Below are 126,116 nucleotides of genomic sequence, written 5' to 3'. Positions count from 1 at the left end.
TACCCAAAAGCCATACTTGAGTAAAAGTAAAGATACCTTACTGGAAAATGACTCCAGTAAAAGTGAAAGTCACCTATTAGAATACTACTTGAGTAAAAGTCTTAAAGTATCTGATATTTATTGTACTTAAGTATCAAAAGTAATTTTCTGATATTAAATGTACTTAAGTATTGAAAGTAAATGTACAAGTAAATGCTGTTGATAAAAAAAGCAAAGGGTCAGAATTTAGAGAATTATGAAGTTTATTCTTTTAAGCTGTGGCCACCATGACCAAGGACGTGTTGAAAATATTACATACAAAGTCTATGCACAGACGCGATGAGACTGGCGCGGCGTGATTTTGTGATGGCGCGTTTTTGCGGCGGACGGAAATTTTTCAACTTCTGCGAAATAATCGCGTGACGCTGTGGCGCGATAGCCTATCAGCGTTGAGTTGCTCCCCCTGTCATCACTGACTTCCTGCCGTTGTTGAATCAGGAAATAAATACTGTAGCCGTCTGTGTTCACCAGAGCTCTACGATACCTCATATCAATAGAGACCGGACCAAACAATGTGTATACATGTGTGTGTGTGTAAACCATATGGTACAAACAATGAATAGACGCTGCCGTATTTACGTCTACATAAAGTTATTGAGTGCTGGTGGAGCTGCTACGATGTTAGCATAGCCTAGCACCGATCCATCAGAGCTCCATTGAGAAGACAAGTAGCCTACAAATCGGCATCATTACGTAGTTATTTCGGAGTTCCTTTTTGTCTGTTTATTTTCCGTTAAATCACAGCCAAATCAGTTTATTTTGTGTTCCTACAGCTGTAGTAAACAGCGACTTGTGGCTTGCTCGACACAGTGAATACAGCTCGATACAATCCACGGAGCTCCTCTGAACAATATTATGAACCAGACATGACAGCGTTTGGCATTCCGACATTTGAGGAACTTCCACAACAAGTACAAGCAGCAATTGTCCTTATTCCTTTCATGGTTGATAGCGGAAAGAAATAACGGCCAGGTGAACGGCTTCCAGTCGATAAACCACGCCCCCTCTCCGGCGCTACGCGATGTTGCGCCGTTTGGTGTGAACACGACCGGCGGCGCGTTGGTCGCGATTTTGCGGCGCGTCAAAAAATCAACGCGTTTGGTGTGACATAACAGTGCATTTATAAGTATGCTCATTCCGACTAGAGCAGAGGTCTTCAACGTTTCCCCAAAAGAGATGGAGCAGGGACCCCCGACTATATATATATTGTATAAAATTGTGTTTTATATTAAATGGGCCTAGTACCGTGTATAAACATACCTCTTTATTGTGCATTCAATACTAAGCTATTCAAATCATACACAGGTTCATATATTCATGTTTTTATTTTAAACATGTGCAAGGTACAGTGAGTAGGGTGGCCGTACTACTGCCATTCATAAACACACCTTGTCAACTGATACCAATGCCAATATCAACATTGTCTGTCAATTGTCTGTCAATTGCATGATAATCATGCATACAAGCTATTCAAATTGATGTTTTCATTTTAAAGGTGGAAATGAAAAATGACTGCCATGCATAAAGATACCTGTTATCTTTCATACAATACTGAACTATTAAAATAATGGACACATTCATGTTTAGAGGGGGGAAAAAAAAATATTTTTCTAATCAACCAAAGATTTCGCGGACCCCCTGCAAAGATAACTGATACTTTTACTCCGATACATTTCCCCTGAAACCTTTGTTACTCGCTACAAAATCAAATCTATCTTTAGAAAAAAAAATGAATCATGAGACCAGCGTCGGGGACTGTGGTGGAACACAGACTGCAAACAAGCAGGTTTGGCGAATCAGTGGTCCTAGCTTGCAAGTTAAATCATTGGTTAATCACGTTAATGCGCAATTGCAAACAAGTGCTCTCAAAGTGTTTTGATTCCCAGTGATGCCCAGGATGCTACATGCTATAGCTAGCAAGCGACAACATGAGTAGAATTCCACTCTACGATGACTGATTTCATGATGGAAGCAGAAATGGAAGCACCTGCTACTCCCGCAACAAACGACGGTGGTGACGAAGACCAACACCAGTGGATCGCTAGCGAGTTAGTGAGCTGAGGAAGTGTTGACAGTTGTGCAGCACTAGCTAGCTAACGTTAGCTAACTTAACGTCAGCTAACTTAACGTTAGCTAGCCACCACACCATAGGATTGACGCAACAGCGACATGCGAAATCCTTCGCAGCTGTGCGCAAGCTGTCTGTGACGCTGAACACACCTCTACCTGCCTCAGCGGCCTGTGAAAGGCTATTTAGCATCGCAGGACTAGTCTTCAGCCCAAGAAGAGCGAGACTGAATTCTCGCAATTTTGAAAACCAACTTCTTTTGAAGATGAACAGGACATTTTTCAGTTTCAAGTCATGACTGGGTTGTTCCTTTTGGTGCTGCTTTAGTATTGATCATGTTTTGATATTTGAGTCATTTTGTGGATGATCAGATGGAGTTATGATGGTAGCAGTCGCCCAATTGCAGAATCAGCTTGAGCAAAACCTTTGCCCATTGTGCTCAAATCAGGCCCATAGGAGTTTACAAGGCAGGTGTCCTTTCTCAAAACACTGACCTGATGCATCAAGTGGATATTTTCTGCTGAACATAATATTATGCATTTGCCCTCTACATCCTCTAGTCTAATGAGCATACTTATAAACGCACTGTTACAACTCCTTCATAGTGTCATATTGCTTTTCGGAGAATTATGATGATATGTTCATAGTAGATGCAAAAGTATACTTATGTACAATATGTTATGTTGAACATTGTTGCTCCTGGATGGATCACAGCCAACCCAATTATGTTCAACACAGCTCCATGTCCTTGGTCATGGTGGCCACAGCACTTAGAAGAATAAACTTCATAATTCTCAAAATTCTGATCCTTTGCTTTTTTATGAACAGCATTTACTTGTACTTTTACTTTCAATACTTAAGTACATTTAATATCAGAAAATTAATTTTGATACTTAAGTACTTTTGTACTTAAGTACAATAAATATCAGATACTTTAAGACTCTTACTCAAGTAGTATTCTAATAGGTGACTTTTTACTTTTACTAGAGTAGTTTTCCAGTATGGTATCTTTACTTTTATTCAAGTATGACTTTTGAGTACTTTATACACCACTGGTTGTAAGCGTGCAAAGTTTGTCACTAGAGAGGTATTTCCACGTTCCTCCACTGAAGGGGTAGATATCTGTGCACTTCCTTTAAATCTGGGATTCAAATGTTCCCTGAGTAAGCTAGATCTGCTATGTTGCTGTCTAATATGCAAATGCAAGCTAAGAAACATGTCAAACATGCAGGTTAGGTTGATTGGCAGGTTTAAATTGCATGTGTGAATGTGAGCGCCAGTGTACCCAGCAATGTCACGCCCCCCCCCTCGCTTATAGAATCGGAAACGATTTATTGCCAAGTTGCACATACAAGGAACATAACTTGGTGATTGGTGCAGCATCGTAAACACAGTGCAATAGATAAAAGATAAATAATATGAAAATTGACAACAGAATATGATGAACAAACAAACAATATACGACATTGAAATAGGTCTGTTATTAATGTGTTTCGTGACTATTAAAATTGAGTGCAGGATTGTGTAAATGTATGTAATTGTCCTGGGGGATGAGTCAGTGACGGTCCCGCAGGGGCCGCAGGAAGTACGTCCTCTTTTAAGTCTTCTTTGTGATGGAGCTGATCTTCGGCTCCCACTTGAGGTCTGAGTGATGATTGTGCCCAGAAAGCAGAATGACTCCACAATGGCGACCAGGGAGTCACACAGGGTGATGGGGGCAGGTGCCTCTGCATTCTTCTGGAAAACCACAACCATCTCCACTGTCTTTAGAGCGTTGAGCTTGAACTTGTTTAGTCTGCACCGGTCATGATATAGTCAATCTCCCTACTGTGTGTGAACTCATCCCAACCAAAGATGAGTCTACATTCTTTTTTTTTTCTTGATTTCCAGTTCACGAGGAAAGATTTTTTGGCAATATTTAGGGCTGAGGGGAGTAATCAACTGTTTGATTTGTTCCGGTTATTTCTGGATATGTCTCCTAGTAAGCACAGTGAGAGGAATAATGGGAGGCAAAGACAGTGACTCAGTGATTCCTTTCCAAAATAGTTTAACAGATCTGCAGTGCTAGGTGGTGTGAACTTAGCTATCGGTACTATTTTATTTGCAATGTAAAAGGATTTCTGGCGTGAATCTCGTAACAAAAATGTTTGCCTTGTGTAATGAATTCTTAATTCTTGGTTTCTTATTTTTCCAGTGAAATTTAGTGACGATTGAGTATAGATATGTTAACCAGGAGAGGGTGGGTTGAGATGGGATCATTGTAAATAGGTAATTTATTTAAATATTCTGCCCACAAGTGATAGTGGTATAATCAAGTGCAGGAGGTTGTTATTCATTGTTTTGAGTAGTGGCGTGAAGTTGAGTGTGAACAGATCTGACAGCGTGGGTGAAATATGAATGCCTACATATGTGATGGTACCTGTGCAGGTGTAGCAGAAGGGAGCTTTTATCACTCGCTGAGCCTCGGTGTCATCCCTTTAATTACAAGGCCATCACTTGCCAATCACGGTGGGTGGGCATAATATAAATGCGACGGGGATTCCCTTAGCTACCCCCTGACATCAAATGCGTGTCCCGCTTCCGGTCATCCGCCGCTGTTGCAGTCGATAACTTGGGCTCCCCTCATCTATGGGGTCAGATCAGTCTCAATAATCAGAAATGCACACAGAAAGATTCACAAATGCGCACAGAACAATTCACAAATATATTCGATTTCAAATGCACGCAGAACGATTCACAAATACATTCCAATGCACAAATAAATAAATTACGATTTATATAAATGTAAAAAAAAAATCTATTTCTATTTATATTTATTTATCTATTATTTCTGTGTGGATTTTTTATATTTGTTTGTGGATTTGTATGTATTTATTTGTGGATCACATTGCATTTCTACTAATTACAACTACCAACAGTCATACCTTCAAGGACCTTAATGTATTGTTACATAATGTCAAAGAACGACAAAATAAAGGCTAAACTACGGCGGAATCCGCACCAAAACGGTGGCGCTTGCAACACGAAGTGCCTTTAAGCTTCCTGTGTCGCCGCCGCAAATTGCGTAACTCTAATGCCTGGCAGCCTCGTGGGGAGGGGAGGGGAGGGGGGAGCTGCGCTCATGTGATTGGTTGAAAAAGAGAATGTTGAAAAAACGCATTTGTGAATCGAGCCACATCAGGGGAGTCTCAATAATCCCACAAATAAATGTGTAGCGATCTGCAAAGAAATGCAGTGTGATCCACAAATAAATACATACAAACGAAAGTTACGAACGTAACTACGGTTCTATGAATCCTGGATGACCGCCAGAGGCAGTGCTTAACACTGAATGTATTCCGTCTCGCGCATGCGCAGGTCGAATATTTATATCAACAAAGTCACGTGTGACCTCGGATGACCACCGTCATCTATAAGTTCCGGTGTCATCCTGAGCTCAGTCCTATGGAATCTTCTCGCGAGTTCACGGGATTCCGAGTGACCAAGAACTCTGGCGGTCATCCAGGATTCATAGAACCGTAGTTACGTTCGTAACTTTCGTTCTATTTCATCCTTACTGACCGCCAGAGGCAGTGCTTAACACTGGATGACTTATACCAAAAGAGTCACGAGGAAGCACAGTAACTACCCCTTATAGCTCCGGCAGAGAAAATTGGCCAAGAACCCTCCCCAGTGGGTGAGGGTCGGCAACGTTAACTCTGTAGTGTTTGGTGAATGTGCTCGGTGATGCCCATGAGGCCGCCGCACATGTATCCCCCACAGGCACACCACTCAGGCTTGCCCTCGGTGTGGAGACACTCTTGGTAGTGACCCTTCACCCCGGATGGCCGAGCGCAGCCGCTCGCCTTGTATGTATCGGCAATGGCCTCCACTATCCAGTGGGACAGGTGCCGTTTTTCCTTTTTTTCCTTAAAAAGGAGCACAGCCCTTCTTAGGCTCACCATAACTGACTATGCAGGCGGTGGCTTCCATATAAGCTCTGAGGGCCCACACTGGGCACAGCAGCCTTGACCTCTCCTCTCCCGATGGGGGAGGGGGGGGTCAACTTTGCCAGCTGGATAGGCCGGTTTATATGTGAACGTATCCACCCCCTTGGGAGAAACACTGCCTTAGGCCAGAAAGTGACACCCAAGCCATCTGAGTTCCACCTCAGACATGATTCTTCCACTGATAGGGCATGCAGCTCACCCCCACATTGAGCTGAATTGACAGCAAGGAGAAAACCGTCTTGCTGATAGCCATCTAGGCTCCGCCTGTGCCAGGGGTTCAAAAGGACAAGCATAAGCTGTCCAGTACCAAGGGTAGGTCCCATGCAGGGGAGACCGGCCCTTATCCAGGAGAGACTGTAGAAACTCAGTACAGCAGGCACGGGGCGCTGTACTGGGACCTTGTTCTGAGCCGCACACTAGTCGGAGAACAGCTTCCACCTGTTTCTTGTACTGCAGGCAGGTAGACCGCGCACTGGCATTCAGAATAGTCCGTCAGACTGGTTCTATGCAGCCACTCAGCATCCGGTCGGGCCCTCCCGTGACCCCTAATTGAAGGCGGCAGGGATTGGAATGCCAAATCCGACCCTCTAGTTGCGACAGGAGATCCCTCCTGTCGGGGAAGAACTCTGACAAGCTTATAGCAAAAGCAGAGGGACTGGTGGAAAGGCATAAAGAAGATCCTCTGGCCACGTGTGAGCCAGGGCATCTTGACCCAGAGGGCTGGTCCTCTCCGTCAGGGAGACCCAGTGGGGGCAGTGGGTCGACACGTCTGGATGCAGCCGCCACTCTCCCGGTGGAGGCTTGTAACGGAACAGGAAAACCACAACCTTGTTCCATTCTCCTGGTGGGTACATTGCCCACAGGCTGGTCAGGCGAGGGGCCTCCCAAGTCAGAAGGCCACGGTGATCCCCGTAGCAACTTCTGCAGATCTGGTGCCCCATCGATAGTTCATGGGAAATCACCGCAGAGGTGCTGTCCACCGGACAAGCACATGCTTTCCCTTCAACATGGAAGGAAGTGCTCGAGCGCTAGGTCTAGAACCTGGACCTGCGGTCTTTCAGCAGACAACTGCCCCCAGGCTGTCCCGTTCTGTCACCCTGCACCCGCCTTGAGAGGCAGGTAACTGTTGTGACAATCTCCTGGTGGAATGGAACCGAGCCCCTGGGGCTCGGTTCCTGGGACACTGTTCGCCAGATATGCACTCCCTCCATGGGGATAGTGAATAGATGAATAGACACTGTTTCGATAATATTATTGCCCTGTATCTGTGCCACCTGGCATCCAAGTGAAGGCTGTTCAGCCATCCGCACTGGGGCGACAGACAGGCCCTCATAGGGCCACCCTAATGAAGGTTATGCTCTGAGAAGGGCTCAGGTAGCTCCTCTCCATGTTCACCTTGAGGCCTACCGGGCCACGTGAGAGAAGGCGAGCAGTGTCCTGTGGCGCCTGAAGCCGGGACGGCGCCTAGGTCAGCCAGTCGTCTAAGTACGGCAGTATGTTCACGCCCTGCGATTGCAGGGGGAAAGGACAGCAGTAACACACTGTGGACACCCATGGGGAGATGGGAGAGTCCGAATGGAAGCACCCAGGACTGAAAGTTGTGGTGACGCACCATGGGAACAGGCGTCGATAGACGTGAACCACTCTCCCTTGGAAATCCGCTGATGGGAGAAAGAACCCTGACAGCCGGCCTGGAGACATCTCCTGGCACCCCTGCCGGGGGGGACGGGGACGTAAGTAGGGTTGTATAGGTAGCGGTCCGGCCTCTCAGCAGGACGCCGAGGCCTGTTGCGCTACTAGGGTAAGCTGGAGGCTGAGAAACGGCCTTGTGGGCCAAAAATGGGCCCCTAGGTCTGGGGGTGCAGGCATGTCCCTGCAAAGACCAGAGAACTGCTGCCAGGTCTGGCTAGCTCTAACAGTCCGCTGAAGCGCCTGTACAGCAGCTGACTCGAACAGCTCACCAGGCTCCACCGGGACAGTATGGAGGGTCCTCCTACATGTCTCAGATAGGGGTGACTGCGCCAGCCAAACCTGGCGGCGAGTCTGAACCAGGGTGGACATCATACATCCACGTTCCCTCGATATGAGCGCAAACGCCTGCAATGAAGCATCACTGAGCAGAAGCGTCGAAGTAGCCCGCTGCAGAGAATCTGCGAGGGAAAGCATGAGGTGGGAGAGGGAGTTGTCGATACGGTGCACAGCGCTGCTGTGTCCTAAGCCCTGGATAGCAGGTCATCTTTGACCCGACATTGGGTCGAGGGCACCTGGCATCGGGCCTCAGAGTCTCCTCAGGGGAAACTGATGGACGCCATAGTCGTCTAACTGGCTGGCATACGTGCAAGGCCAGATTTGCCACCTCCTGCATGGTCTGATGTAAGGCGGGAGAGAGCCCTGGTGTCTCCACCATGCACGCAACTCCCTCAGATATTCCTCGGAGGGAGGAAGAAAAGGTGGTGAGGGCGGGAAGGTCCTGAAGAAGGCACTCACAGGTGGATGTTCCAGCTGCTGTGTATGCCCGGCGTGCAAGCGCCATACAAATGACCAGGGTAGGTTGGTCTGGATTCAGCTGCCCTGACAGGGGGAGGTAGCCCTCCCGCATCAGGTGTTCCACTTCGGCCAGCCTAGCAGACCTTACTGCTCAAGGCGTGATGCCGCAGGTCCTGCCTGGGTTCTCCCTGCCAGGGCAAGAGGTCAGGGCCGTCCTCCGGCTGAAGAGGAGCTATACAGGTCCTACAGCCGGGAGAGTTTAACATGGCCGCGATTCTGGTGGAACCCTTGTCCCACTAGTTTATGCGGAATTCCAAATCAGTCCGAGCGGGAGCGCTCTGCTGAATGTTAAGAGAACAGGCAGGGGGCAGTCAGTGGCGAGTGATCCTTCGGACACTCTTCCCTTAGCCAGCCGCTGCGGATATTGGTGACCCACCAGTTAGCCTGAGCGAGAGCACTCTGCAACTGTGGAAACAGGTCAGGCAAAGTCCTTATAGTGAGAGGGGCGAGGGCACTCTCTAAGCCCACTCTCTTCACTAAGATAGTTGCTGCAGATATTAGTGTCCCCCCAGTTAGCTTGAGCGAGAGCACTCTGTTACCGTAAAAAACGGACAAAACAGAACACAGTCCGTACAGTGAGAGGGGAGCGAGGCCACTCTTCACTAAGATAGTTGCTGCCGATATTGGTGTCCCACCAGTTAGCTTGAGCGAGAGCACTCTGCCACTGTGGAAACAGGTCAGGCAAAGTCCTTATAGTGAGAGGGGCGAGGACACTCTTCACTAAACTAATTGCTGCAGATATTGGTGTCCCACCAGTTAGCTTGAGCGAGAGCACTCTGCCCCTGTGGAAACAGGCCAGGCAAGTCCTTATAGTGAGAGGGGAGCGAGGACACTCTTCACTAAGCTAGTTGCTGCAGATATTGGTGTCCCACCAGTTAGCTTGAGCGAGAGCACTCTGCTACTGTGAAAAACTGACAAAAAGAACACAGTCCTTACAGTGAGAGGGGAGCGAGGACACTCTTCACTAAGACAGCTGCTGCAGATATTGGTGTCCCACCAGTTAGCTTGAGCGAGAGCACTCTGCCACTGTGGAACAGGTCAGGAAAACAGTCCTCATAGTGAGAGGGGAGCGAGGACACTCTTCACTCGGATAGTTGCTGCAGATATTGGTGCCCCACCAGTTAGCTTGAGCGAGAGCACTCTGCTACTGTGAAAACGGCACAAAAAAAACCACAGTCCTTACAGTGCGAGGACACTCTCCACTTGGACAGGTGCTGTAACTCTTGGTGTGCTACCAGTTAGCCTGAGCGAGGGCACTCTGCTAACTGATATCCGCTACCGATATGTCCATAATGTTTACAACAATCAATGGACCCACCGAGTATTAGCTTAGTCTAGTTAGCCGGAGCGAACTCGACAGCCGTAATGCATAAAAACCATCAATGGGCACAACCTCAATGTTGATTTAGTATAACTAGCATTCACCGAGTTAGCCTGAGCGAGCACATTCCGCTAACTGTGATCGTTGTAATGCTACAAAGTTGATGGCCAATACAAAGTTGATGGACGCAGTCCCAGTATCAGCTTTTGTTTAGCTAGTTTCCCACTGAGTTAACCTGAGCGAGGACGCTCTGTTAACTGTGACAGCTGTAAGGATACAAAGTTGATGGCTACAGCCCCAGTATCAGCTTTGTTTAGCTAGTTTTCCACTGAGGTAACCTGAGCGGGGACGCTCTGTTAACTGTGACAGCCGTAAGGATACAAAGTTGATGGCTACAGTCCCAGTATCAGCTTTTGTTTAGCTAGTTTCCCACTGAGTTAACCTGAGCGAGGACGCTCTGTTAACTGTGACAGCTGTAAGGATACAAAGTTGATGGCTACAGCCCCAGTATCAGCTTTGTTTAGCTAGTTTTCCACTGAGTTAACCTGAGCGGGGACGCTCTGTTAACTGTGACAGCTGTAAGGATACAAAGTTGATGGCTACAGCCCCAGTATCAGCTTTGTTTAGCTAGTTTCCCACTGAGTTAACCTGAGCGAGGACGCTCTGTTAACTGTGACAGCTCTGTTAACTGTGACAGCCGTAAGGATACAAAGTTGATGGACGCAGTCCCAGTATCAGCTTTGTTTAGCTAGCTTCCCACTGAGTTAACCTGAGCGGGGACGCTCTGTTAACTGTGACAGCCGTAAGGATACAAAGTTGATGGCTACAGCCCCAGTATCAGCATTGTTTAGCTAGTTTCCCACTGAGTTAACCTGAGCGGGGACGCTCTGTTAACTGTGACAGCCGTAAGGTTTACAAAGTTGATGGACGCAGTCCCAGCTAGCATCCAAGTTAGCCTGAGTGAAGACACTGCTAACTGCGAATTACGTCAGATGTAAAGATTAAATCTCCATGTACACAACGCCAATGCGGACTAGTGTCTCACAAAGTTTGCCTGAGCAGGAACACTCTGCTAACTGTGATAGCCGTAACACTGTGAAGGGCGGGCCGACAGCGTAATTCTACGCTCTCGTTAGCGCGCCACTCGATTACTAGAGCGGAAGCGCTCTGCCAACCGTGGAACAAACAACTGTTATAGAAAACAATGTTAATCGATCTTACCGATTGCTGTCATCACGACTTAGCTGACCCTTATCAGACTGGTGACGACCGATGATAGGGGCGTCCACCAGTCCGGGGCTCGATGTCCGAACGGCGAACACACCGTTCCCTCCGAAGAGGGACAGCTCGTCGCAGCCTTTGGAGGGCGAGAGAACCGCAACTCCGACCGGTAGTCACAAGGCTACAGCGACGAGCTCTAATATGTCTTGATCGTAGACACATCCTTGTTTAAGCTACCATGGTAGCTAACCTGCGACGCGAGAAGAAAAAAGGACTGAGCTCAGGATGACACCGGAACTTATAGATGACGGTGGTCATCCGAGGTCACACGTGACTTTGTTGATATAAATATTCGACCTGCGCATGCGCGAGACGGAATACATTCAGTGTTAAGCACTGCCTCTGGCGGTCAGTAAGGATGAAATAGAATGTAAACACCGACCAGTATGAATGAAGCAAACTCACGGGGGGAGTAAAAGGGTAGTTTATGATAGAAAGAATCCAGATCAGGAGAACAGTGCTGCTGTGAGGATTTATGTCGATCTCTGCTGTGTTTCCCTCAGTAGTGTCCTCCAGTCCCGCCCACTGCCGCGCCTCTCTCCGTAGGCACAGCTGTGCCTCATCTCCGGTGATCGCCTCCAGCTGACATAAATACTCCCGTCACTCTCATCCCAGTTGTCAGTCCGTCCGTTTACCTACCTGGTATTCCGACCCGTGAGTAGTCCATTTGTTACTCTCTGAAGATCTGAAACTAACGTTGCCTCTCGTTTTTCCGACCTGCCTGCCGTACAGTGTCGAGCCTCGGGTTTTCACCTGTACGAGGAAGCCTTCCAGTTCGTTCCTCGGAGATCAACTGTGTAGTCTTGGCGTTCCTGTGTCGAGCCTCGGGTGTCACACAGACGATCCAGCCTGTCTGCCAGCCGCGGACGCGGACCGGCCACTTCCCGGCTAAGATCCGAGCGGAGCGCGAGGACGCGCCTCCGTATTGACGTTTGACAGTTTTCCTGTCTGCTTCGTCTGCCGCTCCGCAGGATTAGCCACTTTCCGGCTTGGAACCGGCCGGAGGCGTGAAGACTCCTCCTATTGACTTTGTCCATTTCCAGTTTTTTCCCTTGACTGAGAGAAATAAACGAACCTTGGTTTTGAAATAGAACTTTGCTGTCTGAGTCTGCATTTGGGTCCGTGAAACACCCCACATCATAACAGCTGCAGAACCACTGTCACATCGTTACACCATGTGAACGATATGAACATAATTCAAAGGATGTTGGAGTTAAATAAGCAATCACGATTAGAAGATTCACATTTGTTCTAATAGCTGACCACTAGAACAGCCTTTCAACAAGTTGACTTAACTTTGAGTGCAGTTGGTAGCCAGAGAGAAAAAGTTGAATCAGAGTATTTTGGAGGCAGAACTGCACTGGAGTCAGAAATCATTTCTTAACTTAATTTAACCTCACTGTGATGAGCCAGCCAGTTATCTATCTCCAACAGATGTTTGCGGTGTAAAACTCTTTACGCCTCCTAGAGAATACAATACATACATCAAATTTAAGAAAATTCAAAAGACTGTAAACATGTATTACAACAAAGCAATGAACATAAGTTCTAAATATATCATTGCAAGCTTGATTCGTGGCAGGTTTGAGTGCTTTTTAGTTTGTCATTAAAGTCATTTGTATTTAAAATGTACACCTTGTAGAATCAGCAGGTTCTAAATATTGGTCTGCATACCAGTCATGAGTAAATCAAAATACATGAAAGCCCATTATCTATGTACATGGCACATATCCATATCATGCTTTGTTTGTGACTTTAATTCCTTAAAACACATTTAAAATGCCAAAAGATCAATATATATATATATATATTATTTTTTTCATGGATACCCAGCCTGGGTCACACAGTAGTCAACACTGCAAAGTAATTTGAAACTAGCTTTGCTTTATTTAATATTTTACGTTTCAAACTGTTTCAAACAATCCTGGTCTGAAAAAATATGGATCATTTGGTGAGCTTTCTCAGATATGCCATTCAAACAGCACAATATTGGAGCCATTTGTGAGTCACATAGGTCGACAGCTCAGCGCAGCTAGTTGCTCTATTTGGTTAAGTCACACCCACATAAACCTTTGTGAAATCACAAAAAAATATTGTATTCATATTTTCTTTTGTATTTCCACTTTCATTCTACATTCCTTAACCAGCTGACATGTGATCACAGAGAAACTATACAGTTGTATTCTGATAATGGCATCAATTCCAGCGAGACAGAATAAAGATTGCTCTGTAACAGTATTCTATACTGAAGGCCTTTGCTTTTATCTGATGATTCTTAACAGGCCTCTGTAGGCAGCCGGCATCTGTTCCATCTGCAGTCTCTAGAATGATGATATGTCATAATGCACAACAGATCCGCTGGATGCATTTTACATAGACTGGTATACAAAGACTGGTATATCAGACTGGTGCAAATAATCACAAACATCTCTGTGCACATCATATGTGTCTGTTATGACTATTATTCTACACGGACAGATGTATTAAAGGGCCAGTATATAGGATTTAGTAGCATTTAGTGGTGGGGTTGCAGATTGCATCCAACTGAACAATCCAAGTCTGTAGAGAACTATGGAGACCTTCAGGTAACGTAAAGAAAAGGCTCTCTAGTGCCTGTGTTCTGTGTACTTTGTCTGTTCTGGGCTACTGTAAAAACATGGAGGTGCAACATGGTGGACTTTGTGAAGAGGACCTCCTCCCTATGTAGATATGAAAGGGCTCATTCTAAGGTTACCAAAACAAAATAATTCTTAGTTTCAGGTGATTATTTTAAATTATGAATGTTATATTTCATCTGCCAATAAATCCCCCTAAATCCTACACACTGTTCCTTTAAAACAGTTCAGAGTTTCATGAAATCAATTAAATCTTGTCTCATTATTAATAACTCCCTGCTGCCAGTCTTCCCCCAGTGTCTCCATGATCCAAAACACTGGGTAACCGGAACAACTACTGCATGCTCCATCGTTTTAAGAGTCTGGACAAAGTGTCAGTGTTACAATACAGGTGGATGTGTGGCTGTGATGAACAACATAATGAGATAGATTGTTTGGGTTACATTTTATAATAAACAAAAGACTCACTTACTTTAAGAATCCCAATTTATTTGTGGATCATGACGTGATGTTTATATGTTTACATTTAAACATGCAGGCAACATTTTTCTTTCCAGATTGTCAGCAATTATTTTTGCATTAAAAACAGTGAAAACGAACTGAATTAAACCGAATTCAGTTCTTCACTGTTAACAAAAATCATGGTGCCCAATGGCTCCCCTTCTCAGAGTGTAAGAAATCAAATATCAAAAAGAAAACAGACTGCAACCTGGTTACTTAAGTGCATGAAATACAGACACCCTGAAGCAGCATTGGAATTATACAAAACAGTGACTATGTATATTACCGTAGGACGTCACTGATGCAGCCGGACACAGCAGAGTAGAGCATGGGAAACAGCTGTTTTCATTGAGAGAATACCAGGAAAAAGAGGACAGGCACAGTATACTATATGTCCACTCAGTGTGTAGCAAGAGTCAAATCGAGGTTAGAATAGGTTATAATACTTGCTGCTTTTGTTTCTTCTTTACCATGTACCTTGTCCATGTACTGTCCACTTTGTTGCTGTGATCCTGTACATGTACACTGCGGGACTAATAAAGGATAATCTTAGCTTATTTTATGGAGTGTGTAAACTAGGAGGAATGTATATGTAATGTGTAAAACAGGTAAGTGATTTGTGTGTACGCTTGCAAATAATTTTCAATTCACTCGATTATAACATTTTAGTTTGCTTGGCGAGTACTGCCAATTCTGAAATGAAATCTTTCAATGAAATTGCAATAGTATTAGCCATTTGTGGGAGAATGATGCATGGCCAATTTAAATGAAAAAAAATGCAATAAAAACGATACAAATAGTTTTGTGAACATAGTAGGGTGAACATTGCAGTATTTAGGCCGCTAGCAGGGCTTTAGACTTTAACTCTTGTATTTAAAAAATGTCTTCTAATCAAATCAACTAATAGTCACATATACTAATGTAAACATGATTTAAAATATGAATATTTTCCAATAGTTCACGTTTCCAAATAATATATTAAATTGTTTGTTTACATTATATTTGTATCTGAATTAAGATTTTCAAAAATGAATGACTGAATAGCGTAAATAGAAAGTGATATGACACGTGATGGCTCCATGTGTCAGTCTGCATGTTATGAGGTCTCTGGGTTGTCTTCTGCAGGTTCAAGAGGCTCTTGTGGTCTGTACATGAAGGTGAGGAGGAACAGTGCCACATCATAAGAGCACCAATATGCCGTGTGTGAGGTCACTGCTGACCAATAGCGGCTCTCCACCAAGCCCTCCCGCAGCTCAAAGTCGATGCGTCTCTCTAGTTCCACTAGACCAAAGAAAAAAACAGATTAGTGTCACAGCCCCTGCCTATCTTATAAGTGTACAAGTGTGGTTTTGCCAGTTATGTGTCCCTGTGTCCCCGAGGGTGTCACAGGAACGTGGTTGTGGCAGAGTAGTGGATGCAGAGCACCTGGTCCTGGAGCTCCTAGGGAATAAAAGCTCCACTCCAGCGTTGCTCTCCTGCACACAAGGACTCATCCCTGGCAGCGTCTGCCCGTTTATGCCTATGCCATGTCTTCTTTTGTTTCCGCTAACAACACCCCACACTTCATCATGCACACGCAGTCACGTTTACATTACTGACGCTACTGACTGACACACTTCACAATGGGTTCTTTACTTCTTTATAATAAATACCTTTAATTTACTGTCCTCCATTATGTCCTTTTCCGTATTTGCAATAGCGTAGGAGCCGGGTTTTGACAGCTGCATACAGTGTCAGAAGAAGATATGCATATTCTTTATGTGTGAAACATGAAACCTGACTAAGTCAGAAAACGTATACATAAAAATGAGAGATCTCTTCAAAAACATCCATCCATCATAGCAGCAGGCTAAGCAAGGTAGTCCAGATGACTCTCTCCAAACATTTCTAAGCTCATCTTGTGGGATCTTAGGGCGTTCCTACAACAGATGACATATATAATCTCTCCAGCGTGTTCTGGGTATCTTACCATTGCCTACCTTCGTAAAGGCTCCAAAGGAAGGTGGCGGGTAAGCACCGTAATCAGATGCCCGAACCGTCTCCTTTCAACGCGAAGGAGGAGTGGCTCTATTCCGAGCTCCCTCCAGATGTCTGAGCTCCGAATCCTATCTCTAAGGCTGAGCCTAGTCACACTTCGGAGGAAACTCATGTTGGACGCTTGTCTTATTCTGCTCAGCCGTGCGGAGCAGAGCCACCCGAGCCTCTCTCCACACCCGTCTACAACGCCGGGCATTGTGTTGGACTGATGGAACTGCCACCTCGACCTCCTGGCTAGGGAACAGGGGAGGCTGATAGCCCAAGGAGGCCTCAAAAGGAGACAGTCTGGTGGCAGTGGACGTGTGGGAATTGTGGGCGTACTCAACCCACGGGAGGTGATGGCTCCAAGAGGAGGGATTAGTGGCGGTCACACACCTGAGGATGGCCTCGAGCTCCTGGTTCAGCCTCTCCGTCTGGCCATTAGTTTGCGGATGGAATCCCGAGGAGAGACTGGCCGTGGCGCCGAGGGTGTGACAGAATGCCTTCCATAACTGGGATGAGAACTGCGGGCCACGGTCCGAGACTATGTCCGCAGGAATGCCATGAAGCCTAATGACGTGTTGGACTAGTAGGTCAGCGGTCTCACGGGCCGATGGAAGCTTGGGCAGGGGAACGAAGTGGGCCGCCTTTGAGAACCGGTCCACCACAGTCAGAATGACGGTGTTACCGTTTGACGGGGAGAGACCCGTTACGAAATCCACTGCAATGTGGGACCATGGACGTTGTGGAACCGGGAGTGGCCGTAGTAGCCCCATGGGGGGTCGGTGCGAGGCCTTGTTCCGGGCGCACGTAGTGCAGGCCCGCACATACGTACGGGTCTCCTCTTCGAGGGACGGCCACCAAAAGGTGCGGCGGAGCCAGTCTATAGTCCGCCGGATGCCGGGGTGACCAGAGAGACGCGAGTCGTGGGCCCACCGCAGGACTTGGGAGCGGACGGACGGAGGGACAAACAGACGATTCGGAGGGCCCCCTCCAGGGTCAGGTTGAGCCTGCTGGGCCTCACGTACCACCCTCTCTATCTCCCAGGTGACCGCACCGAGCACGTACGCAGCAGGCAGGATGGTGTCGGGAGTAGAGTTCCCCTCTTCCGGGGCAAACTGACGGGAGAGTGCATCCGGCTTGGTGTTCTTGTGACCTGGCCGATAGGTGATGGTGAAATTGAAGCGGGCGAAGAACAAAGCCCAACGGGCCTGGCGAGAATTGAGGCGTCTCGCCGTGTGGATATACTCCAGATTTCGGTGGTCGGTCCAAACGATGAAGGGGACCACCGATCCCTCCAGCCAGTGCCTCCACTCCTCCAACGCGAACTTGACAGCCAACAGCTCTCGGTTGCCCACGTCATAGTTTCTCTCAGCAGGGGAAAGTCTACGAGAGAAGAAAGCACAAGGATGAAGCTTAGAGTCGGAAACTGACCGCTGAGACAGTACGGCTCCGACTCCGGTGTCGGAGGCATCCACCTCGACGACAAACTGCCGTGTCTCGTCTGGGTGGACCAGGATTGGAGCCGAGGCGAACCGCTCCTTGAGAGCAGAAAAAGCCCTGTCGGCCTCTGGGGTCCATGAAAACAACACCTTGGAGGAGGTGAGTCGCGTCAGCGGTTCTGCCGTTCGGCTGTAGTCCCGGATGAACCGTCTGTAGAAGTTCGCGAACCCCAGAAACTGCTGGAGCTTCTTTCGTGAGGTAGGCACCGGCCACTCCGTTACGGCCTTAACCTTCTCGGGGTCTTTTCTCACCTGACCCTCCTCAATGAAGACGCCCAGGAACTGCACAGAGGAGACGTGGAACTCACACTTCTCAGCCTTAACGAAGAGCTGATTCTCCAACAGTCGTTGCAGCACCTGGCGGACATGGTTAGTGTGCTCCTGGGGATTCGGGGAGAAGATCAGAATGTCGTCAATATACACAAACACGAAACGGTTGAGGAAGTCGCGGAGGACATCATTAACCAGTGCCTGAAAGACGGCAGGGGCATTGGTCAATCCAAACGGCATCACCAGATATTCAAAGTGTCCCAAAGGTGTGTTAAAGGCCGTCTTCCACTCGTCTCCCTCGCGAATTCGGACCAGATGATACGCGTTGCGTAGGTCCAGCTTGGTGAATATCTTAGCTGAGGCTAAGGAGTCGAAAACAGACGAGATGAGTGGCAAAGGATATTTATTCTTGATAGTAATTTGATTCAAACCTCTGAAATCAATGCAGGGACGGAGGCTCTTGTCCTTCTTGGAGACGAAGAAGAAACCCGCTCCCACAGGTGAAGATGAGGGACGTATGATTCCTGCGGCGACTGACTCAGTTATATATTTCTCCATAGACTCGCGTTCTGGCCGGGAGAGATTATATAGCCGACTAGTGGGAAGTGGGGCGCCCGGGAGCAGGTCAATAGCACAATCGTAGGGGCGATGAGGGGGGAGTGAAAGAGCCCGCTCCTTGCTGAATGCCTCTCCTAAATCCCAATACTCCCGGGGCACGGCGGAGAGGCTAGGACCGGTGTCAGGTCTGCTGGGGGGAGGAGCTTGCCGGGGGACTGCAGATCTGAGGCAGCGAGAGTGACAGGTGGAGCTCCAGCCGGTGATCCTACCCCCAGCCCAATCGATTTGTGGATTATGATCCTTAAGCCAGGGAAGTCCCAGGACCAGGGGTGTCTGAGGGGTAGGAAACACGTAGAACCGGGTCTTCTGGCTGTGATTACCGGACACGAGCAGGGAAATTGGCTGAGTCTGGTGTGTTATCTCTGCCAGTGAACTGCCATCCAGTGCGCTCACTAGCTGAGCGCACTCCAACGCCTCCACGGGAATCCCATTACTCCTAATAAACTCAGTGTCCAAAAAGTTCTCTTCCGCCCCTGAATCAATGAGTGCCGACAGGTGCACAGGCCCAGAAGCTAAACTCAGGGTGGCAGGAAACAGTGTGCGAGGCTTAGAAGGGGGAATTCTCTCTGCATCGCTCGCCAGCATCCCCACTCTTACTGGCGAGCGCTCTCTTTTGGTCGAACAGGGCAGACGGCCCTGCGGTGTCCCGACTCACCACAGTACAGACAGCCTCCTGAGCGGATGCGTCGCTCTCTCTCCTCCGGAGAGAGATGAGTCCCCCCGAGCTGCATTGGCTCCTCCGGCTCGAAAGGGGGAGGGGCCGAGGTAGGAGAACGGGGGCGTGCAGAGCTGTACCGTCCGGACGGGCTCGGGAACTGAAGGCTGGGACGGAAACCCAACTGACGCACCGGATTGGACGGCCGGAAGTTGCTCTCCCGGCGGCGTTCCCGGATACGGTTCCCTATATTGATGGCCAGAGTGTAGAGCTCCTCTAAAGACTCTGGCTCCTCCCGGACTGCGAGCTCATCCTTCAACAGATCCGAAAGGCTGTGGCGATATATCCCCTTAAGCGCCTCCTTGTCCCAACCGGACTCCGTGGCCAGAATCTGGAAGTCCACCGTGTACTCCGCTGCGCTGGTGGAACCCTGACGAAGACTGAGCAGGCGCTGAGCAACGTCCCTGGTGTAAACTGGGTGGTCAAATACCCTCCTGAACTCCTCCGCGAAGAGCTCGTAGGGAACCCGGCTTGCGCTGCGCCTGTTGAGCCAAGCCTCCGCCCAGACCAGCGCCTTGCCGCGCAGCAACCCCACCGTAAAGGCCACCCTTGCATTGTCCGAAGCAAATGTGCGGGGCTGCTGGTTAAACACAAATCCACACTGGAGCATGAACCCTCTACACTCCCCGGACGCTCCATTATAGGGCACCGGTGAGGGAACAAAGGACTCACGGGTGCTGGATGCGTCCTCAGGAGCCGGCTCCGAGGGAGGGGAATGGCGTAGCGTGAAGTCCTGCAGCAGGCCGCCTATCTCCGCTACCTGGGCCCCGATAGATCGCTGCGCGTCTGCTAGGTTCCGCAGAACCTGATGGTGTTGCCCGAGGAGCGCGCTCTGGTTGGCCATCGCCCTCTGCAGCTGATCCACAGAAAGAACATCTGCTGCGGCGGCTGGGTCCGACATGGTCAGTCCGTTCTGTTATGTGGTGGTGTAGTAGATGGACCCAAACGCACGCTCACACAGCAGATTAATCCTTCAAGATCTTTATTATATCTATATATATATATAGCTGCAGACCTAAACAGACAACAATATCCAAACAGACTACGGCTCGTGTCCAGTGGCCAAAGCCTGTCCGTTCTCCCTGAGTCGGGAGGGAAACTCAACCGAGGAAGGATGATGCAGCCTCCGGAGTCGGGAGGGAAACTCAACCTTACTCACGGCTGGAAACGGTCCGGGATGAAAACACGAGATGCCGACCGGTGAACTCCGTGGTACTACTCGGATCGGCCTCTGCGCACAGGTGAATTCCCGAGGATCGACTCTGCGCGGCTTCCTTTGATGTCACTGTGACCTGGTCAAAGAGTTAAGTCACAGTATTGCAGAGACAGAATAAGCCTGTGAATCGTCACCCATCATAAATACCTAAAGAGGGTCATGCTCTTCCTGATGCTCATCAAGGAAATACTGTAATCAAGACATCTGTGTGTCGCCGTCTTTGAAGACAGAAACCAATGCACAGGATAACAGATAGCAAGATAACATAACAACAAATAACAGATAAGACACCTGGATGCAAAACTTACGAGAATCATTTAGAAGACACAAGGTTTAGTGCCTGCTCTTCTAAAACTCACATTTCTTAACCCTAAAACAGTAGACTGACATATTTTCCCATCACAGACCCAAATGCAGACTCTTTTTTTTTTTTTTTTCTTCTACAAGTAAAGGTAAGCTAAGGTAACGAGTAAAACACTCGCAGAGACAGGATTGAACATCAAACAGGCTAAATTTGAAGCTGAAGATACCCCAAAAGAGGGGTTAGACAGTACTGAAAATGACGTTTCCCCCACAGTTTAAGCAATGGCTTCCATTTGGAGATTCTAGGTTCAGTGGGTTATGGAAGTCTGTAATTATTTTCTTCCTGATTTCAGTAGTTTCCCTCTTAGTATGGGGAATTAGACAAAGACAGGAACATATGCATGACTACATCGAGATTTGAAATTTAGCCTCTGTAACTAATCAAACCAATCCCCGACCACGTAGAGGCTTCCCTGACGACACTCACCTAATGAAAATGTTACTCTCACTCTTACATTCAAAGAAGGTACAACATCAACGGTCCAGTTCGACTTCTGTGAAGTAGTTTCCTGTCCCAAGTATGAACACACCTACGGTTGGATGACCAAAACTTTGTGCATCATTACTGACCAGTGTGGACCCGCCACAAATAAGTATGGTAAGCTGTTATCATATTATGACTGATTGTGAAGAATGGGAATGGGCAACTTTGAACACAGGCGGCGAGGGTTTTGAAAAAGACCCCAACCCAGGCCTTAAAGACCGACTAAAGAGGTTAAATGCCTCATCTTCTTATCACATGTGTAGAAAGGGAGTGGGTAGTTGTAATCCTTCAAGACTTACCTTAACGAACCCAAAATTGACTAGCGGTGGACTTTACGTAGTACAGGGAAAGGCAACTGCAGATAGCCCTGCCCCACAAGGGCTCCTTACAATTATTGTTAAGCCGGTCAAAAAGATCATGGATGATCAGGTTTGACATACGACTGACTTGGGGAATGATGTAACGGGTGTGGAAACGGGGATGGCGGATGGGAATTGATGGCTCCGGCGGGTACAATATAGGGAAGAGAATGGATAACTTCTTTGCCCTGTTCTCTCCCCGTTAACGTATACATTTTGCCGTCATAAGGAAGAAAAATTCCCTGAACTTCGGAGGAATCCTCTCTGCCATACAGAGGTTCATCGCCGCGCAGCTTAAAGCTCCAGACCCAAGTTTAACCAAGAAACTCGAAGAACCACATCGACCGCTACGAAGTTGTCTCAGAGTAAGAGGCTTGTGTCTGGTCATAGTGTGTTTATTACCTTGTTTTGTTTTATTTTAAGTTTGCTGTATTGTTATAACGTGTGATTGTATATCCCCACGGACCACCGAGTTCTGTTACTGCTGTGAAGGAACTATTGTTGTGTTCCATACTGCTGCAGTAGTGTTATGTTAGATCAGTCACTGCTAGTGAAGTTGGTAATTGTGACTTCATCAGTTAAAGTTGGTGGCCGAATCTAAGTTTGCTAGTCGGGTTTCTGTGTGTAACAGTAAAAGTAACAGTTTCCTGGGAATTTTTTACTACGGTGGTGAGGATCTGCCTTGTTTTGAGTGTTTCCTTTTTTTTCTCTTCTTATACTAACACACACACACACACACACACATAACACACACACACATAGTCACATACCCACACATAGTCACACACACATTTAGTTTTGCTACCCATCTCAGACACGTGGTGTAAAAACGCCTTCTCTATCGTAGTCTCGCACCATTTTGTAGTCTTGCGTGGCGTGGTCACATACGAGACTACATCCACCATTGTTTGGGTAGTTGTCTTGCTGTTCACTCTGAATGTGGAATAATACGTTGAGTGTTGACATTGTGAGTGAACACTAATTATGAGACTCAATTTATAGTTTGGTTCTTGGTCCCTGATCTCAGGGTGGTGACCTGTTATTATTAATAATGGTTAATGATCTCATTGAAATTAATATATCTAGTTTTCATACTTGCTGATAAACAAACACACTCCTGCCAGATCCCAACACTGTGTACTGCAGATGAACTTCAATGTAGTCTAACACCTCTACCTCCTGAGGAGCGGGAAGCATGTTGTGGTTTTCACGCCTGACTGAGACATATGAAACATGACATTGTGACCTATAGCTAAACAGGAAGCGCTATGTTATGGTGTAACTAACATTTTTTTATTCATGTTTTATCCTCGTTTAATTTTCCATTCTCTTTGATGAGTTACGATGTATTACCTTTTATCGCCTAACAGTGGTTCATTTTCAGATAGTGTTAACCTAAAGAACAACTCTGTGAAAAGATAAGACTACGTAAACTATTTTGTCCAACAATTTAAGAATAATCTGTTGTCTAGGACAGACCAGGAGGTTGAAGAACCACCAAAGACAGAGGTATATATAGGAGGAGAGAACAAAGGACCAGCGTCTTTCTTGGTCTTTGGGTTTTGGTCTTAAAGCTTTTTAAAGGCTTTTTGAGACTTGACGTCTTATCAGGGTTTTGTATTTTTTACATTTTGTCTTTTCTTTTACTTATTTTTCTTGATCCATTTTTGTAACCATTTATATTCTTTCTATTGTAAAAAACAAATAAAACCAAATGGATTGTATTTTGAACATTCCAACCAAAGTCCAGTGTTGTTGATCTCTGAGGGTGCGTTCGTAGTCTCCTAAAGGTAAGAGAGCTCTTGGCTGACAGTAGTCAATAATTGGACATCAATTTGAAGGACATTCCTGTTAAGGTTAAAAATATGTTGTTCGGTATTATGTGATTTACTAACTTTGGCTCAGATTGTTTTTGATGCTCGGCTTGTATATCTTATATGATGTTGCAGTGTGATTGTAATGCTTACCAGTTGTGTTTTTTAGTGAAGCAATAGGGGTCAGATTGGCATCTAAATTGAGGGTGTTAAGGCCAGGGTCCTGAGGCTGCCCTTCATACCCGAGCGAGGTTCCCAACCACTCAGGGTTCCTCCTCCAGTGGTGGCCCTTTAGAGTGGGTCCATCCTGGAGTACTTCCAGTCCTCCTACACCTATTGCACACACACTTAAATCCGTTGATATCCAGCTGTCGGGGAGGCCAACTTCTTAGCCTGAAATAAGTGATATGGTGGTGGCTACTGTTATTAAGTTAACCTGGTTTTGTCTCAATAAGGGGGCGTGCGTTTGTTACCTAGGTCAAAAGTTACTGAAAAAGCCATCTTCCAGTGCTTCACTCACACTGGGAAGGGGTATCGGTTATGCAGCTAGGCTGCACACCTTTTCAGTATCAATATATACAATGCAGTGCCAGTCTCAAGGTGTCCCCTCCTCTTCATCCTCTACATGCCCCTCCTTGGTAACATCATATGTCCACATGGCCTCTAGTTACACCTGTTATGCTGGTGACACCCTGCTCTACATGTCCACCAAATCCATTTCTCCCACCACTCACTCCACCTTAAAAAACTGTCTCACAGATATAAAAACCTGGATACAAGCTAACTCAAACTCAACAGCGACAAATCATCGGTTGCCTGAAATAACTCAACAAATCCTGTCACAAATTCTGCATTGATAGCTCCACTGTTCCTGATTGCACACACATCCGCAACCTTGGTGTCATCTTTGATCAAACCCTCTCTTTCGAACGCCACGTCAACCCCATTACAAAAAAGACTATATTTAATCTCAAAAACATTGCCTGTCTATGCCCCTCCCTCTCCTCCTCCAGCACTGAAACACTCATCCACGCCAATACATCGAAAACTAAGCCGCTGTCGCCAGAGATCATATTGCCCTATTAAGGGCACTGAAGTCTAAACGTTTGTATTTAGCCACTGATCCTATGGTCTGTGATCACCTTGAGCATTGACATTGACAGCAATGGTCAAATGGTAACGGTAATTAGACTTGTACTGTAGAGCTTATATAGCCGACCACTCAAATCCAGCTGCAGGTAAGTTTCTGACCTACAGTACTTACAGGAGGTGTTGTACATGACAGCTGAGGCGGACTGGTACATGGCAGGCTCCACCTCTGTCCTCCCCTCCTCTAGTTCTTTGTCCTTTTCTTCGGTCTCTGCCACTTCAACTCCTGATGCCACATTTTCAACTTCAGAGGCCCCCCCCTCAGAATCTGATGGGTCTTCCTCCACTCCGCCCACCTGGCCACTAGAACGGGAAAAGCGGGAAAACAGGATTCCTCCGATTCCCTTTCCAAGATTGGCAGCACCTGAGGGGCAGTAAGATTCATGCTGCATATACTTCATTCATTTCAGTCAACAGTGGAGTAAAATGTGACAAAATCTGGGTGAGCATTTCTATGGAAGCCCAGTATTCATGTTAAATTGTTAAATGTTTGGACCTATCACCAGAGCTGTGTTGCCATACATCTACTGAGTTCTCTGACAGGCATCACCACCTCCCTAACTGACCTTTAAGCTGTAATAAGATCCTACTCTCACCCAAGCAAAGAACAGATACTTGACGATACAGACTTTTCTGCTTTTTTTGCACCTTCTTGGGTGGCTCACTGATCAGAAGATCGGCGGTTAGATCCCCGGCCTCTGCAGTCTATATGTAAAAGTTACTGAACCCAAATTGCTCATTACCGCACGATGTGTGAGTGTGCATGAACATCTAAGACTAGAGTGTTAATACAGTCCATTTACCATTTTGTTGTACCTGTACTCTGTGTAATGACAGTAAAGTTTCATTTAACCTCATCTAATTTAGCTCCACTAGTCTTACAAATCGTGACTAGTGACACCATTCTCTGACCTTCAAAGCGTCCTTGAATTCTATCCTTGCCCAAGTAAAGAGCAGGTAACGTCACTGTATATCTCCTTCCACAGTTGTCCGTTAAACTTTAAAATCAAGAAACATCGAAATTCATTTTTGTGTGAGTGAAAGATTACAGGCAAATCTACAGGGTCATCAGGATGACCCTCTCAATAGCTGGTGTTTGGTTGACGGTTCACAGTGTGAGCCGTTTAATGAGAGGAGCGGAATCTCCATTCACTCCAATGGACTATTTGTTTCAGTAATGGCGGCTCATGGAGCCTCTTAATAGTTTCTGGAATTTAGCAGCAGATAGACAGCGTCATAGAATTGCAGCCAAATAGATATTACTTATCGAATATATTTTACTATTACTGCTTTTACGATCATTATTATTCTAATATATCCACTGCTGCTGTTGTTATTAGTAGTAATAATTGTTCTATTATTATTCTGCCATGATTAATCTGTCTACTGCTATTACTACTCTCACTCAGGAGCACTACTATCATTTCTGTAATACGAACTGACTGTTGTCATTTTATTGTATCGTATTCTTTACACATCTATTGCACATCTGTCCATCCTGGGAGGGGGATCCTGAGTTTTTCCTTTTCTGATGCAAGGGTCCAAGGACAGAGGATGTCTTATGTTGTACGGATTGTAAAGCCCTCTAAGGCAAATTTGTGATATTGGGCTATAAAAGTTACATTTGAATTCAATTACATTTAAACATAAGACATTTAAAGAAAGGGACTGTATATTATCAACACATCCGAATCCAATTAACGTGTATTCAAGCATGTTAGTGTCTTATCCCCTACTCAATTTGTAGACAGTAACGGAGCATTAACAGATAACAGATTAGGTTAGGATGCTGGTTAGCTATACACAATGTTAACCACAAACAGCTCATTTCATCTAATGGTGTGAAATTATAGAAAAATGGTTGTGGGGTGTGGGTATTTAAATGTAAATATTCCATTAGGGCATGTGAGTGTAGAGTGGTGGATAGAGGTGGTGAAATGAGGATATCCAATACAAGCTAACTTACAGAGCTCATAAAGTTAATGTTACACAACAATAACAAATTGGTGATACATCGCGACTGATATGAATTTAGAATGCATATTGAAGACTTCTAAATGGTAAGAGCATCAGGTATGATGCAGGTCAGGAATGCTGAGTGGACAATGAAAACATTGAAAACATTGAAATTTCAAATAAGCCAGGAATAAGGAATACATGTGTATTATACTTCCATGATAAGGGATCATACTCAACATTTTTTATTTATTATATAAGTATTAATATTGTGTATGTAATATATATTCTAATCATTTTAAGGATCATACAGCAATGATAACTCAAGGTTACTTCACATACCCAACAACTCGGTTTTGTCTCCCCAAAATCATATCCCATAGTGGTTGAATGCACAGTACACACACACACACACTCATTACTTAACTAAATGACAGCCAAGAACATGAGATAACTTTACATCAATTCATATTTGTCATACTTTATTAAATAGATTTTCAAAACTAATGACATTTAACTACCTTAATAACTTAAGTTGGGGAACAAGGACCAACCTTAACACCTAATCTTAATTTCCCATCCATGCCTATACAAGTGTGTCTAACCATTTTCCATCTCTCTCTTTCAGGACAAATGTAGTGTTTGAATAGGATGACCTCACACATTTTAGTTGTTGCAGTAATTTTTAGAGATCGTAGGATTGCTCCTGCTGACTTGAGCAAACATGGTGGAGACTGTATACAAGGATGTTCATTCAGTGAATTATGGCCCATTTAGAGTAAAATTCAAACCAACGGGTGACGTCACGGTGAGTAAATCCACTTCTTCTATGATTTGGACTCTTGCCACATGTAAGCTAAATCTACAATAATTCACGTAAGTAAACCTGGTGCCTCCTCAACTCTCTGCATTTGGGTCCAACCCTGTTGGAGTTTTCAACGCATGAAAAACACCATGTCAAGCCAGCATGTCATTATCAGCTAGAGAAACCGACTAAGCAATAGCCAAATAGCTAATCGCCCTCAGCTATCTCCCATCATATATACTGTATCATGTTAACCTAACAGTGTTCAAACAATGTGATAGGACAACTAGCATGTCTATTGAGCCACCAAATGGGCCAGACCACCAGCTCTGGTAGCTCATATATAGGGCCCTATATTGCGCCCCCCAGGCGGATGGTTCTAATCTGACCTGTGGCACGATGCTACATTTATCTATCATCCATTTTAGGCTGTCTAACAAGTAACTAGCCTGCTAACTAATATGCAAACTGGCATGCTGCCTAAGCCACTATGTCACAGCTTTCCCATGTTGGCAATCAACATAGTATGCACCTCTGACTAACATTATTAGCATGTCAGCCTGTCTAGCATGCAGTCATCCAGCAATCAGAAGCAAGCTGGTCAATCAACCAAACAAACCAGCCAAGCCTCTTCAGCTACATCATCATAACAAGCAACACACCATACCCTTCACGAGTTACCAGAAGTTCTGGATTTACCTGTTGTTGCCCCAGTCACTAACCTTTAGTTATAACCTGGAGTTATAACTTCCTAAACGCAAAGATTTGTCTCAAAATAACTCTTGGGGAAACACGGTGGTTACAGCTGTCTTTGTCTGTTAATCCTGCGATATTATTGATTACAGGATTGTAATGAACTGACTCCTAGTCCAGAGAATACCCTGCTTCTCGTTCCAGCCATGTTGCTCTCTTAAAAAATGAATGCCACAGAATAGTTCTCATGAATTCAGTGCCTCACTTTAGTACTTTGACACACTCATCGTTTTTCCATATTTACAGTAACTGATATGCCGAGTAGAAGCTTAATAAAGAGGACGTATTTAGTAGGGTTGGGAATCACCAGAGGTCCCGCGATACGATATTATCACGATACTTAGGTCACGATACGATATTATCACGATACTGCGATATTATCACGATGCTGCGATATTCTGAGTATTGCGATAACATAGGCCTATATTGTGATTTATTACTTTTTAAACGTCAAATTATGTCCCCAAAGGAAAACTGTGTCAACATGTTTTATCTAATAAGATGAAGTTTTCAGTCTGTTCATCTCACTTCAATCATTTTTATTGCAGCAAAATAGGATTGTCAAGCAGACAGACTGACCAACAATGTCATACATGTTGCATGAACCTGACAAACTGAACTGTTTGTATTACTACATAGTCCAACTTAACTGAATGCAAACGTGTGGACTCAGTATATGAACTATAACTTATATAAGTAGGATATTAGAGTTATAAAACTCAGTATAACTTGTGATGCGTGGACGTCGAGGGCAGAGAGACAGTTATGCGCTGCACTCTTTTCATGAGCCGGCTACAACCCCGTTGTGAGGCCAGATGTCTCTCTTTGTTTTGACCAACTTCCTACCAATCACACTGACCCGGGACCTTTACTGACCTCACCAGAAAACAACTCTGTGCAAAAGCCTAATGCAAAAAATATAATGTTCTCAGCTGGTCTGGCTGTGGGATCCACTGTCTTAATGACAAGCCACGACCCAAAGAGATTACATAGGATTTTCGTTTCACAACTTGAACGCTGAACGTACTGCTCTGTAGTGTCTTTCCTCCTCTCAGCACTCTGTGTCATGGTGCAGCTCAACTCAGTCAGAATGCATTTTGATTGGCTGAACTGCATCACGTGATGTGATTCACTACCCATCAGCCTCTGCTGGCTATTACATAAGTTTCGTTTCACGATAGTCACGTGCTCGCCCACTGACCAATCACAGAACACTCTGCACCTAGCGGGAAAGCTACAGATGAACACTGAGCGGCATGTAATGCTGACGTCATTATAGGCCGGCTAGCAGGTGCTGACACGTCAAAGAATACGCCCAACATGTCAAACTAAAGATCTGATTGGTTGAACACTATGACAATCAACAATATCGTCCCCATTTACTTTAATCTGCACTGGCTACAGGTGAGAGTCTGCAGGCCTCTGCCTCTGTTCTTACCGAGAGATACAGAGGTGAGATCTGATTGGATAAAAGCTCTACTGGAACAAGCTGCACTGGAAGCAGAGCAACTGAGGAAGACAGTAGCTGTGCAATGAGAAAATATGATAATGGGAAAAATATTTTTATCAATTATAATACATGTAGTGTATTTAAGAAAAATTATTAAATTATAAAATAGATTTTTTTTTTTTTTTTTAATATATATAGCTTTGTGATTCTGTTTCGGCCAGCAGAGAAGGCCTTGCAGGCCCTGATGCCCGCCACTGCTCTAAACTACTGAACACTTGTTCAGTAGTGTAGTGTAAGCAGCTCCAGTTTCTCTCAGCTCAGATCAGGTACTCACTGAGTGTGCAGCTGTAATGACTGAAAGGGCTGATTTTCAGTTGGTTTCAAATCCATCACAGGTATTTTCCTGTGTTATTGTTGGAATGCTGTTAAGCATTCCAACTATTGTTATCCTGTTTCTTTATTGTTGGAATGCTGTTGATCTTTCTTCAACTTCTTCAACTTCTTCTATTTCTTCCATACGTTTTTTGAAATTCTTCTTCTTCTTCATTTCTTAAGCTACAGAAACCGTTCAACTATCAAAATGTTCAGCTCTTTAAGGTCACCCCTGCTTTCTATGGAGAAAATGTTCAAATCCTCTTGAACTTTCAAATCCTTCTACTTCCTCATACTTTCAGCTACAGACACCATTTCAACTTTAAAATGTTGAGAAACCCCTGAGCTATTCCCACATTGATATATTTTAAACTGATGTCACCGCTAGAGTGAAGAGCAGAGTGAAGAGCAGCTTGAGATTCTTGTGAAAAAAAGATTTGTGTTTTGCCACTGTGTCCACAATCTTCACTCTTCATGCATAATTTTCTTTACACATTTGGCACAGAAGCCTTTAATTGAGAGGAAAACCAACTTTCTGCTCCATAGAGACCAATGTTACATTTTGCTTCAAAAACATCTTCCACGGAACACGGTACCCCATTTCTAGATCGCCAGTTCAGCCACATTTTGTACACTACAGACACAATTTTTACAGGATCTGTTCTTCAACTCATCCTTCCTCTCATTTATTAATATATGAGCAATAGGAGCTACGGTTATGGGAGTTTTGAGGATTTGTTTGAGAGGTGTTTCCCTGTTTTATCTCCATGAAAATGCTGCAAGGACACAGGTGTTTCTGATTAAGCTAATTAGTGATGTTGGGAACGTAAAGGAGCGTGTTTGGGTTATCAGCATCTAAGAAACTAAATTATTGACATCAATAGAATTATTAATGTCAGTAATGTAGGAGAAAATCTGCATTATAACTGAACTGGACTTGAACTAAAAACAAGTTACGTAACGTGTTATTGTGAATTCGAAGGAGATATCGGGAAATTGTTCTGTCTCTGTTAGCTTTCGGGAAATGCCTCCCTCAGACAGATAGTGTGATTAATCTCTCAAAAGGACGAAAACAACACCATACATAGAGTTGTTCTCTGTAAAAACGAAATGGAACCCTCCCAGATTAGAAGCCCAGATGTGTCCTGTTTGAATTGAACAGACAGGTTTGATTGATGAACCACAGCTGAAAAAGGCGTGTGTTAGGTTTATAAAAGAGTTGGTCAGACAGTTAGATTTGGAATCTGTCTCCATATGCCACCTCGCATGTTCGACTGTGCATTAAACGATTCCCGCTGGATTGCAAACTCCGATTCGTCCTGACTCCATCCTCATTTCACGCTTCTACATAATTGGCGCCTCAACGTGGTTCGGGTCGAGACCTTCGACATCTCCTCTACGCCAGCCAACCGACAATCACGCTTCAGGCGCCGACAGGTGAGATCTTCATATCTCACCATAGTATATTTCTGTACAGCGTGATTCTCGCTTGAGTGATAGAGAGGGAGTGTTTGGGGTCCCCTCGACAGGATCCGCGCTGTTTAGCGGGAGGAGGAGAGAGGCGGATTGGTGTGTGCTGGAAAAATGCAAAAAAAGATGTTGATATGATTCAATTTGATCTCCAGCTGTAAAAAGAGAGCTCTCTCGTGTGGAACAGCGTACGCAGCATTTTGTTGGCGTGACGCCTGGTTGTGGCCAAGATAAACTCAAATGCGGAGCGCTCCGTGATCTCTCAAGCTCAAGAGACTTTTTGTACGCTGATGACAAAGCGACTGGGTGCTATTGATAAAGCAATTTCTGCAAATAAGTGTAAGGAGCTCCATTGTGAGTTCCAGTGTGAGATACGTAGGTCTGGAAACAAATCCTTTCTCGAGAAGGAAGAGACGAAAAGACTGGCTTAGATTTAAATAATAATCCTATAATGTGGGTCTGTCACGAGTGAGCGCTGTTTAAGGCAGGACACTGCGCTGACGAGACTCAGAAATTTTGTGCAGAAATCTAAATGAGCAGGAAAAGTAATATCTAACTAGACAATAAGATTAATAGTACGGTTTGAAAAGGTGTGCACACGACTGTAACTTATTGACATTACTGATAAAGTAATACTATAAAGGAGTGATTCATAGACGAATAAAGGGAAGAGACAATACTCCCTGTTAAACCCCCAAGAAGATAAAACAATATGAGCCTCTGGTGAAATAAAGAGGACATTTGTAAACTGTGAAACAGCCCAACAATAAGAATCTCTCCTTAACAAAGCCTTGAGTACAAGCAATACTGTTAAAAAACTCCCACATAGTCAAAGTCTGACATTAGAAAGAGAAATAAAAATACCTGGACAAAAAACGGACTGACAGACTGGGACCGCTGACTTTTGATGTGATAAACACCTGGGTGGCTTTGCATGTATATGAAATATTGGCTTTGTATGTTTTTTTGGCATGCTCTCCCAGTGATAACGCTTTTGCAAATGTTCAATCGAGCCTCTGTGAAACCCCTCATAAGAAATATACATCATTGGATAAGTGCGTATAGCAAATAAGTGAGTTGTGATTTTGGCAGTTTCTTTGTGAGTTTATTAATTTGTTCTAGTACAAAGAGAATCTTGGCAGTACACAAGCGTCTAAACATTGTAGTTAAAATTGTCACTTAAAGCGTATAAAGTTTATAGTATTAGTGTCATAGTGTTGTGTAGTTGTATAGATTAAGGCTATTCCTCTCTATTCTTCCTTTTTTCTCTCTGTGTCGAAAATAGCCCTCCCTTTCTCGCTCCGTTTGCTGTGTCTTGGCAGGACTGCCAAACAGTTTGGCTCCGTAGTGATAGCCTTGGCCGAACGCCCAGAAATTGTTGAGTGAGAGCCTTGGCCGAACGCCCAGAAATTGTTGAGTGAGAGCCTTGGCCAAACGCCCAGAAATTGTTGAGTGACACAGGCTGCAAGAGGAGAAGTAACGGCATGATACAAACATTGGTCAGAGTAGGTGTCTAAATAACCTAAAGTAAAGAATCTTAATATTCTACAGTATCGAACAATAATATTTCGAGTTAATAAAAGCAATCTTATTATTTGTCACAATAAACATTACAAGTGTAACCGGTATAAATGTATCAGTAGCATAATCATTTAAACCAGAACTAGTTTTGACTTCTTGATTTGAAAATTTGCGAGGTTGTGAGTTTAAATAAAATAAACTAAACATGAGTGTGACACCAGTAGCTCTCGTGGCGATCAAAAACTTAGAGCATGCAAAGGATGTCCAGAGACTTTCAGAGAAATGGGCAAAACGCACTAAAGGACTCGATCCATCTTGGCCTAAAGAGGGCACATTTGATGTGGGTTTGTGTGAGGATATGGAACTGAGAATCAAGGATTACAAACCAAAAGATAAAAGCAAGAAACGTTTGACGAAAAGAGAACTAGAATTAGAAACAATTAAATTGTTTAAGGTTGAAGGTCATCGCTACAGGAAAAATGTAAGAGACGGGTTCGTTGAACTGAAAGAAAGAAAAGCAAAAGCAGATCAAAAGGAACAGCTGCAGGACTTTTCGAAAACTGCAGGAATTTATCCATCAATTGCAGGAACTGTTAACATTAAAGGAGACTTCGAAGTTGAAAACAACAACAGATCTTTAATGACGCACCAAACTCCCCCACAGGGTGACCCGAGCAGGTCAACCAGCCCAAGACTCGATGCGACCCCAGCATCACAAATAGGAGATAAACCCCCAAAATACTGCAGCACTGGCCGAAAACAAAGAGAAGCAAAAGGATCAGAAATACTAGATTGCTATGCAGAACGAAATGAGACCGTAGGGAGAGACAGAGGAGAGTCTTACTGGCTGGGTGTGGAACAACATGTAAGAGGAAGAGAGAGAGACTCGAGAGGCGATGTAATTCGGACCGTAATTCAAGAAATGGAGGAGGACGCAGAGCACTGTCGCAAACAGGCACACGCCACGATTGGAGAACTAGAGAGAGAGATAGACAAAAGCCACAGGCTGATATGTGGGGAACAGGGGGAAGAAGAAGGAGTGGAAGGAGCGTTAAGAGGACAACCAGGGTTAAACAAAAGGGGAGGGGTAACAAAGGACAGACCTTATGATCTGAGATACAGACCTGGCATACACCCACCAGACAGGTATGGGCAATGGCCAATTTTGATAAGAGGATCTCAGGGGCATTATACACCTTGGCAAACACTCGACCTTGCAGGACTGATTTCCAGGCTGCCTGACATTCATGAGGGGGCTGGTAAGTGGATCAAGGCTTTTGAGGAGGAAACAGTCGGTAAAATGTTAGCCTTGGGAGACATTAAGGCAGTGTGGGCACAAAGTCTTGGAGTATCCACGATGGAGAATATTTTGCGCAATAGCGGAAATACTTGGATGGCCAATCCGATGGCAGATGGAACTGAGCTCAATGCATACAGAGCTGAGTTATGGATGGCCCTGAGGGGGGAATACCCTACCAAAATAGATCCCAAATCATTAAAGGGGGAACCTCTGGCAGAGACTGAGAATGCAGCTGGATATATTAACAAACAGCTGAAGAGATGGAAGCAGGAGACAGAGGAAGAGGCTGAGAGCAGCCCCGTCCTAATGACTTTGTTCAGGAATGCAGTTATTGAAGCCCTGCCAACTCCGGTGCAGAGCAGACTGGAGGATGTGGTGGGACTGACTTCAATGCCTCACAGACAATTCCGTGACCACGTGGTACACGCGATTGAAAAATACAGGAAGGATGAGGAGAAAACTAAAGAACAAGAGAGGAATTTGCAGCGAAAGTTAACACAGCTGCAACTCACTGACTTGCAAAATAAAAGTAAAATAAAGACGCAAGCTCCAATGGTAAATGACACTATTAACCATGCAATGCCAACTGCACCTGAGGCACAACCATCACCTGTGCAGCCACCCGCTGTTGTCAATGTTTATTCACAACAGCCAAATCCACAACAACGAAATGGAGCAATGAGACCTCCGTTCACTCGCCCTCGCTGGGAAGGTCAAAGAGGACCACCTTCTTTCCAGAATGGACAACGACGTCCGCCACAGAGGGAGTGCTGGGGGTGTGGAGACACAGGCCATTTCCGAGCCAACTGTCCGAGACCACAGCCAGGCACAGAGTGGAGAGAGGGGGGTCGCGGGTCTCAGTCCATGCAACGTGGAGGTAGAGGTCCTGTCAATCCATGGGCAGGTCCGAAATATGGTTACTAGGGGTGCCCAGAGAATCCTAACGGGGAGGGTCAGCATCCAATTATCACCATAGGAGCTGATAAAGAACCCATGCTACAGGTTCAATTAGAAGGCAAGCCAACACCGATGATGGTTGACACTGGAGCTACTTATACATGTGTAAGTCCAGAATATGCCACACACCTCCCCTTGTCAGGAAAATTTGTTAAAACAGTAGGATTCTCGGGAATGACACAAATGATTCCAATAACAGCTCCAGTGAGATTAACAACTGAAGGTGGTGAAACTAAAATTCCAATTTTAGTATCTGATCAAACTCCAATCAACTTGTTAGGAAGGGATGCACTGTGTAAATTACAAATAAAAGTCTGGTGTTCACCTGATGGAGTATTTGTTGATAGATCCGGATTGGATTTTCAAATGTACACACAATCTGAATGTGCAAAAGTTTATTGGCTAGGTGATGTTATGGAACCTATAACAAAGGTATTCAGCCAATGGGAAAAACTAATTCGAGCCCAAATCCCAGAAGCAAAGCAACCATTATCTGACTATCATTGCACAATGTTCTATGATGCATCATGCAGTTCGGTATTTGAGAAGAAATGGGATGAGAAAACGAAAAATGTGACTGTTGAGTTGGTAACACAGGATATTGTAGTAGGCCAACAGGGAGCAGCACTGAGCGTGCAACCAAATTCATTCATTTCAGAGTGGTACGCTGTACCAGAGTCGGTTCCACATATCACCCTATTGGTGAATGAACCGTTTGAATCAAAAGACCTCGGTCCAATGATGCATGTTGCTACACAGATTGAGTGGCAAGAAACAGACAACCCACTAATTTTTTCATCACAAGATAAAAAGATGATCAAAATCCTTTGTGGAACATCAATGATGGCAAAACCGCAGGTAGTAACGATACCAACGCGAAAAATACTAAAAACAGCAACTAAAAGTGAAGAAAGCAGAAACACTTTTATGGAAGACATGTTGACGCACGTGCCAGATCAAGTGTGGTCAAAACATGACAGTGATGTAGGGTTGGTAAAGTCTGCCAATCCTGTAAAAATTGAATTAAAACCAAACGTGAAACTGCCGTATCGCCCACAATATCCTTTAAAGCCTGAAGCTGAAGAAGGGATAAGTAAGACAATTGAAGGTCTGATAAACGCAGGAGTGTTGGTTGAGACATACAGCAACTGCAACACTCCCATACTACCAGTGCCAAAAAACGACAAATCAAAATATCGACTTGTGCATGACTTGCGAGCAGTAAATGATGTAGTACAAGATTGGCCAGCCGAGGTGCCAAATCCACATACACTCCTCACGAATGTGCCACATAATGCTAAATTTTTTACAGTAATTGATTTGTGCTCAGCATTCTTCAGCATTCCATTGGCTGAAGACTCTCGACATCTGTTTGCCTTTACATACAGAGGACGAAAACTCAGTTACACACGTATTCCACAGGGCTTCAAGCATAGCCCTCACGTGTTTAATCAGATTTTGAGACAGGATCTTGAAAATATTGTTATTAATAGCACATTAATACAGTATGTTGATGATTTGTTGATCTGCTCATCTACAATCGATGATTGTCATCGAGACTCAATCAAAGTACTCCAGAGTTTAGCAGAAGGAGGACATAAAGCCTCTCAGACAAAACTACAGTACTGCCAACCGCAAGTAGAGTATCTGGGGAGAATGATCTCCCATGGAGCCATTGCAATGTCACCCTCCCAGCTAGAGGGAGTGAGTAAAGCGCCACGTCCTCGAACAGTGGGCCAGTTAATGACATTTCTAGGAATGACTGGATTTTGTTCCGAGTGGATTGAAAGCTATGCTGAAAAAACTGCTCCACTAAGAGAAATCATGAAGGACGCAGGAACCCAGACGTTAAGAGCTCCGTTACAATGGACAGACAAGTCCTTGGTAGCATTTGAAACAATCAAACAAGAGATGCAGAGAGCTCCGGCTCTTGCAACACCTGATTATGACAAACCATTTCTGCTTTATGTATCTAATCGACAGGACATGTACGTTTCAGCAGTATTGATGCAGGAGACGTGTAGTGGTCGTCCAAAACAACCGATTGCATATTACAGTACAAAACTGGACAATGTAGCACAAGGGTGGCCTCCATGTTATCAAGGGCTGGCAGCAGTGCATTATGCATATGAGAAAGCAGCAACGGTAACGATGGGGTATCCTGTAGTCATACACACACATCACAAAATCACTGAGTTGATAAACCAAGGAAAGTTTGTGGTGACACAAGCAAGGTGTTTGCAGTACATGCCGCTCTTGACATATCCTGATGTGACAATAAAGAAATGTATAACTACAAATCCAGCAAATGTTATTCCATTTGAATTTGAAGGAGAGCCACATGAGTGTGTGGCAGAGACAATGAAGTATACCAAGTTGCGACCTGACCTAGAGTCTACTCCGTTAATAAACGCAGATGTGACGTACTTTGTGGATGGGTCCTGCTACAGGGACTACTTAGGTAATCATGCCGGATTTGCCGTGATTGAGCAAATAGGCAGTGACTTTGTGACAGTGAAAGCTGAAGGTTGTGATCAGCCATGTTCAGCACAGCTAGCCGAATTAAAAGCATTGACTGAGGCGTGCAGACTCGCTAAAGGCAGAGTCGCAAACGTTTACACTGACAGCCAGTATGCACTAGGCGTCACACAACTCTTTGGAGCATTGTGGAAACAGAGAGGTTTCAGAAAAACAGATGGAAGTCCAATACAGCATGAAAAACAGATAATGGACCTGATATCAGCAATGATGGGCCCGACGAGGCTTGCGATCATTAAATGTCAGGCACACCGGAAAGGGAATGATGACATTATAACAGGAAATAATGCTGCAGATGAGGCTGCAAAAGCAGCTTCCAAGTGTAAAGTAGCTATTCTATCACCAGTGGTGTCACTAGAGCCTGTAGTCACGCCCGAAGACATTATCCAGATACAACAAAAAGCAGACCAAAGTGAACATAACATGTGGATGCAAAGGGGGGCAACAATTGATGATATGGGGTTGTGGAGAACACATCAAGGATTGTTGGTAGCACCTGTTGCATTGTTGACCATTCTCATTTCAGAATCGCACAGTGATGATCACTGTTCGAGGGGGGAAGTCCTGAAAAGATTGAGGAGACAAGGATATTGGTCACCATTTATGCAAGCAATGGTGGATGAAGTGTTGAACCAATGTGAAATATGTGCCCAAAATAATGTGCGCAAAAGCATAAAAACACCTGTGGGACACATTCCTGTCCCAGAAGGGCCATTTAAACACTTAGTCATAGACTATGTGGACATGATAAAATCAGCATATGGAAAGAGATATATGCTAGTGGTAATTGACCGATTCAGTCGCTGGGTGGAAGCAACTCCATCAAAGAACCTAGGAGCTGACACAGTTATTAAATTTCTGACTAAGGAAGTCATACCACGATTTGGCATACCATCAGAAATAAGCTCAGATAATGGTTCAGCATTTGTGCAGAAAATAGCCAAGGGGATTTTACAACAGTTGAGAATCAAACAGAGATTGGGCGCCGTGTATCATCCACAAAGCCAAGGGTTAGTGGAACGGATTAACGGAACGCTAAAGGCAAAGTTGAATAAGATCTGTGCTAGTACTACGCTAAACTGGGTAGATGCATTGCCACTTGCGCTAATGAGCTATCGCATGCAAACTCACAGAAGCACGCACTTAACGCCGCATGAAATGCTAACAGGCAGACCTATGCCAGCACCTCAACTGAGGGGACCCTACAAGGGGCCCCCACTTGAGCAACTGCAAATAGAGTTAAAGGACTATATGAAGCAACTAACTGCCATACATAGATCCATCTATTTACAGGAGAAAGGAAAGGAGCCGGGGGCTGACCAGAAACCAGAGAAACCAGTGGTTCCAGGGGACCACGTGTACATTAAAGTCTTCAGACGAAAGTGGCACGAGCCAAGACGAGAAGGTCCCTACAGAGTGGTGCGAGCGACGCCAACAGCTGTCCAAGTCGAGGGAAGTACAACGTGGTATCACCTGAGTCATTGCACGAAAGTCCAAGACAAAAATAAGGACGGTGTAAAGTCAGAAGAAAATGACAAACAAGGTGAGCCTGGAACAAATGTTGAAACTAATCAGCTTTCTGATATGGATGCTGTCGGGAAGCATGGGACAGGAGACGCTGACGATGGAGAAACCTGCGATGACGTCAAAGAGCATGCAGGACAGCGGCCAAATGATGACTCAGCCATCCTGGAAGAGAGCCAGATACCATGAATCAGTTGAGTACGATGCAACCACATATATTCCATCCCATGTTAGACCGAGACCTATGCCAGCATTGTCATTAAAGCTCAAACCAGCACATCAAGTGTTTAGACAGTTGCATGCTAAAATACGTAGAAAGAGACAACTTCACCCCATGTGGGGATGGGAAGAGGTGATAGAAGACCAAAATGTAACTGCCAAATTGATAAATAAGGAAACAAAAGGTACAACTCCATCTGCTGAAATAACCAAAACCAATCCAACAGTTATACCATTGATGAACCCTATCGACAATAATGATAACCATACAGTTACCCCCAAGCCAGTTAAGTCTGAGAGTGAGATAAAGGTAACAACCGTTATCACTACAACCTTAAGAGTTAATTTGAGCAGCGGTACAACCGCCGTTACAACTACTCCAAAACCATGGCCAATCAAAGTTCCAAGCACTCCTGTGCACGTGACAGTGCCAAGTGAGGTTAGCACAAAACCAAGCCATTCATTAGTAACAACAACTGGAAAACAAGTAGACACGATGAACACGACAGTAATTCCTAATGTAGTGGTAACGAACTCGACTATTGTTCCAACGGTAAAGAGAGCCGAAGGAGCTACAAAAATAGGTAAAAACATGAGTTATGATTATGATAATTATGACAGTCATGACCCAGAGGAGGGATGGAACAGAACGGTAGATGATGTAGAAGACTCAGGGAGAAAATTCAAGCCAATGCAGAGAAGTGTTAGAATAACAGAAGATGAAGACTGGGAGCATGCTAATCAGAATGGGTGGTATAGATGGGCATGGTACTCAGTAAAAGAGATGACCTCGATTGAATGCATAATGTGCTCAGAAGCTCCAACAACATTGCCTGTAGTAGTCGCAGAAAAGCATACTTTCAAAGAGTGCGCAAAGACACAACAGCATGAATGCAGAGAGGGAAGATTCATCCCCAGAGAAGGGTTGGCTTCAATCTTCAGACTTCCTATGTGTGGTGTTCAATGTAGACTCTTGTTTGGATCCCAAAAGAAGCACAACTATTTAGATCTGTATCCTGAATATCAACTACGAAATGCATGTGCAGAATTTATGATTTCCACAACGCAGAACGAGCCTCCCACTAATTATAAAGTAGATCAATTACAAGAATATGAATGTTTTGCCAGTGGTGGATTTGCGTCAGACAAAAGAAGGGTTGACTTAGGTAATACTACCGTGTACTGTAAAGTAACTTGGGTGGTGTCCTGGTTCCCACAGGCTAATATGACTTCTTTGTTTATCAGGAGACCAGTATGGTATGAGAACGAAATACCACTTGACCAAAACTGTGATAACATAACTATGACCATTCCCACTCTTCATTTGTTGAGTGAACAGACAACAGGAATAGCCGACAGCTATTGGATGTGTGGTGAAAATGTTTTACTAAATATTCTGCCGCCCAGATGGGTAGGGCTGTGCGCGTTAGTTCGAATGAGATTACCGGTAGTGGTAATATATAACGGGGCAGGGGAAACAATTAAAATGATGGAAGTGCCCGACGAGAAGCGTAGGTATAAGAGACAATCCACGCTGGACCAAAGTATCCAGTTAGACGCTATAGGACAGCCTAAAGGGATTCCAAAGGAATTTAAAGCACAAGATGAGATTAAGGCAGGATTTGAATCTATATTACCCTGGATTACTATCAACAAAAACGTTAACTGGATCAATTATATCTACTACAATCAGCAGAGGTACCTGAATTACAGTAATGAGGCCTTTAAGGGGTTGGGTGAGCAGCTACACCAGACCAGTACAATGGCATGGCAAAACAGACAAGCATTAGATTGGATTCTAGCTGAAAAAGGTGGGGTATGTCAAATGTTTGGGAAACAGTGTTGTACATTCATTCCCAATAACACTGCACCTGATGGGACATTTGCTGTTGCAATGGGGAAAATTCGGGGTTTGAGACAGGAAGTTAAGGACAACGCTGGCAAGGGGGGGTGGTCATGGGATTGGTTAGACCAAATTTTGGGACAATGGGGGTCTGTGTTGGTAAAAGCAGGAATTGGCGCACTAATAGTTTTAATTGTGGCTTTTCTATTGGCATGTTGCATCGTACCCATCCTGAGGAGACAGTGCCAGAGGAGCATGGACAAACAGATGGGTGTCATGGCAAATCTCCAACTGGCTCAGATGATGAACATGATGACGATGGAGCAAGGGACAAAGGCCCAGTTCGCTCAAATGGTGGTTGGACGACCGGACCTGTTTCCGGACCTGTTTCCCATTCCGGATTATCTGGAGGACTCAGAGGACATGGGGGAAACAGGACTTGGGGGCAACTCACCATAAGAACGAGAGCCCGAACTTTGTTGAAAGTACACACGTCCAAGAAACACCACGTCACATGTTTTATCATCTGTTCAAACTGTTTCACTATAAATTTGAATGTATTGTAATCAGATATTTCTATATTCACGTATATTCATAGTCATGATTTATATAATCAGTGCACAAGTATTATAGCATATAGGTTTATCACAGACGTTGCATCTAATGAATACTGATATATTGTTCAATAGTTAGCAGAAATTAAATGTGTGATGTATCTGTTAATACATGGTTGTAAGCAAGAACAGATTCACTTCATACCAAAAAGGTGGTCGCTTGGCGGGGAAGGACCATAAGGGAGTTTTTCCTGCAATGCAATCTGTGGGTTTTTTCGCCCTTATATGAAGGTGAATCTGAGCATTGAATGATGTTATTTGAATTATCTTACGAACTCAAATGTTCTGTATTGTATTGTTACTGTATTGGTATATAATCAATCACATATAATTTACAAAAATCACTTGTGTTGTTGCAATGAAGGCAGGGATCAAAATTTTAGGTTCCAGTTTCGCAAATTGACAAAAGTTATAAAAAGTTAGGATGAGGGTTAAGAAACCCTCAGAGGAGGGATGTGTAGGAGAAAATCTGCATTATAACTGAACTGGACTTGAACTAAAAACAAGTTACGTAACGTGTTATTGTGAATTCGAAGGAGATATCGGGAAATTGTTCTGTCTGTTAGCTTTCGGGAAATGCCTCCCTCAGACAGATAGTGTGATTAATCTCTCAAAAGGACGAAAACAACACCATACATAGAGTTGTTCTCTGTAAAAACGAAATGGAACCCTCCCAGATTAGAAGCCCAGATGTGTCCTGTTTGAATTGAACAGACAGGTTTGATTGATGAACCACAGCTGAAAAAGGCGTGTGTTAGGTTTATAAAAGAGTTGGTCAGACAGTTAGATTTGGAATCTGTCTCCATATGCCACCTCGCATGTTCGACTGTGCATTAAACGATTCCCGCTGGATTGCAAACTCCGATTCGTCCTGACTCCATCCTCATTTCACGCTTCTACAGTAACAATTATTAATGATTATTAATAATAACGGGGCACCACCCTGCGAACAGGGACCAATAACCAAATGATAAAACTAGTCTCATAATTAGTGTTCACTCACAGTGTCAATGGTCTGAGTACTATTACACATTCAGAGTGAAAGTGAAGGTTTAAGTTCGAGCACAGACCACATATACAGCTATTATCACAATACATGCACAAAGTAATCACAGACAGCTGCTCTTTAAAATATAACAGAGTTTATTACATTCTAATACTAATGATCTCATCAACTAATATCTGAACTAACAACAACTATACATTCATGGGCACGCTATCTAAAATCAACAGACTATTGAAAAGAGGGGGGGAGTGTGTGTGTGTGTGTGTGTGGAAAGGGGGAGGAGCGAGGGAACAGCTCAGTGGCGTAGTTGGGACGTGGTGACGTCTCTCATGCGCGAGACCCAAAATGGCGGATAGCCAACAGGAGACCCGGCGTCTACACGTGCCGGTAGTTGTTAAGCACGTAGCTACATTAGCTCAAAGATATATGTGTGTGTGTGGGTTAGTAAAAGAGAAGGGAAAGGAACAAAACAAAATTTAATTAAATAAGCGATTACGATCCTCTGCACCGCGCGGGAGTACGGAAGATTGCTCTCTCAGCCAGGGGAGCAAGAACCGCGACTCTTTGTCTCAGCCGGCGGTTCTGACCTCCTGAACTGATGAGAAGCAACTTCGACCTCACTAGGCGGCTGTCTCACCATAAATCACAGTAGCATGGAATACACGCTACTTCTACACAACCCCAACGATCTCAGCGATCGTTAGTGTCGGCGATTCTCTACACCACGTTATAAAAATGAACAGTACTTTACAGTATTTCTCAATTGCTAAAACACTAAAACCCATTGGCTGAACAAAGTTCTCAGTTGCCTGAACTCATTTAGCTAATTGTGCAGTCTGTTGTCAATACCTTAAACTGTGTCACATGGTAAAACACAATTTGCAGATCTCACTTAGACTTTTCAGCAAAACTCTAAACACATTCTCAGTCTCAAAACACATTCTGCACTCTAATGCACATGTCATCCATACTGGTAAACACAAGTGGCAACAATCAAATACAAATAGAGAACACATGTCATTGATTCAACACAATCACTCAAAATTGATTTCACTTGTATCAAATGATGTGACACAACCAATATAAGCCAGTTTAGAGAGCAAACAGGTGGTTGAAGGTGGGAAGGAGAAAGTCTGAGAATGGATAGAAGAAACAATGTGAGAGGACGAGGAAGAGGAGGACGAATAGGAAGAGGAAGACAAAGAGTGGAAAGAGTATCTGATGAAATTCAAGCAACAGTCATAGACCATGTTATAGTCCACGGACTGACAATGAGGGAAGCAGGACTTAGACTGCACCCCAATTTGAGCCGATTTTCTGTGTCCACCATAGTAAGGACATTCAGAGAAGAGAACAGGTACAGTATGCTACTGTATTTTTGTAATTGCAAATTGACTGTACGACACTATATGCAGCTGTTTCAATAGACATTTGTAAAGTTCATCACTGTATGTATTGTACTGCATGAATATTTTTTGTAACTTCACATCTACTTTTTGTAGAACTGCAAGGCTGCCACATGCAGGTGGAAGGAGAGCTATATTCACTCAGGAGCAAGAGACTGTTATAGTGGGCATGGTCCTTCAAGATATTTTACTGTAATACGACTCAGAGAAATCCAGGAACGAGTGATACAAGACAACACAAACTTCCAGGGAATCGACAGTGTACAATAAACAAATTGTATGGCCTTGAACATGGTGCTTTCTATTTGTTACAGTCACAGTACTGACTGCTCAATAGATGTTGACTGGTTGCAGGTTCATATCAACAAAGAACAAGAATTACAGTACCACAGAGACAAAGGACACGTTTGTGAGATGCAGGGTACAGTACTGTAAAAATAGGGGTCCAAGGAGGAGGAAGAACAAAAGAAATTGCAAAGAGCAAAGCACAGTAGTCATTTCTGATCAATTTTGAGCGACTGTAATAGAACATGTTTTCGTTCATATGAAATTAGTTTTGAGATTAAAAATCTACTTCTCCCTGAGAACTATATGTTTTGAACAATGCGCTTTCTATTTATTGGTGTATTGTTTACTGACTGCTTGATAGTGTATATTCTTTTGATCACTTTGTTTATGATTTGAGAGCAGTGTTTGATTTTGAGCACAGGTAAAACTGTTTTGAGGCGAAAGTTTCATTTTGCAAGAGGATTCAGAGGTTTTGTAAATAGTGCTTGAAGATGAGGTTTTGTGTTTACAGTTTTGAGAGAATGGGTGACCGTTTCAAGAAATGTGTCTTAGCAATCGAGAAAAACTGTAAGCACACAAACAAGATAAAATAAACACAAATTAAACTCTCTCTAACTCTGCCCAGAATCTATTTCGCCTTACGGTACGATGCAATCGTGGTGATTGAGGGGGGTTCTTCTGAGGGGTTCTTCTGAGCTTCAGTGGGCTCAGGCTGCGGGCCGCGGGAGGTATGCTCTCGGTGGGAGAGAATCGCTGTCGTCTGGATAAGGGACTTTCGCGTCCTTATGGCCGGAGCGGACGAGGCGCTTGGTGGAGAGTGGAGAGTGGAAGTTCTCTGTCTCTCTTTCTGAAGAAGTCTTGCTTCTTCACTTCTGCAGGATTAAAAGGGTTCGCTTCGTGGATACGAACAAAGATAAAATAGACAGTTTGGTGAATTCGGCCAGCGAATATAACTGTGAAACCTAGGATTTTGGTTAAAAAGAGGAACAACGTTGGTGTGCCTCCTGCTACCCCGTAGGGATCGGTGGAAAAAGCATTGAGGTGGGGGCTGCAGGAGTTTTGTAGAACAGTTGCTGAACCACAGGGGTCCTGGGGTGTCTTGGCCCTTGGCCAATGAGATTGCAGCGGTGCTTTCAGGTAACTTCAGGAACGCATAGTTTTTTGGGGGGGGGAGGAAACTCACAACCTAATGTGAAATTCCTTCAGAGGGGGTTTGGTGCTTATCAAACTACAATCAGGATGAAACCTTTGCTTGCAAAAGGGAAGACCTGACTCTCTTTGTTCCACAGCACATGTCGAAGCCATATAGTCAGATCCCAACAGTGATGTTGATAAACACAGACTCACAGACACACATGCACTCCTCTCCCTCCCTCTCTCTCTCTCTCTGTCTCTCTCTCATACAGTCATTCAGGTTCTTCGAGATCTTTAGAGGATCCCCCCACACACACCCCCCATTTTAAAATAAAAGCCCCACAGAATAAATTCTAACTGAAATGCTTACGATGAAGCCTGACATTTAATAACCTGTTTGTGTTTATCTAACATTATGAGTCCATCTCTTCTCCCCCCAACCCCATTTCAAAATAAAAGCCCCACAGAGTGAATTCTAACTGAAATGCTTGTGATGAAGCCTGTAATTTAATAACCTCTGTTTATGTGTCAAACATTATGATTATGTCTCCTCTCCCACTCTCTCCCCCACCCAGCCCCACCCTTTCAAAATAAAAGCCCCATGGATGAACTGTATTTAAACATCAAGCTCAAAATTTGGCTTTTTTGTTGAAATAATGAATGCTCTTACTAATACTGCTGCTAGTATTTCTAGTATTACTACTACTACTGCTACAACTACTTCTACTACAACGTTTGCTGTTGCTACTATTACGACTGCTATTACTGCTACCATCAATATTATTACTACCACTACTGCTATTACTCGGACTACTACTATTACTTATACTGCTACTACTACTACTGTAGCGTCCAAATCTTTAGCAGTAAGTACCTTTACTAAAGTAACCTTTAGTTGACGCGTGTTTCTAGTCCTTAGCACATAGCTCACACCGACGCCGCTCGTAGATGAAAGCAATACGTGTTTTATTGATCCATTTCCTTCGTACAAGTCAGTCAATCAACTTCCTTTCTTCCTAAAAGTACGCTGATTACTTCGACATACTATACGTATCCACAGTGTCGAGAAGAGTTGAGCTCACGAGAGCTGCCTCGAAAACATGCATGCACGATCAGGGGAAGGTCAGGATATAAAAAGCATAAAGCATATACTCAGAAATCAATTGTTAAAGTGTAATCGAAAGATAAAGTGTATGATCGTTACATAACGAATGTTTAATACATAGAGTGATTTAACAAATGTAAACCTGATAATAATAATAATATGTGTATCTGAGTATAGTGCAGTCTTTGTGTAGAAAGTACGGAGAAAGAGGAAGTAAGCAGGGTGTTGGCTTCAAGGGATGGGGAAATAATGATGGTTGAGAAGAAAAGACACAAAGCACAATAATGATGAAGGATGAGATCAATAATCATTTTATAAGCAAATGTGTACTAAGTAAACTGATAACAACTGTAACTATATAACTAACTATACTAACTATAACAAATGTCGGCACACCGGTTCCTCAAGCTAATCATATCGTTGCTGTCAATCTTTAAATAGTGTTCTCCTCTCTGCTGCTGGCAGTTGTCATTTCAGCTAAGCAGATGCAACCCTCCTCCACCCCAGTCGCCTCCAGTCAGCATCACAGTCATGCTCCTGATTCATCATCAGATTGCAGCAACTCCTTTCATCACCACCACCAGTGTCTGGACTCCAGGGGGGATTAGGCCTGTTGGACCTCAGTATCCCTACCCTCAGTGATAGTACTTCAGGATGGAGTCCAATCGCCAAAGACTTTGCACTTTTCATATTTGACGCTTGTATAATAAATCATTGTTAACTTATGAAACAAGTCTCTCCTGATTGAACTGTAAACTGTGATTATGATAACTAATCTGTGGTAGAAATGTGTGAGTGTAGGAAAAGGGGAAGTGCAACAGATGTTGAACACCCAGACACGCGCAGAGCTTGATTGAGTAAGCGCCCAGACAGGGAAGTTGGGGTGATTTCCTCATGCACACACACACAAAAGTTAGGTACTTTGCGAAGCACATGCACCAAATCAATGATGTCATGTTAATCACGGGCTGAGGGACCCCGTGTTGAGGAAGAGGGGGGAGAGACGCGAGAGGCAGCCCAAAAGTGTTATAAAAGAAGTAACACACTAACAGACGAGAGGATAACGTCGTAAGAGCCATCCTAGTGCTCCATCTGAGAGGACCCTGGACTTCGCTCTACAGACGCAGCGGTGGACTTCGTCTTTGCTCAAGAATCAAGAAAAGAAAGAAGAAAATAATCGAGAAGCGAGAAAGAAGCGAGAACAAAGAAAGACGAGAAAAGAAAGAAGAAGAAAAGAAGAATGAAGAAAGAGGAAAAGACGAAAGCAGAACACGGCCCTTCTATGAGCAGAGATTGAAAGACGAAGAACCACCTATCCTCCCTGCTCAACTTTAACAAGATCAAAGATCGCTGAACGAACTCTGCTGCAGAGCAGGAGGGCCGAGGGTCCGGCCGGACCTTCGCTCCTAACAACTCCAAAAGAACCTTTTCATCGCACCATTGAAGATCCAGCTCCAACCGAGCCGTCTCGGCATCTAAAACCAATGAGTATAATCTAAGAAGAAAATTAAAGTAACGAATCAAGTGTAGTAACATTTTATGTGCGCTGTAGCTTAACCCTTGCTAACTAACTGAATATAACATCCTTGTAACATTCAAAGTAGAAACAGATGTGATTACAGTTAAACATGTAAATACAAGTGAATATTTAACATCACATTGAATTTGGCTCCAACACACCGGCCCCTAATTGTTCTCAAGATTTAACATTTGAAACAATTATCTAACTTAAAATAAGAGAGCCATGTACTGTAGAGGAACATTCTCACAAAATAACGATATAAGAGCCGGAGGCAGATAACAGACTCCTCACTGTTGCTCAGTCTTTAGCACTGTTCGTCTTCCAAAAGCAGACACAGCTTTGTAATGGGCCTGTGTAAACACTACCGTACTTTCCGGACTATAGAGCGCACCTGTATATAGGCCGCACCAGCTGATTTTAACAGAATAAAGAATGTGTACATAGATAAGCCGCACTGGTCTATAAGCCGCAGGTGTCCCTGTTGAACAGCAAGATGCTTTTAACAGTACCGTACTAAAGTTGTCTTCTTCTATGAACATCATAACATGTTGCTAGCTTCTAAGCTAATTTTAACATTACGGCCAATGGGGAAATGCTAACCGCGATTAGCATTAGCGAATATATAATATATCTTTTGTCAAAATAGTTGAGATCCCAGGGAAGCTGCTTTAAATGAGGGAATACATGTTCGGTATGTAAATTAGGCTAAAGGGACATAGAGCGTATAATTATAGTTTAACGGATGAAATCTAATAATCATTTTAAAGCAAGCATGTATTACATAACAAATGTAAAGTGATTTTAACAAATGTAAACCTGATAATAATAATAATATGTGTATCTGAGTATAGTGTAGTCTGGGTGTAGAAAGTACGGAGAAAGAGGAAGTCAGCAGGGTGTTAGCTTCAAGGGATGGGGAAATAACGGTGGTTGAGAAGAAAAGACAAAGCACAATAATGATGAAGGATGAGATCAACAATCATTTTATAAGCAAATGGGTACTAAGTAACTGATTATAACAACTGTAACTGTGATTATGATAACTAATCTGTGTTAGAAATGTGTGAGTGTAGGAAAAGGGGAAGTGCAACAGATGTTGAACACCCAGACATGCGCAGAGCTTGATTAAGTAAGCGCCCAGACAGGGAAGTTGGGGTGATTTCGTCATGCACACACACACAAAATGTAGGTACTTTTCGAAGCACTTGCACCAAATCAATGATGTCATGTTAATCATGGGCTGAGGGAGGACGTGTTGGGGAAGAGGGGGGAGAGACGCGAGAGGCAGCCCAAAAGTGTTATAAAAGAAGTAACTTGCAAACAGCAAGACGGGATTTCTGCACGGGCCGTCCAGACGCTCTGAGAAGAAGATACGGACGATTGCAACTGAAGTATTCGAGGACTTCGTCTCGGTTCACGGAAAGAAGACCGCTGTTCGTGGACAAAGAATTGAAAGATGGAGATTTTCCTCTCCCCACTGCTCGACTTTAACAACTGAACAATGGAGGAACACAGCAGCCCTAGAAAGACTTTGTACTGAGCCTTGAGGACTGTTGGCCGAACTCCGCTGCGAGAGCAGGAGGAATCCGAGGGTCTGGCCAGACCTTCGCTCCTAACAACTCCAAAAGAACCTTTTCATCGCACCTTTGGAAATCCAGCTCCAACCGAGCCGTCTCGGCATCTAAAACCAATGAGTATAATCTAAGAAGAAAATTAAAGTAACGAATCAAGTGTAGTAACATTTTATGTGCGCTGTAGCTTAACCCTTGCTAACTAACTGAATATAACCTGCAATAAATATCTAATCTGCATTTAAAGTAAATTTCTCAAGTGCATTTATTTGCTCAAGTAGTAAAAGTTCCTCGTGGCAGTAAAAAGTTAAATCCATTGTATGTCTAACAACTGAGTTCTGTAAGGTTATCCTAGAGACCGAATCCACTTAACAATCCCTTACGGCAGGGATTCCCAAAGTGGGGTGCGCGCACCCCTGGGGGTGCGCGAGCTGCCTCTAGGGGGTGCGCGAGAGGAAAAGTGTAATGGCGGTCTGATGGTGTAATAATATTAAATATTTAAAAAAAATGTAATTTTAATTTAAAAACTGTCAGGTGGGACATCTGAAGCTATCAGTCGTAAAAGAGGAGAGGGACAGAGAGAGAGAGCGGAATCGGAGGCGAGGGGAACGGAGAGGTGCAGCACAGACAAATCGGGAGCACATCGGCTCATCGCGGAGTCAAGGTGAAAAAGAGGAAACGAGAGAGAGCATCAGACTGGGAAAAAAAAGAGGAAATATGATGAAAAGTATCTGTGTCTGGGCTTCACTTGGATTGGGAACGCAGATTGCCCAAAGCCACAGTGCGTGGTGTGCAGTGAGGTTCTGGCTAACAGTCTGAAGCTCTTATTTACGTCGCCACCTGAACACCAAGCATGCCAGTGCAAGTCAAAAGCTCCTTACATTGTTTATATCGAAATTGGAGGAGTTACAAAACAGCCCAAAACAACTGCAGTCTCATTCATGTGTTGGGTCTATAAATGACGCACTACGGGCTTCATATCTGGTTACAGAATAGCGAGAAAGGGGCTACCGCACACAATCGCCGAAGACGTGAGCTTGATAGCTGCCAGAGAGATGGTGGAATGTATGATTGGGGAGAAAGAAGTAAAAAAGTTGGACATGATCCCGGTGTCCAACAACACTGTGTCGCGCCGCATCGATGCTTTGTCCGAAGACATCCTGGCTACATTAGTCGCTCATTAATTGTAAATGAAATGTGATAATCTGCCTCTGAGCCTGTGCGTGTGTGCTCGCATCCGTATTGCTCTTTAAAAGTGAAGCCTTGTGTCACTGAAAGTTATTGAAACTTTGTTGCAGTGTTTCAGGGCGTTTTCACACCTTCAGTTCGTTTGCTTTGTTGCAGTTGCTCCTTTGTTCGGTTCGTGTTCACACTGCAACATTTAACAGCGGACTAAATCTTGTAAACAAATGCCACGCGCGAGCAAACTGTTCTCTCATTGGTCCGATTCTTATGCGGCTATGAAGGCTTAAAAGGCTCTGTTGCTTCTTTTTTTTTTTTTTTATTAAGGGGGGGGGGGGGGGTGCGCGAACCCAGTCGGGCTGTAGAAGGGGGTGCGCGGCCTAAAAAGTTTGGGAACCGCTGCCTTACGGTTTTAGAAGTAATCCTAGCCGTTAAAACCTAACCTGGCATTTACCAAGAGCACGGATCCAGAAGAGGGAAGCTGCCAGAACCGACGCGATTGGTAGGAGCGCCCGGGGCGAGGCTGGCCCCTCAGCGGAGCGCACTCAGACCGGAGGAAGCAGGGTAGACGTCGGGAGTAACGGCAGTTAGAAGAGCCAGGCGAGTTCCCTCGCAAGAACACCAGCTTGACAATCTTTTAATAGAGAGCTAAGTCAGTAAGTAGCCCCGTATCGGGCCAGAAGTACCCCAGGATCTAACACTTTGTACATCTTTTCATGCAGACATACTTGCATTACAGACTAAGGTCTCTCACGGCTACCAAACGAAAAGCAATGAGGCAATACCGGTAACTGTTGTTGCTCATAGCTCTGAATAGCTGTTGTTGCCAAGCCAGTTAGCCGTAAATGCTATTCAGAGCTATGAGCAACGTCGACACGCTGCATGAGAAGATCAGCTTTTTCTCAAGTCTGCCAGTGGATCCTAACAGCGCGGAACAGTGTGACAGAATCCACCATCACCAAGGGCTTCTGAAAGTCTGGGATAGTACTAGATTAAGGGGACAGCGTAATGCGTGTTTTTGTGTGCTGTTTTTGAGGTTTGCAATATAACTCTGCTGTCCGGAGTCTGCATTTTTTTTTTTGTAGAACAAGTTTTGTAGAACTATAAAAAAAAAACTGTAAAAAAGGAGTCTGCATTTGGGTCCTTGAACACACCACATCATGAACCGGGGCAAATCCGCGCCTGAGCTTGCGTTGTCGTCCTCATTACGCTGTCCCCGTAATCTCGTACTATCCCAGACTTTCAGAACCCGTTGGTGAAGGTGGATTCTGTCACACTGTTCTGAGCTGTTAGGATCCACTGGCAGACTTGAGAAAAAGCTGATCTTCTCTGCTCATAGCTCTGAATAGCATTTACGGCTAACTGGCTTGCTGCTGTTAGACCGGAACCGGAAGTTGCGGTTGTTGTTGTGGCGGAGAAAAGCTACGGAAAAATCTGTATATAAAGCGCACCGGACTATAAGCCGACGCCTCAAAGCGTGGGGTAAAAAGTAGCGGCTTATAGTCCGAAAAGTACAGTAGTCTTCGTCTTTATGCAGACCTGACGAACAAGTCCTTTGTGGTCTGGAAGTGCCTTAATGACCTTCCCTATGACCCAAGAGTTTCTTGGAGCAGAGTCATCCACTAGAAGAACGATGTCTCCCAGAGTGAAGTTTCTCGATGCTCTTGACCATCTTTGCCGTTCCTGGAGCTGTGGCAAGTATTCCCTGGTCCAACATGCAGAATTGGATAACTCCAACTGTAGCTCCTTTCTCAGCAGCTTGTCCATTTTCACAGCGACTGTTGCTGCCGTCAGCTCCATCCGTGGGATGGTAGGTTGCTTTAAAGGCGCCACTCTGGCCTTCCCCATGATGAATGTGCAGTGAACTTGATTTCTCTCGTTCCGCAACAGTAAGTAGCTAGCCGTGCCGTAAGCTTCCTCACTTGCATCCGCAAAGTGGTGCAACTGTGTGTATGTAGGATTTCCAAATCCTGGTGGCTTGATGCACCGGTTGACTTTGAAGTCCTTTAGATTGGGAAGTCTTGTCAACCAATCTGTCCATTGTTGTTTGACCTTTTCTGGTAAGTCGTCATCCCAGCTCATTTTCATCCGACTCAGTTCCTGAAGGATTTTCTTTGCTGGCAACACCACTGGTGCGAGAACTCCTAAGGGGTCATAGATTGAACTAACAACTGAAAGGAGGCCTCTTCTGGTAAAAGGACAGTCTTTGACAGTAATCTTAAACTGAAAGGTATCTGACTCAACACACCAGTGTGCACCCAGGGCTCTCTCAATTGGGAGTTGGTCTTGTTCGAGATCCAGGTTCTTCACCTCTTTGGCCAACTCACCACCTGGAATTGAGTTTAGGGCTTTACGGCCGTTGCTGACCCATTTTGTGAGACGGAAACCTCCCTTGGAACAGATTTCTCTTAGATCCTGACACAGCACAACTGCCTTCTCTTCTGTTGCCACATACTTGAGACAATCATCCACATAAAAGTTCTGAAGCACTGTGTCGGCCACTTCTGGATCAAACTCTTTCCTATGATCTTCAGCACACTTCCTCCGTAGGTTAAGTGCTCTCTGCTCAGCAACTTTACGGTTGTTTGGCATGTTGACCATCTGGTTCTTTAGTGGTAGACACAGGCTGTAATGCCCATCCAGAAGCTTTGCTGATCTGGTGACCATGTCCATGAAGCAATGATCATCTCTGGACATCTCGACCTGTTCATCTTTTTCCCTCTCAGGGAAATCCACCTTAAATTGCTGCTGCCACAGGTCATCAAGTCTTGTTACTGAGATGCGGTTTGATGAAACCTTGCATGGTTTTCCCTGCTGGTGAGCGGTACTTTCTCTTAATGGTCCATTTACAGTCCATCCTAGCCTAGTTCTTGTGGCGTAGGGTCCATCGTTGATGCTGTTCACAACCTGCCATGGCTCCATGGCCTTGTGCGCATTAGCTCCGATGAGCAGTCCCACGTCTGCATTGATTACAGGAATGCTCACGTCTTTAAGATGAGACCATCCTTTCAAATCCTCTTGATGTGGAAAGTTCTCTTTGTTTACAGGAATGTTTTTTCTACTGAAGGCATTTGGGAGCTCAAAGAAGTTGTCTTCAGACAGATCACTGACTTCTATGCCGGACACCTCATAAGTGTCAACAGGTCTTTCATCACCCATCGTTCTCAGTAAGATGCTTGTTCTCCTTCCACTGACTTTAAGTTGGTTCATTAACTTTTCTGTGCAGAAGCAGTCCGTACTTCCTGGATCAAGGAAGGCATACGTTTCCACTGTTTTATTTCCTTTTGTTGTTTTGACTCGGACAGGAACTATTGAGAGTATGCACTCTTCTTCGCCGGCCCCAGTGACTCCACATACTTTATTTCCAGCACATACCAATGCACTAGTGACTGGAAGACCACCACTTCTCTCTGTATTGTCAGTAGCTTTGCTTTCCTGTTCAGTTGCATCGTCTCGTCTTTTCATATGCAGGAGTGTGGGATGTGTTAAAGAACACAACTGACAGCAAAGCTTTTCACTGCAGCTCCTGCTCATATGGCCATGCCTTAAACAGCTGAAACACAGTCCTTTGCGATGCAAAAATTCTATTTTTTCTTTGTGTGGCCTCCCTCTCATCTTTTTACATGAGTCTATGCTGTGTTGTCCTTTACAAAACATGCATGAGTTTGTTGCAACAATGTCTGTGGGACCCTTTTGCATGCTTGGTTCAAAGTCTTTAACCTTGTGGTCCATGTGCATTGCGCTTGTAGTGAATGTTTTCTTGCATCTCCAATCCTGTGTCTTTGCCTCTGCATGCACCTTTGTAGCTGATTTAACGGATTGGCAGATTGGTCTTTAAAGTTGACTTTCCTGTCCTGCTGTTCCTCAATGTCACATGCGATTCCCCTCCATCTTTCTCTCAACTTGTAAGGTAGCTTTGTGACAACAGCTTTCATGTTGGCAGCATTGTTCATTTCTTCCAGGTAGCTAATGTCCATCATGGCATTGCAGCATCCAGTAAGGAAAAGTGAGTCGGCGTTTAAAGACATCCTCAGGGATGATGGGAGCCCAATTTAAGGCTTTATCGATGTAGGCCACAGCAAGTTTGTGCTCATTTCCGAACTGTTCCTTGAGAAGCTGCTTGGCTTTGTTGTATCCTCTCTCAGGATCCATGTGGAGGCAGCTTCTAATTAGCTCTCAGGGCTGACTACTAGTAAACTGCTCCATATAGTAGAGCCTATCCTTGGCATTATCAGTACGGTCCTCTACTCCATGCTCGAAGGCCCTTATGAACAGATGGTAATCGAGCAGGTCTTCTTTAAAGGTGGGAATGTCCAACGACGGCAAAGTTGATCCTTTTTGCTGCTTCATCATTAGTTCTGAGATGTTAGCTTGCTGCTGCATAACACTGCACAATGTCTCCACAACATTGCCACTGATTTCAGTGTTCCTGGGTGGCTGCACTGAATGACCATAATCGCTTGGCTGTGGGTTAGGAAGATGAACTGGACCAGTTTCCACATGGCTGCGATGCTCGTGCCTTTCTCTTGATGCTAAGTTTTCTCTGACATTGTTTATTCCTGGCGTTGAATGTACTATCGACATGCGTCCAATGCCAAAATCTTCCAACACTTTAAGCTTAGCATCTGAAGTTGCTAAAGCAATGTTCAACTCCAACTCCTCTCTTTTAGCCTTTAATTCAGCTTCCTGCCTTTCCAATTCTTGTTTTCGCTTTAATGTGGCAACCTTAGCTAGCAATGTAGCTCTCTCCACTTCTGCTTTAAGGCGAATAGATAATGCTGTGGATGACACAGAACTCCCACTTTCTGATCCATGTTTCTTACTATTTCTACTCGTGGTAGACAGTATTGTGGATATGCTATCCGAGGGCTTGATTTCATCATCACATAGCTTTGCTTGCTCAGCACGTTCATTAAATAACTCTATCCATCTTTCAGTTTTAGCAATGAAAACATTGGCCTCATGTGCTTTAGGTTCTAACCAACAAAGCTGATCATTCATATATTCCTCCTCAGTAAGGAACTGTTTCAGAGCATCGTTCTTCTATTCAAAGTCTCTGAGTAACCCTTCATAGTCAACTCTCAGTTTTCGTTTTATAGTGCTAAAATCAGGATCCTCCTCCCGTAGTCGCTCTATTTCCCTGGTTTTGCTCGTTAGCTGAGCTAGCTTAGTCCGTCTTTGCTGTATTAGCTTATTCCTTGTTTCATCTACAGCCTTCTCTGTCATTATCACTTGCCTTTTCCCTATGACAAACTCTTCTTCTTCCATAAAGTGACAGTTGTCTGTCACTTACATGTATTTCTTACTATAACAAATTATAACGACATCCTTGTAACATTCAAAGTAGAAAAAGATGTGATTACAGTTAAACATGTAAATACAAGTGAATATTTAACATCACATTGAATTTGGCTCCTACAACTACTGATATTCATGCTACTACCAGTACTAATACTACTACAGCTATTAGTACGACTGCTACTAGTACTACTACTACTACTGCTATTACTGCTACTTCAAATACTACATATGCAGATTGGAAAACAATTACATTTTTAAATTGTCCAAATAATATTGGTAGACAGTCCCGCCAGGAATAGTAATCTATTCCTACTACTACTATTTCTACTACTACTACTGTTATATTAAATACTACGACCACTACTACAGCTATTACTACTACTACTGATACTACTACTTCTTCTAAATACTAATACTTCGACTACTAATGATACTTCTACTACAACTACAACTTCTAGTACTACTCCTACAAATATCACTACCGCTGACATTTCTTTAAGCTACAGAAACCATTCGAATATCAAAATGTTCAGCTCTTTCAGGAGAGGGGTGAAATGACTTTTCATATTTGTAATCTTTAAATTCTTTGAAATATTAAGCTATTTGCAATTTTCTTTTTAATGGGATCTCTATGGAGAAAATCTTCAAATCCTGTTAAACTTCTTCAACTTTCAAAGCATTCTTCTTCTCATACTTTCAGCTACAGACACCATAGTGAGACATTTCAACTAGAAGGGTTTTCAGCACTGCAGTTTAAATGCTTTCGGGCTTCCACATTTTCCAGACGGGGAGTCTCCCATTTCTTAATTTTCAGCAATTTTTTTACAATTCATTTCAGCTTTCAGCATTCCAACGCATTTTCAGCAGGAAATGCATTTTCTAGTTTTGTTTTACTTTGCTGTGTGCTTACCCATGATGCTGGCTTTGCCAAGGCTGGTGATGGACTCTCCATAGTGGCGTCTGGCCTGGGGTGGGGAGGTGCAGGGGCTGGGGATGCTCTCTGAGTCGGAGACAGATGCGGCCTCCTTTGGAAGGTTGAGCAGTGTGAGCCGGATCTGATCGTACGGTGTTGGGCTGGTGGTGTTGTACCTGCACATCACATTCACATTAACCTCACATCACATTAACAAAATTATTACACAAATAACAGTTTGACAATAAAGAGAGAGACAAAAACTGCGGATCAAACATTTCATTAGATCACAGCATCCACTGTTTTGATAAATTCACAGGAGATTTCATAAATAACCAGAATTATATCTGTCATATATACTACCACTTCCACATCTTACCAGTGGATTTGAACAGGTGCAATGTTACTGTAGTGCTTTAAGATTAGAGGCTCCAATCTGTATGCCTGAAACAAACAAAGAAAAACAGAGCAGATGAGGGTTTCTCACTATTTTTTTTAGCGAATTTTATTTGAATATAGTTAGTTTTCTTGTTTTTTGCTGTATAATCTAATAACAACACCACAAACTTACACAGCATCCATCAAAAGGTTTGTTAGCCATTACTCATAAACATCATAAATGTTGGTGACAATCGCAATCTAGGCACACTCAGTTGTGGGTAATGTAGCTCACCACAGGGTCTGTCGGATGGAATATGTTGAAGAGGCGTTTGCAGATAGATGTGGGGAGGATGCGGCCCTGCACACCATTGTTTCCCGGCCGGATCCCTCGCAACGCCAAGAAAACAGCCAGAGGAGAGCCCATGCAGAAGAAATTTTCTACCTACCACACAAAAAACAGTCCAACTTCAGATGAGAGAATAAGAGAACCCAGTGGATTTGTAGTTTGAATCAGTGGCTTTGTAGTATGAAATATTGAGTTTGTGGTTTGAGTCTGAGGTTTGTATTTTAAATCAGTGAGTTTCTTATTTGAGTCATAGAGTTTGTAGTATGAATCAGAGAATTTGTATGGAGTCAGACTCGTCTCAAAATGAATGAATGCTCACTTAAGGATCACAAATGTATTTTGTGATTTATATAAAAATGACACACCACAAAATAATTTTTAATGTACACAAAAAGTAGTTTGTTATGTACATATATTATCTATATATATTGTTATAGTATAGTATATTTGTATTAATGTAAAACAAATTCCACAAAGTATATTTCTGATCCACACAAAAATATTTCTTGTTTTAAATAAAAGTAAGAGAAATCCACAAATATATGTATGCAAACGTATTTGCAATTTTCATCAAAAACATATCTGGATGTTGTTGCATTTATATATAATCTGTTAAACCTTAAATTTAAAAACTGTTTGTCATGTGTGAATATCACTGCAGTTGTGTTCTTTCGAGGCTCCCCTTACACAAGAGATTCACAAATGCATTTCTGTCAACAAGGAATTATCTTGAAGTCAACCTCAAACCTCAAAATGGCGTCTGGCAGTGATGCTCTAAATCAGCGGTTCCCAAACTTTTTAGGCCGCGCACCCCCTTCTACATCCCGACTGGGTTCGCGCACCCCCCCCCCCCCCCCCCTTAATAAACAATTTAAAAAAAGAAGCAACAGAGCCTTTTAAGCGAATCGGACCAATGAGAGTACAGTTTGCTCGCGCGTGGCATTTGTTTACAAGATTTCGTCCGCTGTTAAATGTTGCAGTGTGAACACAAACCGAACAAAGGAGCAACTGCAACAAAGCAAACGAACTGAAGGTGTGAAAACGCCCTGAAACACTGCAACAAAGTTTCAATATCTTTCAGTGACACAAGGCGTCACTTTTAAAGAGCAATACGGATGCGAGCACACACGCACAGGCTCAGAGGCAGATTATCACATTTAATTTACAATTAATGAGCGACTAATGTAGCCAGGATGTCTTCGGACAAAGCATCGATGCGGCGCGACACAGTGTTGTTGGACACCGGGATTATGTCCAACTTTTTTGCTTCTTTCCCCCCAATCATACATTCCACCATCTCTCTGGCAGCTGGCAAGCTCACGTCTTCGGCGATTGTGTGCGGTAGCCCCTTTCTCGCTATTCTGTAACCAGATATGAAGCCCGTAGTGCGTCATTTATAGACCCAACACATGAATGAGACTGCAGTTGTTTTTGGCTGTTTTGTAACTACTCCAATTTCGATATAAACAATGTAAGGGGCTTTTGACTTGCACTGGCATGCTTGGTGTTCAGGTGGCGACGTAAATAAGAGCTTCAGACTGTTAGCCAGAACCTCACTGCACACCACGCACTGTGGCTTTGGGGAATCTGCGTTGCCAATCCAAGTGAAGCCCAGACACAGATACTTTTCATCATATTTCCTCTTTTTTTCCCAGTCTGATGCTCACCCTCGTTTCCTCTTTTTCACCTTGACTCCGCGATGGGCCGATGTGCTCCCGATTTGTCTGTGCTGCACCTCTCCGTTCCCCTCGCCTCCGATTCCTCTCTCTCTCTCTCTGTCCCTCTCCTCTTTTATGACTGATAGCTTCAGATGTCCCACCTGACAGTTTTTAAATAAAAATTACATTTTTTTTTAATATTTAATATTATTACACCATCAGACCGCCATTACACTTTTCCTCTCGCGCACCCCCTAGAGGCAGCTCGCGCACCCCCAGGGGTGCGCGAGCTGCAGTTTTGCGTTGCTATAGAGACAACCTCAGCCAACCTTAGCAGGCTGTTGGGTACAGTACTCACTGTATGAGATGGCTAATGGATTTAGCTACAATAGTTAAAGTAACAGTAAGCTAATGACGGTAAATGGACTGGTACTTGTATAGCGCTTTTCTAGTCTTTCGACCACTGAAGGCAGTTTAACATTACAACTGATCATTCATACACTGATGGCAGGAGCTACCATGCAAGGTGTCACCTCCCCATCAGGGCTATTCATTCACACCCATTCATACACCAAAGGCACAGCTTTTCGGAAGCAATTTGGGGTTAAGTGTCTTACCCAAGGACACATCGACATGGACTGGAGGAGCTCGGGATCAAACAGACGATCTTCTGATTGAAAGATTGGATTTATTTTACATTTATATATCACAATAACTTTTTTGGTGTGCTTATTTGTGTGGAGTCGTTTTTATATAAATCACATAATACATTTGTGGATCCTTCTGTCTTCTGACTGATATGACTCCATAAGTTTGTAGTTTGACCAAGGAGGTTTGTAGTTTGAATCAGAAGGTTTTAAATCAGAGGGTTTTATAGGTTAAATAAGAATGAATCTGAGGGTTTATAATGTCATCCATACTGGTAAACACAAGTGGCAACAATCAAATACAAATAGAGAACACATGTCATTGATTGAACACAATCACTCAACATTGATTTCACTCGTATCAAATGATGTGACACAACCAATATAAGCCAGTTCAGAGAGCAAACAGGTGGTTAAAGGTGGGAAGGAGAAAGTCTGAGAATGGATAGAAGAAACAATGTGAGAGGACGAGGACAAGTGCGTATGCGAGGTGGGCGAATAGGAAGAGGAAGACAAAGAGTGGAAATATCTGATGAAATTCGAGCAACAGTCATAGACCATGTTATAGTCCACGGACTGACAATGAGGGAAGCAGGACTTAGAATGCACCCCAATTTGAGCTGATTTTCTGTGTCCACCATAGTAAGGACATTCAGAGAAGAGAACAGGTACAGTATGCTACTGTATTTTTGTAATTGCAAATTTACTGTACTACACTCTATGCAGCTGTTTCAATAGACATTTGTAAAGTTCATCACTGTATGTATTGTATACTGTAGTAGGCCTACAGTGCATTGTAGGCTGTATAATGTACAATAAACAAATTGTATGGCCTTGAACATCGTGCTTTCTATTTGTTACAGTAACAGTACTGACTGCTCAATATATTTTGACTGGTTGCAGGTTCATATCAACAAAGAACAACAATTACATTATCACAGAGACAAAGTACACGTTTGTGAGCTGCAGGGTACAGTACTGTAAAAATAGGGGTACAAGGAGGAGGAAGAACAAAAGAAATTGCAAAGAGCAAAGCACAGTCGTCATTTCTGATCAATTTTGAGCTACTGTAATAGAACATGTTTTCGTTCATATGAAATTTGTTTTGAGATTAAAAATCTACTTCTCCCTGAGAACTATATGTTTTGAACAATGTGTTTTCTATTTATTGGTGTATTGTTTACTGACTGCTTGATGGTGTATATTATTTTGATCACTTTGTTTATGATTTGAGAGCAGTGTTTGATTTTGAGCACAGGTAAAACTGTTTTGAGGCAAAAGTTTCATTTTGCAAGAGGATTCAGAGGTTTTGTAAATAGTGCTTGAAGATGAGGTTTTGTGTTTACAGTTTTGAGAGAATGGGTGACCGTTTCAAGAAATGTGTCTTAGCAATCGAGAAAAACTGTAAGAACGTTTGTAATTTGAATCAGTCTCTTTGTTTGATTCAGAGGGTTTTTTGGTTTGAACCAAATCTAGGACACATGCTGAAAAGGAAATGTCTTGCAGCAGCTGATGACAACTGATTACAGATACAGTACAGTCAAGTGTCAACTTTACCTTGAATTTCAAGGCTGGCACTGCGCAAATCGAGGTACGCAGACCCTGGAACTGATCCTCCAAGTCCCTCAACCTGGGATGATGAATAGTGTAAAATAGATTAAAATGACTCCAATGCAGGTTGCATGTTTATTGAGCAGTCTTACGCTATGTTCAAACTACAAGCAAGAAAATGGCTCAAGCACTCGTTTGCATAATTATATTGTTAAATAGCACTAGCAACTGGCTAATAGCATTTTCAATGGAATAAAACAGGTTGAAACAGAAACATATGAGGTTGACGCTTCACCGCTTCATTGGACCGCTGAAAAAAGCGTACAGCAAGTGTTCAACGTCAGTTTGTAGCTTTATGACGGTGGCTTCCATTGAAAATATAGCAAGGGACCTGTTTTCCTAAAAACCTTATGCAAGGCCTAAGGTATGTGTAAACTCAAAACAAACCCTATCAAATGTTATTTTATCAGCCAAAAGAGATTTCCATTTGGTCCGAGGTGCTGCTCCCTGCAACCGAATACTGCAATTTTGGTGAAGTCAGGAAGGGAAATTCTGACATACATTATTAGTTGAAGGAATATCATATGAACTACTCCAAATCCTCTAAGCCAGGGGTGGGCAATTAGAAACAGGGACTGTTGTTGAGGGCTGGACCAACAGACTGAACTCAATCCTGCTCTATATTATTCCACCTCTTTACTAAAAGCAGTAAATTGTATGGTTTTGATAAGCTGTGTAAGAGTGTGTAAGAGTAAATATCATGATCAGTGGTGGAATGTAACTCAGTATATTTGCTTAAGTACTGTACTTAAGTACAAGCTCAATGTACTTTACCTGAGTATTTCCATTTTATTGAACTTTGTACATCTCAGAGGTAAATATTGTACTTTTTACTCCACTACATTTGTCTGCCAGCTTTAGTTACTAGTTACTTTGCACATTACAATTTTTCAAACCCTTCCTAACTACCCAAACCGAACAACAGTGTATAAAGGAGTTAAACTGAGCTGCAGCAGGAATAATGGCTTTATACAGGTGCAGAAGTCTCATTGGGAGTTACAGAAATTGCTTGATTGCAGTTATTGCCTCAAAAGGTTGTGCAACAAAATATTAAGTTTAGGGTACTATCATTTTTGTCCAGGCCATTTTCATTCTTTTTTTTTTTAATGATTCTGTTGAACCACAATTCAAAAGCAATGTCTGATTTTCATCAGTTAATTTTCAGTACATTTTTATTTGTTATTACTTTTGTCAGTTTCAAGTTATTTTAGTGACCATTGTGGGTTTTTCGTTCTTTAACGGAAGGGTACCAACTATTTTGTCCACGTGTGTATGTAGGTCGATCCAAAGAGAACCAACATCTTCTGCTACCAATAACTTTCGCTACAGGCTAGCGGCTAGCTGAGTGTCTTCTTCTGCTTATTGTAGCTTGTTCAACAACTGACTGACGCATTACCGCCACCAGGTGGTGGGAAGCTATATTGTAACAGCGTCTCATGGATAACAGTAATATCTCTGGTGTCTTCAATTGATAACCTATGCGGTCCCGCGGCCCTCGCGGCCCACAGGTGCAAAACTGAAAGTTTTTTGCGCCCCCTTCTTAACCCCATGGTTAAGAATCATTGCTTTAAACAGTTAATATATTGTTCAATTTGAAGAAAAAAGTATCTGTTCAGGCACCGTTTTAGCACCGGTATCGGAAAAAACCCAAACGATACCAATCCCTACTCATAACAGGATGCTGTTTTGTGCAACATCTATAGAGAGGAGTGTCAGTGTAGATCTGTTTTGGCAGGAAAGGCAAGACAGATTCATCAAACTTCTCCATGCTTTTAATCTCTCCTATTTTTCTTGCAATGCAAAAATGCTACCAATGACATGACATGCAAAAATGTATCGACTGTAAACAAGAATTGAAGTTCTCACTGTTTATGTGTATGTACTAGTAAATACTAACTCTGCTTATGCAACACAAAAGTGGACAAGGATTGGCAATATCACTGAAATCTTCTGCAACATAGGGTACATTTTATGCCAAAACAGATGTGGAATCGACCCGTTCAAGAAGAATAACTTGTGCAGTACCTGAGGCGTGTGAGTCTCAGCTGCTCCTGAAGGTGACGCTCTTCATCACTCGGCCAGCAAACCTTTGTTTCCTCCAGGTCTGGTGCTTCTTGATGATGAAAGCGCACGGGGTCCCAGCCCGTCATAATATCAAAGGTGATGACGCAGCCCAGAGAGTGTGATACTATGGACACCTTCCCATTTTTCTCAAAGTCTGGATTTCGCAAGCAGAAGAGTGAGTACAGACGATTCAGCTCCAGAGTCAAACCCCTGGTAATCTACATACACACAAAGCACAACAACACACATATACAAATTTATGAGGTATTTGCTTCTATTGCTATTTCTAATTCTTTCATATTCAGGAAGTAGATCATCATTTAGTGCTATAGAGCCATGTTGGATGTTGGAACAGTTTAGCCAGGATTTAGTTTTGCCTGAGTGGAGTTGATTTGAGCTCATGCGACTAACAGTCCCAAACTGTCAGCACTGTGACAAAATGCAGCCACACAGCTGTGAGGAAACATAACAAGGCTAAACTTCAGGATGGATTTGTTCCTTAAAGGGAACTGAACATTTGTAGTGTACAATAGTTTCCGTCCCACCTCATCTCTGTACAGAGGGCTGGTGTAGTACATGATGTCCATGGCGCTGCTGTTTAGCATCTCTCTGAGACCTCTCACTTTGTCTGGCGTGATGGAGTCCACCGTGTCTGCAGGGAGATCATACAAATACATCTAACACAACTGTCAGACGCTCCCGGAGAAAAATTACTTTTTCAATACTGTTTCATATTCCGCTGAAAAAAGTGATTCTGATCTGCCATACATACATACATACATACATATGTATTTTCATGTTTGACAATGATCCGAAGTAAATAGCATCTGTCCAACCCATTGGTCTCTATCATGAAATTTGGAAATTACATTTCATATTCACAGAAGATGAGTCCGAATTATTCTGGTGACGCTGAGATATCTCGTCAAGCACCTCTGTTCAGTAAGAATGTCACCTTGAGCAATATTTTTGTCCATGACAAGGTATCACAAAAACTAATAACCAAATTTCAGTGAAATCAGATGCGGATATCCGTGGTCCCCAGAGGATGAATCTGTTTTTTTTAGATGCTCTAGCCCTTTCTAGTTCGGGATATCCACAAGCCAAAATATCACACTGTTGAGTAAACCAATGCCCCCAACTGTCCCCCGTCTAGGCGGCCAGTTGATTCAACCCCAGAGAGATGTGAGGAGTTTCTTAATTACTTTTATAATAAAATAATGGAAATTTGGCAACAGTTTAATACTGAACATATGGAGCCTGATGTCGACTCCTGCCCACCTTCAACACTATCCCATTTTAGCTTAATCTCTCAATCTTGGAATCTGTTGCACTTTCTAAATCATCCACTTGCCCTTCAGACTGCATTAGCACTTGGTTTTTAAAAACGGTATTTCAGATGGTTGGTTCAGACATTTTAGCAGTGGTGGGCCATCAGGGTCTGCAAGGCCTTCTCTGCTGGCCTAAACAGAATCACAAAGTTATAGCTATTTTATAATTTAATATTTGTTCTTAAATACACTACATGTATTATAATTTATAAAAATATTTTTCCCATTATCTTATTTTCTCATTGCACAGCTACTGTGTTCCTCAGATGCTCTGCTTCCAGTGCAGCTTGTTTTAAGTAGAGCTTTTATCCAATCAGATCTCACCTCTGTGTCTCTAGGTAAGGAGAGAGGCCCGAGGCCTGCAGACTCTCAAGTGAATCCCTTTGCAGTTTAAGTGAATGTGGACGATATTGTTGATTGTCACAGTGTTCAACCAATCAGATCTTTAGTTTTACATGTTGGGTGTATTCTTTGACGTGTCAGCACCTGCTAGCTGGCATACAACTACGTCAGCATGAACGGGCAGCTCAGTTTTCAGGAGGAGCGCTGCAGTGAGATGCAGTGTGCTGTGATTGGTCAGTGGGCGAGCACGTGACTATCGTGAAACGAAACTTAACTTGCCAGCAGAGCTTAGTTGGAGAAGTAAGAGTTCAAATTGAAAGATATGGAAGAAATTATAACATCTTTAGGGTTTTGCTTGGTGTAGATTACTTATTTTTTTACCTAGCTTTGTTTTTTTACCTCAATGGCTGAATAAGGAGGAGAAACGGATTTAGTGGCGGAGTTACTGACAACGCCTTTCTCAAGAAAGAAGGGCATTTCAGGAAAAGCTGGACATCGTAAGAAATGGTCAGTCAACGCTGCAGCTGGCAGCCTGACTCAGCAGGAAAAGGATTTGTATGAACGGTATTTCTTGCTGACAGCGTCGGGGAAGCGTTGCACATTGTATGGCTGGGAATGTGTTTCATTTTAAGTGAGCTGTTGGTGTTTGGTGCTACGCTAACCTGAGGACTCTTTAAGTTAAACTCAACCTTAAACTCTTTAAGTTTCGGTAAGTGACAAACTGCGTTTGTTTTTTACATAGTAACATTATGACTGTTCATTTGTCTATCGTGTCGTTTTTATGAATAGTATTTGAATCGCTCGTGCTCTTGTGTGGTGGAATGCGTGGATCCGCTGCAGGTTTGCTGGATTGATGCGTCATAATGAGGTTATTAGGAGGTAATTCACCTGTAGTAGGACAGCACTGAAGGCCCAGGTATAAAATCCACGGCCCGCCACTGCATTTTAGCTATTATTAAACTGGTCTTTGTCAACTGGTATTTTCTCCTGTAATTTTAAACATGCTGCTGTTTATCACTTTTTATTAAAGCCCTGTTTAGATCCCTCAGAGCTACAGGTTCCTGCCATTCCTAAGAGGGAAGCCTGCATGCAAATTTATCTACCAGGAGAATGGAGCCAGGCGGCGGATTTCCTGTCCCGTCACAAGCCTGCCTCTGTCGACCCACACATTAATAGCTATGAAACAGGAAGTTGCTTTGAGATGCTCTAAACTCATGGAACTTTGCACATGTGTCAGAAGAGATGATATGGGTCTTGCAAGGTCATCACAAATGTGGCTCACCCACGAGAATATTATGAAGAAGGAAGCCTTGCGATATGTTTCACCTACATGTATGAGATTTGGAAGGCAGATGTTACATCTGCCTTCCAAATCTGTGTGGAGACATACAAAATACTCTCTTGGAGGTATACCATAATAAGGCCAATAGGACGTTGACCATTTAGAATTTTAGGTGCCCTTTTAGGCATATTGTTGGTGTTCTTCAAGGAACTACTCCTACAGACATAATCACATCGACTTAAAAGTTTGGCAATTTATTCTCTAGACCTGAATGATCCTTCTATCTGCCCAAAATTGTTCATGAAAAATTAGACATAAGGCCTGAACAAGTCTACAGGCCTTAAGTCTAATGTAGCAAGTCTAATGTAACTCCACCCCTATGCTTAAACCCAGCCCCATTAGGAAAGAGGAATCATTTGTTGCAGACACTAGTGGGAGGCATCATTTCACTCAGCACATAGTTCCTGTTTCATTGTTGTGGTTATCCCCTCTCAGAATACTTTAACCACATCCTTTTCATAGCATGGGCACCCCTGATCCTCCGGCCGGAGGATCCCCCCTTTGACCCCCCCTGAAGGCAGGCCAGCCCTAAGAGGATAAGTAATTTTTCATTTTTATAATCCAATTACCTTTTCTGAAAGTACCACTTTAACATTCTACATGTTTAGATGTCTAAACATCTAAACAACATTTTGAGCATAATTAGCTTAATTGTCAATTTCTTGTACATTCCCTTCAACACTATACAGCACTTACAACAACTTTTGTTTTGGATGTTTGTGAGCTGAGGTGCAGCATACCTCCATCCAGAGCCAGTTTTGACCTCCACTCCACAGGAAGGAACTCTACATGCTCTGTGGTGCGATCAGAGAAGTGCTTCTCCTCCATCTTTCTGGCAGCGTCTCTTATCCTATAAGTCAAAACAATTACTTCAAGAATCATTCTGATTCTTTTCCAATTATCTGTGCTCCCACTGGCAACCTCTCGATATCTCACATGCTGGTGTTCCTGATAATGCGGCCCTGGTCCATCTTCTGGCCAATACCATGCACCACAAAGACGATGTGCGTGGTTTCAGGTGGGGTGTCCTCAGGTGCTGCCTCTTCTACATAACCCCGATGGAGACGCGTCCCGCTGCTGGAGGCTGAGGAGATGAGAGTGTTCATTACTACCTGAATTGATGTGTTTCAGTGTTTAGTCATTTATGTGACACTGACAACTAACAACTACAACGAATTACCTAAAGTGGTCAAACCATTTTCCCGCACAACAAAGCAAACTTTACATTTTTTCTAAAACTGAATTTCTATCGTGACATACATAGATGAAATTCAACCTCTGCATTTAACCCATCCTCATCATTCAGAGCAGTGGGCTGCTGTCAAGCACCCAAATGCAACTTGGGGCTCAATGTCTCACATAAGGATACTTTGACTTTGCCTCTTTAGTCAAGAAACCACGTGACATGTTCATTTATTATGACCCTGATCTTGAGATAGGCCATTAATGTAGGTCAAAGTGCACAGAACAACCCCTTTAGTAGTTTTGTGCATCATGGTTTTGAGAGCGCACCATGAATGTAAAGTTCCCTGAGGTTTTAATAAATATCTATATCTAAGTCCGTTCTGTAACCTACAAATAGAAGTCACGCTTTAAAGGAACAGTGTGTAACATTTTGGCGGATTAAATGGCAGAAAGTAAATGTCATATTCATACCTGTTTTAATCAGTGTATAATCACCTGAAAGTAAGAATTGTGGCGTTTATATCGACCAGGTCCTCTTCCATGGAGTCCACCATGTTGCATTCTATAGCAGCCCAGAACAGACAACTGAACACTGGCTCGAGAGAGAACCTTTCGTGTTTGTTACGTTATCTAAAGGGAGGGATGGCTATCAAAAGCCGGAATAAAGGGGCCCTGTGCTAATTATTAAAGATCGTAGAATTGGTAAGCCCTGATGTTACTTGTACTTTTTAATAGTATGTTTTAATGTTTTGGTGTCATTTATTATCACGTTGCAGCAAACATCTCTTCTGCTCTCTCTGAGCACACAAACAAACACACACAGACACATGAAACAAACATAGCAGAGAAGCTGAAGTGGAGACACTGAAGTGAACTAGGTGGAGTGAAGATTACTTGAGTCGATGGCAATTACGCTCCTTACTGTTTGTACAATAAAGTATTTTCCAGTAAAAAGCCAATACTTTATCAATTCATCTTTTCAACAAGCATGAACATGTAAACGAACGTGAAACCTAATTCAATCGGCTCTGTCTACAGTCTCTCATCAGCGGCTCCATGTTTATACAAGCACAGCACGCACGATCGGCGAAAATGTTTTTTTCCAAACAAGCTTATTAAACAGAAGATGTATGTGTTCCAATTATATATTTTATTCAATTTAACGTTTGTTTCCAGGGAGATATTAATGAATTTATGTAGTGACTTTGATGCTGTAGACATAACTCTTGCTGCATTAGAAATTATATTTAGTTATATTTCAAGCATGAATACATTCTAATCGTGTTCTCAATCGATTTGTTGTTCAAATTCTTATATATATTTATGAAAGCAATTATTTAATCATGAAAAAGAACAGCGTATTGATAAGAGCAGCTCCTAGTGGAAATAAAAGCCTAAAGATCTACCTGAAGGCCAACGTAGTTCTCTGACACGCTTGGGAAGGGAGGGGTATTTAGTTGGTTGCATTCTGCAAATCACTACTAGATGCCACTAAATAAAAAACAGAGGTGAACTACTCCTCGATGGAACGAATGTGTGAAAGACGTCAAACACATTCTGGTATATGCCTGTAGCAACTCATTTGTTAAACTCTCAAATATTTTATGGGCTGATAGAACATGTATCAAATTCTATGAGATTGTTCACCTGACCATACAATACTTCCATGTCTGCATCATATCTTAAGTTCATTGGTGACCTTTGACCCTGTGTTTCATTCCAGTTGTTATAGAAATGAGACCAGGTCAAATTCTTCAGAGAGTTGCTCATAGAAGTCAATGGCTCAACAAAATATTCCATCAGCTATCTTCTCTTGTGAATGTCTTGTGACATTTTCCATATACCTTTAGAGAATCCCAGTTTCTGAGTGACAGAACGTGCGATCTTGGAGGTGGTGGCGTCGCTGTACAGGTACACCTCGTCCACACTGTGCCAGTCCACATGACTCCTGCTCAGCTTCAGACTGTAGATGGCTGGGAGACAGGCACACCGTGATTAACAGCAAGTGACACACTTCATCCGGCATAATTAATTCTCCATTCCCCATGATGGTGTGTGGAATGTGTGTGAAACTCCATTGCATTGAACACCATTTACTAATGTCGTGATACACACTGTACACATACTTCGGGTGAGCTTCTTATTGGTTCAGCTGAAGTCAGCTAAAGTAACATCACCTGACTTGTTTCGTGGCCCCGTTCTGAATGGCAGAGTCACACACACACACACACACACACACACACTCAGTTACCCTTTTCACAACACCTGCAGCCGCTATACGCTCGCACTCATCTCCACACACATCTATCTTTGTCTATCATGTCTTTCTAGGTCTACTTTCTTCCACACTCTCTAACATTCCTTACCATCCTTGCTGTCCACTGTGGTGGTCACCATCTCCATCTCATAGGTGTCCCTCATCTGTTGCCCCCGGAAACGGGCGAGGTGCTCCATCTCGATGTGGTCACTCTCGTCTTCCTCAAGGGGAAGCCAGGTTCCATCAATGAACCACTGACCCCTCATCACCGGAATACGGTCCTGTTCTGAGGGACATCAGTTCACACACTATTTGAAAGGTTGTGTAGCCTGTGCTTGCTTTTTGTACTTCCCTAACAGGAAACACAAACACTTTAAAGAAAAAGGGATGTAAAGTGATTGAGAGAAGAAAGAGAAAATCAGTCAATCTAAGTTAGTTTGGCAATAAAAAAGAATTGAAAACAGAAAAACAGTGGGAGGTTCTTTGTGCGCATGTGTGTTATCAGGCAAAATATAAAATATAAAATATCTCTGGCTGTAGATTCTCTGTTTTATATCTTTGTAAACTCAACTGATGCTTTTTGACAGCTAATCAAGTAACTGATGAATCGACTAATGTGTAACTTCAGCACTAAAGATTAGAGGTTGCACTTGTGGCAGAAAACGTTGAAACAGTGGAGCTAATAGTCATGCTAGTACAGGGGTCGGCAACCTGCGGCTCTTTGGCCTCTCTCTGGCGCACTGGATCCAGGAACTAAAAACCGATAGATAATTCGGAATTATATATATTGGGCACCAAGTTCAAACTTTAACCGGCGTGTCTTATTCAGCCGTTACGCCACTTGTTCGGCAGTGCAGGAAACACACCGACCAATGCGTTGCAAATCACATCCTGTGATGCAGCTCAGCCAATCAAATATGAGTATTCTGACAAGTTTCCCGACTCGAGCGAGGTTTACACACCATGACACACGGGAGAGAGACGAGGAAATAGAAAGAAGAGCAGGGAAATTGCGCTTTTCGAAGAAGTTATCTCACATGACGTTCTCCAAAAACAGAAATGTGTTCAGAGAGAATATAATTTGTGAGCAAGAAGGAACAGAATGTTAATGTTAAAACAGTATGTTAATTATTCCCACAGGCAGTCAAATCCTCCAGACCCCCGCCCTAAACTATCAATGGATAAATCCAAATAAATAAAAGTCACGGAGGAAAATAGAGAGTTTAACTCTGCGTGGACGTCTTCATTTGCTTTCACTGCCAACGATGCTGGCTTACCTGTATGCTCCCACAACAAGCACACAGCGTTTCATGAAGTGTCACGCTGGAGATGAGCGACAAAGAGCGAATTATCAGCTGCTGCAGCAAACTCTCCTCTTCATAAGAGTTTGATATTGTTATAACAGGTAAAATTGCAATAAAATGTCAAGAATTGTCTTTATTCTTGTTCTATATTTTCATAAACACAACAAACTATAGTTTTTGTAGATATAATATAACTATATATACAACTTTATAAGCTGTAATATCAAATAGCTTTTGCGGCTCCAGACACATTTTATTTGGTGGAAAATAGAGCAAAATGGCTCTTTGGACAGTAAAGGTTGCCGACCCCTGTGCTAGTAGTAGTATGCGATAGTGATGTGGTAGTAAAACAGCGTTAGTACTCTGTGGTAGCAATGCTAACGTTACTTATCAGCCAAAGGTAAGGGAGTAACACGTTAGTAGCGGTAACTTTAGGCTGGTGATACTAGTAGTAGCCTACGAATATAGCAGTAGTTAATAGTAGCAATATAGTTTTAGAGCATTATCATTATGGACATAAATCATTGACATGCTCACGGTTCCAGTAAACAGGGTAGCATTCCTTCTCCCTGATATCCACTTCATAGAGCCCCCCTCGGACACACACTGCCTCCACGCTGATGCTCATGTCGTCCGGGTCCCTCATCTCCTCTGACACCGAGAGCCCTTGTCCTCCGCCGCGCGGCACCGTCGACTCCGCCCGGACACTTCCACTGTCCACCGCTCCGCTCTCCGAGTGGATCTCATCGGACTTGGCTGCCTCCTTCTCCTCGGCCTCGGCGGGATCAACGGGGTGTTTGACCTTGTGAGGGTTCTGTTCACTGAATCTCCTGTTGACAACCTCGATTTTTAAAGAGTCGTGTCCGACGAATGGCTTCCACGTCCGCTTGTCCTCTTTGTAAAACCACCGGACCTCCTCTGGTCCCAGCTCCGTGACGACCTCACCGCGGTGCCTGGAGCTATTGGACCGTATGCGCTTCTTGGTTGTGACATTCCCGTCACTTTCAGTGTAGTTTGGATCAATTTCCAGATACGATGAACCCGAATATTCCTCCCCAGCCAGGCCCAGCATCATGCCATCCTGGGACAACAGCGGCAGGTGTCTGTCCAAGCCGGGCTCCCTGTCCACATCGACATCACTGTCTCCCACCGGAATGTCGTCGTAGCCGGACACAAACACATCATTTGCCATATCCCATTCACTACTGCTGACAGAGTTATTTTCCGAGCTCTGTTGTCGGATAGTCGGTTTATCATTCATACTGCTCATGATTTGGCCGCAAATGATTAGACTCCTCATACATGAAAATAGAGTAATCCAAAATTCATGTCCCTACCGTTAGACTACCAGGTTAACAGTGTCTTTCTCCCCAGCTGGTAACATCTGTATGCCCAACTGTTCTGATCCCGACACTATCTCTTCGCATCATAGCTACAGGTTCAAACATATTTACCCCGGCTGTTTAAACGACACATCACATTCAATCGACCTCCTACGTTCCTGCCTGTACATTGAAACACAACTGCTGGAATAGTCAATGAACGGTACTTGCTGGCAATCTCAGTTGCTCCATAATGTCAAGTTAATGTTAACAAACTACTCATTTCCTGTTGAAACATTCAAAATAAACACAATGCACGAGGAAGAATAAACTGATTTTATAGTATCAACACCTATAAGCGTATATTACAATACATCTTTATACAACTATAATAATATAAGTCGTTTTCTTTATTATTTTATCATTGCGTAATATTCAAACATAGTTTGAGCTTTTAATTTGGAGATAAATTCACCATTATGTTAAATAAATGTGTTCTAGCTTTCGCTGTCTTGACAGATTATTTTTAACAAGAGCATCTAAAATTGCATCTAAGACTAAGCAATAAAATATTCTAAATGAACATGTACTTTTTAAGTGGCTAGGAATTTACCTTACAGTTAAAATGTAAACGTAAAAATGATTTAAAATAGCCTAGTTGCTGTGTATACGCAATAATGTTACCCTCTAGGCCACCGTAGTTCTCTCTGAGGTCCCTGTCCTCGCAGTCATGGGAAGTGTTTACCTCCGGTTTTTGTGATCGTTTGGATTATAAATCATATAACATGGCAGCGGTTTTTCTTGTGACCATGTATGAGTACTCCCCATTGTTCTACATTGGTGTGGTTTTTCTGTGTTTCGTTGTTACCGCCGCCATGGTGCTGGGCTGGTAAGTGATATTTATGAAAATGAACGTTAGCTTAGCCTCTGACAGTTTACTTTTTTATAATATGTATTTTTACATATTAGCCCCTCACGTTTCCCTCGGATTTGATCGATTTATGCAACTGTTGTATATTGTTGTATTGTTACGTGGACTACATAATTACCTCTAATATAAGCATGACATAATAATACACAATGTAATGAAGACAGCTGTCACTTCTGTAGTGTCTGTAGATTCTTCCCATCGTTTCCCAAATACATGAAAGTAACGTTATTAGACACACGCACACGGTTTCGAACTGTCTGAAGTGAAATTAAGAAAATACACAAGTGTTTATTGAAGTGTGCAGTAAAAACTAATACAGGCATGGTAGTTAGATATGCCTTGTGTAAAAGTCTGGGTCAGAGGAACACAGAAATATTTATGAATATCCACAATCATGTAAAGAGCAGTTGTAGAGAGGTTGCAGTTGCTCTGGGATTTAGTGTTGGACAGAGTGGAAGTTTGATTTGATTCGTTTTTTTATTCATATTCTTTGTTAGGAGATTAAGAGAGCCATGCAGGACATAATGACTTCGTCCACTCTGTCTCTTGTCCTGCAGGTTCGGCTTCGATGTCCCAGTGATCCTTCGCAGCTCTGATGAGACAGAGTCTCTCCTGCCAACCCCGGAGAAGCAAATGGTTCAGATGACCAACCCGTTCATCCTGGAGATGGGTCCTGGGCCGGCATCAGTCGCTGGTGAGAACAGTCATCCTCCGTGGAGAACGCGAGATGAAGAGATGGCCTCATGAGGAGTTTTAGTATGTGGGGATGTTAGAGGCTTCCTCCGGCCAACAAATACAGTGAAGGATAACATGGGAATGACAACAGCTCCTGTTCCAGAGTGCTACAGGGAAAGACTGTGGATGTCTCCACCTGAATCTGTATAATGTCAAGCTACAGGTAGTACAGCGGAGGAAATGGTTTCCTGTTTATGCAGATATCCTTCCTGTTCTGTGTCTGTTGTGGAGTTGGAAGCTTTCATGGGATAATATTAATTTGACCAACAAAGCACGTGTCCAACTATAAATATGCAGGTTATGAATGTTCCAGCCGCTATATATCCAGTATGAGCATGGAGTGGTAGCCTTGTGTGTTTTGGCCCAGGCCATCATAACCGTAGAGGACACTCCTTGCAGACGGTGTGTCCCTGAGGCCCTGCTGTCTGGAGCCCTGTGTCCTGAGCTGTTTCTGGGGCTGTGAGGTCAGCGCCTTGCAAGCCGCACTGAAGCACCACCCGCTCAGCACCCCCCAATGTCTGCAGGAGGCACTGCAGCTCCGCTACCACGACTGCCACAGCTTCCAGTATCCTTTACATGTGTACCAAGGTTATTTTATTAATGTGATTGAACTCATTTGCTCTGACTTGCTTTTAATATATTTAATCTTATATATTTTTAATCTTTTATTCTTGTTTTCTGTTTTTCTTGTAAAGTATCTTTGAGTTTACAGAAAAGCATTCAGTAAAGGTGATTCATTCTTATGTATGTAGTATTGCATGTAACCCACCCTAAGCATCAGCAGCAGTTGCTGTAAAGCAGCCGCAGAGTATCTTGGGATTCAGTGTCTCGCTCATGGACACTTTGACATATGGAGGAGCTGGTGTACCTTATGGTTAAAGGAGGACCTGCTCCTCCCTCTGAACCACAGATGTCTCCTCACTGAAAATGGAAATGTTCTGAGACAATGTCACGTTTATATTTGGCCATTTTTCTGTGGGGATAAATACATAAAGACACACAATGACAAAATGCACCAAGAAAATCAAAGTATTTCTGTTAGTTATTAGCTCTTTGACCCCGCCCCCCCCCCCCCCCCCCCAGCATCGGCAGTGAGGACAGAGAGGAACGCCGCACACAGATTCCTGCTGACCAGGGCATCGCAGACTTTGGGCCGTTGCCTAGGGAACGCTACCCTCTTGTGGCTGTGCTGACGCTGGCAGAGCCGGAAGCTAGAGACACCTACAACATCGTGAGTCCATTGCACATTCAGACATTTTGAGAAGTGTGGTTATTTACTGTTCGACTCAGATGGCCAGACTGTATTTTCACTACAGAGCTCGTTCATTCATCTCAGCTTAGCACAAAGTGGAGAGTTCCCATCACGCGAGTGTCACAACTACTCTGACCAAGCCAAACTCTCTAGCGAGAAAAGAAAAGGAGAGACTTCAAGTGATTCCATAATCCAAACTTAAAGACACTCATTGTGTCTTTCCTCTTTCAGGTGGCCAGTTTGACAGTTATTCATGTTCCTGATGACAAATACAGTCTTTCTGCACGGGTTCTCTTTCAGTACCTTCTCACCTCACAAGGGAACATGTTCGAGTTAAAGGTATGTCACATTTTGGTTCAAGCAGATTGTTCCGGACGAACAAGTTATTTATCAAGGTAACCACACTATGACTTCCAAAAACAGTGTTCAGAGAACACTGACCAAACAACCACACTGGGAACATTTGTAGACCAAATTTTATGATCGTAGCCTCCCAGAGGGGTCCATGGTCTGAAGGTCTGCAGTGAAGTTTCCTGACTCTGGGGGGAGTATCGGTCCTGGAATGAAGGGCAAACTGCCACCAATGATGTTCTCTGCAGTCCTGACTGCATGGCGATGCAGTCCTGACACTGTAGTCTGTTCCTGTCCTGTTTTGTGGTTGTATTGTTTGGATCAGCCACCAAATAGGACAATAACAGACAATTCTTTATATCTTCAGGGTTAGGCTTAACCCTATGTTTGAATATATGATTATCGAGCAAAACACTGAGTGAGTGAGCAAAAAAAATAAAAGTTGACAAATTGTGAAAAAAAAGTCCTCTTTTCAGTGCTTGTGCACATCCATCTTGGTACCTGGAGGCTACCAACCCTCACACTGTGAAATAAGATGACTCACTTTGTTGTGGGCTGCCTCGATCAGTAAACTGAAAAGAAGCATGATGTGTCCCCTTCAAACTAAAGTCCCACTTTCATGCCCATCGTTCAATGATAATGCATGTCGGACATTATAAACAGGCCGCACAACGTATCAAAGTTCGATTCCCATGAAGATTCATAAAGTTTTTTTTCACACCCATCTCATCGGGACCAAACTAAGCTCCCCTCACTGACTGCTCGCACCAGTGTGCCGCTCAGGTGGCTGCAGCACAAACAATGTCTCGCTGCTGTCTTCGCCATGGCCACTAAGGCCGGGGCTCTCTCCCCGCAGCTGGCCAGGGACCTCAAGAAGGTTGCGATGGCTGTCCTGAACCTGACCTCGGCCTGTACGGTGGCAGCTTTACCCTTTAGATCAGCAGGAGCTACTGGATGGTCCCATATCCCCCCTGTGGGCTGTTTGGACCACTCTTACTGAACGCCGCTGCTCATCTGCACAAGAATGTGAGGAAACACACCTTCTGGAGCAAAGCTGCGCTTCAGCCGCAGCACCAGAGAGTAAGACACTTGCTCGAAGATGAAGCTCCCTCCAGCTACTGCTGTGCCTCAATACGCTCTGGCTCCTCCTCCACCTCTGAGTTATCCCACTCCGGTGGCTCCACGCCATTGCTGTAAGAGTCAGCGGCTGGTCCCGACTTGGTCCAACCCGGCCGCCCTGCTGCCCGGGAAACAGTTGCGTTAGTGGCAGTAATGGGATGTGAACTGGTTCCAGCTGCGCAACAGGAAAACATAAGCCCTTTTAAACTTTTTCCTCTAAGCCAGTCTGCTTATGCTCCCACTGAGCATTTTCCAGCTCCCCTAACACAGATCAAAGGCTCACCAATGCAGCAGGCAAAGCCCAGTCTCTTCCTAATTTTAAACGTGCATTACTGACCTTAAGAATTATCAACCACCTCCCACCTGTCAGGGCGAGTTAGTGGTGATATTCCAGACTCAGGTTTTGGACACAGTGTGGAACACTGAAGCTGTTGTGTGTTTTCAGCCTCTCGGCTAGCCACGGCCCTTTAGAAGGAAGATATCCCATCTGTAGTGGGACGTAGTGAAGAAGCACAGCTCAGGGTGGCAGTCTGCTATCCCTGATTACATGGATGTCGAGGCTAATTTCAAGCGGCTACATGCTTCAGTTTGCCCGTTTTCACCGGACACTGGCAGAAGATCTCTCTGTCTTTTAATTTACCTGGGTGTGGATATAAACTCACTCACAATGAGAGCAAAGCTGGATGCCCTAACTATCTGTTGTCACACATCGCGCCCCACAGAGTGGTTTTGTGATCTCCATCCAGTTCGACACAAAAGGCGACCGCTGACCGTCCCTTCCTCACTGCATACAGACTTGGCAAACTGGAAAAGGTCCCCGTGTTCCTTCGTCAGGGGTTCCAGGAGTCACACATATCAGTGTAAACAGTCCCTCTCTAGATTTGGTCGGATGTGCAAGTCCCAGTAGTTAGTTGGAAATGAAAGAATCCCCCATTCCTCCATATAAAGTGTCTGGAACTGTCCACGCTGCTGAAAAGGCTGAAACCCTTTGCTCCTCTGCTAAAAAAAACAAAAACACATCATGGCGATGATAACTGACAACATGACCGATGTGATGCTCCACTCTCAAAAACACTGGGTCCTACATTTCCCATAATACAACTGTACAGCCTCTTTTGATTAGACTCTGTTTGATAAGCAGCCACATCATTTAAACTCCACACTTCTAGTTTGTAAAGCAGGCTTTCTGTTAGAAATGTCTTCTCCAGGCCTGACCTGAGATAACCTGGAAGTCATACATCACCATGACATTACCGTGATTATGTTTTAGCAGTAGTCCCTGTGAACAGCTAACACCACCTTTATGCCTCATGTCTTCGCAGCCTCTCTTCATGTCAGCTGACAGTGGGGGGGTATCTGAGCCTCCTGACTCAGAGCAGAGAACCCAACCCAGTGAACCCAACGAGGCCTGTAGAGTGGAGCCGAGTCCGGTGGCCGAGGAGGAGTGGCGGGGCAGAGACTGTGTGGTCTGTCAGAACGCAGCCGTGAGCAAGGTGCTGCTGCCCTGCAGACACGCCTGTGTGTGCGACAGCTGTGTGTCACACTTCCAGCACTGCCCCATGTGCAGGGCCTTCGTCCAGGAGTCCTTCACCCTGACACAGGGACCAGCTGCAGAACAATGAGTCCATACTGAACCGCTCAATGTTATTTAAGAGAACATATGCAGCAAGATGGGCATCATTGCAAAGTGATTCCTGCAACTCCCTCACAGCAAACTGGGTTACAGTTCAGGACCAGTCTCAGCAAAAAGAACAGCGACAATGGTGCTCATGGACTGTACATCTCAAACTAAACGTACTATAGTATAGTATTACTATCGTCACACAATACTGTTTTGTTGTATTAAAGCACAGCAAATCCTTTAAGTGAAGCATGTACATTTTGTTATTATATTATCAAAAAATGCTGTGAAATCCAAGAAGTCCCCTGTTTCTTGGAACTGAATACATTACTTTATACTTAATGATCCGATGAATGCTCAGTCGATAATTCCCAGAGGTTGTTTTTTTTCTCTAACAAGATATTTCTGGAGCTTTCAAACAATGAATGTTACATTTGTTGCCTTTGTTAGAGGACATCAGTGTTTTTAGTCTGTACACTGAATACTTAGTTGGTAGAGTGTGGATTTGGGATGGAGAGGTAGTGATCTTGCTTTTTCCCACATCTCTGCTGTTGACCTTTCATTATTAGTTTCATTTAAAATACTATAAGCATGTATCATTTGTTTTCAGCATGAATGTGTCTGCTTTCATGAACACAGCAGATAGTGAATATGATATTTGAGCACTGACCATGTAAAACGTATCATGTAACATAATGAAGCTGAGTTCTTTGTTGAACTGGAATGTAGAAGTCAACTGCAGAGAAACCTTCTCCAAAAAGTTAGACAGGCATCCTAGCTCAGCACTGGCCACTGCTGATGTTTAATGGGTGTTTCTATGGTTACAGTACATTCTCAGAAACTCAGCTGAACTGTGAAGGCTTGTGAAACATGAAATTTACGTGATGACTGATGGCTTTGGTTGATAGGTGTATTATAAACAAATCATGTTCATAGGCTGTCAACTCCAGCCACAGATGTATCCGCTTTGATATGACCAAAAACTTCTGTGAAATTGAAGTTGTTTTTATAATTGCAAAGGATGTAGAAAAAGTGTACAAATTATTTATCTGACCAGTACAGTATTTATTGACCACAGCCAATCGTGTCTAAGCTTTAATCGGACTCTGTATGTCATTTACAGAGTCCGATTAAAGTCTCATTTACTAAATGACTCATGAACTGTAAGGAATATTTCAAGTTTAAAGATTTCTTTGACATTGGCTTTTTGAAGGATCATGAACATGTTTTGTGTATTTCAAAGCTTGTGTGTTAAATGGTCAGGATCTTCACAACCTCATGGTGCCACCGCACCGATGTAACATTTGCCTCTTGCGAACATTACATTTCATCTTTAAATTACTGTCCAATCAAAAACCCTTGTAATATAGAATTGATTTTGTCAGTAATTTGACCTTTATTTGATATTTGTACGGTGTACATATTTGTGTTATTTTATATTTGATACAAGGTAACGATGCAGCTGTAAAATCAATGGGGGGGACATGTATCCCCCGGGTGAGTGCGACTGTAAATGTCAGCCATCAAACGCCGCTGCTTTTCACTACTATCAGCACATAACAGAGGCTGTTACCAACTGCGTCTACATAAAGTCAAGAGAGCTCCACTACACAGGCTGACTTTACATTTTTAGCTCCAGTACTGGTAAGTCATCACTTTGTTCTGTAAACACATGCAGCCTGTACAGACATCTGCAGTCCCAATCAAACATCATCCTGAAGAAGAATCTTAAAGGCCATGACAAGGGACCGTAGCGGTCTGCTACTCACGGAGTGTTGGGCTCCTACATTCTAACATGGTTATTTGGAGATTATCTGCACCACCCTCTGCATTCTCTGTCGGCCTATTGTTTAACTGCAATATAATTCAAATGTGTATATGTATAATATATACACATACTGCTCACAACAAGGTATATGGATAATATTGAGCCATAATGTCTGGAACGACATTGCTGAAGTTATTTTAAATGAGCTCCACAAGCAGAGTACCATCTGGTCCCATTACATTGGAGAGAATGCACACATCTCTACGGCCGGGACCTCAACACTCGGCAACTCACACCACAACTAACAGTGAAAAGAAGCACTACAGGTAAGAGGACAAATGTTTGATATTGGGCTGAACTGTCCCTTTAATGAGTTTGGGATCATGTAGTCAGTGAGATGCTGAATGTCAATCACACTTTAAGGTTGAGAGGAAAGACTGGTGATGAATTGAAAAACAACTTTCCATATAACGGTGTATTTTCAGTACAAGTTATTTTATCAGGTGTTCTGTGGGATGGCAGAATGATCAGCCTCTATGATGCAGGTCACGCTAACTAGTGGAAACGGGTTACTGAGTAAAAGTCACTTTGTTGGCAACTTGCGAGGATGAGGAACACAGCAAATCCATAAAAATGCAATGAAAAATATGGGAAGAGGGCTATGACAGATTTATATAGGCTTGTAGTCCAGCTTGGACTCAAGCTTCTTTGAATCCGCCACCTTCCGCACCGCTTTCATGAAGTCCTCCTGTGTGACGTACTCTCGGTCAGCGCGGATGGCAAACAAACCTGCAACAAATAAACACGTGAATAACATGGATTGAGGAAATTAATCTAATGAGGAAACTGAACGACTGATGTCCAACCTGCTTCTGTGCACACGTTTCTCAGATCAGCTCCGTTGAAACCGTCTGACAGCTTCACGATGGCTTCATAATCTGAAACGAACCAAAGACCATCACAAGAAATGTATCGTCTCTCTGTTCAGGAATTTTGTTCTCACTGCTCATAATGTCTTATCATGACAAAGTGGAAGCCCCGCCCCTCTCAAGACAGAAAAAGTCTCACAAAGTGTATGGGGTCAGCCAGATCACGTCACCCATGTGTGCTCAAACAGAAGAGAAAACAACGTATTGTTCTGTTACATGTTTATGAGATGTCAAAGACAATATCAACCCGAACCCAAAGTATTTAAAAGACTGACCATGGTAGTACACAGCAGTAGGTTTGTATACCTTACTTAAGTGTAGGGTTATCACGATACCAAAATTATGACTTCGATACGATACCTGCCATAAGTATCACGATACAATACCACAAATACGATACTGGTATATTTATCTATACTAGTAATAAATCAAACATCTGCACGGTTCCCTTTTTTACCAGCTTGTTCCTGCCCAGCTTTTTGAACACTTAACAAATGGCATTAATATTAATGTTTAACCTCTTCGCATCTTTTGAGCCTCTCATATTTCCGCTGGCTTTCAAACACAGCTGGTCTCTGTGTTGCTGCTGACTCTGCTGGCATCTGTCTGACTGTCTGTCTGTCTGTCTGTGGGAGTGGGTGGATAAACAATGCTTAATTTACTTGCATAGTGAGTTTGATATTTTCACTTCACATTTAAATGTAATTCATGGAATAATTATTTTTCCTTAACTAAAAATAAAAATAATTAGCTCAAGATCCACGGCAACCTGCGGCTCTTTGGCCTCTCTGTTGCGGCTCCCTGAGGTCCCCAACTGGCGCACCGGATCCGGAGCCAGGAACTAAAAACCCGATAGATAATTCGGAATTATACATATTGGGCACAGAGTTTAAACTTGAACCGGCGCGTCTTATTCAGCCATTACGGCACTTGTTTGGCGGTGCAGGAAACACACCGACCAATGCATTGCAAATCACATTACATGATGCAGCTCAGCCAAATCAAATCAAATATGGGTCAAATATGGGTATTCTGACAAGACTCGAGCGAGGTTTACACACACCGTGACAAAGGGGGGAGAGACGAGGAAATAGAAAGAGCAGGGAAATTGCGCTAATCGAAGAAGTTATCTCACATGACTCTCCAAAAAGAGAAACATGTTCAGAGAGAATATAATTTATAAGCAAGAATGAACAGAATATTATACGTTAATTATTCCCACAGGCAGTTAAATCCTCTACCCCTGTCAAGTGCTTTTCCCTGCAGGTGGCTAATCATGATTTTCAGACCCCCGCCCTCTGTCAACCATCAATGGATAAATCCAAAAAAAGAAAAGTCAGGAAGGAAAATAGAGTAACTCTGCGTGGACGTCTTCATTTGCTTTCACTGACAACGATGCTGACTTACTGCATGCTCCCACAACAAGCACACAGCGTTTCACATGACGTGTCACGCTGGAGATGAGCGAAAAAGAGCGATTTCTCAGCTGCTGCAGAAAACTCTCCTCTTCATAAGAGTTTGATATTGTTATAACAGGTACAATTGCAAATAAATGTCAAGAATTGTCTCTAGTCTTGTTCTATAGTTTTTGTATATATAATATAACTATATGTAAAACTTTATAAGCTGTGATATCAAATAGCTTTTGCGGCTCCAGACAAAGTTTATTTGGTGGACAATAGGGCAAAATGGCTCTTTGGATAGAAAAGGTTGCCGACCCCTGAACTAGGCTAAGGCTACTCGTGTTAGCTGTATATGGGTGAGCTTGGGGGTGTTCATGTTTATAATCACATTTGCTTACCAGTCATTCTTTGAACTCTTTGAAAAGTTCGGGGTGTCTGTCTGAAAGGTGCTTTGCCATGTTAGACGCGTTGCCTCCCTTGGTCTGTGTGGCTTTGAAACACGTTTCGCAGACGGCTCTCTGTATGTCAGTGGGGACCGTACACGGACCCCTATTTCCATGTTTGGTGTGAAACGAAAAACGAGAATATTTCCGTATTGTCGTTTTTTCGACTGAACGGTAAAACAGACTATCAAAACGTACACGGCCCTTGATGCACGTCTCCCCTGCGATCACTCGCTGTGAGTGAGGCTGCCTGTTGCGTGTGTGAACGCTGGGCAGCCCCGCCCCCTTGCAGTCAATGCCTGCAGGCAGCATTGCTTATGTAGTGTTGATTGGTGGCTGCCAAAACAGCTTAGAGGACCATTATTGCTGCCATCAAGTAGACCGGTGTTGCTTCACAGTTATTCACGAGCTCAAAGTGTCACTATGCTCCGCTTGGGAGTCAAGTGCAACAACACTGTAGAGTCCAAGATGAGGAAATTACAAGCAACCAGCATTACAACTGCAAAACTCTGACACAGATCCAACAAATGTGACCTAATGTTGAAGTAGGAGAGAACAACTGACAAAGGAAGCCAGATGTGTCCAGTACGAGGACTCCTTCAGGTAGCCCAGGCATGTCCAAAGTCCGGCCCGGGGGCCAATCACGGCCCGAGGTCAGATTTTATACGGCCCGTGCCTTCTGTCTTAAAATGCATTATTTATGGCCCGCCAGCACAGTCAAAACGGAATGAATAAATCATACAAATTCAACATGCAATTCCTATTTTTACCTCATGGTGGCAGCACCACTCTGTAACTGTCTGGCTGTTTGAAATTGGCTCTGACCCTTGAACTGTCATGGCTACGGCAAGTAAAAAAAGGAAAGTCGATAATGAGGGCCGCCGCTTCCAGGAGAGGTGGAGATCGCAATATTTTTTTCACCGAAAACCGAAACAACTGTGTCTCCCTAATTTGTCATGAGACTGTTGCCTTGTTTAAGGAATATAATGTAAAGAGACACGACGAGACCAAACGTGCTAATGCTACAACAAGCTATCAGAGAGCGTCCGTGCTAGAAAAGTGAAGCAACTCCAAGATAACTTTGCCACACAGCAGCGGTCCCTTTCACATGAAAACATCATCAAAGTAAGCTGCGGAGTGGCCGTGGTAATTGCTAAACATGACAAACCTTTTTACGGAATGTGAGGTTATCAAAGACTGTGTTATGAAAATAGCAGAAAACATAATTGCCCCGAGAAGAAGACAGAGTTTGCTAATGTTTGCCTGGCTCGTAACACTGAAGAGCTATCATCAGATACGAAGAGACAACTTGATTTTTTTCGTGAGCCTGTTTCATGTGTGTTGAATTTAAATGTTAGACAACTTTTCATCACCCTCACTAAGTCATATTTAAGATTGTCTTGAGGTGAGAATATTGATCGGTTCCTATGTAATTAGCTTTTAGATGGCTTGTTCTTTGTTATCTGACTTTCAAGATGTGAAAGAAAGGCAGAATAGTTGTTGAGATGTGTTCACACATGAATGCTTACATTTGGTTACATTGCTATTTGCTGTCATTGAAAATAAAATGATAAAATAACAATGTATGTGTATTGTTTAAAATAATGTCAGCAGGGACTGTTGGCCCTTGGGCATTTTCACATTATCAAATTTGGCCCTCTTTGAAAAAAGTTTGGACACCCCTGAGGTAGCCGTTCTGCTCACTCACCCATTTCTCCGTGCTTGGTGATGGGACTGGAGTGGATTTTGAGGATGTCCAGGCGAGCCTGTTCATTTGGCAGTTCAATGTCTGAAGAGGAGAAAAGGACGTTAGCTTGGCTGCGTGTGCCGTCAGATAACCGACACACCAATGAGCAACAGGAACAGAGATCTTACGAATTTTACGATCCAGCCTGCCGGGACGCAGCAGGGCCGGGTCCAGAGTATCAGGTCTGTTGGTGGCCATGATCATCTTGACTCTGTGCAGCGTGTCAAAGCCGTCCATCTGGTTCAGCAGCTGACAGGACAGACACACCCCAGTGTTTTATCCTCTATTCACATGGTTGCACTTATGACAACTAAAACAAGTTAATCATGTCTTGAATACAATGATAGTAAAGTGAAGTTCATTCACTCAGATGACCAGAGCTGTCCCACTGCAGACGGACTGTGCTGTACTGCATCACCTGTGTCATTGTGAATATGCTTATTGTTAACTGTATGACAGCACTGTGGTTTGCTGCTCTATATGACGCCATCATATCAAACACATTCAGGATTCATGTTCAGGCAGAACTATTACCCATACTTCAGTAAAAACAGAACTAATGGATATGATTTTTTTTAGGCCCATTTCCTTTTCCTGTTGATTAGCAACCAAAGGCATTTCTCACATGTATGGCTTAAGGCTGCACCATATACTGTCTCAGTATCCACATGCAGTCATGCAGTACACATCCTGCTAGTGGTGTAACAGACCACTGTCCATCCGTACTGATCCCCCTCACGGTTCGGCATGCATGTGAACCGTGGAATAATTTGAGTTTAACGTTAATCATCACAGTGTGAAATTAAGTTTCACTGACGATCGTTATGCGTCAATATTCAGTAAAATATGCCATCAGCATTTATATTTATAGTTTTCTAGTCGCTTAGCTTAGATAATGTTACACTATCAACAACTAATCCGCGTTTAAATCTACACGAGAACGGAGGTTCACTTCAATTACGATGCGTTAAAATGATCGTGATAAAATTATAACGTTATGTGTTCACATGTTATCTGTAAAATGTAGTGTTAGTGAGAAACTTGAATAAATCCAGTTGTTTGAAGGAGATGTTTTCACAACAACATAAATAGATATTAGAAAGGGAATTATGACTTGGCCATTTCAATTGGGTGGTTTTATGACGAAAAAATCAATAATTACTATAACAAAGTCAAAGGAGACTTAGTTTTCACTGACTTCAGAGCAGTTGAAATGATTTTTGGGACGGTGGCAAAAAACAAAATAGTCTGCAGTCTTGTAGACCAGCTGATATCATTTAAGGGGGCTTGGTCAACTAATCAATATGGATCATCAATAATCGGAAATTAGTATCAGCGGCAAAAAATCAAATGTGTTTAGGGATCTGTGAAAATTATATTTGCCCCGTTTTTTTCTTTTGTGCTGATCCGATCCGTGATTCGATCCGAACTGTGAGTTGTGTGTTCCGTTGCACCACTACGTCAGGGTACGACTTGTTTGCGCCTTGATCCTAAAAGAAAATTCTCACCAGTGTTACCACTACTTCGAGCCTCGGTTTCATTTCTACACTTTCAGCGGCACCATTTCTTGACTAGAGCACCATATTGTTTATAGATATTTAAACTGGACTTCATTAAGGGTGGAAAGCATGGTGCAGCTCTCGTGTGGCCTGTTAGTAGCTCATCGAGTCACAAGATTTTGTTTTCGCTTTATCGTATTATGACGTAATTGTTGATTGCACATTGTAATGGCAACAGCAAAAGGACACCATCTGCATTTAGACTTGTTTCCTCTGAACCCGTCTCTCACTGTGTAATTCTGTCATCCATCAGGTAGCAAGGCTCCATTCAGGGCACAAAGACCAGTGCAGTCTGTACTTATGGTGAGAAAATATTGACACCTACTCTGAACCAAGACGGCACACTCTTTGTTGCCAGGTGTTTTGGGCGCAAAAAACGTTCAGTTTTGCACCTGTGGGCTGCGGGGCCGCATAGGTTATCAATTGAAGACACCAGAGATATTACTGTTATCCATGAGATGCTCAGTTAAATATAGCTTCCCACCACCTGGTGGCGGTAATGCGTCAGTCAGTTGTTTAACAAGCTACAATAAGCGTCTACATCAGGGGTCCCCAACTGGCGGACCGGACCGGACCCAGGCCCTAAATCCGATAGATAATTAGGAATTATATACACATTAGGCACTGAGTTTATACTTTAACCGGCGCGTCTTATCCAGCCGTTACGGCACTTGTTCAGGTGCAGGAAACACACCGACCAATGCGTCTAAATCACATCAGGTGAGGCAGCTCAATAGGAGTATTCTGACATGTTTCCTGACTCGAGCGAGGTTTACACACACCGTGACACACGGGGGAGAGACGAGGAAATAGAAGAGCAGGGAAATTGCGCCGATCGAAGAAGATATCTCACATGACTCTCCAAAAGAGAAATGTGTTCAGAGAGAACATAATTTATAAGCAAGAATGAACAGAATCTTATGTTAATTATTCCCACAGGCAGTTAAATCATCTACCCCTATCAAGCGCTTTTCCCTGTGAACGCGAAATCATGATTTTCAGACCCCCGCCCTCTGGAAACTATCAATGGATAAATCCAAAAAAAGAAAAGTCACGGAGGAAAATAGAAAGTTTGACTCTGCGTGGACGTCTTCATTTGCTTTCACTGCCAACGATGCTGGCTTACCTGTATGCTCCCACAACAAGCACACAGCATGTGCTGAAGTGTCACGCTGGAGATGAGCGACAAAGAGCAGCTGCTGCAGAAAACTCTCCTCTTCATAAGAGTTTGATATCGTTATATCAGGTAAAATTGCAATAAAATGTCAAGAATTGTCTTTATTCTTGTTCTATATTTTCATAAATACAACAAACTATAGTTTTTGTGTATATATACTATAACGATATATACAACTTTATAAGCTGTGATATCAAATAGCTTTTGCGGGTCCAGACACATTTTATTTGGTTTTATTTGAAGCCTTCAAAAATAAAGAGACACTTAGCGACGAAACATCAAACGCTCGTGGGAAAGCCTGTTGGGCTTCTTGTTGTGTATGCAGGTTTACATACACATGATAAAGAAATGTCTTTGTGATCATCACATTGTATCATCTCATTTATTTGACAAGGGTTTTGCTTGTTAAACTGTAAGTGGATTTAATATAGTTATTGAATACAAATCAACCCAAGAGTGAGATCAATTAGTTCAACTAATACAGTGTTAATATTTGAATGGGCCCCGGGACACTTTGTACTTGAAAAGTTGGGCCCCGAGGTCAAAAAGGTTAAGAACCCCTGCTCTAGGTAACGTAAAAACAGGAAAAAGTTTCTCTAGAGTTTAGTTTGTCCGTTTTGGGCTACTGTAGCAACAGACGTGCAATATGGTGGACTCTGTGAAGAGGACCTGCTCCCCATGTAGATATGAAAGGCTCATTCGAAGGTAACAAGTGATTACACTAATGAAAAACAGTTATGAATATTCGATTCCATTTCTGCCAATAAATCCCCTTAAATGTTACACACTTCCTTTTAGTCCTCTAGACCTGAAACCATTCATTTGAACAGTACTATCATCCACGAGAGGGAGTTTGGTGTTTGGTTTTGTTCATCTTTAAAATGATCATACTAACTGTGTGAGAGACTGGGAAAGGTGAGCCCACTGTCTGTAATGTTAGTGTTAGCATTGACTGCAGGATCTATAGCGTTTTGGGATAAGATTGAGTGAGTCGTCAGTGATTGGACTCTTTGTTATCAGTTAACAGGTGGTGGGACTGTGTGGTGTGTAGTTTGTAATAGGCCTGTTGCAGTGTGCGTTTGGTGGTTGCCGTACAGTATTTCCGCAGAGCATTCAGCATGTTTAAATGTTTCTGTAACCTTGGGAAGTAAGTGGCCTAAAGAAAACAGGCCTATTTTCAAAGTGCCTCAGCTTAATACAGATCAGAGAGCAGTTCTAGACAACTGCAGAGGTTTAGACTCATGAATTGGAGAAAGCAGTGCTGGGACCATACGGTTGCGTTCAGAAACCTACTGAAGAAGGTTTTGTGAATCTTATCTGGCTTTGTGGGAGAAGCACTTAACGAAAAAATGAAGAGCTCATTTTACTGGAGCAGTTTAGGGTTTCTCTGCAGCAGGAGATCTTTGGAAACTAGAAAATGCATTTCCTGCTGAAAATGCGTTGGAATGCTGAAAGCTGAAATTAATCTCAAAAACATTGCTGAAAATAGATATCCAATTTAAAAGTAATTGCAAAAAGCTTAATTATTCAAAAAGTTGAAAGATTACAAATATGAAGTTATATCACCCCTCTCCTGAAAGAGCTGAACATTTTGATATTCGAACGGTTTCTGTAGCTTAAAAGAATTCCAACGGTAGTGATATTTGTTGTAGTAGTAGTAGAAGTTGTAGTAGAAGTATTATTAGCAGTATAAGTATTAGTAGCATTTGAATAAGTACTAGTTGTAGCAGGAGTGACATTTGTAGTAGCAGTAGTAGTATAAGTTGTAGTCGAGGTATTAGTAATTAGAAGTAGTAGTAGTATCAGTAGTTGTAATAGCTGTAGTAGTGGTCGTAGTATTTAATATAACAGTAGTAGTAGTAGAATAAGTGGTAGTAGTAGTAGTAATAGTAAAGTCAGTTTTTGAAGTAGCAGTAGTAGTAGTTCTAGTAGCAGTCGTACTAATAGCTGTAGTAGTATTAGTACTGGTAGTAGCAGGAATAGCAGTATTAGCAGTTGTGGTATAAGTAATAATAGTACTGGTAGTAATAGCAGTAGTGGGAGTAATAATATTTATGGTAGCAGCAATAGCAGTAGCAGTAGTAGTAATAGTAGCAACAGCAAAAGTTGAAGTAGTAGTAGTAGTAATACTAGAAATATTAGCAGTAGTAGTAGTTGTCGCAGTATTAGTAAGAGCATTCATTATTTCAACAAAAAAGCCTAATTTTGAGCTAAACGTTTAAATACAGTCAATCCATGAGGCTTTTATTTTGAAAGGGTGGGACTGGGTGGGGGAGGGAGGGGGAGAGGAGACATAATCATCATGTTTGACACATAAACGGAGGTTATTAAATGACAGGCTTCATCACAAGCAGTTCAGTTGGAATTCACTCTCTGGGGCTTTTATTTTGAAATGGGATGTGGGTATGTGTGTGGGGGGGGGGGGTGGAGGAGGCGGGAAAGACCTCTAAAGATTCCTAAGACCTGAATGACTGTATGAGAGATGTATGCCCCGTTGTTAATAATCATTAATAATTGTTACATACAGTAATAATTCTATTGATGTCAAGAATTCAGTTTCTTAAATGCTGATAACCCAAACACGCTCCTTTGCGTTCCCAACACATTTCATGGAGATAAAACAGGGAAACACCTCTCAAACAAATCATCAAAACTCCCATAACCGTAGCTCCTATTGCTCCGATATTAATAATTGAGAGGAAGGATGACTTGAGAAACAGATCGTGTAAAAATTGTGTCTGTAGTGTAAAAAATGTGGCTTAAATGGCGATCTAGAAATGGGGTACCGTGTTCTGTGGAAGATGTTTTTGAAGCAAAATTTAACATTGGTCTCTATGGAGCAGAAAGTTGGTTTTCCTCTCAATTAACGGCTTCTGTGTCAAATGTGGAAATCTGTGGGATTCCACAGTAATTTTTCTACGACAAGGACAATATTAGCTACTTCTACATCCAGAAATTATGCATGAAGAGTGAAGATTGTGGACACAGTGGCAAAATACAAATGTTTTTTTCACAAGAATCTCAAGCTGCTCTTCACTCTAGCGGTGACATCACGCACTCTAAGCTGTGCAATACACACCCATTATAAAGTCAGAAAAGGGCTGAAAAATCATAAAAGTTAAATTGCTGCAATTCAAAAAGTTTAAAAGATATCAAAAAGCTGAATCACGTGGCAATAGTTAAGGGTTTTCTCAACATTGTAAAGTTGAAATGGTGTCTGTAGCTGAAAGTTGAAGAAGTTTAAGAGGATTTGAAAATATTCTCCATAGAGATCCCATTGAAAATAAAAAGTTTAATAATTCAAAAAGTTTAAAGGTTAGAAATATGAAAAGTCATAGCACCCCTCTGGTGAAAGAGCTGGACATTTTAACAGTTGAACGGTTTCTGTAGCTTAAAATATGAAGGAGAAGAAGAGGTGGGATGGAAGAAATAGAAGTTGAACTAGAAAAAGCATTTCCTGCTGAAAATGCGTTGGAATGCTGAAAACTGAAATGAATCGTAAAAACATTGCTGAAAATAGATATCCAATTCAAAAACAAATTGCAAAAAGCTTAATCATTCAAAAAGTTTAAAGATTACAAATATGCAAAGTCATATGACACCTCTCCTACTACTACAAAGAGCTGAACATTTTGATATTTGAACAGTTTCTGTGGCTTAATATATACACACACGATTTGTTGCAGCGGTTACGTGTTGCAGCTCAGCCAATCAAATATGGGTATTCTGATAAGTTTCCTGATTCGAGTGACATTTACACACACAAGAGGAAGAGGCGAGGAAAGACATGGCAGAGCAGGACAATAGTCATGTAAGCTGCAAAAGATAAAACATAGTACAATCTCCAAATTTTCTCCCTCTCTCTCAACTGAGGTTAAAGTTGTTGACTCCAAGGAATTAGAAGCCACCTTAATGAAGCTGAAAGATCTCTATAAAAAGGCAGCAGAGAAAGATCCGTCTAGAGATTCCTGTGAGTTACTTTCTAAAGGACAGTGTTCTAGAAAAAGACATCACTTCAGTGACTCAGTTACCGTACTTTTCGGAATATAAGCCGATACCTTTTACCCCACGCTTTGAGGCGTCGGCTTATAGTCCGGTGCGATTTATATACGGATTTTTCCGTAGCTTTCCTCCGCCAACACATTTAACATGAATATTGTAATGTTCCACTTACGAGTCGGAGACAGGGTCCTTGCAAGGGGTTTATTCACAGAAACAGTCGCTCTTATTGCCGAGCAACTCCCTCGAACATTATCCGTAAAGTGTGTTTTCCACAACGACAACAACCACAACTTCCGGTTCCGGTCTAACACAACATTTACTAGCTCCCGACACAGAACAGTTGCTACCAGCAACTACCAGCAACCCCTCTGCTACCAGCTGTTACTGACAGGGTCGCTACAATATGGATGAAGTACCTTTGACCTACCTCTCACTTTAGCTTTTATTTTAATCAAATCAAAGAGGCTACAGTTAGGACAATGTTTAGAAAAGTGTAGCATTCAGCGTGTCGTAGAAAGCATTTGTCACGGAGAAAAATACCGGAAATAGGCCAGACATATTAAAATAAAGTCTGCGCAACATCATCATACCAGCCATTGTAAACACTGCAAACACAATTATACATGAACTAAGATCATATCTGGAAGATATCTAGAAGATTTGCCACAATTGTGGCAAACAATCGACGAACTATGATCGCTGTTTGGCGCTCTCACCACGGAGCATGTGGCGGATGAATACATGACACACCTGTATTCGCACTGGGCGGAGTCGATCGCACACAGCGGATGAATGCATGCTCATGATTAGACCCCGGACGGATAAAAGAGTGTCCAGCCACTGTGAGTTTCATTCATTGCACGCACCTCGCCTCGCTCGCCATGGAGAAAACCGGTACACGAAGAAATGCGTATGATGCTAGATATAAATAATAAATAGAGCTTCTGCACATTCGCTCGGCGTCATTGAATCGATGGTGAGACGCTGGAGACGCCAGACCGAAGAACTGAGCTGCTGCAAAAAGACGACAAAAGCTTTCAGAGGCAGGAAAAGCAGGTGGTCTGATCTTGAAAAAAACTCTTGAGGATTGGGTAAACACACAGAGCAGACGGTCGAGGTGTTTCCACCGTGCAAATCCGACTGAAGGCTAAAGCCCTCGCCACCGAAAAGAACATTGGAGATTTCAGAGGTGGACCGTCTTGGTGTTTCAGATTCATGCAACGAAAGGGCCTGTCGATTAGAACACGGACGACCGCTGGTCAGCAACTCCCTCCCGACTTAAAGGAAAAAATGACAAACTTCAGCGAATTCACGCGAAGACATATAACCGAAAATTCCATTGGACCAGACGACATCATAAATATGGACGAAGTACCTTTGACATTTGACCTACCTCTCACTAGGACTGTTAACAAAAAGGGTGAGTCTTCCATCACGCTCAAAACAACTGGCCATGAGAGAACGCATTTCACGTGTGTTCTGGGCTGCACGGCATCCTGACAAAAGCTTCCAACCATGGTGATTTTTAAGTGGATGACAATGCCGGGAAAGAAAAATTCCCGAAAGGAATCGCCGTGAAAGTGAACAAGAAAGGGTGGATGATAGAAAGCGTAATGAAGGAATGGCTGACGGAATGCTACGCGAAGCGAACAGGGGGATTTTTTCACAGAAAAAAGGCATTGCTAGCTTTGGACAGCATGAGAGCCCACATAACAGATTCTGTTAAAGCAGCCATCAAGACGACAAACTCTATTCCAGTTGTGATTCATGGGGGCACAACAAAGTATTTGCAGCCCCTTGACATTAGTGTGAACCGTTCATTTAAGGTGGCACTCCGAGTTCAGTGGGAGGCTTGGATGACGGACGGAGAGAAATCCTTCACAAAAACTGGCCACATGAGAAGAGCAACTTTTTCTCAAGTCTGCCAGTGGATCCTAACAGCGTGGAGCAGTGTGAAAGAATCCACCATCACCAACGGGTTCCGAAAGGCTGGACTGCTGCGAGATGAGGACAGCGCAAGCTCAAGGGCGGATTTGCCTCGGGAGCAAAGTGACACTGAGGGTGCAGGCGAAAGACGGACTGCAAGCACGAACGAAGCAATTCTGAGGCTGTTTAATTCCGACACTGAAGAAGAGGACTTCAATGGTTTTAGTGCACAGGAGGACGAAGGCGATAGCGATCAATCGCGATCCAGCCACTTTCCGGCTCGGATCAGAGGGATTACCGGTACCGTAAGCCACTTCCCGGCTTGGACCTGTGCGGAGCACGTGGAGACGCCTCCTAGTTGACTTATTACCGTTTTTTCCAGTTCTACAAAACTTCTACAGTTCTACAAAACTTGTTCAAGAGTTTTTTAGTGTGCGTGTTTTTGTGTGCGTGTTTTTGAGTGAGAGAAATAAATCATCTTGGTTTGCAATATAACTCTGCTGTCCTGAGTCTGCATTTGGGTCCTTGAACACACCACATCATGAACCGGTAGGTATGTCTGTATGAAGCATGAAAAGATATACGGTACAAAGGTGGATACAAAGCTATATTATATTCTCTAATGCTAATCGCTAATGCTAATCGCGGGTAGCATTTCGGCTTATAGTCCGATGTGGCATATATTAGGAAATATTCAGTTTTCTTCTCAAAATTAGCAGGTGGGGCCTATATACCGTTGCGACTTATAGTCCGGAAAGTACGGTACCTCCATCAAAGTCCTCTGGATCTCTCTGTCAGCAGAAGTTCCCTCAGAGAAACGACGGCCGCCTACAGGGAACACACAAACATGACGAGCATTCGGTGATGATTCCCAACACACAGGCTGGCAGGTCCCAACTGAAGTATTTAAACCCCAAGAGAAGAATCTGAACCACTGTATGTATATGCAGTGCAAATAGGACTGCAATATCCTATTTCTAGTGTGTATTCAGTGTTTATATTGTTCCATTTGTTCTATTTTATTCGTGTTGTTATGTTGTATATTCTAGTAATGGGTCTAATTGGATCCTGGGCTTCGAGGGAATTCAAATTCAATGAAGAAAAACACAGGTTTCGTATCTTGATATCCATTTTTCCATCTTGACGAGGCGTTAGCATGAGCTAACATCAGCAACAAAGGCTGCCTACAAGATTCAGCTGCTTCACAATAAAAGCAGATTTGTAGAGCTTTGATTGTAACTTTATGCAGAGTAGATGAGAAAATACATATACCCTTAAAAGAACAAACCCTAACCGAAAATTCTAAAGCCCTAGGAAAGACAAAAACTACACCAGATCCTCAGTGTTACTCACCGATGGCATCAATCTCATCCATAAAGATGATGCAGGGCTGGTGGTCTCTGGCATAGTTGAACATCTCTCTGATCAGCCTGGCGCTCTCACCGATGTACTTGTCCACGATGGAGCTGGACACCACCTGTAGCGCACACACACGCAGCATCAGCTGACTGACTACAGCGTAGCAGTCCGACCTGACACGGCGCTGACACTCACCTTGAGGAAGTTACAGTCCAGCTGACTGGCCACCGCTCTGGCAAGAAGAGTCTTCCCAGTACCTGTTACAGACGGAATCTGTCATCAACACCAGATACAGATCCAAACGCATGATCTAAAACTATACAACACTTAAAAGATATTTGTGTCATAAAATTCATATGCAAATAGGTTCACAAAGGGCTTAGTGTCTCAGAAACAAATAGTCACCGATTGTTAGCCTTCTAAGTAATAATAAATCAATTTTCTATCGCGCTTTTCTAGTTCATGGTCGCCGTGGTGAAGTAAATAATGCAATCACAGCAAAGGCTCTGCCAGTGGTTGCTGCGCTTGGTCGTGCACCTCTGAACTTTAGTATCTAGGCGCACTCGATTGGAACTGTCAGACATGACAGACAAATATTCACTGATAAAAACACTATAAAACATGTCAGATTTTACAAAGTAGGCCAATTTTGTTTTTAGCAGCTTTAGAAATAGGAGGACTTAAAAAAAAATCTATATTTGAGTAAATATTTTGCAGCCAAATCAAATTGTTTACAGAATTTTCAACCTTTGTGTCTTTATAATGCATTTCATACTTTTTTCTTCAAAGGCCTTGTATAAAGGTGATAAAAGTAGTCCATAAATATGAAATATTATATATAAATATATAAAATAATTACAATCCTCTGCTGCATTGTGGAGGTTGGTTTATGGCTTTCTGCCAGTTACACTTGTTGTCTTCTTGCTTCTTCGCAGTACATGCGTTTGTACACCCTCTGGTGTTTCGGAGAATATCAAGCTTAAAGACGGGTGTTATTTCGCTGGACCACTGACCTGGAGGCCCGTAGAGCAGGCAGCCTTTAGGGGGGATGATGCCCACTCTCTGGAAGAGCTCAGGGTTGGTCAGAGGCAGCTCAATCACCTGTCACCAGATAACAGCAGCATTGTTTTGGATTCAATTGACAGAAATTTAAATCTAAATATATCATCTTGTCTTAATGCCTTCACAACAGTATCCCTCCAACCAACACACAACTGTTAACTCCTAACACATATGGGAGCCTCTGTTCAATTTAAAACACACACATCACATTTCACAATGTGAGTAACATAATATATTTTTTTTAAAAGAACAAAAGATAATAATAATGAAAAAATTTGAATTGCTGGCTTTGTTGTACCTCTCTCAGCTCACGGATCTGTTCAGACAAGCCTCCAATCTCAGAGTAGGAGACGCTGCCCGGGTCCTCGTGGGACATGTTGTAGACCAGAGGGTCCACCTCTCTGGGCAGGTACCTTGGACAGAACAGGATACACATTATGAGCAGACGGCAGGGCTGTCAGAATAAACGCACTATTGACATGTGTCAACAAGGGCTATGTTCACATTCTTCTTTTTTTTAATTCTTTGTAATGGAAGCGCTGCATATTTCCACTATGCTACAACCACAACAGTGTGAAGAGGCGCTGAGCGTGTGGGGTTTTTCTGGACACTGAGAATTTAAAAACTCGTTAGCCTTCCCTTCATCCAGAGCAGGTACTCTACCATGTGCCAATGTTTTAACTTCTGCGGATATTCAGTAGCATAGCAACTAGATGCAACCAAAGCATCTCGGCTGATAAAACCACTGGGCCTGATTGCCCTTCTGTGTTCTGCATTAAGTTATGCAATAAGTTAACTCAACTTTGAAAACTGCCATATTTTTTCATTTAAAAACAACGATACAGCTAATAATTGACCAACAATAAAGCTTATTTATGAAATAAATCTGAAATCAGGATGAATAAAATTATTTGCAAATAAAAAGGCAATAATACCACATATCTCGCTGTTGAGCTAATCTTTATCACTGCAGGGAAATTCCTATACGTGGCCGCTCTAGCACACACCCATCACCAGCTGTGTATGTATATGGTTTACTCTTCATCATGCCACTTTTACTTCCATATTTTGAGGAACGTTTACAGCTTTACGAGTGCAAAAATGCAAAAAATGGATGGTTCATTATATCTTGCATTCTTGGAAGTCACTTCTTGATATTCTTTTGGTGTGGCGAGAAAAACATACAAATATTTACACTAAAAAAATGGTTCATAAGCTGCAATTCTTTCTGCAAGGCACGCAAAAACTTGCAGATGCTCAATAAGTAGCCTACACAAAGATAAGAAAGTATTACTTCAATACTTTCCCTTTTCTGTAGCGCGTAAATAAATAATTAATTAAAACATTGTCCTCCAGGGAAAGGAGCAGTAGCAGTATTTTACACTGATCAGGAAGGAGTCAGGATCTGGGTGGCTTACCACCTCAGCTTAATTATTTCCTGGAGCAAACCCTGACATCCATGAAGGATAATTATGACAGGAAACTGAGTAGATGCTTCAACCCCATATTGACTATAATGCAGTGGCTGGCCGTGCATTTTATACCTGGGCCTTCACTGCTGTCCTGCAGCTGAAACACCTGATTATGACGCCACAGCTACGGTTATTATTTGTTTCGTGTAAAAATTAAGCTCAACACCTATGAATACACTAACTGCAGAGTGCAGATACACGAATACACCTAAAGTGCGTCTCCTCTCTGCTCTGACTGCAGCTGGGACTGCTGCACGAGAGAGAGTCCGCCTGTGAGTGGTTTGGGGCAGCTCACGGCAGCTCCCGCTGCTCGTTCACGACAGTGCAGAACGGTACGTGCTTTCACGTCAGAGTCAAACCACCAGAAGTCTCCAACACCAGAACAAGTCGCTAGATTTGTCGCTAGTAGCTTTTGACAAAAAGAGTCTCCAAGAAGGTTCGTAAAGTCGCCAGATTTAGTGAGAAAGTCGCCAAGTTGGCAACACTGGCACCGACTAAATATGTCTCCAGAGCAACATTGGACATAACAATGGTTCCCATCACATATAAAACCAAACAAAATCCATCTTCATAAAATCAAGTTGTACAAATAATAATATATAAACATGTTAAAGCTACTGCAGATGTAAAAACAAATGCATTTAACTTACCAAAGCTTTTACACAGGAAAAGGTCATAAAAGGTATTTTTCCATATCCATATAAAATAAATGACTTACTGACTACAAGGAACATAATATCTTTTTATTGTTTCCTATGAATTACATAGAGTGTGGCTGGTCCACCAATCATAGTCTAACTAAATCCTGTGGGAAACACTGCACCCATGTCCTTTGATAATAGCTGACAAGAGAGATTGAAATAGCAGCCTGAATGACTAACACAACTATGAGCCCAGTGTGGTTAGAGGTGTAGACGGTAAAGTAAAAAATACACTGTGTGGCATATCCGCTCCGCTAACGGATCGCATCCGTTCAGTCTTCTATGTAGCCTGAAGGTTAAAGTAAGTAAATCCAGCCTACCTCATTATAGTGAGTGTGGTCATGTCCAACGCCACTCTGGTGCCTGGCTTCAGCTGGGACTTGTCCAACTGCAATGAAAGCCACCATAGATTAGTGTTCACCTTCTTAAGACTGAGGTTGAAAATGAGTTAAAATTTAGTTATTTTTGTTCTATCCAGAAAAAACACCATCAATCAACAATTTTGATTTGTAAAAATAAATAAATGCTATAAAAAAAAACTGATGGACAAAACAATGCGTCTGTAAATGTATATGCAGATGCGGCAGATATGTAAATTTTTGAATGGGCCAAAAACAGACACAATAGTAGAGGTACTTTGATTGCATTACAGTCCTGCTCATTTTCAAGTCAATGTCTCTCAGTACATGAAAGAGTTTTCCACTGAATTTCTATATTTTATTACAACCTAGAATTTAAATTGATTCTTATTGGATTCATGCCATGGACCTTTACTAAATGGTCAAAATTGGTAAAGTTAAGCGGAAAAAATATATAAAAATAAATATAAACATCCTGCTTCCACGAAATGGAAACATTTCGAGTTAAGTAAACAACAAACGGGTCGTTGACAGAAAAACTACAGTTTGTAGGCTGCAGAAGATTTATTAACTGAAAGCTGTCAGGGCATGAATCAATGATCTGTTGATCTTACCGAATCAAGACTCCATCGCCTAACATTAGCATAGCCCTACGTGCTGAAAAAATGTTAGAAACATAGATTTAGAGAATGGTGACCCCCCCCCCCCCCCCCAATTGTACACAGGTGGACTTCATTAACTAATTATATGATTTTTTGAAGATAGTTGGTCGGGATGGGAATCTCTAGGCACCTCACGATTTGATTTCAAAGGGCTACGATGCGATTATAAAACAATTGATTCTTCTTGATGCATCAAACTTTTTCGAGACATTATTCATAATCGGTGGCTCAAGCTCAGCCGCTCTCACCAAAACTCCGCCAGTATTTAGTCTAGTTTAGAATGCGAACAAGATGCATGTTCAGGGGCAGCTGTAAGGAATGGACAGCCCGGTGTCACAGAATTGTTACAGCCCATCATAACGTGAATTGAGTTTGACATTTCCGATTATTGAGTTTTCTACATCGAGTCATAATCGTTCATGAGGATCCCGATGCATCTAAGAATCGGAAACCAATTTTATTAATTTTGTGTCGGTCCATTACATAAAATCCACATATATAACCTTATATTCCAGGTTCCACCTTAAGTCAACCATGGTCAGAATTATGATGGACAGTTAAAAACAAAGTATTAAATCTATGATGCAGAAACATAGATACTGTCTGTATTTTTTGCATATATTCCTCTGTATTGTTAAAACCTGGTGCCTACAGCAGGTGAAAAACAATTGGGGACATTTATCAGACTTCTCACAGCTGTGGGACACTAAAGGTGTCATACATGGATGTGTATAAGAAGTGGACGTAGTTGTTGTGACATCACACAAGTAGTTTGTGAACAGCTGGTTTCGAAGCCTCAAGTCTGGCATTTTGGCTGTCGCCATCTTGGATTTTGTTGCAACAAGTAACAGAAAGTGACCATATTTAGAATGCAGACTGTCGTGGAGACGCTGTTCATGGCGCTGGTAGAGACCTGTCAATCACAAGGTAGCCCCGCTCCAAAGCATACTCCGCTTTATGGTCTATTTGACTCTAAAAGGGACCATCATTTACAAAATGATCATCATGCTTTACTGAAGACTTGTAACTTGCGATTGAGCATGATGCTTTACTGAACCTTTGGGTCCAGACACAAATATTTGCAGGCAAGTTTGTATTAATTTTGTTTGCATAAATGTCTATCAGTCTTCTGAAAATGACAACCAAATATGTAACCATAAAAGCCGGCAACACACAAATAAGAGAAGCTAATACACATTGGCATGTGTTCACCACCTACCTGTCTGCGGCATCCAACCACATATCTGGGGCCGTTGGTGGCCTTGACAATGACTGGAATAAAAAAAAAAAAATACATTAGCTTTACAGGTCTGGGCTAATCAGTCTGACGTGTCACAGTTAGAGGCTGTCATTAGTCATTTTCCATTGGCTGCCAAGCTTCAAGAGGGTGGATCTTGCGTAACATGAGCCTGCCACAGAGCAGTTGAAGGAGCGAAGCCAAAATGGAGGAAAAAGTGTGGACAGAGTGGAAACAGGAGAGTGGCGTGTTGCTAGCGGTGCCACGGACCATTCTTGATCCGTACAGGATCCCCCCTCACGGTTTGGCACGCATGTAAGCCGCGGATGAATTACTCCGTTTAACGTTAACCATAACAGTGTGAAAAAACATTTTACTGAGAATCGTTATTCGCATAATTATGCTTTTCAAGTTGCCGATCTCTTTGTAAACAACCAATCCGTGTTTAACATGAACAGGTAGGTGGGCGCACCGCTAAAGGCTACAGTGAATAAGAGTATTGGGCGAATGTAAATTATAACGTTATCATGTACTCTTATAAAATGTGGTGTTAGTGAGAAACTTGAATAAATGCAGTTTTTTTAAAGATGTTTTCACAACATTAATAGATACGAGAAGGAATTATGAGCCGTTTACATTAGTTCTAAGCAGATTATTATACATCATTAAAACCACTAGTGACATGATTTACATTAATCAAAAATCTTTTATTTTTATCTTTAATTTCCTTATTATTTGAATTGTGTGTTTTTATGAAGAAAAAACCCCATCAAAAATTACTTTAACAAAGTAAAAGGACAACATTTAGTCTTAAAAATTGTCTGGAGCCTTGTAGACCAGCTGTTATAATCAAACAACAAAGGGATCTGTATCTGCCAATATGGATCATCGGTGGGGGAAAAAAATGATCAGGGATCTAAAAAGGTTACATTTACCCCGTTTTTTCTTTGGTGCTAATCCGATCCGTGATTAGGGTTGGGTATCGTTTACGTTTTTTCCGATAACGGTGCTAAAACGATACTTTTAAAACGATGCCGGTGCCTAAACGGTGCCTGAACCTTAACTGTATACTACAAACTACACTATAAGTATACTATAAATATAAATGAATACAAAACACTTGGCTTCAAACTTTTTAACTATGAACAATATGTTAACTGTTAACAGTTTACTTAAATAAATACAAAACACACTCTGTACACACACTACAGCTTCAAACTTCAGCAATTATTTTGCAGAAATATGAGCATATTTTCCTTCTCTGGCAAAATACGACACGTCTCATGACTTATTTTATCAGTTGGTGGCGGTAATGCGCCAATTCGTCGTTTGCCAACCGCCAGTTGTCTCAAAGAAGAAGAAGAAGCTTTCACGTGCCTGTGTTTGTGTTTGTGCCTGTGCTTATGAGCCGCAAGTACCCCGTTGCAATAATACTATGAGTGAGGAGCGGAGGACCGAGTCCTGCTGCCAGGACGGAGTCATCAGAGTAGTGTAAAAAAAAGTATTTCAATCGGCTCAGGCACCGAAAGGAAGCACTGAAATCTGCGTTGCGTTTCAGTCCGGGAGATACCGGCCGTATAGGAACCGGTGCCATATTGGCACCGAGTTTCGGTACCCAACCCTATCCGTGATACGATCTTAACCATGTGTTTTAAGATACGTTGCACCGATACATTTTGCAGATGAACACAGAGCAATATTTTGTTGAAATTATTTTGCTGGTACTACCTGCTGTACTGTGACAATTGTAAATGTTCCAATAAACTTACATTTCTCCTCAGTCAGCTGTTTGAGCACTTCTCCAACAATCTGCAGGGAACGAGGCACAGATGTAGTTAGTAGAGGCAGATTTGATTCACTCCCTCCTGTTTTTCTAATTAGGTCCTTTCCACTGTCTTCACACACTGAACCCTCTCCTTTCTCTTTACTGAGACACTCTGACCGACATCTCGTAGATCTCATAGACCCACAAGTGTAAGGCTGGATGAAAGATGTGTGATAAACATTCAGATAAAAATATGCATTACATACCACATATGTTTTCAATAATATCCTGTTTTATAGAAATCTGTTCTCACTATTGTCAGAAAAGTTATAAAGCCAACTTCGTGTCTCCTCTAGACAAGTGGTCCCCAACCACCGGGCCGCGTGTCATTTGGTACCGGGCCGCACAGAGAGTAAATATTATATTATTTCTGTTTTATTGATTATCAGTCTGAAAGAAGTTTTATTTTGAAAAATGACCGGATTCTCTCGCAATTTCCTCCTCCTGTGGCTCTTGATACATGTCAAGACGCTTGTCTCGGTCACGTGACCTCAAAAAGTAAGCCCGCAAACTAGCGAAAATTAGTAAATAACTTGTGGAGAGCTTCTTTGCAATGGGGGAAAGGCCCACTAAGGAGACAGAAGAAGAGCCTACAACTTCCAAGAAAATGAAAGCTTCATTTAACAGACAATATCAGGAGTCTAATTAAATATCAGGAGTAATTCTGACGTGCCAAGCCCGCTCTGCAGAATATGTGGTGACAGAAGATCAGCTGCTGAAGATTGTAAATGACGGTGGCCTTAAAAGTATGTTTGAGACAACAACTCTGCTGGTGTTTTGGATTAAAATCAAGGCTGAATATCCTGAGATCGCCACTAAAGCACTGAAAACCCTGCTTCCATTTCCAACATCCTCTTTGTGAAGCGGGATGTTCTGCAGTGACAGCAACCAAAACAAAATTACAGAGTAGACTGGACATAAGGAACACACTTCGGGTGTCATCGTCGCCCATTACCCCCAGATGGGACCGTCTCGTTGCAGAGAAACACGCTCAGGGCTCCCACTGATTCAGCGTTGTGAGTTGTATTTATTTATGCATTTTATATTTGTTTTCATGCCGATCATATCATTTAATTTAGTCGTGTTTATCCGCCACACCTTGAAGGCCGGTCTGTGAAAATATCAGAATCAGAACCGTTTATTGCCATGGTATGTTGAACATACAAGGAATTTGACATGACGGGAGGTGCATAACATTTGACAACAATCAACAGTGCAAAGTAGAAATACATTCAATTTACAGAAAATATAAAGTAAAATATAAAATAAAGTGAAATATAAAATAAAATAAAGTGCACAAATGAACAGATAACAGGACTATAAACCAGTGAGATGTAAGTGTAGTGTGAAAGTGTTGAGTGTAATAGAAGGGATGTGCAGGGGAGTGACCGGTAGGAGTTTGTCCTGGGGATGACAGAGTCAGTGGGGGTCCCGGGCTCTGTTAATGAGCCCAACTGCCGACAGGAAGAAACTGTTGATGTGTCGTGAGGTCTTGGTCCTGATGGACCTCAGCCTCCTACCAGATGGAAGGGGCACTAACAGTTTTTGACAAGGGTGAGGGGTCGGCTACGATCCTTCTTGCTCGCTTCACATTGTCTTATATGAAACCTGTCCGTGACACAAAAAAGGGTGGGGACCTCTGCTCTAGACCAGCGGTTCCCAAACTTTTTAGGCCACGCACCCCCTTCTACATCCCGACCGGCTTCACGCACCCCCAACCCCCCCCCCCCCCCCCACACACACACACACCTTAAAAAAAAAAAAGCAACAGAGCCGCATAAAAATCGGACGAATGAGAGAACAGTTTGCTCGCGCGTGGCGTTTGTTTTCGTGCCTTCGAAAAGGTAACGGACGTAACGTTACGAAGGTAACGGACGATTGGCCAGATTGGCCACATCTGTAGGCTCGTCTACTTGCAGAGAGTAAAACTCACTCTTCTTCACGCGACCGACCAATGTAGCCAGGATGTCTTCGGACAAAGCATCGATGCGCGCGACAGTGTTGTTGGACACCGGGATCACGTCCAACTTTTTCGCTTCTCTCTCTCCAATCATACATTCCACCATCTCTTTAACATTTTTCCCTCTCCACCACCGCCTCTCCTCCCTATTACGCGGTCAGAATACGACCACAACACGCCGCCTGTCTCCGGCAGAAATGCGCTCATCCACGCACGGGAACAACACCGAGTTGTAATATATACCTCCATAACACCCCGCCACTCTCGGCTCATACCTCCCCAGCAACGAGGCACATCACCCGGTCACAATACCTCCAGAATGTCCCCCGGGTGAAATCCGGGACTTGGTTTTATGGTTCCGAGTGGCGGCGCTCACTCGTTGGCGCTGGGACGCGAGGTCTCCAGCCGCCCCCGCCGTGAGGCACCCGATCGTCAGGTCTTCAGCCCTCGGAACAGGCCGCGGGTCAATAACTTGTGGGTAGCGGGGTAGACGCGAGGCAGATCACAGAAAAATAATAAAGACTAGAGTACAGCAAAGATATGTTGATGAGAAACGTATTTGTACGTCAAACACAAACGTAATCAGGGAGAAAATACGTTCGTGGTAAAACGTAATTGAGAATGCATTTTAGTTTTGGGGGAACGTAATTTTTAGGAGACAGGACTGCACCGCCATTACATTTTTCCTCTCGCGCACCCCCTAGAGGCAGCTCGCGCACCCCCAGGGGTGCGCGCACCCCACTTTGGGAATCCCTGCTCTAGACTATAAAGAAGGATTTGATTGGTCTTTAACAGCACGGTTAATCCTGATAGGCCAGATAGAATTTAAGGGGGCTTGGTCAACGCATTTATAATCGTGAAGCTGCTTATCTGGCAGCAGAATATAATAATCCTTTTCAATGTCAATGAAAATGAAAGCAGTATTGTGTGAGGAACTTCACAAAAACACAGAATCAATCACTTCAGATTCTGAGACAAGAAATTGCTACCATAGTGATTATTTTTTACTAATGATGAATTTAACAATTCTTTTCTAAATGGTCATGTCTCCAAAATTTAATTTATGCCAGTGACTGCCTGTCATTGTGTTGATATACAAAATAAAATTTCAGTCTATTGTTGAAACAACTTGAATTAATCCCTTCATTGAGATCCCAGAGGCTAAAATGTTAACGAGTTACAAACAATAAATATTCTTACCTGACCAACACTTTGCAGAGCCTTCAGGTCATTTTCTGATTTCTCGTACTGTTTAGTTTGTTCTCTCAGTTGTTCTCTTACTAGAAAACAAAGGAGGCCAGAATATGTTGATTCTAGTTTTTTGTTATCAAACACCAAAATTCAGTCAAGAATGAAACTGTTCGTTACAGCTAAGGGTGGAAGTTGTGGTCACACTGTCAAACAAACATGCCTGATAATGGAAGTTAACGTTAGCTGGTCAAAGTTAGCTTCACGTAAATGTCGTAATTACGTTAACAGATAATTAGGACATAAGTTACATACATTATGTGTATCGAAATAATGGCTACAAAGGCTATGGTTCACTTAATTTTAGAAGTTATTAACCTAACGTTAGTTACTGCTCGGCATAGCATTTTTCTTACAATTGTTAGTCTACTTACAGTTAACGTTACTTCTTAGCTAAGATAGCACTACTAGCGTTAACCGGCTTAGCACTACATTCATTTCTATGAGCATGCTAACTGCATGACAAAGCACTAGCTAGCTGGCCAGCTAGCTGATGATGGCTACCCAATCATATTTATGTTATCGAAACATACAAGATGCATTTCTGTAACTCCACAAACGTGAAAATAAAATAGCCTCTTACATTCTTTTAACCTCCCGTCAATTTCTTTGTGTTCGAGTAATTTTTTCCTGTAGTCTTGCAGTGCCTTCTCCCTTGTGTCCGCCATGATGCCCCACTGTATGCTGGGAAACTGCCGCGTCACAACAGTGTCCGCCCCGTCCCTGACTCTTTGCTACAGTGTGCAGATCTGTAACGATAACAAGTCTGCTGAGTGACATAAAATAAATAAACAGGAAGTCACAGAAATAGTTATATCCTGTTAGATCTGTAGGCTACTTGTAGTTTTTCTCGCTCGGATGTATTCATATGCGTTTGTAAATATATTGTAGGAGCTATTTATTAGTTAGTATTAGCTAGTATTTAAGTTATTTTATTCATAAGTAGTATAGTTTAATTATTCTAGATGTTTGCTTATTTAGGTTAGATTGTTTGTTTTATATATTAAGATTCTCATTCGTTTAGTTGAATTCTTTTTTGTTGTTTAAGTATACTTAGTTTTTAGGTTAGTTGGTTTGCTCATGAATTGGGTAACACTGTGGGAACCTGTAGTTATTTAAATGAGTAAGCAGGTATAGGACCAGCATGCACCGGGGTTGGCCATGGTGTTTTACCAGAGCAGGAGAGGTAACGAGAGGAGTTTCTTTTTTAGGAGTTTGTTTGCTTGTTTGTTTTGGTTTGCGAAATAAATAATGACAAAAACGGAAGTCTGTATGGACAATAAACTTGTTTGCCTGCGTAAACCACAAACCCATGGTGCATCAGTGGCCCTTTGATTAATGTTTTTTTCGGGGGGATTTATCGGACAACATATATATTATTGTGGAAACCTGCGACATTCAGGGCTTAGCCCCGAAGTCTGTTTTATTTTCATTAACAAGTGATATTGTTATGCTTTTTTATGCACTCTGGTTTTCTTTTACACACCAATAATTTTCAGATCACAGACTGTCGGTAAGAAGTGGATAGGCGTTGGGACGTCGCCCATTGATGTGTGATTGAGTTTGGCGTTTTGGCCTTCACCATCTTGTTTTTTGCAAAGCAAATTACCATATTTGGACTGCTGAGGAGTGATGCCATGGTAGAGACGGCGTATACGACTCTGGGAGTGACCTGTCAATGATAAAGTAGCTGCCTCTGCTTTATGGGCTATTTTACTCTAAATGGACCATCATTTACTACATAACATCCTGCTGTATTGAAGAAGACTTGAAACCAGTGATTGAGACCATAAACTCATGTTTACAATGTTTACCGAGGTAATAAATCAAGTGAGAACTAGGGTAATTTTTTCTTCTACACAATCTGACTTCTTTTTGCAACCAGAGGAGTAGCCTGATGGCCAGTAGAGAGAATGCAAGTTTAAGGCACTTCAACATTAGCCTCACTTTTCATAAGAGGTTGCCGCCTGTTTGAGATACAGTTTGTGTAATGCATGCAATGTTTACCTCTCTCATATGCTGCTGTGTCTGTGTCTTTCTCTCGTCGCTGTGACTTTACAGAAGTGCATTCGCACACTAGAAATAGAGGCGTTCACCATTTCATTTTCGAGCCACGCCGAAAAGTATGTCATGGTACCTAGAATTATGATGAAGAGAAATGTAGCATACTATCTATAAATTATATTACAAAGAATCATCTCTTAGCCTTGTTTTTTCCTCCTGGAACTGTACGCTCTGCCATTTCTCCTCTCTTCCTCCCGCTGCGTGTCACTTAGGCTTATGCCCCCAGCACACACTCTCAGTTGGTTTGGAGACCTGCACTTTACTTTGACAGCCTGTTATATTACACTAACACTATCACACATGTTCCATTTTTGTCGATTACCACAGGCTTACATTTAAAATTATATGAGGGGCTATAGTTAAAACATTTGGGTCTTAAGCCTTAAGCTTTCACCGCTGCTGTATATATGTGTACTTTCACAAAATCAACTTTTGGCCTCCTCTCTGCCTGAAACGTCTTTTAAGAGCATAAAAAGTGAACATGCATCTCTCGGCAGTAAAGTGCTGAAAGCTGCAGATATTCATGAAAATGACATCAGACTGTGAAATCAACTGTCCTGAGCCACTTTTCTGAAGAAAATCTTTGAAACTATGTTTACTTTCACAAAATCCACTTTTGGCCTCCTCTCTGCCTGAAATGTCTTTTACAGTTTTTCTCGATTGCTAAGACACATTTCTTGAAACGGTCACCCATTCTCTCAAAACTGTAAACACAAAACCTCATCTTCAAGCACTATTTACAAAACCTCTGAATCCTCTTGCAAAATGAAACTTTCGCCTCAAAACAGTTTTACCTGTGCTCAAAATCATAAACAAAGTGATCAAAATAATATACACTATCAAGCAGTCAGTAAACAATACACCAATAAATAGAAAACACATTGTTCAAACCATATAGTTCTCAGGGAGAAGTAGATTTTTAATCTCAAAACGAATTTCATATGAATGAAAACATGTTCTATTACAGTAGCTCAAAATTGATCAGAAATGACTACTGTGCTTTGCTCTTTGCAATTTCTTTTGTTCTTCCTCCTCCTTGTACCCCTATTTTTACAGTACTGTACCCTGCATCTCACAAACGTGTCCTTTGTCTCTGTGATACTGTAATTCTTGTTCTTTGTTGATATGAACCTGCAACCAGTCAAAATCTATTGAGCAGTCAGTACTGTTACTGTAACAAATAGAAAGCACGATGTCCTCTCACATTGTTTCTTCTATCCATTCTCAGACTTTCTCCTTCCCACCTTCAACCACCTGTTTGCTCTCTAAACTGGCTTATATTGGTTGTGTCACATCATTTGATACAAGTGAAATCAATTTTGAGTGATTGTGTTTAATCAATGACATGTGTTCTCTATTTGTATTTGATTGTTGCCACTTGTGTTTACCAGTATGGATGACATGTGCATTAGAGTGCAGAATGTGTTTTGAGACTGAGAATGTGTTTAGAGTTTTGCTGAAAAGTCTAAGTGAGATCTGCAAATTGTGTTTTACCATGTGACACAGTTTAAGGTATTGGCAACAGACTGCACAATTAGCTAAATGAGTTCAGGCAACTGGGAACTTTGTTCAGCCAATGGGTTTTAGTGTTTTAGCAATTGAGAAAAACTGTAATTCTCATTTCCTCGCTCCTCGATTGAACCGGAAGTTGTTCTGCGCCACCATATTGACGGCCGTCCCAAAGCTCTTATTTAGCTCTGAGGAGCGAGGATGGAGGAGGGAGGAGGATCTCTGAGGAGCCATGAGCGAGGACCCACGAGAACAGACTTACAGGAAGTCTCTTAACGGCCGACACGCCCCCTCATTGTTTATCTGTCATGTGATTGGACGCTGCAGCCGATCGGACTGATGAGATTTTGTTCAACATGTAAACAGTGAAGACGGATCACAGATTAAACTCAAGCTTTATATTTGATTCGTTTTCTGATTCAACATCTGGTTTAAATAAATGTTCATTGTAGACTGAACAACAAAAGGACCACAAACAACTTTCTTCATTTATTAGAAAGATTTGTGTTTTCATGATCTGAACTTTTATTCTGGAAACAATTAAAGTCAGAGGGACCTGGAGAGACGAAACATATATATATATATATATATATATATATATATATATATATATATATATATATATATATATATATATATATATATATATATATATATATATATATATATATATATATATATATATATATGTATATATATATATATATATATGTATATATATATATATGTATATATATATATATATGTATATATATGTATATATATATATATATATATGTATATATATATATATATATATATGTATATATATATGTATATATATATATATATATATATATATATGTATATATATATGTATATATATATATATATATATATATATATATGTATATATATATATGTATATATATATATATGTATATAGAGAGAGAGAGCGCGAGAGAGCGAGAGACGGGGCTCTGCATTCAGCGCCAAGACGGCAGCCGCCACTTTATTCGTCTCCTCAACAAACTCTCCCCGAACCTCTTTTCCTCTCCTTCCGTCTCCTCCTTCACAATAAAAGCACAGAACACATATACAGGAACCCTGCTTCTTAACCTGCTCAACATAATAGCTTACATTAGTATTATTAGTTACTATTATTAAGTACAGTGATCATGTGAACAGACAAAGTTCTCAAGTCTCTCCAGCTGCTAAAGCCGACTGACAGCTGATCCAGCTGTGATCAGCTGATCCTCCGTCATCAGAAACAGACGTCGCTTCACGTGACGCAACTGAGGAAAGGACGTCTCATGTCTCTTAACATATTTCCTCGGTCCGTGTACGTTTTGGTCATTTGTTTTACCGTTAATTCGGAAAAACCAAAATACGGAAATACCATGGTATTCTCGTTTTTCGGTTCAAACCAAGAACGGGAAAACGGAAATGGTCGGTCGTATTTCCGTTTTTCGTTCTGAATTCAAAAACGGAAAAACCAAGTCCCGTGTACGTTTTAGTCATCAGTTTTACTGTTCAATCGGAAATACGAAAATACCATGGTATTCTCGTTTTTCGTTTTTGCAAATCCCTTTTTTGTTTTTTCCTTTAAAACGAGACGCAGAGCACAGCAGGTAACCCGAAAGAAGAATATTTCAAAATAAAAGTGAAGGCAACATAATGACCGTATGCAAGAAATTAATACATTAATTAATTAATCTGGGCCGATGGGAGTGCGTTAGCATCAGTAGTTGACTATATGCTGTTTAATATTCATTTATCTATGTACACAGCAATAATCAACTTTTCGATTAATCGGTGCATTGTTTGATGCAATACAATTCGTGATATAGTTTAATCAAAGTCATTTTCGTGAGTTGTAGGCACTGATATTTATTTTTCCACCGTATTGTGCTGTTGATTTAGTGTTTAGTGAACGTAAAGTAGATGCAAAGTCAAAGTGTTTACCATTTTTACCAGTAGATGACAGTATAAGTGTATTTAAACCATAGATTGTCATATTTACCTGTGCCTCTAGGTTATTGATACAGATGTATTTAATGCTGATTATGTCATCTGATATTTGATGTTTATGGTTAATTTGCATTAGTTGTATACATCATGTTATATTTGTGTAATTTAAGAACTCAACATACAAGGAAGAGCGAGCATGTGTTCATGATCATGAGGCAATAAATATTGACAATTGAAAAAATAAAGATATTTGGTTTATTGTTATTGAACATTAAGCCTAATTTACCTACCTCATTGATTTAATTGTCACACTTAAATCCTGATTTGAATGGTTAAACAGAAGAGATCAAAGGGCCGAGATGAGACGATATATATAGATAGATAGATAGATAGATAGATAGATAGATAGATAGATAGATAGATATGTACTTTATTCATCCCCAGGGGGAAATTAGTATGTTACAGCAGCAAGACACACCAAGAAGCAAAGTAACAGAGTAACCAAAATATTAAGTGTTAAAAAATGCTCAATATATACAATAGAATAACAGAGTATGACAAATTAAATATCAGAATATAGAATATATAAGATAAAACAACTAAAATGCACAGTATATACAATGAAATAGAATAGTGTTAAATGAACTAGCTAGGTGAATAACAGTAGTGCAAAAGTCAACCCCAGCAAACAACAGTGTATCAGTGTGTAGTTACGTGGAGGATGATCTGGCCAGAGGTGATTTATTATAAAGTCTAATGGAGTGGTCTCACCGACGTCACGATCTCCTTAGTTACGAGGTCGGTCGGCCATGTTGGAGTACATACAGATCCTACATGGCGGCGCGTAAACAAGGAAGTGCGGCGAAAATACCATACTTTGAATCACTGGATAGTGCATCAAAGGTTCGCTACCTGGCCAAATTGAAGGTTATTGGTAACTTGGATCCCTATACGATGAGTGCAGATGGTTTCAGTGCCGATCCTACTTATCTTCCATCGGTAAACTACACCAACATCTACGCGTATCTCGTGAACACCCCCAGTCCTTACACGAAAGACGAGCTGGAGTGCTAGAAAGGGCTCGACGCTTATAATCAGTTTGTCAGTGGATGGGTCCGAGACGTCAAAGCAACGGTCGTCGAGAATTCTCATCTCGTCATTTGAAGGGTAAATATATACAGATCTGGTCAGATATTTAGCAATATTCAATGTTTACTCAGCGCAAACAGACACGTGTGTTTGTTTACATTGTACGTGCATGTCATTGTGTGCGTGTGTGTAGGAATTCACTTTCAACTAACTCCTAACTTCATCCCCCCCCCACACATATATATATATATATATATATATATATACATATATATATATATATACGTATATATATATATATATATATACGTATATATATATATATATATATACGTATATATATATACATATATATATATATATACGTATATATATATATATATATATATATATATATATACATATATATATATATATATATATATATATATATATATATACATATATATATATATATATATATACATATATATATATATATATATATATATATATATATATATATATATATATATATATATATATATATATATATATATATATATGATCTGACGTTAAACTCATATCAAGCAATGCTGAGGCTGCATCTCTGTGTTTCGCCTGTTGTACACGCTCGACACGTCTCTGGCACCGACTGCTGTCACGGGCCGATGAAGCTTCGGTAACCTTCTCATGTCCAAGTTTAATTTATATTTCCTTTATTAAATACTGTTCACAAACGAATTTGTAAATAAAATCACTGACCACTTATAAAGTGATCCGCACATACTCTAGTGTGCGCCAAATTCCATTCCTTTATATCTCGAGAGATGCGTGACAGCCATTTCTCGCGACGTCGCTTGGATAGCTCCTTCGTGTCATTTCCTTGATGTGTAATGACCGCTGGCAAACGAAAGAATGATTTCTTGTCTATCAGCTCTGCTGCCCCAACCAAAGACAGCACAAAAGTTCACCATGATCGATAGGTTATGCGACTCAGCCGTGCATGCCAGTGGCTTTGTGTGTACTCCAACATGGCCGACAGCTAAACTGTGACGTCACACGAGACCACTCCATACCTTAAGTACCTTGACCGGCGCCGCACGAGTGGCTGCCTTTTACAGTAGCTCCCGCTCACTACTTAGCTTTTTTCTTATATTATGTTATTTTGTTACTTCTTTTCGCTTCTTTTTTTCTCATACTAACTACCGTTCTTAATCGGTGCATTATGGCAGCTAGACACGTCGAGCTTGTCGTAGTCTATCTGCTGTTTATTGCAATTTGCACCTCCATGTCTGGGGATCCAGCGTGCAGCCATGGTCCAGTTGTCTACGCTAGGGACCAGCTGTTAGCATTCCGGGACGCGGCGGTGCTACCCGACGAGAGACCCGCTGTTCCCCGCGAGCTGAGGAGGAAGAAACGGGGATGCCGTGCGGGGGCGGAACGTCGCGCCAGGAGACGACGCTACACACCCGTCCTCCCCTCCATCATCATGGGAAACGTGAGGTCTCTGCCCAACAAGATGGACGAGTTAGAGGCGCTAACTCGCCATCAGAGGGAATACCGGGAGTCTAGCCTCATGGTGTTTACGGAGACGTGGCTAATCGAGCTAACTCCGGACACGCACGCTACTCTGGACGGGTTCCGCATCATACGGGCGGACAGGACAACGGAGAGCGGTAAGAGGAAGGGAGGAGGCCTGGCAGTGTTTGTTAATGATAGATGGTGTAACTCTGGGCACATCACTGTTAAGGAGCAGACCTGCACAGCGGACATTGAACTGTTAGCGGTTAGCATGAGGCCACACTATCTGCCTAGGGAATTTTCGCACGTTATTGTGGTGGCTGCGTATATCCCCCCCCTCTGCTGACGCTGAAGCGGCCTGTGACGTCATCCACTTGGCGACAAGCAGGCTGTTGACACAACACCCCAATGCCCTCCTCCTTCTCTCTGGGGACTTTAATCATTCCCCCCGTCCTCCACTCTGCCCACATTCACCCAGTATGTCAAATGCCACACCAGAGACAATAACACACTGGACCTTCTTTATGCCAACACCAAGGAGGCATACATACAGGCACGTGCACAGACATTTTGGGGGGCAGGTGCTCAAGCAAAAAAAAGGGCACCCATCGCCAAAATTATACATGAAATTAAAATAATGATAAATAAATAAATAACACAGTCGGATATTTTCAACGTATATATTTATTTTTGTTAACGCAACCAATACTAACTCAAATTATCAAATTGAATAAATAAATGAATAATAGGCAAAAACAAGGCCAGACAAAAACAAAGACAAAACAAAGACGGGCTGATGGCATTTGATGCAAGAGCAGTGACTTCAAATGCTGGGGTGGTGATTTCCATGCAGAGAATGAATGCGAAGTTAATCGCATTTTTGTACATTTTTGCATCCCCTAGGGCCAGGTCAGGTGGATGTCTTTCGCAGATCTCATTGAGGAGCATCATTATAGCTTCCAGATTTCTCTGCTTGCTGCTTTTCCCTGTCCTTCTGTTTTTGTAGTCTCTCTTTTCTTGGCATTATGCTGCAATTTTTTTTAAATGACATAAATCAATGTTGTGCATAATAATCAAGACATTACATATCTCTCTAAAGCTGACAACACAGTACACACCCATGTTTTTACTGTTTTCTGACAGTTGAAGCATAAGCAGCATTACACTAATAATAGCCTATAGCCTACCACAATACCTCACCAGACTGTCATGTAGCTCAACTTAAGACCTACCTTTCTTTTTAATAATTAAAATAATTAATGTCTGCCTGCCTCTCTCCCCTCTCTCTTCATTAAACATGACAAACGTCAGTAAAACAACTGGGCAAGGCTTTTAAATCATGGATTTCGTGAGGGTTTTTTTTGTTTGTTTTTTAGCAAACGTCGGACCAGTTGCGACGTAATGTTTTCAGCGGCGCTAATTGTTGTTGTTAATTTATCACCAAACAACGTCGGGGTATTGCACTGTCATTACCTGTCTGTCTGATGCTCCGGGTCAGAGAAGAAGTTGGCTTCAGCCGTTTAGCCTGACGCTCAGCACTGCACGCGCAGTAGGCAGTAAGTGAAGGAGGAGGAGGGAGGGGCGCGTGGGACGCTTGTGGGCGCCGCGGTGCATGTCGGGGCGAAATTCTCACAAGAGCTCAAATAAATGCCCCGTCAGATATCGAAACACATTTGGGGGGAATTGATGACAGAAAAAGTAATTTTTATTTTATTATATTTATAAAAAATTGGGCACCAGCAGAAAGGGCACTTTTCTCATCCAGGGCAAAAGGGCAGGTGCTTGAGCACCACTAGGGGTCTATCTGTGCACGTGCCTGCATACATATCATCACCTCTCCCTCCCCTGGGCAGATCTGACCACAACCTGGTGCACCTCCTGCCTGTGTACACAACTCTTGCACAGAAGCAGCCAGCTGTGACCCGCACAGTTAAACGATGGACCGATGGAGCCGAGGAGGCTCTGAAGGACTGTTTTGAGACAACTGTGTGGGAGGTATTCAGTGATGCCCATGGGGAAGACATCGACGGTCTCACCGACTGCATCACGGACTATATTAACTTCTGTGTCGAGAACACCGTACCCACCAGGACTGTACGGTGTTTCTCAAATGGCAAACCCTGGATCTCTCCGGAGATAAAGGCCCTCCTCAAGGAGAAGAAGAGGGTTTTTAGATCTGGCAACAAAGAGGAGCTGAGGACTGTGCAGAGGGAGCTGAGGATGAAGATCAGGGAGGGGAAAGATGTCTACAGGATGAAGATGGAGGACCAGCTGCAGCAGAATAACACCGTTGGGGTCTGGAAGGGCCTCAAGGCGATTTCTGGGTTCAAGGGGCCCAACCAACAGCCTGAGGGGGACCAAAAGTGGGTGAATGAGCTGAACTTATTTTTTAACAGATTTGACCAGCCATCCACCCCTCCCCCACCCAGACCTCCCTGCTGCTGCAACCCCCATCATCTGCATTCCCTGTGGATTATTACCCCCCTCCCCCTCCACCTCCCCCCTTCCCACAGCACTCGGCTCCCCTCCACACCTCTCATACTCAGCACTCTACGACCAGCAACCCACCCCCACTCCAACACACAGCACCCCACCCCCCAGCGTGTCCCGCAACCAAGTGAGGAAGGAACTGAGGAGGATCAAGGCGAGGAAGGCCACGGGTCCAGACGGCATCAGCTCAAGGCTCCTCAAATCCTGCGCAGACCAGCTGTGCGGGATAGCGGAGCACGTATTCAACTTGAGCTTGAGGCTGGGGAAAGTACCACAGTTATGGAAGACATCCTGCGTGGTACCGGTACCAAAGAACCTGCGGCCCAAGGACCTCAACAGCTACAGGCCGGTGGCGTTGACATCCCACCTGATGAAGACCCTGGAGAGGCTGGTCCTTGCCCATCTCCGCCCTCTGGTGAGTTCATCCCTGGACCCACTTCAGTTCGCCTACCAGTCCGGCATCGGGGTGGATGACGCCGTCATCTTCCTGCTGCAGAGATGCCTCTCTCACCTGGAAAAGGCTGGAAGCACTGTGAGAGTCATGTTCTACGACTTCTCCAGTGCCTTCAACACCATCCAGCCTTTGCTTCTGAGGGACAAGCTGGAGCAGACCGGGGTGGACCACCACCTCACTGCATGGATCCTGGACTACCTCACCAACCGTCCACAGTATGTGCGGATACGGGACTGTGAGTCAGATCGGGTGTCCTGCAGCACAGGGGCCCCACAGGGAACCGTTCTGGCTCCATTCCTCTTCTCCATTTACACCTAAACATAACTCTGCCAACTGCCACCTGCAAAAGTTCTCTGCAATCGTCGGCCTCATCTCCGCCGATGATGACAGAGAATACAGGGAACTAAACCAGGACTTTTTAGGATGGTGCCAGCGGAATCGCCTCCACATCAACTCCAGCAAGACCAAGGAGCTGGTGGTGGACTTCCGCCGGGATAAACGCCCTCCTCCGACACCGGTGAGCATCCAGGGACTGGACATTGAGGTCGTGAAGTTGTATAAGTACCTGGGTGTTCACTTGAACAATAAACTGGACTGGACTGACCATGCTCACGCTCTTTATAAAAAAGGACAGAGCAGACTCTCTGCTGAGGAGACTGATGTATTTTGGGGTGCAGGGAGCACTCCTGAAGACCTTCTTCGACTCCGTGGTGGCATCAGCCATCTTCTATGGAGTGGTCTTCTGGAGCAGCAGTATCGCGGCAGCTGACAGGAGGAGACTGGACAAACTGGTGAGGAAGGCCAGCTGGGGTGTCCACTGGATACTGTGGAGGTGGTGGGAGACAGGAGGATGATAATAATAATAATAATAATGAATAATAATGTATTTTATTTGTAACGCACTTTTCATTTAAAAAAAAATCTCAGAGTGCCACAGAGCCAGTACATAGTAAACACATAGTAAAAAGCATAGTTAAAACATAGTTTAAAAAAAAACTATAATAAAATAAAAACCAGTGCATGAACAGAAACACAAAAGAAATAACTGACACTGATTTAGGTCAGAAAGGCTTTCCTGAATAAAAAGGTTTTTAGGCCAGTCTTAAAAGAGACCAGTGTCTGTGTTGCCCTTAGGTGGTCAGGGAGACTGTTTCATAGGCGTGGAGCTGCCGAGCCAAAGGCCCGGTCGCCCATGGTGCGGAGCTTGATGCTGGGGACCCGGAGGAGCGAGCTGTTTGATGATCTGAGGGTGTGGGTGGAGATTTGGGGAGTAATGAGATCTTGTAGGTAGGGAGGTGCATGTCCATTTATGCATTTATGTGTGAGTAGTAGGACTTTGTAGTCAATCCGGAATGAGACAGGGAGCCAGTGTAGGGAGTGCAGAATGATGGCGAAGCTCTCATCCCTGATGAGCCACGCCTCCCACCCCATGCAGGACACTCTGGCAGCTCTGCACAGCTCCTTCAGTCACAAAAATACTCGATTGATCCGCGGTTCACGAGTGATCCAAACCGTGAGGGGTGATCCGAACGGATCACGGATCGATCCGTGTCCGTGACACCACTAGTTGTCTGCCCCCAACCTTGAAGCCAGTAATCTGCTTCATCCCCGTCCACACCTCCTTCACATTGTTCTGCTGGAGTTTGGCCTCCAGCTTCCTCCTGTAGGTGTCCTTGCACTCTCTGATCATGACACGTGTAACCTAGTAAATCCCATCACTTCATTTCTGACACATTTTAACTTGAACAGCAGATGATGTTGGGGAAGACAAAAGGAACGTGGTGTCATTTTTCTATAGCCCTTACACTGTGCAATCAACATTTACTTCACAATGACAAGTTAAAGCAAAAAAGTTCAGCATTGTTTTACTTTCTCAAAATCACAGACATGTTCTATTCAACAGGCGTGAACTGAGTATTTTGTGCTGTCGCAATGACTTGTTATAACTATTAGTGATATTAGGATCTTAAAACATTTTCTGTTATACAAAACAGTACATGTGGCTGGTTACATTGACTTACCATATACTTCAGAATGAGATGCCCATCATCTTCCTCAAGTTGGATGCCCGGAGGATGGCAGCCCGGAGGATGGCCGCCCTTTAAGGGTTGAAAGCACTTGTCGCCTGTATAAAAGGATTACAGTTGTTGAAATATCCCTCAAAACATCAATAATTACAAAAAATGTCTAGAATATATGTAGGACCTATGGCAACCGTAAAAAATACACTGACTTCATTATACATTCTCTTCATGGAATAATGAATTATCTTAGTTCTGCTTACATGACCCTACTACCTTTACTTATAGTTATTCTCATAAAGCACAACCTGGTGATTACTTTCTCTTTACTGAAGCCTGCTTCTGGTGAACTCAGACTAGACTTACACAAAGTGAGCTGCTGTTGCTCTGTAATGACTCAGCGTCATTGAATTGACTGAACGGCAGCTTGCGTTACGTTATGAGCGACGGTAACATTAACCCCTTGCTGTTTGAGAACATCTTCAACACCATTTACTAACGTGATTTCAGTTAGCTTTGTCTAATTCTACCATACTGAAAAGACTTGAAAACACACTTGCAACCAGTCAGGAATATACAGTTGGCAATCAGCATGGCCAGTCTACAACTTATTAAATAGTCCATTAATATTTGCATGTTTGTGAAGTCCACACGCCACTAAAACAGTCTAAAAGCTACTCAAATTGAATTCACCTAGCATTACAATTGAGAGCAATACCATGTTAGCTTAATGTTAACATACATATCACCTTCACATTATGTTACCACATAACTAAGCTAACGTTAGCGCTTGTAACGTTAGCTAAAGTAGCAACTAAGCTAACGTTAGCTGTTGTGGCGTTAGCTAAAGTAGCAAACACAGCTAAATGATTTTTACTATCAAACACTGTTTTAAAGTGTAAAGAAAACTGCTTTAGAACAAATACAACACACCTATGGTTATAGCGTAACGATGGCCTGCCTCGGTCGGCGCTAGCTACTATTGGCCTGTCTCGAACGATTCCGTCGTCACGCACTTTCCGCTCATTACGCTGTCATTTTCTTCGGCAATCGCCAACCAAACGTAAGTAATATTAATTCATACATATTGTTGTGAAAATTAAGCTATCTTTCACACTTAGAGCGGATTTAAGAATGAAACAGAAGCTCTCAAGAGGCGTATAGTTATATCAAAAGCAATAGTTTATTTATCAACAGAGTTATTCAGCCCAGCAATCAAACATGCATGGGTTAATAGAGCTTCACTCGCATTGAGATCAGCCATAAAAACGCTTGAACATTGCAGCGTGATAATTCATATAGTCACCCCTTATGGAAGCCCATTGGTCAAATTCAAAGATGCAGGCGTGGCACGTTTGTACGTGTATGACACCTGGTTGGAGGCCTGAACGTCCGTTCACATTGGCCCCTCCCAGAAGGCGTTTCTTATGTCAGTGTGTAATGAGATGTTGAGGCGAGAGGACCTGGGAAAAGTGTGAAGAGGGGAGTCTGCTGGGGCGTTGTCCCTGTATCTCACTGTCTATTGTTCCTCCCTTATCTATCTAAAGATGGCGGCCTATTCCTTGTGGCGCAGTTAAATCAGTAGTCTCCCTCCTGCTTCTTCCTTGCCCTAGCGTGTACTGTGTGTATTGTATGAGTGGTTAATAGAGCTGCATAAGCTAATGGTTATTAAAACTGCAAATAAGCTAGTGATTAATTAAAGCTATATATAAGCTAGTGGCTGATTAAGCTGTATATAAGCTAGCTGCTAATTAAACTGTATATAAGCTAGCTGCTAATTAAAGCTGCATATAAGCTAGTTTTATCAACAAATCCCTCTCTTGACGTCTGAAGGACGTCACTTTCTTAACCTTCCTGCCCTGTTCACACGCTTGTGTCTGGCTCTGCCTCACCTGACCCTACCAGGCTGGTCTGCTCTTCCCATACTGGGTAAGCTCCATAAGGAGGGGGTGGTGGTGGTTCCTTGGAGAGGGCAGTGGTGATAAGACGGCCAACCAAAGAACGAATACAGGGTATTATACAACATCCACATGACACCAGTATTGCAACGAACACTCCCGCTGACACTGCTATTGACAAGATCAGGTGCTTCCATTTTCCAAACATGTTTTCCATCCAATCTCCAAATGGATTGTTTACACCTGATGCTTCCTGCATTTCTTTTGACAGTGCCTTCAGACTATTCAGTGCTTTTGTGACTGAACCGTCCGGCGCAGTGTTGTTGGGGATGATAGTGCAACACAGGTCTCCAAACATTGAGCAAACACCCCCTTTTTCAGCAAGCAACATGTCCAAAGCCATTCTGTTTTGCATAGCAATCAAAGAAGTTGGGGCCAGCTGCTCAGCCAGACCCTCTATTGCATCCCTCATATGATTAGCCAAACGAAGAACATTGTAATGCACATAATTGATACGATCAACATTTTTATTCACTGTTATCCATGGAATTATACTCACGATACTCTCAAAACCTGCTGCAATTTGGTCTACCAATTTGTATTCATTAGGCACTCCTCTGGGCACTCCGATTGCATCTATGTAGGTTGGACCTTTGTCCAGACTGAACTCAGTTCCAGCTGCTCTTTTTGCTAAGATATGTCTGCGTCTGCATTGGGTCAGGCTTTGTACTTTGTTTTGCTCCTGTAGTATTTTGTCTCCCACTAAGGTAAGTGGCATTGCTAGCCTCACCATAGCACACACTCCCATTGTAGATGCTGGTATGTTAGAGAATAAGCGCAGACCCCCACAGTAGTAGAATAGTCCTCCCCTAGCCCAAGAACCTATCTCTGAGCCTGGTCGTGTCATATTGCACCAGTCTTCTGGCACTCTGCCTAGGTTGGTTTGAGCTCTATCGTTGGTGAAATGGTAACAGACATATCTGGATCCTAGTCCTTTGTAAGCTTTGAAATAACCTACTGCAGTTTGGTTGTCAATTGGTGGAAATATGGATGCCAGAGTCGTGCAATTTGGTGGAGTAGCCATTTTAGTCATATTTGTCATGCATGCGTATCCTGTTGGGTCAGATTCAGGATATAGTGGTGCTGGTTCGGTGAACATGGCTGGTCTAGCTGCAGCACAAGCTACACAGCCACTCATTTTGTTTTTTATAGCATTATCAACAATCCAATTTAACCAAACATTGTCGTTTCCATGTCCTGTAGCTAATTGGATCACCTGTTGGGGAGTCCATTTAGAGAAATCTTCTGACAAGACAATTGGTGGGTCCGGTGGTGGTGGTGGTCTCTCTAGGGTCAGAGTTTTGTTCACTGCTGGTGGAATTATGTTTATCTGAATTCCTACTCTCGGGTCTTTGCCGGAGACGTCCACTAATAGGGCGAACCATATTATGTTTTTTCCTGTGCTGCTTTTGGTGACGTTGTTTAGAGACAGAGATAAGGGATTGGTTGTTGCTGAAAAGTCTCGTTGGAATTCTATTTTGTCCCATAAGGTCTTTCCCGGACGTTCCCATGGTATTCTCGTCTGTGGCTTCCACCGCCCTGTGTATTTTGTTACCTCGCCCCAGGAATAACAATACGCATACGCCGCGACGTTGACGTAATTCTCACATCTCTGGACTATGGAATGGTCAGCACACAAATACACATCATAACCTCTCCATGCTTCTGGTCTTCCTCCACAGTTAATCACATCACACAAGTCAAAGGTAAAAACGGTCTTGCTCCCCTTGGTGTAGTTTAAGGTCAGATATGCACCACACGCTTTTGGTGGTGGCTTGTATGCCGGTTCTGAGGCATCTCTTTTTTGCCTACTCTTCCCTCTCTCGAGGTCGTTTTGAGTTTTGTTCACATCCTCGCTGCTTGTTGTCAGATTGCAGCTTGGATGAAGCTCAAACTCTGTCAGATTTTTCACTGCCTCTGGCAGACTACCATTGTTTCCGCTAGTTGGTTTGTTCACTGTTTTGTCCCCCATTTTCAATCCCCAAATCAAGAGTATAACAAATGACACACTCAAACCCATTAGGATCCATCTGGTTCTTTTACCTATACCCATGTCTTTCCAGGTGACTGGGGGATGAATCCCCAGTGGCTGGATGTCCGTTCTCCCAAACAGATAAACCGGCATTTTGCGTCAGATTACGTCGGACCTCTGCTAAGGTTCTGGAAGGGTCAGGTACTGGGGCACAATGTGACAGGTGGTGCCAAGGTGCTCCTGATTTACGTTTGACCTGGACCGAGTGTGAAGTAACCTCCTTCACTTCGTACGGCCCTGTCCACCTGGGGTCAGTCCACTTTCTCTTATGAACTTTGACCCTGACCCAGTCACCCACTCGGATGAGATTTTTTACTTCCTCCTGGTCAGCTGCACTGGTCCGCTGGACCTGTTTGGAGAGAGCCTCCGTGAGAGTGATTAAAGCAGTCATATATGCCTTCATTTCAACTTGCTGCACATCTAAGGCCGGTATATGACTACCGTCTCTTGGAGGACCAGGCATTTGCCTCCCTGTCATTAACTCATGTGGTGAAAGATGCGTCTCATTTCCTTTTGCGCTCCTCATTGCCATTAGAGCTAGTGGTAAAGCTTCAACCCATGTCAGCTTTGATGCTGCACATGTCTTCGCTATTTTTGATTTTAGCGTCTGATTTGCCCTTTCTACCAAACCTTGTGACTGTGGATGATACACTGATCCATACCTATGTCTGATTCCTAGTCTGGCTTCCACTTCCTGCAAATGCTTATTACTGAAATGTGAACCATTATCGGACCTTATGCATCTAGGAACCCCATAGCGAGGTATCAGTTCTGTTTGCAGCCACTTTATTACTGTCTGTGCGTCTTCTCGGTTAGTTGGGATTGCCTCCACCCACTTTGAGAATCTGTCCACCATTACCAAGATGTACCTTTTTCCTTGCACTCTGTTTTCATGTCCCATGTCAGTAAAGTCTATGCTGATGTCCTGGAAGCAGGCTGATGGTACAGGATAAGAGCCCATAGGTGTTTTGTACAGTTTCTTCACATTGTGATCCCCACAGGTGGTGCATTCGTCGCAGAAGAGGGACACCATACTTTCCATGTGTGGGTGCCACCACAGTGCTTGCATCCTTTGTAATGTTCCTTTCTTTCCTTCATGCGTTGGTCCATGTGCCTCTGGTATCAGTGAGACACACAATTCTGCTGGTGCTACCACTCTACCATCATGGGATCTCCAAAGTCCACTTTCTCCTTTTGTTGCTCCTTTCCCTTGCCATACGGACCATTCGTATGGTCCAGCCTTCTTCTGTATCTCAATCAGTGTTTCTTCAGTGATTTCTGGTTCTTGTATGGCTGTTTTCAGAACCATCTGTTTTCGTCTGTATCCTCCTTCTTCTTTAGCAGCTTCATCTGCCATGTCGTTTCCCGCACTTATTCTGGTCCTTGCTTTACCATCATGTCCTTTGCATTTCATGATTGCCACTCTGTTTGGTAGGCTCATAGCTTCCACCAGTGCCATGATTTCTTGCTTGTGTTTGATGGGTGCGTCCATTGATGTCGTGTATCCTCTTCCACGCCACATGGGCCCATCAACGTGAGCTGCTCCATGTGCGTAAGCCGAATCTGTGAAGATGTTTACTGATTTTCCTTCTGCTATTATCAAGGCTTGTATGAGCGCTTCGACTTCTGCCAGTTGCGCTGATGCTGGTTGAGGTAGGATACCTGATGCTACTATTGAGTGTTCCATATCTTCGGATTGTCTCACCACAGCATAGGATGCTGTGTTTCCTTCATCTCCTTTGTAGCAACATCCGTCCGTGTATAACCACATTTCTGCTCCTAGGATTGGTGTGTTTCCTAAGTCTGGCCTTAGTTTGTTTTCAATGATTGCCCTTGCTTCGCAGCTGTGTGGTTGATCTCCCTGTTGTAGTGATGACGCATATTGATTCCTCCTGTTTCATAGACAATATGTGCTCTTGTGCATTCTTTTTGAATTTTCGATTTTCTTGCAGCTCCGAACGTGAATTCTTTGCTTAGGAGGAATGCAGCCACCCCATGATGTGTGTGGATTTTCAGAGGGTGGCACATGACAATGTGGGATGTTTTCTCGATCGCCTTTGCAATTGCCGCCATGTGTCTTGTACAGGTGGATTGGCCAACTTCAACTGGGTCCAGCTTTGATGAGTGATACATGAGTACCTCTCTTTCTCCCCCTTTTTTCTGATACAAAACTGCATTTACCATCCCTCCTTTTTGTTCAGAAACATCTAGGTGGAAAGGGAGTGAATAGTCTGGAGCTTGAAGTGCCGATGCATGTGCCAGAGTCTGCTTGAGAGTGGTGAACGCTTCTTCTGCTTCTTGTGTCCAAACTAGTGGGGCTGAGGTGTTTCTAGTTCCTGGTTCCTTAAGCAGGCTTCTGAGACAGGTGGTGAGGTCCGCGTAGTCCGGAATGTGACTGCGAGAGTAGCCTGTTAGACCCAGGAATGACAGCATATGGCCCACGGTGCTAGGTCTGTCATGATGGAGAATGCTTTCTCTGTGGGCTGTGCTTACAGCTAGGCCGCTTGATGAGAGAGTGCGACCCAGGAAAGTGACTTGTCTCCTACATGTTTGGACCTTGGTTTTCTTAACTTTGTAGCCTTTTGAGGCTAACAGCCGCAGCAGAGTCTCAGTTGCCTCCAGGCAGGTGGCTGCTGATGGGGCAGCAATCAGGAGGTCATCCACATATTGTATGAGGACGACACCATCCGGCACCTCTATGTCAGACAAGTGTAGTCTGAGATGATGGTTGAACAAACCTGGAGAACAACGATAGCCTTGTGGTAGGCGAGAATAGGTGTATTGCTGGTCG

The 126,116-nt window shown here is 43.1% G+C and overlaps 3 protein-coding genes across 4 annotated transcripts; 1 reads left to right on the top strand and 2 right to left on the bottom strand.

The window, feature by feature from the left end:
* Nucleotides 1-15,168: 15,168 nt before the first annotated feature.
* ddhd1b (DDHD domain containing 1b) lies at nucleotides 15,169-73,355 on the bottom strand (the record flags this gene model as incomplete). The annotated part of the gene is made up of 13 exons (XM_079291383.1): nucleotides 15,169-15,642; nucleotides 24,983-25,231; nucleotides 57,615-57,793; nucleotides 57,997-58,061; nucleotides 58,291-58,440; nucleotides 62,207-62,279; nucleotides 64,286-64,542; nucleotides 64,870-64,976; nucleotides 68,080-68,189; nucleotides 68,276-68,423; nucleotides 70,369-70,497; nucleotides 70,891-71,067; nucleotides 72,623-73,355. 13 exons carry the CDS (start codon nucleotides 73,353-73,355, stop codon nucleotides 15,458-15,460), a joined length of 2,562 nt encoding a protein of 853 aa, XP_079147509.1. The 3' UTR covers nucleotides 15,169-15,457.
* A 793-nt stretch (nucleotides 73,356-74,148) lies between these two features.
* Nucleotides 74,149-81,385, top strand: cgrrf1 (cell growth regulator with ring finger domain 1). 2 transcript variants are annotated; one of them, XM_079290931.1, is made up of 6 exons: nucleotides 74,149-74,296; nucleotides 74,896-75,032; nucleotides 75,473-75,638; nucleotides 76,157-76,304; nucleotides 76,557-76,664; nucleotides 79,118-81,385. In XM_079290931.1, the coding sequence occupies exons 1-6, from the start codon at nucleotides 74,193-74,195 to the stop codon at nucleotides 79,415-79,417; spliced, it is 963 nt and encodes a 320-aa protein (XP_079147057.1). In that variant the 5' UTR covers nucleotides 74,149-74,192; the 3' UTR covers nucleotides 79,418-81,385. The 2 variants fall into 2 exon arrangements, with proteins under 2 accessions (XP_079147057.1, XP_079147058.1); XM_079290932.1 differs by lacking the exon at nucleotides 76,557-76,664.
* A 138-nt stretch (nucleotides 81,386-81,523) lies between these two features.
* psmc6 (proteasome 26S subunit, ATPase 6) lies at nucleotides 81,524-106,971 on the bottom strand. The gene is made up of 14 exons (XM_079290930.1): nucleotides 106,839-106,971; nucleotides 106,208-106,287; nucleotides 102,992-103,031; nucleotides 101,205-101,257; nucleotides 99,285-99,352; nucleotides 97,090-97,204; nucleotides 96,743-96,830; nucleotides 95,925-95,986; nucleotides 95,724-95,847; nucleotides 95,137-95,198; nucleotides 85,835-85,955; nucleotides 85,668-85,748; nucleotides 82,051-82,122; nucleotides 81,524-81,973 (listed from the first exon to the last, which is right to left on the bottom strand). The coding sequence occupies exons 1-14, from the start codon at nucleotides 106,921-106,923 to the stop codon at nucleotides 81,855-81,857; spliced, it is 1,170 nt and encodes a 389-aa protein (XP_079147056.1). The 5' UTR covers nucleotides 106,924-106,971; the 3' UTR covers nucleotides 81,524-81,854.
* Nucleotides 106,972-126,116: the final 19,145 nt, after the last annotated feature.

Source organism: Melanostigma gelatinosum, assembly GCF_949748355.1.
Source record: "Melanostigma gelatinosum genome assembly, chromosome: 19".
NCBI lineage: Eukaryota > Metazoa > Chordata > Actinopteri > Perciformes > Zoarcidae > Melanostigma > Melanostigma gelatinosum.
The sequence above is the reverse complement of the archived record's forward strand: the minus strand, read 5'-3'. Positions and strand labels throughout refer to the sequence as shown.

What these genes read in the sequence shown, in the direction of transcription:
- cgrrf1 (XM_079290931.1), top strand. Translation starts at nt 74,193, where the DNA reads ATGGCAGCGGTTTTTCTTGTGACCATGTATGAGTACTCCCCATTGTTC. An exon ending in CTAGAGACACCTACAACATC is followed by an intron (nt 76,305 to 76,556) that starts GTGAGTCCATTG and finishes TTCCTCTTTCAG; the next exon opens with GTGGCCAGTTTGACAGTTAT. An exon ending in GGAACATGTTCGAGTTAAAG is followed by an intron (nt 76,665 to 79,117) that starts GTATGTCACATT and finishes ATGTCTTCGCAG; the next exon opens with CCTCTCTTCATGTCAGCTGA.
- psmc6 (XM_079290930.1), bottom strand. Translation starts at nt 106,923, where the DNA reads ATGGCGGACACAAGGGAGAAGGCACTGCAAGACTACAGGAAAAAATTA. An exon ending in ACAGCTGACTGAGGAGAAAT is followed by an intron (nt 101,258 to 102,991) that starts GTAAGTTTATTG and finishes TTTTTATTCCAG; the next exon opens with TCATTGTCAAGGCCACCAAC. An exon ending in TGGACTGTAACTTCCTCAAG is followed by an intron (nt 95,848 to 95,924) that starts GTGAGTGTCAGC and finishes TGTGCGCTACAG; the next exon opens with GTGGTGTCCAGCTCCATCGT.